General features: G+C 39.2%; 2 protein-coding genes across 2 annotated transcripts; one reads left to right on the top strand and one right to left on the bottom strand.

Annotated features, from left to right (window-relative positions):
- Positions 1 to 575: 575 nt before the first annotated feature.
- Positions 576 to 59141, bottom strand: KCTD9 (potassium channel tetramerization domain containing 9). Its single transcript, XM_059926243.1, has 12 exons — positions 59026 to 59141; positions 48705 to 48826; positions 46065 to 46108; positions 42542 to 42638; positions 41884 to 41942; positions 41548 to 41676; positions 32598 to 32665; positions 32414 to 32509; positions 31543 to 31692; positions 5073 to 5178; positions 4328 to 4461; positions 576 to 2516 (listed from the first exon to the last, which is right to left on the bottom strand). The coding sequence occupies exons 1-12, from the start codon at positions 59071 to 59073 to the stop codon at positions 2400 to 2402; spliced, it is 1170 nt and encodes a 389-aa protein (XP_059782226.1). The 5' UTR covers positions 59074 to 59141; the 3' UTR covers positions 576 to 2399.
- A 691-nt stretch (positions 59142 to 59832) lies between these two features.
- On the top strand, positions 59833 to 109357 carry CDCA2 (cell division cycle associated 2). The gene is made up of 15 exons (XM_059926242.1): positions 59833 to 59962; positions 60736 to 60799; positions 60924 to 61097; positions 62534 to 62679; positions 75405 to 75555; positions 77115 to 77311; positions 79080 to 79167; positions 83639 to 83847; positions 85891 to 85975; positions 86439 to 86683; positions 90934 to 91012; positions 91951 to 92039; positions 93348 to 93485; positions 105446 to 105617; positions 108074 to 109357. The coding sequence occupies exons 2-15, from the start codon at positions 60736 to 60738 to the stop codon at positions 109279 to 109281; spliced, it is 3045 nt and encodes a 1014-aa protein (XP_059782225.1). The 5' UTR covers positions 59833 to 59962; the 3' UTR covers positions 109282 to 109357.
- The last annotated feature ends 12539 nt before the right edge of the window (positions 109358 to 121896 follow it).

Genomic DNA, 121896 nt, shown 5'->3' with positions numbered 1-121896 from the left:
TAAAAGACTAGACTATATTACAGCATAATATGTATTGCTCTAAACAGTTACATGAGTTCTGAATTTTCTCAGTGTAGATAATTAGCTAATTTAGGTTTAAACCCTTTTCTAGCCCTTCCCCACCCCTCCTCCAACAATTGTGTTTTTAACCTATGTGTACAGTCATGTTTCATTGATCGGGTTAATGGAAGTTTTACTATTTTGAAACTTCCCTTCCTCCTTAAACTTCTTTCTCCTGGTTGTCAGGCGAGAACATTTTAGGGGCAATGTATCAATATGTAACCATCCTAATAAAAGCTAGCTGGTAATAATGTTCATCAGCTAAAGAGTAACACAAAAATTGAATTATTGGAAGACAGTCTTTTCTTTCGTTAAGCATTAATGAAATGTCTTTGTGTTGTTAGAATGGTGGATTTTAAGAGGAGGGTCATAAAATAACCATGCTTAAAGAAATAACTGTAACGGCACTTTCTTCCTTTTCCACCCAGACCCTCGGGGCTGGTCTTCAACACATATTGAAGAAATGTAAGTAAATTTGGAAAGTTCTGATTTTCAAAAGCAAGACAAGAAACTCCTTTTCAACATTTCACGTCATTTATTAATGCAGTATACATTAGATCCAAAATCTGCATTTTCTAAGCATACTGTGTTTGGATCTTTCAGATTCTTTTGCAGTCTTAGGTTATGTCTACAGATGTACCCTTAAGTGGATGAACAACACATTCTATGATTATTGAAAATATAGTACAGAGTGAAATGATTTAAATATAATTTAGGCACATATTGATTATGAAAATAGATATCTCAATACTTCTCTGTCTTGGTAAAAATAATAAAGCAAAGAAAATAATTCATTTCTGAAGTTGCTTTCCTTCCCCTGTAAAGGTCTGATCTCCCACTATGCATATATACCCTTTACTGTTAAGGAAAGCTTTGCATATGTATATATAGAAGAATAAGCTACGTAAATATTGAAGACATGTCATTCTCCCAAAGGAGACAAAGTGGTTTTTAATGATTCCTTGCCTCAAACCGATGAGTCTGTAGAATTCAGAACCCATTTGGACACAGCTTACACCCCTGCTCTTGGGGTAGACAGAAGGACACCGGTTACTGGTAAGGAAGTAAAGGCCCTGCCCCTGCTGCTGCAGAGATAATAACTCACAAAAGCCAGGCTAAAATTTATTAAAACAAAAGAAACCAGAAATATAAGAACCACAGGTGCTGACTTATTGGTATTACATCTTGGACCAGTCAAATGCCTTTATTTTCATTTAAGTTTTTTGATAGCTATAGTCAAACTGTCAGTTTAAAGTTCCTCATTCCCCGTTGTAGGGTTTGAGCTGCGATTATATTATGTTGACTTCTAAAAGATGAATTTACCATATTCATTCATATTTTATAGCTGATTGCAGTGGATTGGGATTTAATACCTATTTCGGAGCTGGCCCTGTTTAAACTATTTAGCATTTGAATTAAATGAACGTTAATTATGCACCTTGGTTTTTTGGTTCAGAACTGTCTTCCTCTGCTTGTTTTGACTGTACAGGAGGAAACTAGGCTAGCAGTGTAAATAGATAAAATTGCCTGGTCTGGCGTTGAGTGGAACTTGCTAAGAATGAAATCCTAAGGAATGCTCATTTAAAAGTTGTAGCTGTACGTAAATCCTTCCTCCATCTGGAAAGTTCCACTGTTACTTAAGCTGACAATGATGTACAACAATGTCTCTTTCCTTCCACTCTGTCTCAATCAGTAACAGAGGATTTCTTTAATTTAGCTAATGTTTTGTTCTTAAAGAAAAAAAAAATTATAAAAATGAACCTGAAAAAAGAGCCTTGGGGAGTCTGATCTCACCATATTCACACGGTGTGACAGGTATTTAAAGTAGGGGAGGCATCACTAAAGCTACTGATATTTATAAACCTGAACAACCTTTTCAAAATTGTCATAAAGGTTAACAGTTTAAATATCCATACTGCATCTAAAGATTCAATAAATATAATTGCATATGTTGTGCTTTTCATAAATTAAAATCCTCAAATGCATTTCAAACCAAGATGGTATTTCCACATCATGCCTATTTAAAAGCAAATATAATAGATACTATTCCTGGTCACAAAGCCAGGCAAATCCCCCTAACTCCACTCAAAAGGCAGCAATCTAATCGAGCTTCCCTACATCTACTACATGAGTGCTTCTCTGTTAAAAATCAGAATGTGGAAAAAAAGTCACTTTTTTCCCTTATGCACCTCTGAGAACAAGCATAATCCTCTACATGTTTTTTTTTTTTTAAATTCCCTTCCAGTGTTATTTCTTCCAGACAGCTGAGTGGGTGGAGAAAGAAAAGTGATAAGGAGAACATTTCTCATCTTCGGCATCTTCCTCCAACCCTAGGATTCTCATCTGACGCTTTGTGACATATGTAGTGGTGTCAGCATCTCTTCAAAGATGGCGCCCTTCACGTTGGAACCCCTCAGGTTGGCTTCTTGAAGGTCACACCCAGACAGGTCGCAGTTCTGTAGGACAAAAACAGTATTCTTGGAAGTAATAGACAGATTTAAGGCCTTATCTGTTCCCTCTCAAAGGGATTCCTTGGGGCCTATCAGGAAAATGTTCCTATATAATAAAACTCAGTTACTTCTGGAAAACTTCCAGAAATTTTAGGAGAAAGTCATATTTTCTTCTATCTGTATTTATTCTCTCTAGTTGATGCTCAGGCTGACCACTGCAATATGTGTAAACAAAAGTTAATGATGAAGCATGTCCCTTCTGTGTTTTAGGCATTTAAAATCCAGAATGGACTCCTATGTAGTAAAAAGTATCTCAACAATCCATGAACAATAATAATGCAAGGCGAGGGGATGGGGGAGACTGTTTAAAAAGAAAATCTGAGAGAAAGGGATTTCACACTTCATTAGATCACATAATAGATTTTCCTTCAACTCTAACATTCTTAGAGCAAGGAATTACCTCTTTTTAACCCCCAAATTATGTGTACAGTTAAATGAGTTTTAACAAATGTATACAGCAGTGTAACCACCACCATAAGTGGGAGCTGCTTTCAAATTTCCCTTGAGATCAGGGAGTGACAGATGAGACAGGGGTTCTGGATAAGTCCTACATCCCTGGGGATGGTGGGGACAATGGTTAGAGAGCAGGGTGACTGCACACATAACCTGTCAGCAGCTGCCCCAACAGTCAACCTGATTAGTCTTTGCAATCAGCTGGATAAAGAGAAGCTTTTTGCTGTTTAACCGCATTGACTACATGCCAACTCAAACCAAGGACAAACGATCATCATCATAGGTGACAGTAACACATAATAAAAAACTAAATAATGGTGCTTATAATAGGTTTATACCTTCAGTCTTAGGCTGGTTCTTTTTGCCTTTAAGGTTAATGGGGCCTGCTACTACGCTGCTATCAAGAGAACAAGGCGAAAACATTTTAAAAAATCAACGGCAAGCTAAACGTTGACGTGCTAGTCTCTACAATCCAATCTATGCCAGGTTTTCTTCTATAGGGCTGTACTGTTCAATACGATAGTCCCAGCCACATATGGCAGCTTATATTTAAATGAATTAAAATTAAATACAATTAAAAAAATCCATCCCTCAGTGGCACTGGCCACGTTTTAAAGGCTCAGTAGCCGTATGTGGCTGGTGGTTGCTGGACTGAACAGCAGAGTCACAGAACACGCCCACTGTCGCAGAAAGAGCTACCAGAGAGCGACGACACAGACCTGTGAACAGCTGTGCAGTCTGCACGCCACATCTGCCAATCAAGATGATACGTACAAGACAGTGCTGATAAAAAAGGGGACTGGACAGAATGAAAATCTCAGGTTGAGATTCAAAAAAGAATATGATGCCGATTTAGAACAGGCTTTCCCTGAACCTGATTTCAAACACAGATGTCATGTCATTTCAATTTCTCAAGTAGTTCAAGAAATAATCTGGCCCCATTTAATTCTGTTTGGAATTAAAATTTAAGGAAACCACAATCAACTGGATTAAAAAAGCATCTATCAGACGTATCTACTTGAGGGAGACCCAAGGAAAAGAGGAGAAATGAAATCAGCTCAGACTGAATGCCAGATGAGTCTTCAAATCTGAACCTGGCATCTGTAACTGAGGTAACCAGATCCTACTCTGGAATTCAAATTTGTTTAAACAAGCAATTGAAAGGAAAGCATCCCTTCAGCTGGGCTGGCATGTTACCTGGCAGTTTTGACCAGCCAACTACTTTGTTTATGATCTCAATACATTTTGCAGGAGCTACTCAGTAATTCTAGATTAATAAAAACTCTTTCAACTTGCTGACTCACCTCCAAATCAGTTCCTGCCAGAGTCGCTCCTCTGAGGTTACAGTTCTTCAACTTTGCATTTTTTAAGGTAGCAACTCTCAGGTTAATTCCTGTCATTTGACTTCCTTCCATATCCACACCTTTCAGATTAGCACCTAAAGGGAATACATTTTAGGCATAGATGAACTTGAAAATATTTATAGTCATCTATCTTCAAAAGATGCAAGGTGACTTATAATAGAGGTGAATGATGACCTCTGGATCCTCTGGAAATGACTGTGAATTATAAATCTGTCTCTCAACCAATATACATATATAAAGAATTCTTTGTTAACAATTTGTTTGCTTACACTATGAATTAAGAATTCATGTTTTAGTCTGTATTTTTGATGGAGGAATTAAATTCGGTCTTATGATAATTAGCACTTTTAAATATGCTCTGGAAAGTTCATGGCAATGAAGATAAGCAGTGGGTCTTCTAAATATACAAATAAACGAACTGACCAGTTCACGGACACAACAAAGCAATAAGGAATTCATAAACAAAACATTATATCCAAAAATGACAAAAAACTGCCTGGCTATATGCAAACTGACTTTCTTAATTTTGGTCCGTGTAAGGCTATGCTGTTCTGTTTGAAAGTTTAAGATGCTGATACTTAATTCTCCAACTGAAGCCTCCTTAAACATTGGAGGCCACATTTCCCGAGTTCAGCTTAACAGTGTGTTTTTACCTTAGAGAAGGTAATTATAGATAGAATCTCACCTTCTAAATTGGCTTTAAGACCAGAAGGATCTTCAAAATTGCACAGTTTCAGGGATGCTCCTTCTGCATTAGAACAGAGCATCTTGACTCCCTGGAGATTTGCACACTGGCAAAGGAAAAGAGAAAAGTCCATGTATTAAGGTTCAGAATTCTGTTTGGAATAGAAAAAATTGGCTCAAACAGTAAAAGAAAAAAAAGGAGGGAAAAAAAAAGCTCAGTTTGATAAACTCACAATCTATTAGTTTCTGTTTACAATAAAGACTTTTCCAACTGAACCCAATAAAAACTGAGAAATGTTTTTAAAAAAATAGTTGTTTTAAAAGAAACAAAAGGCAAATAAACAACAGCATTCCTGCTTTACATGAAACTTAAGAGTTTAGATAAAGAAGCTGAGGAGTCTGGACCATGACATTCCTATTTCTGTTTTTATAAACAGCCCAGGCCATGACAATGTGACAGTTGAAATGTCTGGGTGAAGAAACTTGTTAGGGGTATGGATTTTCTCCTTCCTTATTATTGTAGGAATCAATCAATGAAATTCTTGATGCTCAATAATGCTACTACTACCTTCTTTTCAAAGGCCAGACTGCTAAGGCCAGTAATGAAAGGCATCATCTAGCTACAAACACCACCAAGTTGTTTGTAGGGTCTTTCTGTACCAACCGGCAATGTTGTTGCTACACCACATTGTCAATCCTGAGTACCCAAGTCACAGTATAAGATGTAAAGAGGAAAAAGCCAGAAAATATATGTTAGAATTGTAAATTATGCTAGGTAGTCTCAGAGGATTCAATGCCATCAGATCTGAACTCTAACAACTACTAGATAAGGCAGGAAGCTATCTATAAAGGTGTTTTAAAAACTGTAAGGCGAGATAGCCTCAACCACCAGAGGGCAGACAGCAGAAGCAAGAAAAACTACAATCCTGCAGCCTGTGGAACAAAAACCACATTCACAGAAAGATAGACAAGATGAAAAAGCAGAGGGCTACATACCAGATGAAGGAACAAGATAAAACCCCAGAAAAACAACTAAATGAAGTGGAGATAGGCAACCTTCCAGAAAAAGAATTCAGAATAATGATAGTGAAGATGATCCAGGACCTCGGAAAAAAAATGGAGGCAAAGATCGAGAAGATGCAAGAAAGGTTTAACAAAGACCTAAATTAATTAAAAGAACAAACAAACAGATGAACAATACAATAACTGAAATGAAAACTACACTAGAAGGAATCAATAGCAGAATAACTGAGGCAGAAGAACGGATAAGTGACCTGGAAGACAGAATGGTGGAATTCACTGCTGCGGAACAGACTAAAGAAAAAAGAATGAAAAGAAATGAAGACAGCCTAAGAGATCTCTGGGACAACATTAAACACAACAACATTCGCATTATGGGGGTCCCAAAAGGAGAAGAGAGAGAGAAAGGACCAGAGAAAATATTTGAAGAGATTATAGTCGAAAACTTCCCTAACATGGGAAAGGAAATAGCCACCCAAGTCCAGGAAGTGCAGAGAGTCCCATACAGGATAAACCCAAGGAGAAACATGCCAAGACACATAGTAATCAAATTGAAAAAAATTAAAGACAAAGAAAAATTATTGAAAGCAGCAAGGGAAAAACGACAAATAACATACAAGGGAACTCCCATAAGGTTAACAGCTGATTTCTCAGCAGAAACTCTACAAGCCAGAAGGGAGTGGCATGATATACTTAAAGTGATGAAAGGGAAGAACCTACAACCAAGATTACTCTACCCAGCAAGGATCTCATTTAGATTTGATGGAGAAATCAAAAGCTTTACAGACAAGCAAAAGCTAAGAGAATTCAGCACCACCAAACCAGCTCTACAACAAATGCCAAAAGAACTTCTCTAGGTCGGAAACACAAGAGAAAAAAGAACCTACACAACAAACCCATATCAATTAAGAAAATGGTAATAGGAACATACATATCGATAATTACCTTAAACGTGAATGGATTCAATGCTTCAACCAAAAGACACAGGCTCGCTCAATGCATACAAAAACAAGACACATCTATATGCTGTCTACAAGAGACCCACTTCAGACCTAGGTACACATAAAGACCGAAAGTGAGGGGATGGAAAAAGATATTCCATGCAAATGGAAATCAAAAGAAAGCTGGAGTAGCAATACTCATATCAGATAAAATAGACTTTAAAATAAAGAATGTTACAAGAGACAAGGAAGGACACTACATAATGATCAAGGGATCAATCCAAGAAGAAGATATAACAATTATAAATATATATGCACCGAACATAGGAGCACCTCAATACATGAGGCAACTGCTAACTACCATGAAAGGGGAAATTGACAGTAACACAATAATAGTAGGGGACTTTAACACCTCACTTACACCAATGGACAGATCATCCAAAATGAAAATAAATAAGGAAACAGAAGCTTTAAATGACACAATAGACCAGATAGATTTAATTGATATTTATAGGACATTCCATCCAAAAACAGCAGATTACACGTTCTTCTCAAGTGCACACGGAACATTCTCCAGGATAGATCACATCTTGGGTCACAAATCAAGCCTCAGTAAATTTAAGAAAATTGAAATCATATCAAGCATCTTTTCTGACCACAATGCTATAAGATTAGAAATGAATTACAGGGAAAAAAATGTAAAAAGCACAAACACATGGAGGCTAAACAATATGTTACTAAATAACCAAGAGATCACTGAAGAAATCAAAGAGGAAATAAAAAAATACCTAGAGACAAATGACAATGAAAACACGACGATCCAAAACCTATGGGATGCAGCAAAAGCAGTTCTAAGAGGGAAGTTTATAGCTATACAAGCCTACCTAAAGAAACAAGAAAAATCTCAAGTAAACAATCTAACCTTACACCTAAAGGAACTAGAGAAAGAGGAACAAGCAAAACCCAAAGTTAGCAGAAATAAAGAAATCATAAAGATCAGACCAGAAATAAATGAAATAGAAACAAAGAAAACAATAGCAAAGATCAATAAAACTAAAAGCTGGTTCTTTGAGAAGATAAACAAAATTGATAAGCCATTAGCCAGATTCATCAAGAAAAAGAGGGAGAGGACTCAAATCAATAAAATTAGAAATGAAAAAGGAGAAGTTACAACAGACACTGCAGAAATACAAAGCATCCTAAGAGACTACTACAGGCAACTCTATGCCAATAAAATGGACAACCTGGAAGAAATGGACAAATTCTTAGAAAGGTATAACCTTCCAAGACTGAACCAGGAAGAAACAGAAAATATGAACAGACCAATCACAAGTAATGAAATTGAAACTGTGATTAAAAATCTTCCAACAAACAGAAGTCCAGGACCAGATGGCTTCACAGGTGAATTCTATCAAACATTTAGAGAAGAGCTAACACCCATCCTTCTCAAACTCTTCCAAAAACCTGCAGACGAATGAACACTCCCGAACTCATCCTATGAGGCCACCATCACCCTGATACCAAAACCAGACACAGATACTACAAAAAAAGAAAATTACAGACCAATATCACTGATGAATATAGACGCAAAAATCCTCAACAAAATACTAGCAAACAGAATCCAACAACACATTAAAAGGATCATACACCATGATCAAGTGGGATTTATCCCAGGGATGCAAGGATTCTTCAATATATGCAAATCAATCAATGTGATACACCATATTAACAAATTGAAGAATAAAAACCATATGATCATCTCAATAGATGCAGAAAAAGCTTTTGACAAAATTCAACACCCATTTACACCCAGTTATGATAAAAACTCTCCAGAAAGTGGGCATAGAGGGAACCTACCTCAACATAATAAAGGCCATATATGACAAACCCACAGCGAATATCATTCTCAATGGTGAAAAACTGAAAGCATTTCCTCTAAGATCAGGAACGAGACAAGGATGTCCACTCTCACCAGTATTATTCAACATAGTTTTGGAAGTCCTAGCCATGGCAATCAGAGAAGAAAAAGAAATAAAAGGAATACAAATTGGAAAAGAAGAAGTAAAACTGTCACTGTTTGCAGATGACATGATACTATACATAGAGAATCCTAAAGATGGCACCAGAAAACTACTAGAGCTAATCAATGAATTTGGTAAAGTTGCAGGATCCAAAATTAAAGCACAGAAATCTCTTGCATTCCTATACACTAATGATGAAAAATCTGAAAGAGAAATTATGGAAACACTCCCATTTACCACTGCAACAAAAAGAATAAAATACCTAGGAATAAACCTACCTAGGGAGACAAAAGACCTGTATGCAGAAAACTATAAGACACCGATGAAAGAAATTAAAGGTGATACCAACAGATGGAGAGATATACCATGTTCTTGGATTGGAAGAATCAGCATTGTGAAAATGACTATACTACCCAAAGCAATTTACAGATTCAATGCAATACCTGTCAAATTACTAACGGCATTTTTTACGGAACTAGAACAAATCATCTTAAAATCTGTATGGAGACACAAAAGACCCCGAATAGCCACAGCAGTCTTGAGGGAAAAAAACGGAGCTGGAGGAATCAGACATCCTGACTTCAGACTATACTACAAACCTACAGTAATCAACACAATATGGTACTGGCACAAAAACAGAAACATAGATCAATGGAACAAGATAGATTTAAGCCCAGAGATAAACCCACGCACCTATGTCAACTAATCTATGACAAAGGAGGCAAAGATATACAATGGAGAAAAGACAGTCTCTTCAATAAGTGGTGCTAGGAAAACTGGACAGCTACATGTAAAAGAATGAAATTAGAATACTCCCTAACACCATACACAAAAATAAACTCAAAATGGATTCGAGACCTAAATGTAAGACTGGACACTATAAAACTCTTAGAGGAAAACATAGGAACAAAACTCTTTAACTTAAATCGCAGCAAGATCTTTTTTGATCCACCTCCTAGAGTCATGGAAATAAAAACAAAAATAAACAAATGGGACCTAATGAAACTTAAAAGCTTTTGCACAGCAAAGGAAACCATAAACTAGACAAAAAGACAACCCTCACAATGGGAGAAAATATTTGCAAACAAATCAACGGACAAAGGATTAATCTCCAAAATATATAAACAGCTCATTCAGCTCAATATTAAAGAAACAACCCAATCCAAAAATGGGCAGAAGACCTAAATAGACATTTCTCCAAAGAAGACATACAGATGGCCAAGAAGCACATGAAAAGCTGCTCAACATCACTAATTATTAGAGAAATGCAAATCAAAACCACAATGAGGTATCACCTCACACCAGTTAGAATGGGCATCATCAGAAAATCTACAAACAACAAATGCTGGAGAGGGTGTGGAGAAAAGGGAACCCTCTTGCACTGCTGGTGGGAATGTAAATTGATACAGCCACTACGGAGAACAGTATGGAGGTTCCTTAAAAAACTAAAAATAGAATTACCACATGATCCAGCAATCCCACTGCTGGGCATATACCCAGAGAAAACCATAATTCAAAAAGACACATGCACCCCAATGTTCATTGCAGCACTATTTACAATAGCCAGGTCATGGAAGCAACCTAAATGCCCATCGACAGACGAACGGATAAAGAAGTTGTGGTACATATATACAATGGAATATTACTCAGCCATAAAAAGGAACGAAATTGAGTCATTTGTTGAGACGTGGATGGATCTAGAGACTGTCATATAGAGTGAAGTAAGTCAGAAAAGAAAAACAAATATCGTATATTAACGCAAGTATGTGGAACCTAGAAAAATGGTACAGATGAATCGGTTTGCAGGGCAGAAGTTGAGACACAGATGTAGAGAACGAAGTATGGACACCAAGGGGGAAAACTGTGGTGGGGTGGGGATGGTGGTGTGCTGAATTGGGCGATTGGGATTGACATGTATACACTGATGTGTATAAAATTGATGACTGATTAAAAAAAATAAAAAATAAATAAAAAATAAAAACTGTAAGGCACTACATAAATGACAACTGTAGTTATTATGAATTAGATCTAAAGAAGATTTATCTTTAAATTTTTAATGTTTTATCTTTAAACCTTTAAATCTAAAGATTTCTTCAGAAGATTTCTGAAGAAATCTAAAATCCAAAGGCTGATCAAGTTATGTGATAGCTATACCTAACAAGAAAAATCCTTGTTTCATAAGTGCAATTTCATTCACCCTACAGTCAATTCTAGTGAAAGGGAGATAAGCTATAGGCCATTTCAAATCACAGATAACTGACGAACACATGTGCATTTCCATCTATGCCTGTGCTTTAATACCAGGTAGTACAGAAGCTCAGACTGACAGGTAGGACAATGAGGACCTGGAAGGACCAACATAACTCAAAGATGACTGGATTTTATGTACTTGAAAATGTAACAGGACAGGAAGCCGATAACTTGAAAATAAATGTCTCTCGTTCCCTATGTTATGCTCCCAGGTAAAACAGACTGTAAGCATTATGAAAAGTTTCCAAGGTAATTATATAAGTACTGCTCTATACTCAAGGCTATGCTAGGGAATCTCAAAAAGAAACAAATATATAAGAAATTCAAGTGAAGTTTTCTGTCTTCAACCACAGAAAGCGTTTCACCCTCTATTTATCTAATGGTAAAGCAGGTCACCAACACTGAGACCTCAGAATTCAGCTACTACGTAAACCAGCATTGCAGCTGTAAGAATTGGGCTATTTACTATATCAAGGGGCAATGGGTTTTGATGAAAGCAGTTAGGTTATTACTGTTTCTTTAAAGTACAATAATGATATTAAGATTGTTTTTAAAATGGCCCTTATCTTTAAGAGATAAATAAAATAAATACAAGTGAAATTATGAGTTGCTGTAAAATAATCTTTGGAGAGGTACAGACAATACACAATTGTTTAAACACTGATACTGTTGAAGCTGAGGAACGGAGATATAAGGAGGATTCACTATACTAGCTCATTTTTGTTTATGTTTGACATTTTCCAAAGGAAAAAGTCATTTAAAAAAGACATAAGGAAAAGAAAATACACGGCTTAGAGTCTAGTTCTAACACTGCTGACAAACTAGGCTTTGGGGCTTGGGCAAGTCTCCAGGTTTCAGTTTCTTAGTCTGTAACATGGGGTCACGCTCGACCATCAAGGTCCCTTCCAGCTCTTACCATACTATAAGTCTTGCACTGGGAATGTGCAATGGATTCGTAACAGCCGGATTATTATACCAGCTTTTACACAGCAGACTAAAGTCAATAATGGCAGTTGGAGTACATGGAAGAAACACTCTAAAGGATGTTGACAGAACAGAGGGTGCAGCTCAGACATGGACCACGTAACTGTGATAACATCTGAGGTCATCTTGGTCGACAGCAAAATTGGAGGGTTCCTATGGAAAGGTTTCACAGCCCATGAGGGAGGGATGAATTAGGAGAGAAGTTCAACAAGAGGGGTGGAACCATTAGGTGCATCTTGTGCTTAGAGCACATCATATTTTGTGGACACTGCAATATGTACAGCCATTCATCAGCAGTCATCTTCAAGTGCCAAAGACAATTAGCGATTAGTTTTGACTTTCACGGCCCACACACTCTGGGCAACAACTCCTCAACATGAGCCATTTTTTATCAATAATTAAATTTGCAATTCTATAGCACTCCAGTATGTATCAGATAAAATTACATAGGCCGTTGAGAGACCAGTAAAAGGACCTTGAGCTCACCTCCTCTCATGAGCACACCAAAATCACAACTAACTGCTGAACAAACCAGTGATAAAAGAGACTGAAACCTACCAAAAAAAAGATACTCTAAATCCAAAGACATAAGGAAGAAACTATGAGATGGTAGGAGTGGTGCACTCACAATATAATCAAATCCCATACCAACCAGGTGGGCGATGCACAAACTGGAGAATAGTTATATCACAGAAGTTCTCCCACAGGAGTGACAGCTCTAAGCCCCATGCCAGGCTCCCCAGCTTAAAGGTCCGGCATCAGGAGGAGGAGCCCCCTGAGCATTTGGCTTTGAAGGCCAGCGGGGCCTGATTGGAGGAGCTCCACAGGACTGGCGGAAACAGGGACTCCACTCCTGAAGAGCACACACACGATCTTGCATGCACTGGGGCCCAGGGCAAAAGTAATGATTCCATAGGAGCCTGGGACAGACCTAGCTGCTGGTCTTGGAGGGTCTCCTGGGGAGGTGGTGTGGGGGCAACAGCTGTGGCTCTCTCTGGGATCATAAAAGTTGGTGGCGGACATAGCAAGGATCTATGTGAACTCTGGCTGGAGGCAGACATTTTGGGTCCTTGGCACCAAGACCTGGCCCCAACCAACAGCCTGTAGGCTCCAGTGCTGGGATGCCTCAGGCCAACCAACTAACAGTGTGGAAACACAGAGCCACCTATCAACAGACAGGCTGCCTAAAGACTTCCTGAGCCTACAGACACCTCTAGACATGCCCCCGGACACAGCCCTGCCCACCAGAGGGCCAAGACCCAGCTCCACCCACCAGTGCGCAGGCACCAGCCCTTTCGGCTAGGTAGCCTGCACAAGCTTCTAGACAAGCCTCACACGGCAGGGGGCAGACACCAGAAGCAAGAAAACTATGGTCCTGCAGCACTGAGTCCGCAAACATAGGTCAGAAAGTACCCTAGGACCAGGCTGGCCCTTGGGTGACGAGAGAGGAGTGTACTGCTGGGACACATAGGACAACCCCTACTGAGGGCCACTTCTCCAAGGTCAAGAAACATAAGCCACTACATACATAAAAATAAAACAATAACTTAAACAAAATGAGATGGCAAAGAAATAAGTTCCAGAAGAAGGAACAAGATAAAACCCCAGAAGCAGAACAAATAAGGGCAGTGGAGATAGGCAATCTACCTGAGAAAGAGTTCAGAGTAATGATCGTACAGATGATCCAAGAACTCGGGGGAAAAATGGATGCACAGAGCGAGAAGCTGCAAGAAGGTCTTCAGCAAAGAGTTAGAAAATATAAAGAATAACAAACAGAGTTGAAGAATACAATAACTGAAGTGAAAAATACACTAGAAGCAATCAGTAGCAGAATAAATCAGGCAGCAGAACAAAGCAGTGAGCTGGAAGACAGAGTGGTGGAAATCACTGCCGTGGAACAGAATAAAGAAAAAATAATGAAAACAAATGAGGAGAGTTTAAGAGCCCTCTGTGGCAAATGTCAAACATACCAACATTCACATTAAAGGGGTCCCAGAAGGAGACGAGGGAGAGAAAGAGCCTGAGAAAATATTTGAAGAGATAATAGCTAAAAATGTCCCTGACGTGGGAAAGGAAATAGTCACCAAAGTCCAGGAAGCACAGAGAGTGCCATACAGGGTTAACCCAAGGAGGAACACACTCAGACACATAATAATCAAATTGATAAAAATTAAAGACAAAGAGAAAATATTAAAAGCAACAAGGTTAAAGCAACAAATAACATACAAGGAAATCCCCAGAAGACTATCAGCTGATTTCTTAGCAGAAACTCTGCAGGCCAGAAAGTAGTAGCACGATATATTTAAAGTGATGAAAGGGAAAAACCTCCAGCCAAGAATACTCTACCCAGCAATGCTCTCGTTCAGATTTGACGGAGAAATCAAAAGCTTTACAGACAAGCAAAATTTAACAGAATTCAGCACCACCAAACCAGTTTTACAACAAATGCTAAAGGAACTTCTCCAAGTGGAAAAGAAAAGGTCACAGCTAGAAACAAGAAAATTATAAAATGGGAAAGTTCACTGGTAAAGGCAACTATACAGTAAAGGTAGGAAATCATCCACACACAAATATGATACCAAAACCAGTAATTGTGAGGAGTACAAATGCAGGATATTTAAAATGCATTTGAAATTAAGAGATCAGCAACTTAAAACAATAATGTATACATACAGACTGCTATATCAAAACATCATGGTAACTACAAACAAAAAAATCTGTAATAGATACATACACAAAAAAGAAAAAGGAACCCAAACACAACACTAAAGATAGTCATCAAATCACAACAAAAGAGGAAACAAAGAAAAAAGACCTACAAAAACAAATCCAAAACAATTAACAAAATGGCAATAAGAACATACATATTGATAATTACCTTAAATATAAATGGATTAAATGCTCCAACCAAAAGACATAGACTGACTGCATATAAAAACAGGACCCATATATATGCTGTCTACAAGAGACCGACTTCAGAGCTAGAGACACATACAGACTGAAAGTGAGGTGATGGAAAAAGGTATTCCATGCAAACAGAAATCAAAAGAAGGCTGGAGTAGCAACACTCATATCAGACAAAATTGACTGTAAAATAAAAGACTGTTACAAGAAACAAAGAAGGACACTACATAATGAACAAGGGATTAATCCAAGAAGATATAACAACTGTAAATATGTATGCACCCAATGTAGAAGCTCTTCAACATATAAGGCAGATGTTAACAGACATAAAAGAAGAAATTGAGAGTAACACAGTAATAGTTGGGGACTTTAGTACCCCACTTACATCAATGGACAGAAAATCCAGACAGAAAATCAATAAGGAAACACAGGCCTTAAATGAGACATCAGACCAGATGGACTTGATATTTATAGAGCATTCCCTCCGAAAGCAGCAGAATACACATTCTTTTCAAACGCACATGGAACATTCTCCAGAATTGATCACATGCTGGGCCACAAAGCAAGTCTTGGTAAATTTAAGAAAACTGAAATTGTATCAAGCATCTTTTCCAACCACAACACTATGAGATTAGGAATCAACTACAAGAAAAAAACTGCAAAAAACACAAAAGTGTGGAGGCTAAACAATATGCTACTAAACAACCAACGGATCACTACAGAAATCAAAGAGGAAACCAAAAAATACCCAGAGGGGACTTCCCTGGTGGTCCAGTGGTTAAGAATCTGCCTTCCGATGCAGGGGACGCGGGTTCGATCCCTGGTTGGGGAACTAAGATCCCACATGCCGCGGGGCAACTAAGCCCGCGCGTCACAACTACTGAGACTGCGCACTCTGGAGCCTGCGCGCCACATCTAGAGAGAAGCCCACATGCCGCAATGAAGAGCCCATGCACCGCAACAAAAGATCCCGCATGCTGCAATGAAGATCCCGCATGCTGCAACTGAGACCTAACACAGCCAGTTAAACAAATATATGTATTAAAAAACAAACAAACAAAACAAAAAATACCTAGAGACAAATGAAGATGAAAACACAATGATACAAAACCTATGGGATGCAGCAAAAGCAATTCTAAGAGGGAAGTTTATACTGATAAAAGCTTACTTCAGGAAACAAGAAAAATCTCAAATAAACAACCTAACCTTACACCTAAAGCAACTGGAGGAAGAAGAACAAACAAAACCCAAAGTTAGTAGAAAGAAAGAAATCATACAGATCAGAGCAGAAATAAATGAAATGGAGACTAAGAAAACAATAGCAAAGATCAATGAAACTAAAAGCTGGTTCTCTGAGAAGAAAAAGAAAACTAAAGGGAAGGGCCCAAATCAATAAAATTAGAAATGAAAAAGGAGACGTTACAAGCAACACCATAGAAATACAAAGGACCATAAGAGACGACTACAAGCAACTATATGCCAATAAAATGGGCAACCTAGAACAAATGAACAAATTCTTAGAAAGGTACAATCTCGCAAAACTGAACCAGGAAGAAATAGAAAATATGAACAGACCAATTACAAGTACTGAAATTGAATCTGTGATTAAAAAAACTCCCAACAAACAAAACTCCAGAACCAGAAAGCTCCACAGGCGAATGCTATCAAACATTTAGAGAAGAGTTAACACCTACACTTCTGAAACTATTCCAAAAAATTGCACAGGAAGAAGCACTTCCAAACTCACTCTATAATGCCACCATCACCCTGATACCATAATCAGACAAAGATACCACAAAAAAAGAAAATTACAGGAGATTATCAGGCAAAAATCCTCAACAAAATACTAGCAAACCAAAGCCAGCAATACATTAAAAGGATCATATACGATAATCAAGTGGGATTTATCCCAGGGATGCAAGGATTTTTCAACATCTGCAAACCGATCAGTGTGATACATCCCATTAACAAACTGAAGAATAAAAACCATATTATCATCTAAATAGATGCAGAAAAAGCTTTTCATAAAATTCAACATCCAAATTGGTTCAAGATGGTGGAGTAGAAGGACATGCTCTCACTCCCTCTTGTGAGAACACTGGAATCACAACTAACTGCTGAACAATCATCAACAGGAAGACACTGGAACTCACCAAAAAAGATATCCCACATACAAAGACAAAGGAGAAGCCACAATGAGATGGTAGGAGGGGCGCAATCACAATAAAACCAAATCCCATAACTGCTGGGTGGGTGACCCACAAACTGGAGAACTCTTATACCACAGAAGTCCACCCACTGGAGTGAAGGTTCTGAGCCCCACGTCAGGCTTCCGAACCTGGGGTCCGGCAGCGGGAGGAGGAATTCCTAGAAAATCAGACTTTGAAGGCTAGCAGGGTTTGATTGCAGGACTTCGACAGGACTGAAGTAAACAGAGACTCCACTCTTGGAGGGCACACACAAAGTAATGTGCGCATCGGGACCCAGGGGAAGGAGCAGTGACCCCATAGAGACTGAACCAGACCTACCTGCTAGTGTTGGGGGGTCTACTGCAGAGGCAGGGGGTGGCTCTGTCTCACTGTGAGGACAAGGACACGGGAAGCAGAAGTTCTGGGAAGTATTCCTTGGCGTGAGCCCTCCCAGAAGCCGCCATTAGCCCCACCAAACAGCCCTGTTGTTGTCTGGCCTGAGGCTCCAGTGTTGGGTCGCCTCAGACCAAACAACCAATAGGGAGGGGACCCAGCCCCACCCACCAGCAGACAAACAGATTAAAGTTTTACTGAGCTCTGCCCACCAGAGCAACAGCCAGCTCTACCCACCACCAGTCCCTCCCATCAGGAAACTTGCACAAGCCTCTTAGATAGCCTCATCCACCAGAGGGCAGACAGCAGAAGCAAGAAGAACTACAATCCTGCAGCCTGTGGAACAAAAACCACATTCACAGAAAGATAGACAAGATGAAAAGGCAGAGGGCTATGTACCAGATGAAAGAACACGACAAAACCCCAGAAAAACAACTAAATGAAGTGGAGATAGAATTCAGAATAATGATAGTGAAGATGATCCAGAACCTCGGAAAAAGAATGGAGCCAAAGATTGAGAAGATGCAAGAAATGTTTAACAAAGACCTAGAAGAATTAAAGAACAAACAAACAGAGATGAACAATACAATAACTGAAATGGAAAATACACTAGAAGGAATCAATAGCAGAATAACTGAGGCAGAAGAACGGATAAGTGACCTGGAAGACAGAATGGTGGAATTCACTGCTGCAGAACAGAATAAAGAAAAAAGAATGAAAAGAAATGAAGACAGCCTAAGAGACCTCTGGGACAACATTAAACGCAACAAAATTCGCATTACAGGGGTCCCAGAAGGAGAAGAGAGAGAGAAAGGACCAGAGAAAATATCTGAAGAGATTATAGTCGAAAACTTCCCTAACATTGGAAAGGAAATAGCCACCCAAGTCCAGGAAGCACAGAGAGTCCCATACAGGATAAAGCCAAGGAGAAACACGCCGAGACACATAGTAATCAAACTGGCAAAAATTAAAGACTGAGAAAAATTACTGAAAGCAGCACGGGAAAAACAACAAGTAAGATACAAGGGAACCCCCATAAGGTTAACAGCTGATTTCTCAGCAGAAACTCTACAAGCCAGAAGGGAGTGGCATGATATACTTAAAGTGATGAAAGGGAAGAGCCTACAACCAAGATTACTCTACCCGGCAAGGATCTCATTCAGATTCGATGGAGAAATCAAAAGCTTTACAGACAAGCAAAAGTTAAGAGAATTCAGCGCCACCAAACCAGCTCTACAACAAATATTAAAGGAACTCCTCTAAGTGGGAAACACAAGAGAAGAAAAGGACCTACAAAAACAAACCCAAAACAATTAACAAAATGGTATTGATATTTACCTTAAACATGAAAGGATTAAATGCTCCAACCAAAAGACACAGGCTTGCTGAATGGATACGAAAACAAGACCCATATATATGCTGTCTACAAGAGACCCACTTCAGACCTAGGGACACATACAGACTGAAAGTGAGGGGGTGGAAAAAGGTATTCCATGCAAATGGAAGTCAAAAGAAAGCTGGAGTAAGCAATACTCATATCAGGTAAAATAGACTTTAAAATAAAGAATGTTACAAGAGACAAGAAAGGACACTACATAATGATCAAGGGATCAATCCAAGAAGAAGATATAACAATTATAAATATATATGAACCCAACATAGAAGTACCTCAATACATAAGGCAAATGCTAACAGCTATAAAAGAGGAAACTGAGAGTGACACAATAATAGTGGGGGACTTTAACACCTCACTTACACCAATGGACAGATCATCCAAACAAAATTAATAAAGAAACACAAGTTTTAAATGACACAATAGACCAGGCAGATTTAATCGATATTTATAGGACATTCCATTCAAAAATAGCAGATTACACTTTCTTCTCAAGTGCGCATGGAACATTCTCCAGGATAGATCACATCTTGGGTCACAAATCAAGCCTCAGTAAATTTAAGAAAATTGAAATCATATCAAGCATCTTTTCTGACCACAATGCTATGAGATTACAAATCAACTACAGAGAAAAAAAACGTAAAAAACACAAACACATGAAGGCTAAACAATACGTTACTAAATAGCCAAGCGATCACTGAAGAAATCAAAGAGGAAATCAAAAAATACCTAGAGACAAATGACAATGAAAACACGACAATCCAAAAACTATGGGATGCAGCAAAAGCAGTTCTAAGAGGGAAGTTTATAGCTATACAAGCCTACCTCAAGAAACAAGAAAAATCTCAAATAAACAATCTAACGTTACACCTAAAGCAATTAGAGAAAGAAGAACAAGCAAAACCCAAAGTTAGCAGACTGAAAGAAATCATAAAGATCAGAGCAGAAATAAATGAAACAGAAACAAAGAAAACAATAGCAAAGATCAATAAAACTAAAAGCTGGTTCTTTGAGAAGATAAACAAAATTGATAAACCGTTAGCCAGACTCATCACGAAAAAGAGGGAGAGGACTCAAATCAATAAAATTAGAAATGAAAAAGGAGAAGTTACAACAGACACCGCAGAAATACAAAGCATCCTAAGAGACTACTACAAGCAACTCTATACCAATAAAATGGACAACCTGGAAGAAATGGACAAATTCGTAGAAAGGTATAACCTCCCAAGCCTGAACCAGGAAGAAATAGAAAATATGAACAGACCAATCACAAGTAATGAAATTGAAACTGTGATTAAAAATCTTCCAACAAATAAAGGTCCAGGACCAGATGGCTTCACAGGTGAATTCTATCAAACATTTAGAGAAGAGCTAACACCCATGCTTCTCAAACTCTTCCAAAAATTTGCACAGGAAGGAACATTCCCAAACTCATTCTATGAGGCCACCATCACCCTGATACCAAAACCAGACAAAGATACTACAAAAAAAGAAAATTACAGACCAATATCACTGATGAATATAGATGCAAAAATCCTCAACAAAATACTAGCAAACAGAATCCAACAACACATTAAAAGGATCATACACCATGACCAAGTGGGAATTATCCCAGGGATGCAAGGATTCTTCAATATACGCAAATGAATGTGATACACCATATTAACAAATTGAAGACTAAAAAGCATATGATCATGTCAATAGAGGCAGAAAAAGCTTTTGACAAAATTCAACACCCATTTATGATAAAAACTCTCCAGAAAGTGGGCATAGAGGGAACCTACCTCAACATAATAAAGGCCATATATGACAAACCCACAGCAAACATCGTTCTCAATGGTGAAAAACTGAAAGCATTTCCTCTAAGATCAGGAACAAGTTAAGGATGTCCACTCTCACCACTATTATTCAACATAGTTTTGGAAGTCCTAGCCATGGCAATCAGAGAAGAAAAAGAAATAAAAGGAATACAAATTGGAAAAGAAGAATTAAAACTGTCACTGTTTGCCAATGACATGATACTATACATAGAGAATCCTAAAGATGGCACCAGAAAACTACTAGAGCTAATCAATGAATTTGGTAAAGTTGCAGGATACAAAATTAATGCACAGAAACCTCTTGCATTCTTATACACTAATGATGACAAATCTGATAGAGAAATTAAGGAAACACTCCCATTTACCATCGCAACAAAAAGAATAAAATACCTAGGAACAAACCTACTTAGGGAGACAAAAGACCTGTATGCAGAAAACTATAAGACACTGATGAAAGAAATTAAAGATGATACAAACAGACGGAGAGACAGACCATGTTCTTGGATTGGAAGAATCAATACTGTGAAAATGACTATACTACCCAAAGCAATCTACAGTTTCAATGCAATCCCTATCAAATTACCAATGGCATTTTTTACAGAACTAGAACAAAAAATCTTACAGTTTGTGTGGAGACACAAAAGACCCCAAATAGCCAAAGCAGTCTTGAGGGAAAAAAACGGAGCTGAAGGAATCAGACTCCCTGACTTCAGACTATACTACAAAGCTACAGTAATCAAGACAATATGGTACTGGCACAAAAACAGAAACAGAGATCAATGGACCAAGATAGAAAGCCCAGAGATAAACCCATGCACCTATGGTCAACTAATCTATGACAAAGGAGGTAAGGATATACAATGGAGAAAAGACAGTCTCTTCAATAAGTGGTGTTGGGAAAACTGGACAGCTACATGTAAAAGAATGAAATTAGAACACTCCCTAACACCATACACAAAAATAAACTCAAAATGGATTAAAGACCTAAATGTAAGACCAGACAGTATAAAACCCTTACAGGAAAACATAGGAAGAACACTCTTTGACATAAATCACAGCAAGATCTTTTTTGATCCACCTCCTAGAGTAATGGAAATAAAAACAAAAAGAAACAAATGGAACCTAATGAAACTTAAAAGCTTTTGCACAGCAAAGGAAACCATAAACTAGACGAAAAGACAACCCTCACAATGGGAGAAAATATTTGCAAACGAATCAACGGACAAAGGATTAATTTCCAAAATATATAAACAGCTCATGCAGCTCAATATTAAAGAAACAAACAACCCAATCCAAAAATGGGCAAAAGACCTAAATAGACATTTCTCCAAAGAAGACATACAGATGGCCAAGAAGCACATGAAAAGCTGCTCAACATCACTAATTATTAGAGAAATGCAAATCAAAACTACAATGAGGTATCACCTCACACCAGTTAGAATGGGCATCATCAGAAAATCTACAAACAACAAATGCTGGAGAGGGTGTGGAGAAAAGGGAACCCTCTTGCACTGTTGGTGGGAATGTAAATTGATACAGCCACTATGGAGAACAGTACGGAGGTTCCTTAAAAAACTAAAAATAGAATTACCATATGACCCAGCAATTCCACTACTAGGCATATACCCAGAGAAAACCATAATTCAAAAAGACACATGCACCCCAATGTTCATTGCAGCACTATTTACAACAGCCGAGACATGGAAGCAAACTAAATATCCATGGACAGATTAATGGATAAAGAAGATGTGGCATATATATACACAAGGGAATATTATTCAGCCATAAAAAAGAATGAAATAATTCCATTTGCAGCAATATAGGTGGATCTAGGGATTATCATACTAAGTGAAGCCAGACAGAGAAAGATAAATATATGATATTGCTTATATGTGGAATCTAAAAAAACATAAAGATACAAATGAACTTATTTCCAAAACAGGAGACTCACAGACATAGGAAATAAATGTGTGGTTACCAAATGGGGGAAAAGGGGATGGGAAGAGGGATAAATTAGGAGGTCGGGATTAACATATACATATTACTATATGTAAAATAGATAACCAATGAGGACCTACTGTATAGCACAGGAAATTATACTCAATATTTTGTAATAACCTATAAGGGAAGAGAATCTGAAAAAAACTGTATATATATGTATATATGTGTATATACACACACACACACATATATGTAACTGAATCACTGTGCTGTACAACTGAAACTAACATGATATTGTGAATCAACTACACATCAATAAAAAAATTATATATATATAATATATACACATATATATTATATATACATATTGGCCTTCACATCAATTATACAATGTGGGTAGAACAAGAATTTAAAGATAAGAAAATTTATGGTTCAGGCTCACAGTAATGCTATAATTAAATAGAACTCAAAACCAGTTGTATTCAATGATCCAATCTGTCATATCTTTTTTTTTTTTCATTCCTTAACAGAAACCAACCAAGCTGCCTCTCAGCATTTCACTATTTAAAGATTAGATCCTTTAGATTTTTCCTTTGTACTGTTAGTGTTTTGCTTATTTTCTTATTTATTTGATCCTTCATCATAAGATGGAACGAGGAAATGTGTTGGCATATTTTGTTATTAGATCCAAGTGTCATGGAAAAATACACTGCAGCTAAGGAACAAAGCCAAAATTGTAAAAGTCAATAAACAGAGAGGAGAAGATTGTGGAAGAGTAAGACGCGGAGATCACCTTCCTCCTCACAGATACATCAGAAATACATCTACACGTGGAACTGCTCCTATAGAACACCCACTGAACGCTGGCAGAAGACGTCAGACCTCCCAAAAGGCAAGAAACTCCCCACATACCTGGGTAGGGCAAAAGAAAAAAGAAACAACACAGACAAAAGAATAGGGACGGGACCTGCACCAGCGGGAGGGAGCTGTGAAGGAGGAAAGGTTTCCACACACTAGGAAGCCCCTTCGCGGCAGAGACTGCGGGTGGCGGAGGGGGGAAGCTTCGGAGCCACGGAGGAGAGCGCAGCCACAGGGGTGCGGAGGGCAAAGCAGAGAGATTCCCGCACAGAGGATCGGTGCCAACCAGCCCTCACCAGCCCGAGAGGCTTGTCTGCTCCCCCGCCGGGGCGGGCGGGGGCTGGGAGTTGAGGCTCAGGCTTCGGTTGGATCGCAGGGAGAGGACTGGGGTTGGCGGCGTGAACACAGCCTGAAGGGGTTAGCGCACCACAGCTTGCCGGGACGGAGTCCGGGAAAAGGTTTGGAGCTGCCGAACAGGCAAGAGACTTTTTCTTCCCTCTTTGTTTCCTGGTGCGCGAGGAGAGGGGATTCATAGCGCTGCCTAAACGAGCTCCAGAGACGGGCGCGAGCCGCGGCTATCAGCGCGGACGCCAGAGACAGGCAGGAGATGCTAAGGCTGCTGCGGCCGCCACCAAGAAGCCTGTGTGCGAGCACAGGTCACTCTCCACACCGCCCCTCCCGGGAGCCTGTGCAGCCCGCCACTGCCAGGGTCCCGTGATCCAGGGACAACGCCCCTGGGAGAACACACGGCGCACCTCAGGCTGCTGCAACGTTACACACCGCCGCAGGCTCGCCCCGCCTCCATACCCCTCCCTCCCCTCGGCCTGAGTGAGCCAGAGCCCCCGAAGCAGCTACTCCTTTAACCCCGTCCTGTCTGAGCAAAGAACAGACGCCCTCAGGCGACCTACATGCAGAGGCAGGTCCAAATCCAAAGCTCAAACCCAGGAGCTATGCGAACAAAGAAGAGAAAGGTAAATTTCTCCCAGCAGCCTCAGAAGCAGCGGATTAAAGCTCCACAAACAACTTGATGTACCTGCATCTGTGGAATACCTGAATAGACAACGAATCATCCCAAATTGAGGAGGTGGACTTTGGGAGCAACGATATATATATTTTTTTCCCTTTTTCTCTTTTTGTGAGTGTGTACGTGTATGCTTCTGTGTGAGATTTTTGTCTGTATAGCTTTGCTTTCACCATTTGTCCTAAGGTTCTGTCCGTCTGGTTTTTTTTTCTTTAAAAATTTTTTTTTCTTAATAACTATTTTTTATTTTAATAACTATATTTTATTTTATCTTACTTTATTTTATTTTATCCTCTTTCTTTTTTTCTTTCTATTTTTCCTCCCTTTTATTCTGAGCCGTGTGGATGAAAGGCTCTTGGTGCTCCAGCGATGCATCAGGGCTGTGCCTCTGAGGTGGGAGAGCCAACTTCAGGACACTGTTCCACAGGAGACCTCCCAAGCTCCACGTAATACCAAACGACGAAAATCTCCCAGACATCTCCATCTCAACACCAAGACCCAGCTTCACTCAATGACCAGCAAGCTATAGTGCTGGACACCCTATGCCAAACAACTAGCAAGACAGGAACACAGTCCCATCCATTAGCAGAGAGGCTGCCTAAAATCATAATAAGTCCACAGACACCCCAAATCACACCACCAGACATGGACCTGCCCACCAGAAAGACAAGATCCAGCCTCATCCACCAGAACACAGGCACTAGTCCCCTCCACGAGGAAGCCTACACACCCTACTGAACCAACCTTAGCCACTGGGGACAGATACCAAAAACAACAGGAACTACGAACCTGCAGCCTGTGAAAAGGAGACCCCCAAACACAGTAAGATAAGCAAAATGAGAAGATAGAAAAACACACAGCAGATGAAGGAGCAAGGTAAAAACACACCAGACCTAACCAATGAAGAGGAAATAGGCAGTCTACCTGAAAAAGAATTCAGAATAATGATAGTAAAGATGATCCAAAATCTTGGAAATAGAATAGACAAAATGCATGAAACATTTAACAAGGACCTAGAAGAACTGAAGAGGAACCAAGCAATGATGAAAAACACAATAAATGAAATTAAAAATACTCTAGAAGGGATCAATAGCAGAATAACTGAGGCAGAAGAATGGATAAGTGACCTGGAAGATAAAATAGTGGAAATAACTACTGCAGAGCAGAATAAAGAAAAAAGAATGAAAAGAACTGAGGACAGTCTCAGAGACCTCTGGGACAACATTAAATGCACCAACATTCGAATTATAGGGGTCCCAGAAGAAGAAGAGAAAAAGAAAGGGACTGAGAAAATATTTGAAGACATTATAGTTGAAAACTTCCCTAATATGGGAAAGGAAATAGTTAATCAAGTCCTGGAAGCACAGAGAGTCCCATACAGGATAAATCCAAGGAGAAACATACCAAGACACGTATTACTCAAACTATCAAAAATTAAATATAAAGAAAACATATTAAAAGCAGCAAGGGAAAAACAACAAATAACACACAAGGGAATCCCCATAAGGTTAACAGCTGATCTTTCAGCAGAAACTCTGCAAGCCAGAAGAAAGCGGCAGGACATATTTAAAGTGATGAAGGAGAAAAACCTACAACCAAGATTACTCTACCCAGCAAGGATCGCATTCAGATTTGATGGAGAAATTAAAACTTTTACAGACAAGCAAAAGCTGAGAGAGTTCAGCACCACCAAACCAGCTTTACAAGAAATGCTAAAGGAACTTCTCTAGGCAAGAAACACAAGAGAAGGAAATCACCTACAATAACAAACCCAAAACATTTAAGAAAATGGGAATAGAAACATACATATCGATAATTACCTTAAATGTAAATGGATTAAATGCTCCCACCAAAAGACACAGACTGGCCGAATGGATACAAAAACAAGATCCGTATATATGCTGTCTACAAGAGCCCCACTTCAGACCTAAGGACACATACAGACTGAAAGTGAGGGGATGGAAATAGATATTCCATGCAAATGGAAATCAAAAGAAAGCTGGAGTAGCAATTCTCATATCAGACAAAATAGACTTTAAAATAAAGACTATTACAAGAGACAAAGAAGGACACTACATAATGATCAAGGGATCGATTCAAGAAGATATAACAATTGTAAATATTTATGCAGCCAACACAGGAGCACCTCAATATATAAGGCAAATACTAACAGCCATAAAAGGGGAAATCGACAGTAACACAATCATACTAGGGGACTTTAACACCCCACTTTCACCAATGGACAGATCGTGCAAAATGAATATAAATAAGGAAACACAAGCTTTAAATGATACATTAAACAAGATAGACTTAATTGATATTTATAGGACATTCCACCCAAAAACAACAGAATACACATTTTTCTCAAGTGCTCATGGAACATTCTCCAGGATAGATCATATCTTGGGTCACAAATCAAGCCTTGGTAAATTTAAGAAAATTGAAATCATATCAAGTGTCTTTTCTGACCACAACGCTATGAGACTAGATATCAATTACAGGAAAAGATCTGTAAAAAATACAAACACATGGAGGCTACACAATACACTACTTAATAACGAAGTGATCACTGAAGAAATCAAAGGGGAAATCAAAAAATACCTAGAAACAAATGACAATGGAGACATGACGACCCAAAACCTATGTGATGCAGCAAAAGCAGTTCTAAGAGGGAAGTTTATAGCAATACAAGCCTACATCAAGAAACAGGAAACATCTCGAATAAACAACCTAACCTTGCAGCTAAAGCAATCAGAGAAAGAAAAACAAAAAAACCCCAAAGTTAGCAGAAGGAAAGAAATCATAAAGATCAGATCAGAAATAAATGAAAAAGAAATGAAGGAAACAATAGCAAAGATCAATAAAACTAAAAGCTGGTTCTTTGAGAAGATAAACAAAACTGATAAACCATTAGCCAGACTCATCAAGAAAAAAAGGGAGAGGACTCAAACCTGTAGAATTAGAAATGAAAAAGGAGAAGTAACAACTGACACTGCAGAAATACAAACGATCATGAGAGATTACTACAAGCAACTCTATGCCAATAAAATGGACAACCTGGAAGAAATGGACACGTTCTTAGAAATGCACAACCTACCGAGACTGAACCAGGAAGAAATAGAAAATATGAACAGACCAATCACAAGCACTGAAATTGAAACTGTGATTAAAAATCTTCCAACAAACAAAAGCCCAGGACCAGATGGCTTCACAGGCAAATTCTATCAAACATTTAGAGAAGAGATAACACCTATCCTTCTCAAACTCTTCCAAAATATTGCAGAGGGAGGAACACTCCCCAACTCATTCTATGAGGCCACCATCACCCTGATACCAAAACCAGACAAAGATGTCCCAAAGAAAGAAAACTACAGGCCAATATCACTGATGAACATAGATACAAAAATCCTCAACAAAATACTAGCAAACAGAATCCAACAGCACATTAAAAGGATCATACACCATGATCAAGTGGGGTTTATTCCAGGAATGCAAGGATTCTTCAATATATGCAAATCAATCAACATGATGTACCATATTAACAAATTGAAGGAGAAAAACCATATGATCATCTCAATAGATGCAGAGAAAGCTTTTGACAAAATTCAACACCCATTTATGATAAAAGCCCTGCAGAAAGTAGGCACAGAGGGAACTTTCCTCAACATAATAAAGGCCATATATGACAAACCCACAGCCAACATCGTCCTCAATGGTGAAAAACTGAAACCATTTCCACTAAGATCAGGAAAAAGACAAGGTTGCCCACCCTCACTGCTATTATTCAACATAGTTTTGGAAGCTTTAGCCACAGCCATCAGAGAAGAAAAAGAAATAAAAGGAATCCAAATCAGAAAAGAAGAAGTAAAGCTGTCACTGTTTGCAGGTAACATGATACTATACATAGAGAATCCTAAAGATGGCACCAGAAAACTATTACAGCTGATCAATGAATTTGGTAAAGGAGCAGGATACAAAATTAATGCACGGAAATCTCTTGCATTCCTATACACTAATGATGAAAAATCTGAAGTGAAATTAAGAAAACACTCCCATTTACCACTGCAACAAAAAGAATAAAATATCTAGGAATAAACCTACCTAAGGAGACAAAAGACTTGTATGCAGAAAATTATAAGACACTGATGAAAGAAATTAAAGATGATACAAATAGATGGAGAGATATACCATGTTCTTGGATTGGAAGAATTAACATTGTGAAAATGACTCTACTACCCAAAGCAATCTACAGATTTAGTGCAATCCCTATCAAACTACCACTGGCATTTTTCACAGAACTACAACAAAAAATTTCACAATTTGTATGGAAACACCAAAGACCCTGAATAGCCAAAGCAATCTTGAGAACGAAAAATGGAGCTGGAGAAATCAGGCTCCCTGACTTCAGACTATACTACAAAGCTACAGTAATCAAGACAGTATGGTACTGGCAAAAACAACAGAAATACAGATCAATGGAACAGGAGAGAAAGCCCAGAGATAAACCCACGCACATATGGTCACCTTATCTTTGATAAAGGAGGCAAGCATATACAGTGGAGAAAAGACAGCCTCTTCAATAAGTGGTGCTGGGAAAACTGGACAGGTACATGTAAAAGTATGAAGTTAGAACACTCCCTAACATCATACAGAAAAATAAACTCAAAATGGATTAAAGACCTAAATGTAAGGCCAGACACTATCAAACTCTTAGAGGAAAACATAGGCAGAACACTATATGACATAAATCACAGCAAGATCCTTTTTGACCCAGCTCCCAGAGAAATGGAAATAAAAACAAAAATAAACAAATGGGACTTAATGAAACTTAAAAGCTTTTGCACAGCAAAGGAAACCATAAACACGACCAAAAGACAACCCTCAGATTGGGAGAAAATATTTGCAAATGAAGCAACTGACAAAGGATTAATCTCCAAAATTTATAAGCAGCTCATGCAGCTCAATAACAAAAAAACAAACAACCCAATCCAAAAATGGGCAGAAGACCTAAATAGACATTTCTCCAATGAAGATATACAGATTGCCAGCAAACACATGAAAGAATGCTCAACATCATTAATCATTAGAGAAATGCAAATCAAAACTACAATGAGATATCATATCACACCGGTCAGAATGGCCATCATCAAAAAATCGAGAAACAATAAATGCTGGAGAGGGTGTGGAGAAAAGGGAACACTCTTGCACTGTTGGTGGGAATGGTAATTGATACAGCCACTATGGAGAACAGTATGGAGGTTCCTTAAAAAACTAAAAATAGAACTACCATACGACCCAGCAATCCCACTACTGGGCATATACCCTGAGAGAATCATAATTCAAAAAGAGTCATGTACCAAAATGTTCATTGCAGCTCTATTTACAATAGCCAGGACATGGAAGCAACCTAAATGTCCATCATCGGATGAATGGATAAAGAAGATGTGGCACATATATACAATGGAATATTACTCAGCCATAAAAAGAAACGAAATGGAGTCATTTGTAGTGAGGTGGATGGAGTTAGAGTCTGTCATACAGAGTGAAGTAAGTCAGAAAGAGAAAAACAAATACAGTATGTTAACACATATATATGGAATCTAAGGGAAAAAAAAAAAAGGTCATGAAGAACCTAGTGGCAAGACGGGAATAAAGACACAGACCTACTAGAGAATTGACTTGAGGATATGGGGAGGGGGAAGGGTGGGATGTGACGAAGTAAGAGAGTGGCATGGACATATATACACTACCAAACGTAAAACAGATAGCTGGTGGGAAGCAACCACATAGCACAGGGAGATCAGCTCTGTGCTTTGTGACCACCTAGAGGGGTAGGATAGGGAGGGTGGGAGGGAGGGAGATGCAAGAGGGAAGAGATATGGGAACATATGTATATGTATAACTGATTCACTTTGTTATAAAGCAGAAACTAACACACCATTGTAAAGCAATTATACTCCAATAAAGATGTTATAAATAAATAAATAAATAAATAAATAAATAAATAAAATATTTTTAAAATGCAAAAAAAAAAATTCAACAAACATTTATTCAGACTACTAAAGGCAAGGTACTATATTAGGTGTTACTAACTCAAAAGGCACACCGACATGGTCCTTGATATTAAGGAACTGAAAGTTCTTAGAAATTAGACTTTACGGCTGGTTTTACATATATCCTCTAACCTCAAATTAACACAGGTAACTGCTACACAAATACATGCATACACATATGTACCCACACACATATATACACATATATATATATGTAAACACATATTAATATAGGTAGAGGGGGAGAGCCACTGAGATGCTAACTTACACAGATTGCTATATACCATGTTTATTTAAAAATAACTGCCACATATCCCCTGGAGCAATAACATTTTCCTATTCCGGAAATGAACCTGAATAGAAAAATTCAAAGGTCCTTTCCAGCTTTACCCTATTAATTCATTGACAATAGAAGTCCTGATAAATAAAGTGTTGAGATCAGGATCTAATTTCAAGATTTAATTTCTTATTAGTTGCTATACTTTTCAGACCTATGTTTAATAAAGGATACCAAAGTTGCAAAACCAACCCATTTCACTTTCAGAACCTTCAGTTTTATCGTCAACTTAGTAAATTATCTGTTTGCAAGTAAAAGCTCCAGTAAGGGACAGATATCATTTCTGCTCTGAGTGTTCAATAGACTAAAAATTTAATTTTCTTTGGTAACCAAAAATGTTTCTTACGTCAAGCACTGATCCAGAGAGATCAGCTCGTTCAAGATTTGCACAGCAGAGATTAGCGTGGGCAAGATTGCAGCGGCTTAAATTGGCCATTTTGAAGTTAATGTATCGAAGGTCCAAACGAGAAAGATCAGCACCACTGAAGTTTAAACCCTAAAATTAAAAAACACAAACTGTCACGATATTTAAACCATGTGTTGTATTAAATTCAATTACAATAGCTAACCACCATGTTTTTTAGAAGTAATTGGCAGTTCCGTCATTTGGAGTTCGTTACAAAACATGATCAAATGGAACTTCGATATATAAAATTAGTGTCCTTAATGGGTCCTCCTTAAACTCGACTTACATATAACATTAGAATGCATCCTGGCTGTGCCTCATTTATGTGCAGAAGTTTCTAAAGAGAGATCTCTGCTGGCCACATACCCGTTGATAAGTATTATTTTTTTATTAAACCTGATTGTACTTAAATTATTTTATTAATTCAATAATTCAAGATCATTTTATTTTTTTAAAGTGAGTATTGTTGTTGTTCTTAAAATCATTAGTGCTACAATACATAAAGGTAAAAGTATCTTCCACTGATTAACCATACATAACAACTGTACAACTGAGTTTATTTTTATTGCTGCAATTCCTATGCATTACTCAAAAACTGCTGCATGAGGCATAATTAGACAATAAAAAAGATTATTACATCTCTTTTTCTGTCTAACCATTTTGGGAGTAAATCAATGCTATGACCCATAACTAAAATATATCTTGCATGACAAAAGAAAACAAGGCAAGAAAAAAATTCCCAGAAGAATTTAAAACTTTACTCACAGATTTGCCTACACGAATATCTCATGTAAAAGTCTGCTTTAATTACCTGGCAACGCAATTCTGATTTGGTTGGAGTGGCTAGCAGAAATCGGACAAATTCCTTTCGAGATATTGGTGAATGATCTTCTGGTGGTTGAGAATTCTTGAAAAGCATATTGACAGATCAGTGGAGCATTTTGGGAGATAGCTACAATACATGTAATACTTGGGTAAGGTAAAAAGAGCCTTACCTTTATTGCCACTTCTAGGTGTTCAATCAATGAGTCAATACCAAAAAATCTTGCTTCTTCTAACACACCTATCATAATAAAAACAATTTGACTTTTATAGAATGCTATTCATTCTAATATTTACAGAATCATTTATAAAAAAATTCCATAAAGTTAAATTCTCATAACAGAAGTGAAATACAACAAGTAGGCTATCCATCAATATAGAAGAAAAATAACTAATGTTTAGAACATATATATGTATATATAGAATATTTTAAAATATTTGTAAACAAAGTTTTTCTAAATAGTTTACATACAGCAAAAGAAAGAAGACTAATGAATTAGAATGAAAGCTTTCCGTATTACAAAATTATTTCTGAAAATTAAATAGGCCACAGACAAAAAGTCCTAACATCACACATTCCTAAAATAACTGACACAGTGATTTGTAAGCCCAATAATAAATGATTAATTCACCTAATCTTAACATTTCATTGATTTTTTTAAAAAAATTTATTTATTTTTGGCTGCATTGGGTTTTCGTTGCTGCACGCGGGCTTTCTCTAGTCGCGGTGAGCAGGGACTACTCTTCGTTGCGATGCGCTGGCTTCTCATTTTGGTGGCCTCTTGTTGTGGAGCATGGGCTCTAGGAGTGCTCAGTAGTTGTGGCACATGGGCTCAGTAGTTGTGGCTCATGGGCTCTAGAGCACAGGCTCAGTAGTTGCGGTGCACAGGCTGCTCCGTGGCATGTGGGATCTTCCCGGACCAGGGCTTGAACCCGTGTCCCCTGCATTGGCAGGCGGATTCTTAACCACTGTGCCAACAGGGAAGACCTTCATTGACTTTTTTTTTTATATATATATACTTAACACAGTCACAGTACCATGGGTTTTCTTTTTTAAATAAATTTAATTAATTAATTAATTAATTTTTGGCTGTGATAGATCTTCGTTGCTGCGTGCGGGCTTTCTCTAGTTGCTACGAGTGGGGGTTACTCTTTGTTGCGGTGCATGGGCTTCTCACTGCGGTGGCTTCTCTTGTTGTGGAGCACGGGCTCTATGCAAGCGGGCTTCAGTAGTTGTGGTTTGCAGGCTGTAGAGCGCAGGCTCAGTAGTTGTGATGCACAGGCTTCGTTGCTCCGCGGCATGTGGGATCTTCCCGGACCAGGGCTTGAACCTGTGTCCCCTGAATTGGCAGGCGGATTCCTAACCACTGCGCCACCAGGGAAGCCCCTTGAGTTTTTGAATGAAGTAGATCTGAATCGGTTTGTCAGAGATCTTTTAGTTACTGAATCAGAATATTACAGAAGTGAATAAATGTAAGACAGCTTCAAAACAAAAGTCAGCAGTGTAATTCAGAAACCTTTCTTATAGGAGAATCAATTTTAAATAAAGGATTTCCAGGGGGCTCACACACGATGGCGGAATAGAAGGATGTGGAGCTCACCTTCTCCCACAAATACATCAAATATACATCTACATCTGGAACAATTCTCACAGAATACCCTCTGAACGCTGGCAGAATATCTCAAACACCCAAAATCGCATGAAAGATCTCCTCATAACCAGGTAGTACAAGAATAAAAAAAAAAGGCATTGGGATGGGACTTGCACATCTGGGAGGGAGTTGTGAAAGAGGAAAGTTTCCCACAACCTGGAAAGCCTCTTCACAGGTGGGGAGATCAGCCAGGACAGAAATGGAGCTTTAGAGGCTCAAAGCAAAGTGCAGCAGCTAGCTTATGGCAGGCAGGTCAGAGAGAGACCTGCACAGATGGTCCGGGTCACTGCCCTGTGCTCCCCAGCCTGAGATGTGCAACTGCTGGTGTGGGCGGGAGCTGAGTTCTGAAACTCGGGTTTCAGAGGACAGACCCAGGAAGAGGACCAGGGTCGGCTGCTTGGAGAAAGCCTGAAGGGGCTGGTATGGGCTGCAACCAGGGGTGTATGTAGAAGAAGCCCAGGCCCAGCATAGAAGCAAAGCCCTTTTGTTAAGGAGCATGGAAGGGAGGGACAGGCCTGCCATAGCAGCCTCTTTCTCCACACGCTTTCAGCTGACTCGGTGCTACCTGTAGGAGCTCTGGGAGCGTGCCAGCGGGGTGCCCACACGCAGAGGCGGGGCTGAAATCTGAGCCCTCTGCCCGCTGCTGTGCAGATCTACCCCACAGCCACTGGCTTTGTATACTCAGTGCCTGCAGGACATCCAAGTGGACAATGGGTGCTCCCGTGGCTGGGACCAGGCTGGCCTTAGCAGCTCTGTGGTTTGTGGGTGCATGCATGCAGAGGCTGGGCTGGAGGCTGCGCTGCTTCGATAGCTCCAACAGCGGGTTCAGGTGTGTGACTATTGTGGTCCTGCTACCTCACTTCATTGGATCATTGCCAGCAGACCTATGCTGGTGACTTTGTGAACACAGCGCCTGAGGGACACCAGGGCTTACTGCCTGCGTTCTCACGGTTGAAGTGGGACCGAGCGCAGTGCCAACAACAGTGTACTTTGTGAGCCCATACGATGGGTGACGGGTGACAGCACAGAATGCACTCCCTGGTGGAGAGTTCTGGAGGAGGAATACTCAGGGGCTCCTCTCCCTGGGCATACTCCAACCCCGACTACCCACACCACAGCTCAGAAACGGATCTGGGGGCTTCTACTGCAATAACTAGGGAGCAGACCCTGCCACTGAGAGGGCTGTGACAACCACAGAGCAAAGAGGAGGCCCCACTCAACATCCAGTGTAGCCTTTGGTCACCACAACATCAGTCACACCCCCTATCAAGGGGATAATGGCCAGCACACACTGAGGAAAGAGGTGGCAGGTATACATCCGGAAAACAGCCCTTGCACCAAAAATTTTAAACCCACACAAGCTACACAGGGACACTTCCACATACTAATAGCCCTCCAAGACCACAGTAGATAATTGTCATAAACTCATAGAGTAAGAGAAATATAAGTAAAATGAAGAAGCAGAGGAACCACTCCCAGAAAAGATCAAGAGAATTCCCCGGAAAGAACAAACAATGAAACAGATCTGCTCAGTCTAATAGACACCGAGTTCAAAAAAAAGATAATGAAAATATTGAAGGAACTAAGAAAGGTTATCAATACAAACGTAGATTACTTAAAAAGGAACTAGAAAGTGTAAAGAGGAGCCAAGGAAAATGAGAAAACTCATTCGCCAAGATGAAAGCTGAACTAAAGGCAATGAATAACAGGTTGAATAATGCAGAAGAATAAATAAGTGATCTGGAAGATGGAATGATGGAAATCCCCCAGTCAGAACAGCAGACAGAAAGCCAAATGGAAAAAAAAAAATTGAAAGCAATTTAAAAGACCTATGGGATAATGTAAAGTGTACCAATCTACACATAACAGGCATCGCAGAAGGAGAAGAAAGAGAAAAGGGGATTGAAAATGTATTTGAAGAAATTATGGCTGAAAACATCCCAAACTTAAAGAAGGAAACAGATACACAAGTACAGGAAGTACAGAGGGTCCCAAACAAGATGAACCCAAACAGATCTATACCAAGATATACTATAATTAAAATGGTAAAAGTTAAAGAGAGGATTCTAAAGGCAGCAAGAGAAAAAACAAAGGGATAATTACAAGGGAACCCCCTTAAGGCTATCAGCTGATTTCTTTACAGAAATGTTGCAGGCCACAAAGGAGCTGCAAGATATATTCAAAGGACTTAAAAGGAAAAATCTGCAACCTAGGATACTCTACCCAGCTAGATCAACACTTAGAATAGAAGGAGACAGAAAGAATTTCTCAGACAAGCAAAAACTAAAGGAATAGAGCAATACTAAATCTATCCCTAAAAGAAATACTGGAAGGTCTTTTCTTAGTAGAAAAGAAGTAAGAATCTGCAGGAAAGAGAAAATCACAATTGGAAAGTAAATCACATAAATAAGCCAGTATGCAGTTTTAAAAAAAATAATAATCATAAAATAAAATAATTTTTTTGTGAAAGTGATAACCACAATGAACAGCAAAAGGATAAACGTGAAGACGTAAAAGAGGACCTCAGAATCGTAAAACGTGGGGGAAGAGCGTAAGAAAACATAGGTTATCTTTTAGAATGTGTTTGAGGTTATATCACTATAGATTCTAAAGCAAGTACATATAGGAAGGGGTTAACATACTTGAAAAACAGGGTGACCACAAATCAAAGACATACAATAGATGCACAGAAACAAAAGGAAGAGAACACAAGCATAGTACAAAAGGAAATCATCAAACGATGAAAGGAAAAACAAAAAGAAAAAGAACAAAGAAGAAATACAAAAATCAACTGGAAAACAAGCTCTACAATAGCAGTACTTATCTATCAAAAGTTACCTTAAATGTCAATGGACTAAATGCTCCAATCAAAAGACACAGAGTGGCAGAGTGGATTAAAAAAACAAGAGCCTACAGAAGATGGTGGTGGGGGAGGACGCGGAGTTCAGGTCTCCCCACAACTAAGGTGCCTGCCAGATGCTGGTGGGGGACCTCAATGCCCAAGAAGACAGGAGGAACCCCCGAGTGACTGGGTAGGACATGGGGGGAGGGAGGGGGGAGGAGAAGTGGAGGCCAGACAGGACTGGCACCCCTGAGGGGTGACTGGGAAGGGGGAGGGGGGAGGGGTTCCCACGCCTGGACAGACCATCAGGGGCTTGGAGAATCAGGTGTTTCCCCTACCCAATCGGCCAGGAAGCGTGCAGGGCTCCTGGGCAGGGTCCTCAACCCTCCAAGGCCCCTCTGGGCCATTTTGTTTCTAGGGGCATAGGAAGGAGGCGGGGGTGGTGGAGAAGGGGAGAGGTGGATGGGGGAGGGGCCCTCTGTGATAGGAGGACCAGGGGAGGCACGGAGGTTGTTTCACCCACTCACTTGTGCCCGGGAAGCCTACTGGGCTGTCGGGCCTGGTCCTCCGTTTTCCTGGGCCCCCTTCTCTCCCAGGCCCCCTCTGGCCTCATGGGTCCTAGGGGCATGGGAGGGAGAAGGGGGAAAGAGAAGGAGAGGCGGACAGTGGTGGGGGGAACCCTCAAGGACCGGAGGATCGGGGAGGTGTGGAGGGTGTTTCCCCAGACCACTCAGCCCGGGAGACCTGCTGGGGTCCCAGGCCAGGTCCTCCACCCTCTGAGGCCCCCTCTGTGCCACGCTGGTCCTGGGAGCGGAGGGAGGGAGTAGGTGGGAAGGGGAGGAGAGGCGGATGGGGCGAGGGGACCCTCCAGGGCCGGAGGATCAGGGGAAGCAACCCAGGCGTTTCCCCTGCCCACTCAGCTCCAGGAAGCCTGTTGGGCTTCCGGGTCTGGTCCCTTGCCTTCTGGGGCCACCTCTAGCCACGTGGGTGCTGTGGACATGGGAGGGAGAAGAAGAGAGGCCAATGGGGAGGGGCCCTCTGGGACTTCCCCTGCCCACTTGGGCTCAGTGAGCATGCTGGGGTCCTGGACCTGGTCATCTGCCCTCCAGGGCCAGAGGCACTCCTGGACCCCTCCTGCTGTGTTGAGTCTAAGACCCTGCCCCAGGGCCTTTTCTGGCCCTGTGGGTCCTAAGCATAGGTCCCGTCCACCACCTAAACCCTACCCCTACCTAAGCCCCGCCCCCCACAGCCAAGGCCTTTTCTGGCTTCCCCCCCCCTTTATTACTACTGTGGTTCTGTTTTACCTTCCAGTTGTTGTTTCATCTATATTTTTATTTTTTTATTCTTTCTAAGATAGCTGTTAGCTTTCTCATCTTATTATTTACTCTTTCTTACTGTTCTGTTCCTTTTCTTCTTTTGTCTTTTTGGCACCTCGCATGGCTTGCAAGATCTTGGTTCACGAGCTGGGGGTCGGGCCAGAGTTCCTGCAGTGGGAGCTCCGAGTCTGATCCACTGGACTAACAGAGAACCTCAGATCCCAGGGAATATTCATAGGAGTGAGGTCTCCCAGAGGTCCTCATCTCGGAACCAAGACTCAGCTTTACCCAACAGACTACAAATGCCAGTGCTGGAAGCCTCAGGCCAAACAACCAGTAAGACGGGAACACACTCCCACCCATCAAAAAAAAACAAAAAACAAAAAACAAAATGAGATGACAAAAAAATTATGTCACAGATGAAGAAGCAAGGTAAAAACCTACAAGACCAAATAAATGAAGAGGAAATAGGCAACCTACCTGAAAAAGAATTCACAGTAATGATAGTAATGAGGATCCAGAATCTCGGAAATAGAATTGGAGGCACAGATTGAGAAAATACAAGAAATGTTTAACAAAGATCTAGAAGAACTAAAGAACAAATAGAGATGAACCATGCAATAACTGAAATGAAAAATACACTAGAAGGAATCAATAACAGAATAACTGAGGCAGAGGAACGAATGAGTGAGCTGGAAGATGGAATGGTGGAAATAACTGCGGAGGAGCAGAATAAAGAAAAAAGAATGAAAAGAATTGAAGACAATATCAGAAACCTCTGGGACAACACTAAACACACCAACATTCAAATTATAGGGCTCCCAGATGAAGAAGAGAAAAAGAAAGGGTCTGAGAAAACATTTGAAGAGATTATAGTTGAAAAATTCCTTAACATGGGAAAGGAAATAGTCACCAAAGTCCAGGAAGTGCAGAGACTCCCATACAGGAAAAACCAGAGAAGAAACACACCAAGACACATATTAATCAAACTAACAAAAATTAAATTCAAAGAAAAAATATTAAAAGCAGCAAGGGAAAAACAAAAAATAACATGCAAAGGAATCCCCATAAGGTTACCAGCTGATTTTTCAGCAGAAACTCTGCAGGCCAGGAAGGAGTGGCAGGATATACTTAAAATGATGAAAGAGAAAAACCTAGAACCAAGATTCCTCTACCCAGCAAGCATCTCATTCAGATTTGATGGAGAAATCAAAAGCTTTACAGACAAGCAAAAGCTAAGAGAATTCAGCACCACCAAACCAGCTTTACAACAAATGCTAAAGAAAATTCTCTAGGTGGAAACACAAGAAAAGAAAAAGACCCACAAAAACAAACCCAAAACAATTAAGAAAATGGTCAAAGGAACATACATATTGATAATAACCTTGAATGTAAATGGATTAAATGCCCAAACCAAAAGACACAGACTGGCTGAATGGATACAAAAACAAGACCCATATATATGCTGTCTACAAGAGACCCATTTCAGACCTAGGGACACATACAGACTGAAAGTGAAGGGATGGAAAAAGATACTCCATGCAAATGGAAATCAAAAGAAAGCCGGAGTAGCAATACTTCTATCAGATATAATAGACTTTAAAATAAAGACTGTTAGAAGAGACAAGGAAGGACACTACATAATGATCAAGGGATCAATCCAAGAAGAAGATAAAACAATTATAAATATTTATGCACCCAACACAGGAGCACCTCAATACATAAGACAAATGCTAACAGCCATAAAAGGGGAAATCGACAGTAACACAATAATGGTAGGAGACTTTAACACTCACTCTCACGAATGGACGGATCAATGCAAATGAAAATAAATAAGGAAAAACAAGCTTTAAATGACACAACAGACCGGATAGATTTGATTGATATCTATAGAGCATTCCACCTGAAAGTGGCAGAATACAGTTTATTCTCAAGTGCACACGGAACATTCTCCAGGACAGATCACACCTTGGGTCACAAATCAAGCCTAGGAAAATTTAAGAAAATTGAAATCATATCAAGCATCTTTTCTGACCACACGCTATGAGACTGGAAATCAATTACATGAAAAAAACTGTAAAAAACACAAATACACGGAGACTAAACAGTGTGCTACTAAATAACCAAGAGATCACTGAAGAAATCCAAGAATAAATAAACAAATGCATAGAAACAAATGACAACAAAAACATGACGACCCAAAACCTATGGGATGCAGCAAAAGCAGTTCTAAGAGGGAAGTTTATAGCAATTCAATCTCACCTAAAGAAAAAAAACAAACAAACTATCTAACCTTACACCTAAAGCAACTAGAGAAAGAAGAACAAAGAAAACCCAGTCAGTAAAAGGAAAGAAACCATAAAGATCAGAGCAGAAATAAATGAAATATGAAAAAAGAAAATAGCAACGATAAATAAAACTAAAAGTTGGTTCTTTGAGAAGATAAATAAAATTGATAAACCCTTAGCCAGACTCATCAAGGAAAAAAAGGGAGAGGATGCAAATCAGTAAAATTAGAAATGAAAAAGGAGAAATCACAACTGACACCGCAGAAATACAAAGGATTGTAAGAGACTACTACAAACAATTATATGCCAACAAAATGGACAACCACAAAGAAATGGACAAATTCTTGGAAAGGTACAATTTTCTAAGACTGAACCAGGAAGAATCAGAAAATATAAACAGACCTATCACAAGTAATGATGAAACTGTAATTAAAAATCTTCCAACGGGGCTTCCCTGGTGGCACAGTGGTTAAGAATCTGCCTGCCAATGCAGGGGACACAGGTTCAAACCCTGGCCCAGGAAGATTCCACATGCAGCAGAGCAACTAAGCCCATGCGCCACAACTACTGAAGCCCGCGCACCTAGAGCCCATGCTCCGCAATAAGAGAAGCCACTGCAATGAGAAGCCCATGCACCACAACGAAGAGTAACCCCCGCTCGCCGCAACTAGAGAAGGCCCACGTGCAGCAACAAAGACCCAGAGTAGCCAAAAATAAATAAATAAAATAAATAAATTTTTTTAAAAATTATAAAAACAAACAAACAACAAAATCCCTTAGCATCCTTACTGATGAAATCTAAATCTATTTAGAATCTAAAATCAGAAGGTATGGGGTAGATATATACCTGAAAGACTATCTACCTGTGTAGATATATGAGTGTATATTTACACTCATATGCATGTAAAAACATTTAGTTTTAAAAATGGAAAAGATACTTTTACTTTATGAAAATATACATTACTAAGCAAGTGAAAAGAAAATACAAATCCTAAAAAGTGTGAGGAATTACACTGAAAACTCACCCAACAAATTAATCCCATCGTTTACAATGAGCTGTCCGTGACGCAAGTAGTTCAAAATGGGTTCAAAGTACTCAGGACTTCGGTCAATTAAGAAAGCTCCTCTATGATCTTGCTTATTTCCCCACACACCTGTGGGACCATTAAAATGAAGAAAGCCCCCCATAAACAAAAAACAAAGTTAGAAATTTATAGAAGGAAAATTGCGTAACATATTAGTTAAGTTTTTACCCTTGTAAAAATTATTACTGATTCCATTAAAAAGTACAGAAGGACAGGAGTTATAAAGTCAATACAACTACAAACAGATCACACAAAATGTGATCTCACTGCACTCACCTTTGTCCTTAAACATGTGGGCCAGCATACTGTCAGGTTCTTTATTCACTAAAGTGCTCCTAAGAATTCAGGGAAAAAAATTGATTTCTCCATTTGTCTTTATAAACAAACATATTTAAGTCAAGAGTATACTTGATCCCAGCTGCTCTCTCAAAAAGATGCATGCTATAACCTGGGAGGAGTGATGCTGGGAAACAAAAATGTGCAGTAAGTTGCCATTTATCAAAATCTCTTCTAATCTGGCACTTCCTTTGATTTAAATATTGGTTTCGTTGCCTTTAATTTCAATGCTGATCTATCCTTCTAACAAGCTACTGTATCACAATTTTCTTGATCGAAACTTACATTTTTCTTATGCCTTTAGTATAAGCAGTTGTAGTCTACAAATTTCAATATTGTTAATTTTTTACTTGTGTTGCACGTACATTACTCAATATTTTAAAAGCATCTAAAAACAGTAAATTCATGCTTTTCATGCTTTCTCTGGAATGACTTGTGAACCATTTTCTACTCTTAGAAAAAATTTTCTAAATATTGGCTTCAAATCACATAGTATATTTAAGCAGCATTGGAATATCTTCTAAGGAAATCAGCAAACTGAAGGAGAGAACAAACAGTACATAGTACCCACTCAACACACACATACACGTGCACCTACCGTGTGGTTGTAAAGTACCGCCCTCCAACATTTAATGTTAGCCAGTCTGTGTGAGATCCTGACAACCCTTCCGGTACTTTAGAATCTGTCTGAGGGTCTAGAGACGACATGTAGAAAAAATAAACATTAAGTTGGGGGGGGTTTGGGGAAGATGGCAAGAGTATAATTTTTTAAACTAAAACACACACATAAAAGCATGCCAGAGCTACTAGGACAGGAAGCCCTGTACCCACAGACAGTATCTAAAACAAAACTAGGTGATAAGGTATCCCGCCAACACCGACAACTAGAAGAGCAGCATGGCATCAGCATCCTTGACGGAAGAAGCATCCTTGACAGAAGAAGCATCCTTGACAGAAACAACAGGGTATGTGATGATCCTAAGAATTCCAAAGTAACCCATAAATGCTCACTTCAAAACTCGGCAAGTCTACTTGAGAACAGCCGAACGGAAGTGGGAGGGGTGTGCCCACTCCAACCATGGGTGATTCAAGCAGTCTGCAGTAAGATCTGAAGAGGCTGAAAACAAACTCTCAAAACCCACCCAGCCAAAGCTCTCACCTAGGACAAAGTCCCACACTGAGGATAAGATGTTGGGAAAAGAATCCAAGTTGAACAGAACAGAGACAACAGAGACAAAAGGAAAAGGAGTCCAGATAAAAGTCAAAAAAGGTCAAGCAGAACCAAAATATATTAGAAGGTGACTTCCATATTTTTTAATACTTCATAAAAACAACATAAAAGGGACACCTAGAGCCATGAAATTACAAAAACTTTCCTAAGTCAGCTCCCTTCTCAAGTTAAGGAAAACGAATTTTATGTAAAAAAGAGCAACAGAAAATCCCATACAAGATTATTAAAAGAATAGGAAGAATTACATCCCTATAGATAATGAAAATGTGCCAGATAATGAAAATGTGCCAGAAAGAAATGGCCACAAAATAGGTAAACAATAATATTCCAAATATGCTAAAAGAAGTATATAATACAAGGTATGAAAAAGCAACATAAACCAGAATCACAAAATTCAGAAATGAGGCAAGAGAACTCAGGAGAGAATTAGAAATAAAAAGCATTTCAGAAATGAAGATTAAACTAGAAGAAACACAGGAGTGAAAGAACACCACAGATAATGCCTTAAGGAAAATAAAAATTGAAGAGAGGAAAGCTTTAAAAATCAAGAAGAAATGAAGAAAGAGATGAAAAGGATTTAACAGAAGATTTCAAATATAGAAGACAAGTGTAGAAGATCCAACACATATACAATAGGAGTCCTGAAAGGAGAAAATCAAAGCATGGTAACAAAATAAATACATAAAGTTCAAGAAAACTTATCTGAAATTAAAAAAAAAAAAAAAGATGTGAAACTACATACTGAAAGGGCCCACCACATATCTGAGAGACTCAACCCAGAACAGCTCAGAACACCCAGAAATAGTATACTAAAATTACTGTACTTTAAAGAAAGAGAATAATCCCTTGGGTGAGCTAGGAGAAATAATCACTTATGAAAGATCAGATTTTTTTTGACACCAAAACTCTATGTCAGAAAAAAATGCAGTAACATATTTAAGATATTTAAAGAAAAATAATGTGAACCAAGGATTTTTTAACAACCTAATTGAGGTATAATTGAAATACAATAAACTACATATCATTAAAGTTTGCAATTTGTTCAGTTCTGACATATGATTTTATGACCAGTCAAACTGTCTTTCAGGTATAGAAGCCACATGCAAGATGTCAGAGAATATAGTTCTCACAAGTTCTTTATAAAGAATCTACTAGAGAACAAGTTTCAGACAACCACTCGAGGCATCAGTTTAAGGACTGGAGGAGTAAAACTAAGTGATGGTTTTAAGGGAGAGAGTATAGTATACAATGGTGTGTGTGTGTGTATGTATATAGTATATAATAATAATATTTGACAATGGATACACAATACGATTATTTTTTAAGTAAGGAAAGAAAGGAATGAGCATATTAAAAAAATGTTTAACTGTCTTGAGTAGTCACATTGGTATTCAAAGTATTGGGATTATTATTGAAACTTTTATGTGTATTTTGTGTAGGATGAAGGAAATGAGTAATTATGTGACATGACAACCCCATCACTCCCTACGTCCTTGGAAACCAGGATTACTGATATGCAAGAAAGGAGACATAGATGTAAGATAGAAGATGTTAAATAAAAATATTATAATCCTGATATAAACCAAAGTATTAGTATGGACCCAAGAGATATTTTATCTGTTTATATGTTATATGTGATATAAAGCTTTATATCATATCATATTTATTATATATGCATTTTATCCTCTCGCTAGCTATGTATTTCCAACTCTGTTCACCAAAAAGCCTAGTAATCATGACGAACCCAGTGGCAGCGAGCCTCCCCAGCACCCAGGCTGGGTCTTGAAATGACATTTTCCACTAAAAGAAATCAAGGCTTCCAAGGAAAAAACACTGATTTGGGTTTAGGACAAGAGAAGTATAAGATGAACACTTTGTTATTCCAGATGGTAAGGAAAAGACTCATGGGGAGAAGGACATGAAGGGATTTCCACTGGCCAAAAGTAAAATAACCTAGGTATCGATAAATGCAGAGGATGAAAACATACCAAATATTTTTAACTCTGAAAGTTTGTAACGATAAAACAAAACCCGCTAATCAATCACTTTTTGTTTTGTTGTTTGTATGTATGCAATGAACCAATTAAGTGACCACTGCCTGCCAACCCACTCTGTTAGGCTAATGGATAAGAAAAGATGAGAAAAATTTTTTGTTCAGTCTTAAGGCAGAAACCGAGAATATGCATTTACGTCTAAGTTGCTGTGTGATGATCTTGAGCACTACCTCCACTCACCAAATACAATTATTGTGAAGGCTTAAAGAAATACTTAAATATTCAGGGTGTGATTGTCTGGAACTAAATATATCAAATCTTCGTGAAAGAATATTTATTTAAGCCTCAGGCTCTTTCCTTTGAGATATACAAAGTATAAGCTTACTTCGAAACTGAAGGGTAGTGTGTGTGTGTGTGTGTGTGTGTGTGTGTGTGTGTGTGTGTGTGTGTGGTTGCTACCAAGTCACTTTTGACTGATTTGATTTAACTGCTGTGAATGACTGGCAAACATTACTTTTTCGAGCAATATATGCTTAAAAAATATGTAACATAACAGAGATTTTGATAACTACTATCAAAGAGAAAATTTCAAAACAAAACAGTTATAGTTCTAAAATCAAAACCACCCTATCATGTCATAATTAATGAATATGTGCACATCCAGAGCCTTTTAACAGCGCGTAAAAGATGAGGTATCCATACTAAAATATGATCATCTAATTCAAGTTAGAAATTTACTTTCACACACACCCCCAATGCAGAATCAAGAAAGGTATGAAGAGCTGAATACTGCTATAAGACACCTTGTAATGTTAAGCTTAGTAAAGCCATGTAAAATAGTTGCCATTTCATCTTTATTTCGGCAGACAAAATTGGCTTTTAAGGAAGTCACTTACCAATAAATGGTTCTCCTTCACACACAAACAAAACATCATCATCCCTGGGGAAATCAAAATTTAAAAAGCCACCATCAAAATCCAGAAATCACATTAATTATCTGTTGACTAGAGGAACTATTCCTTAGAATAATGTAGAAGATCTGTTTTGCTATCTATGTGGCAAAGAAGTTGACCAAGTTCCAGTGTTTTTTGTTTAAACCCAGGTTGTTTAAGCCTCTTCCTGCTCCAAAATTCTATGATCTGATGAGAATGGAATGAGGTGAACTAGACACTTGTCTTAAAAAGATAAATCTGCCGAGGGTATGTAAAAACCAAAACCAAAAAAAAAAAAAAAAACCAAAACCACTATTGTGGTGGATCACTGATGAGTTAACTCTACTTAACATTCTATTTTATTTAGCAAGTTTTCACCAAAGTAGGTCTCTGTGACGTTTATAAAATTCAAAGTGCTTAACCCCCTGACTTAACTGCCTCTGGATTTAAATTCAAAGAAGATCCTGCACATGAAAGTACTTCTGAAATGGAAAAAACAAAACGAAACCCACTATACAAATTATGTGCATTCAGCTTTCTTATCAATTGGAGAATATACTACTGAAGAATGTTATGTTCAAAGGATATGATTAAAGCTATAGCCAATGCTTCTTTTTTCACTTTAATTCTATAACCCTAAATAAATTATTAGGGTTTTTCTGCCACATCATCAGCTGCTTTGTGCTTTGGAAATGAAAATAAATTTTCATATTAAATCTAAGAAGAATATAATTGGAAATAACTCTGCTGTAAACACTCACCCACTATACTCACCTAAATGTAAATGAATACCCATAATTCAAAAATCTGGATTATCAGTGTATATCCTCCTTCCCTGCTCCACCCCACCGTACGATTAGTATAAATGATCAGAGCTTGTACTGTGAACCACAAATTATTAAACAGGTAGATATAATATAAATATATACTTGTCCTAGCTCTTTTTTAATTGAAGTATAGTTGACACACAATATTATGTTAGTTTCAAGTGTACAACATAGTGATTTGACAATCAAAATACATGAAATGATCACCACGATAAGTCTAGTAACTGTCTGTCACCATACAAAATTATTACAGTGTGCTGCCAATTACATTCCTGTGACTTATCTATTTTATAACTGGAAGTCTGTACCTCTTAAGCCCCTTCACCTATTTCACCCAACCCCGCCAGTCTCCTCCCCTCTGGCAACCACCAGGTTGAGTTCCAAATAGGTAGATATTTTATAGTTCAGAAGGCTTCAGTTATGACCTTCTTCAATTACGACCTATGTTGTAGAAATTTTTATTTCTATAAGAATATAAATTATATTTCTATAAGACATCACAGGAACACATAGAATTTTTCTTGGAAGCCGAGTCTGTGTTTGTTAAGGAGATATTTAGGTTGATATAAATCATTCAATTATCCATAGAAACACACAGAAGCTGGGAGATAGATATTGAAAAACTAAGAAACTCTTCTAATTTATTTGGAATTAAAATCTTTATCTTTTAAGTCTATAATCTTTTCTACTTGTTCACCAGGCCAGTTAACTTTTTAAGACTAATATGAAAATTTGTTTTCCTCTAATTAACAAAAATCAACTATTAAATGTATGACCTGGGTAAATCATTTAACTTCTCAGATGTTTAGTTTCCTCATTTATAAAACAAAGCGACTAGAAGTGTTTAAAGGCAGTATGCTATGTTGAAAGGTTATTCTGACCTGGGTTTAAGTGAATATTAAACTTTGTATACTACCATAATTTAGAACATCATTATCTTCACAACATCAATTTTAAAAAACCCACGCAGGGACTTCCCTGGTGGTCCAGTGGTTAAGACTCCACACTTCCAACGCAGGGGGTGTGGGTTCGATCCCTGGTCAGGGAACTAAGATCCCACATGCCTTGCGGCCAAAAAAATAAATTAAAAAGTCCATGCTTTACCGATTAAATGAGGTAACTTGGGCAAAGCAAATACAACTTAACTGGCACAGAGTCAGTACTTAGTTTGTGTTCCCATTCCATCGTCTTTGAGCCCCCTCCTGCTCCAAAATTCTATGATCCCACGAGGATGGAATGAGGTGAACTGGACATTGGTTTTAAAATATGCCTGGCATACTTAAAAAACAAAACCCCAAACAAACAAACAAACCAAAACCACTACTGTGGTGGATCACTGGTGAGTTAACTCTAGTTAAAATGCTATCTTATTTAGCAAGTTTCCACCAAAGTAGGTCTCTGTAAACGCTTATAAAATTCAAAGCATTCTTAGGAAATGAACTGAACAATAAGCAGTAGCATATAAAAGAGATCAATTAAGTTTCTAGTATTAAAAATTCAGGTCTTATTAGATCCGTTTCTAGTAACGTAGAGATTCCTCATAGCCATATATGAACTCTGCAGAAAGACTATGAGTATATTGGAATGTATTCAGGGTTTTCTATCTGATCAATGCATCGTAAGTGCAAATTACTTAAATTCCAAACAGCAAATTCTAGGCAATCATTGGCCAAAATCCTGTATTCTTAACAGTGATTAAATACTGCTTAAGGGAAACAGCATAGCACCAAGAAGCTGAGCGCACACTGTAGACAGCTTATAAAAAGGTGAAGGTTACCTGATCAAAGCAATATCATCAATCAGTCCACCTTTCCCATTATACACACTGGTGGCTTTTATGCCGAGTTTATTGCTGGCCACAGAAAGCAAATCAGATAAAGTTCCATATACAGCGACCACCTGTAAACACACCAGATTAATTTGAACAACTTACATAATAATTTCGTCACTCACAAATTAAAAACCACCACACTATAAACAGGTCTAAAAAATCAGATTATCACATAAAAAGAGATTTTGAGAGCTTCTTAAAAGTTTCTTTTTCTTTTATGACTGAAATATTTACTTAGTGCCTAACACTGCTGAAATCCAAGACTAGAGAAATCATCTCTAAAAACAAACTACAATCTTACAGTATGTTAAACAGTGCTCCAGTTCTGACATAAGAGACCCGCACTTGAATTTAGATTCTGACATTTTCTAGCTGTCAGCTCAAGACAAATTATTTAACCTCTTTATGCTTCTGTGGCTTTAACTAGAAATGAGGAAAACAGTTACACCTGTATCAGAAGGTTGTCACAAGGATGAAATGAGTTAATGCATGATAAGAGCTTCACAAAGTGCCTGAGACCTATTAAGTCTTTAAGATGTTGCTTTTACATTATTCCTTTCTTAAAGGAATGGTTTATTTTTTTAAACAGGAAAAATTTACTGTTTATTATAACATTTACCATGTCAACTACCATATGAACAGTTAACGACTTCCCACCTCATTTAACTTCAATAACTATATACTGTATAAAAGCCAGATTTTGGCTAGCATTCTTAAGTACAGCGTAGACCTGGGTTACAATGAATTGCTCCGTCCTGCTTTAAATCAGGCACAGTCTGACACTTGTCCAACATACATGCAGTTGCTTAGGTAGGGGGTAGAGACTCTGTACATGTAGTGAAATTTTGCTCCAGCCATAACTGTAACTGTGTATAGTTGTACCATTACCAGTCAGATCTCCGAAAATTATGAATAAAAAAGCGGGTAAGGAGCTGAACCTAAAGCATGAGCAGCCAGCTGACTTCCCACAGGATGCTGGATAAAGGTGCCATATGAAATGGAACCGGGGCTAGTCTTTTGTTCAGTGGTCACTGGAGTACAGTAGACAGTGAATTTTTTGTTAAGTAAATGAACTGAACAGTCAAGTGTGGAGTGAGTTGTTTGCCAATAGGAGTGTGTAGTGTTTCAATAGCAGAGTATAGAGATTCCAACTCTTTTCTCTTGGATCAGGACCTACGAGAAGTGTTGCAAGCTGGGGCATTTTGGGGAAGAGGGGTAGGCAAGCAGAGTTTAAAGGGAACTACGTGGATTATTAAAGATAATGCACAGCCCAAGTGCTCATAAATGTGTGAATGGATAAACAAAATGTGGCATATCCATACAATGGAATATCATTCAGCTCTAAAAAGGAATACAATTCTGACACATGCTACAACATGCATGAATCTTGAAAACATTATGCTAAGTGAAATTAGCCAGACATAAAAAAAGACAAATATCATGTGATTCCACTTGTATGAGGTACTTAGAACAGGCAAATTCATAGAAAGTAGAAGAAAGGTTACCGGGGCAGAAGGGGTAATGGAGAGTTACTGCTTAATGGGTACAGAGTTCCTGTTCGGGAGGATGAAAAAGTTTTGGAAATGAAAAGTGGTGAGGTTACACACATGAATGTACTTAATGCCAATGAAATGTACACTTAAAATGGCTAAAAGGGTAACTTTTATGTTGTGTATATTTTACCATATGATAAAAAAGATAACAGCACAAAGCACCTGGCCGAATGTCTGACACCCAGCAGACACCACCATAAATGATTGAAGCTTGAAGAACATGTGTCCCCCGTATTTCCTATCATTTTTCACCTTTGTAACAGAGCCTGGAATTCTAACCGTTATTGCAGATACGAGTTCCAGAGGAGAAAGATTTAGAAAATTCTTAGTATAATAGCAACTATGACAAGAACGCTGTTGTTAGAAAGGAGGATCTTCTTACTCTCCCCTCGCGGTTCCCAGACTGTAAAAGGTGTTTTGCATTTGCTTTGATCAGTCGCTTGGCTCTTTGCTTCTTGTATAGCTTCACATGGTTTTCTTTCACCTGACATTATCCGCTCCTTGCCCTAACATTAACTTTCTCCACCCATTTCTTTTCACTTCTCTCCCTCAAGCATCATGAAATGGTTGGAAATTCAATGTATCTCTCTCTGTATTATGCTCCTGAATTTAAATATTAGAGCATACCACTTTATCTAACTTATTTTTCAAAAATACATCAAATTAAATTGTTATTCGATTGACTTGATTTTTCCTGTGGGTCAGTTGTTTCCTAATGGAAATACAGGCCACCTGCCATGTTCGAAAGCTGCGCTGTCCAATTTGGAAGCCACTAGCTACAAGAGGCTATTTAAGTTTTAATGTATTGCTATTAATTAAAATAAAAGTCAGTTCATCAGTTACAATAGTCATATATGAACTGCTCAATAGCCACAATGGCTAGTGGTTACCATACTGCACAGCGCAGATATGGACTATTTCCTTCCTCACAGAGCGTTCTATTGGACACTGCTGCTTCAAAGAGCAGAATAAAGTCAGGAACAAGGAAACAACTATTTTAATTGTTAGGCTTGACCATGCCATAGCAACTCACAGTAACCAAGTGGTAGAGTCCAACTCAAACCCTGTTGTTTTGTATGGAAGGTTGAGTAGTTACCATCTTTCTTTTCTCCCCATTGAAGTCAAATTTGATTATAAGATTAAAAACAAAAACAAAGTCACACATCACACAGTTTGGCAATTTCAGGGCAATCAACGTACAACAGGTGTTTCCTTGTAGGCTGCAATACTAAGGAGCACATTCTAGATACAAATTGAGTTCATCTTTATTTTATCATCACTTAAATAAGCCCTCACATAGTATTGAACACAATTTATCATTACCCCAAATATTTTCTAACCTGACTTCTTATCTAGACTGTAAAGGTTTAATAATAAATTTTTAATTTGTAAAAAGTGGTTATTCATTCGGTGAATTTAGGTAACCAATAATCCCTTGTAATGCTGATGGGCAGCACTGAAGTACATCCCTGTACTACCCAAATCTCTAACATCCAGAAAAGAACTGCAGCCAGTTTAAAAAGACGGATCCTCTTAAGTGTCACAGTATCTGGCTTATAGTAGGTCTCTGATAAATGTTTCTTGAATGTCAGATGAAATTTTCATTGCTTTCAGAGTGTTGAACGAGGACATGCCTTTTCTGTGTGTGAGTCAGTTATATTTGTCTTTTCCACTGACATTAAGTTTAAAAAAAAAACAAAGTACACAGTAGAATGCAATTCTAAAGTGATGTTCATACAGTTCATATGAGTATGGAAAGTGGCTATCTTTGGATAGAATTAAGGTTCACTTATGAGTTTTTGTTTTGTCCTCCAGATTTGTTACAATGAACTTCTATTATTTATGCAATAAAGGAAAAAAGTTTTAACTTAGGGTTTCCATAGCTCTAGATATTAGATTTACAAATAAGAATTATTTTAGCAGTTGACAAGTAATCTGGTAATGGACAATTTTCTTTAAGTGAAATAACCAAAGGGCCATCAATTAGAGAAAAGAGCACTGAAATTACTGCAAAGAATCTTATAGCACTGAAAATCTGAAAATTTACCTTAAGTTGGGCCAACATACTTTTCATTTGAAAGGCATTTTTAGCATTTGTTTTCAACAAGATCACTTTAGCTGACTCTCTTGAGCATACTAACAAATAACTCACAAATAAAGACTGTAGACATAATATTTTAAATCTCTTTTATATAAACCAATGAGAATATCAGATTTTAAAATGTGATATACCTGTAAAAGATTTTATGTTTGTGAGAAAGTCTCAAACAGACTGGCACATGTACCCTTCACTATATATCAACTCTGCTGGGAAAAAGCAACATTGGAAATCTTGTGTATCATGGATATGAGCTTTAACCGTTATTTACTACGCTTACTTTAAGTCCTCAGAGAGGCCAAGCATTTATAAAATGATCACACTTACAATGGCTATTTGCTTCACATGTGTTCTACTTCCTAGTGTGGACTTGAAGTTTCCATGCCACTGTGATTATCCATTTTAATAACCTAAGCACTATACTTAGAATGGAAGCATTCTATGGAATAAACCGAGAAGCATGTCTATTAAAGTTTATGGCCAAAAAATAAATACATAAAGTTTATGGCCACTATGTTATACTACTATTTAACTTAATTCTTTCTAAATTTCAGATCCCACGACAAGTGAAAGCTATCCACCAATTGGGAAAGTAAATGGTACACTGTGCCTACCAGGACAGATCAGTTTAATGAAGTTTTAATCTGTCTTTAAACACTGTTTTCAAATTGTAATCTATGTTATTCAAATTTAAAAAGTAAAACCTGCACGTGTATTTAAAACATGTTTTTTTAATATGCCCACCATAACTATTACATAATACACAATCAATAAATAATCATTGAATTTATGCAGGCCAATTTACCCAACTGACCCACCAATCACAATAACTAAATGTAGAATCAATTTACTCTGCCTACACTTTTAGTTTAATACATTTAAAAAATTAACATGATTTTATTCCTAAAAAAGATGACTACATCAGGAAGACAAATATTAAAATATTTAAAAATTTTAAAGTCTGACAACAGCAAATGTTGAAGAGGATATGGATCAATGAGAGGGTTTATGCATTGCTGGTGGGATATAAATTACCACAATGACTTTCAAAAACAATTTGGCATTATTTTAAAAAATTAAACATTCACATACCTTAATACCCAATAATTACAACTTCCATATATATCCTAGAGCAGTGGTTCTCAAAAGTGGGGTCTCTAGACCAGCACCATTAGGATCACCTGGAAGTAGATTAGAAATTCAAACTCCTAGCCTCACCCCAGACCTAGTGAATCTAAAGCTCTGGGGAATGAGGCCCAGCAATAGTTGCTCAATTCCTCCAGGTGATTCCAACACATGCTAAAGTTTGCAAACCATTGCCCTAGAAAGATGCTTGCACTTGTGTGCACCAGGATATACAGTAATACTCATGGCAGCACCGTCAATTTCATTGCAAAATATAAAGAAAATAAACAACCCAACTGTCCACTGACAGGAGAATGGATAAATTGTGATAGTATTTGTATATACTTTGTATAATTATTATAAAGCAGTGAAAATGACTAAACTATCAGTATGTGGGACAAAATGGATGAAATCTTAGAAATATTATACTGAATGAAAAACTCACGTCCAAAAAGACTATGTACAATGTGATACCAATTTAGGATATGATATATCCCAAAGCTGACAAAACATATAGTTTACTTATACATACATACGTGGCAAAACTATTTACTGAAAAAGAATTCATGAAATTGGCTGCCTTCATGGGATAAATATAGGAAAGTAGACAAGCACATTAAGTTTTGATAATATGCTATTTCTTGAGCTGTGTGGTAAGTTTACTGATATTCATTATATTATGTTCCTTTTAATTTTTATGCATATTAGTATTCTTTACTGTATCCTTTTATATGTATCAAATACATTTTAAAAACGTTTAAACTTGAAGAGCAGGTTTCTTATTAATGTTTAGATTTCAATAGACAAAGCTTTACATAGATTTCCACCTTTCTTCAACTCAACACAATGAATTCAACTCTGGAAACTCTGTTAATACCAACAACACATTTCTGACCTAATATCAAAGCCAGAAGAAAACAGGTCCGGGACCAAGACTGTAAACATCAGTACAGAATTAAGATCTATTTCATATCCCACTGTATCTGCAGTGCCTGGCATGGTTCCTCCTCAAAGACGGAACTCAGTCTAAGTGTCGACTGAATGAATGAATAAGGTATACAAAAGGCCTACAACTGGCACAGCACATTATTGAATATTCTCAATTTAAAAAAAAAGCAACTTATGTCCAAGATGCACGGAAACTTTGAATTTACATCGGGTTGCTCAGAAGCCACTCACTACATTCAGAGATCTAAGTTCTCACTTCATATTCCTCGATGCCAACTATTACACAGAATATTAAAAGGAGAACAACGGGAATTCTGAGGCATATGGAGAGAGGATGAAAAGGTTCAAACCCGACTCTTCTGGAGCAACTTAAACAAACTAAAATGTAAAGATCCCATTTTTTTAGAAATATGGCCTTCAAATGTTTTTCACTACGTACCCCTTAAGTAAAACGTTTTTGGGCATGTGCTCAAACATTTGTATACTTATTTACTTACTTATAAAGTATATACCACTGTCAGGAAGAATATAATTTCCCAAATGATAAGAGGACTTTTATTGACTTAAGACGATGAGTCAACCAGTAAAAATCCCGTAAATATTTATCATTAAATTTAGTGAACTCCTGCCAAATTCAAGGTTGACTTTATACATTAAAAGAAAAAGAAAAAAAAATCTGAAACTGCCTTTGTGTGCTGGAAAGTATTTTGAAATGCCTTGCTAATTGGGATGACCTCATCCTATTATTGGCTAATATCTCAAAGAACGACATACACTTGGGGAGCAGTTTACTGTTAATAGCAGTTATTAAATAGGACTTCAAATAGTCTTCTTTAAAATTTGGGGCTTTTTGCCCTCTTCTCCGATCTAGAGATCCATTGTTTTTTGTTGGTTTGTTTTGTTTTTTTTAAAGATTGGCATTTTTAATTTATTAATTTATTTATTTATTGGGTTGCGTTGGGTCTTCATTGCTGTGTGCAGGCTTCCTCTAGTTGCAGCGAGCACGGGCTTCTCATTGCAGTGGCTTCTCTTGTTGTGGAGCATGGGCTCTAGGTGCGTGGGCTTCAGTAGTTGTGGCTCGCGGGCTCTAGAGCGCAGACTCAGTAGTTGTGGCGCACAGGCTTAGTCGCTCCGCAGCATGTGGGATCTTCCCAGCCCAGGGCTCGAACCCGTGTCCCCTGCATTGGCAGGCGGATTCTTAACCCCTTTGTGCCACCACGGAAGTCCCTTTTTTAAAAAAAATCTGATAGTTTATATTAGAAGTGGCAGCCTTGGGGAGGATCCTCTGGGAGGATCCCACATGCCGCGGAGAAACTAGGCCCGTGAGCCACAATTACTGAGCCTGCGCGTCTGGAGCCTGTGCTCCGCAACGGGAGAGGCCGCGATAGTGAGAGGGCCGCGCACCGCGATGAAGAGTGGCCCCCACTTGCCGCAACTAGGGAGAGAGCCCTCGCACAGAAACGAAGACCCAACACAGCCATAAATAAATTAATTTAATTAAATATTTTTAAAAAAGAAGTGGCAGCCCTGCCATTTCTCATGGCTTACTTGTGCTTGCCTAGTTAGTATTGTCTTCGATCTGCATCTTGTTTGAAGGAATCTTGTCAAGCCACTTGGCATTTTGGTGAGGGTTAACTTAGTGAAAACGGTATAATACACATCTTAACCTGGCACATGCAAGCTTCACCACATCACAATATGCCAAAGGGAACCAACTAGTGAAGAAGCAACTGTCAGCTTTTCCCATGTGAACGTCCGGCCTCCTCAGAAGACCTGAGACCAGCTGACATTCTCAGTCATTAAAAGCACCTGTGTCTTTCCAGATTGGACAAACCAAGTCTTAATATAATTTTATATCTTTAAGTAAAAAATATAAATAAAAGGTATATTTCTTCTTAAACTCTACTGGATCCTCTTGCACGCCCCGTGTGGTGGACCCTCTCACTCTGGAAAGCACTGTTTTAGAGAAGGCACAGCCCCCTCTTCAAAACATTTAGTAGTCACACTTATGTTTACTCAGTGTACGGAAAAGTCAGAAGTCTATGATGTAGTCCCCTGCGGTGACTCTGTGTCTTCCTAACCCCAGGCTTCAAGGCCCAGTCTGGCAATCACTGAACAAGCCTTAAGGGAGGGAAACTTATTTGAAAAAGACAGGCATTACTCTTATGGCCAGGAAACAAAAATAGAGGCTAGGTAAACAAGGAGATGATGAAAGTGACACAGACATTCCAACCGGTGGATAGGAAACCAAACTCTATCTCCTTGTAGTGCTTTGTTTCAGCTCCACGAAAAATCATGTCAAGATTATGCCAACCCTGACGAAATACAGTCACTTTATTTATACAGAAAACGCAGGCTGTGATTGTATTATTCCGCTCTCTTTGGTCAAATAAGAGTAATTATAGTATAATTTTTTAAATCAGCTTAAGGGAGACGAGAGGAAACACTGACAAGTTTGGCACAGAATATGTTTTCCAGTTAAGCAGCAAGGATTATGGCATGACTTATTTTTAATATTGAATCATACTGGTATTCTCCAGTTTGGGTTTTTATAATCTTTGTAACAAACACATTTAGCTATTTGAGATGAGTTTTTTCCAATTCTCTGAGATTCTCTAGCAAAATATTTTTAAAGCAAATAAAATCAAATCCAAAAACCTAACCTAGTCAAAAGCAAGCAGGGGCTTCCCTGGTGGCGCAGCGGTTGCGAATCTGCCTGCTAATGCAGGGGACACGGGTTCAAGCCCTGGTCTGGGAAGACGCCACATGCCACGGAGCAACTAGGCCCGTGAGCCACAACTACTGAGCCTGCGCCTCTGGAGCCTGTGCTCCGCAACGGGAGAGGCCGTGATACTGAGAGGCCCGCGCACCGCGATGAAGAGTGGCCCCCACTTGCCGCAACTAGAGAAAGCCCTAGCACAGAAATGAAGACCCAACATAACAACCAATCAATCAATCAATAAATCTTTAAAAAAAAAAAAAAAAAAAGTAAGCAGCTTTCAGAAAAAAGCCACCTTATTGAAAATATGGCAAGACTAAGCCAGCCAACTTTTGACAAGAACAAAATTCAGTACTTTCAGAAGAAATAGTTAAATATTTATGGCTGGGTCTAAACATCTTGTTTTCCATGGAATAACACAGCAGAGATGTTAAATAAAAGGGTCAATCAGAGATCTGTTTTTGAGAACGTACTGCAATTGTAACTTTGGATCTACTAAATCTTTCTTCCTGTAACAATATATGTTTTAGATTATGAGTAGTAATCAACAGACAAAACAGGTACAGAAAAAGTTAATAAGGGTCAGAAATAATGTGAATCTTGGGAAGCCTATTTTGAGGCAGCATTTGTGAAAATTCAAGAACTTGAATTTATGCCAGTTCTGTTTTTATATGAGTAATAAATCTCCAAAGCCAGAAAAACGCAACATTATATAGTCAACACACTACAGTGCGGTTCAAATTTTTACAGCACGTTTACTCAAAACTGCAGAGTAGTTGGAAAGCCATTTTTTTTAAACCGTGGCACAATTACTCTATTTAAAAATGTACAGTGTTTCCGAAAGATGCAGGAAGCAAACCATTCTGGCAAATGAAACGGAGCCCAATCTATCTTCATCTCAGACTCACAAGGCTTAATTATTTCTAAATGTCATTTAGCCACACCATAAACGTCTGCCTTGAACAGTCAAATTTTCCAAAGAAGCCGAACTTTCCTGGGTGGGGCAAGAGGCTGAGAAGGAACAGGATTCATGTTGGCTTACTGCAGCGTTGGAAAAATATTTAGCACCACACACTCAACAAAGGCCTAACACAGCAAAGAGCAATGTCCAATCAATCCATTTTGCTCTATTGCCCTAGTCCTCTAAGGAACTAAAATACGGCGAAAGACTAAAGAGAGTACAAAAGTTTGGCGGCGGCGGGGCTTGGGGCTCCTAAAGGGGGGGAGGGAGGGGGACCATCAAGAAAATGTCACCAATTTTCCATCCGTCTTATTGGCCCTAGGATGGGAGAGTGTTTTACTTATCCAGGGAGAGAAAGAGTTGAAATTCTTTTCACCTGATCAACCTTACACGCCTTAGCCGTTACGGCTACTTTCTGGAGCAGACCATTACTCAGCACGAAGGTGGGAACCGGCGCCTTCTGTAGCCAGGGGTGGGGGGCAGAAGGGTCTTGGGGGAAGTGGGAAGAGGAATAGAAGCATCAGGTGACAGCGGCCCTCCCCACGCCCTCCGAGTCCTCTGTTCTCCAGGACCCACACCTGGACTTAGGAACGACTGAGCACAAGCTGACCTGCGCGCTGGTCCCCAGAGCAGCTGGGGAGTCCAAGGGCAGGCTCGGGCTAGGAATCCCGGGGGTGGGGAGGAGGCCGAGGGGACCCGACGTTCGCCTCCTCCTGGACGCCCCCCACCCCGGCGCACGCCCACCTCCCCTCTCCCAGCCCCTCTCCCCAACTTCAGCCCTCTGCCCTGTGCGCCCGCTCCGCACTCCGCTGCCCTCGCCCCCCAGCAGCCGGGCCCGCCTCGCCTCCTCCCGACCCCCTTACCTTTCCATTCTTGGGGCTGCCGTTAAGGAACAGGGTCACCCGCCTCATCGCGCTGCCCCCACTGGGTCCTGAGTGAGTCGCCACCCTCCCACCTGGCTCTCCTCCCACCTTTTTCTTTTCCCGCCCTTCCCCTCCCTCCACCCACTCGGACTCTCCTCCCTTCGCCACCTTCCTTCCCTTACTGACTGACACACACACACACACACACGCGCGCACACACACAAGCACGCACTCTGTCCCACACCCCAAGGTTGGCGGGTCCTCCTTCCCACCCCGCCCCTGGGCTCCTCAGTCAGCCTGGGGCCCTTCCCCCACCTCTCCCAGACTGACTCTAAGCTCCGCCAATCATCGGGCAGCGCCGGCCAAAATTCAGCCAATCATCGCCCTGCACTGGGTGGGCTCTAACTAACCCAGCCCAGCTGGAAGGAGGGAAGAGAGGCTGCAGTCTAGCCGACGGGGAAGGGTTATCAGCCAATCAGAGCTGAACCTGGAGCCGAACGGCGGCTCAAAGCGTTACTGAGCAGGCGCATAGCCAACACCAGGTAGCGCTTATCTGCATACGGAGGCGGGGCTTGAGGGAAGAGGCAGAGCGCTGGCAGTGATCCACAACCAGTCAGAGCCTCCCAACTTTAACCCCTCCCACTCGCTCAACCCACCGAGGAAACGGCTGCGGTCGGGACTGGCTGATTGGGTAAGAGCCAGCCCGTCGTTCTGTCAGGATTGGTTCAATGATTCTTTTCGAAGTTCGCAGCATCCAATCGAAAGGCCTGGGACGGAGCCAAACGGCTAATCAAAAGGTTCCTCCGCGAGGCTCTCACGGAAAATAGTTCCCGCGGACACAGGTCAGCAGTGGATCTCTCTGGACAGTGTGTTAACGGCGGCTAGCGGTGGTGTTTCTCCGAGCCCACGAAGCCACTCCTGTTCCTGGGAAGGCGAGGTAGAGGTCTGGGAGAGTTCGGTGCGCGCGCGCACACGTGCGAGTGGCGTGGGCGTAGAGATTCGCAGAGTAACGCCGGGACGCCGAGGAGGCGGGGCCGGCGATTTGAATCGGGCGGCGGGCCGCGGCCGGGCGGAGGGGTGGGTGTAGGTAACGCCGGCTGTGGGGTCTGGGTGTCGGCGGCCGGGGACCAGGTAGCCCCCCGCGGCTGGCTTGGCGGCCGACAGTTACTTTCTCGAGCGAGCCCATCAGGACCAGAGAGCCGAGGTCTAGAAGGCACGACAGCCACGACACTCATCGGCGGAGTGTTCAAAATAAACCCGAGAGCGAGGTAAGGCAAGCGGCCTGGTTGGGATTTCCGAGACAGTAGTGCCGCAGAGCTGTTTCTTCGACGTGTTTCTCAGAAGTGTGTTCTACTGGATCACCCGCGTGCTTTTTAAAATGCAGATTTCTGGGGCCCAGCCAGACCTCCTGAATTAGAATTTTTGGGAATCCGCAAAGCTGCTTCTCCAACAGGGTGCCTAGATGATTCTCATGTTCGCAAAGGTCGAAAAGCCTTGGCTTTATAGTATGGGATCTGCTTTGTTTCATCCCGAACAGCAGTTTCCTCCATTTCTCTTTAATTTGAGCTCCAAAAGTAGTCTCTTGTCATCTGTTTTCGTGCCAGTATAGGTTGTATTAGAATTCAGTCTTGAGAGAGGATCTCGATCAAATCACATTAATTTTGGAGGTGGGGTTATTTTTCTTTTTTCTTTCTTCTCTCTCTTTTTTAGATGGATGATAGTTCAAAAGACAGCAAGCCCCTTGAAACCAAGGCATCTGCTATTAATAACGCTGGTATGTAGTGGCCTGTTGTTTCTTTGTGAAATTTAAGGTTTAGGTGTTTATCTTGATAATGATGTTTAGACATCATTATCTACATATTGTCATACATATCATATCTACATATTGTCTGTTTCAGAAAATACCTCTTTTATTTTGGGAAATGGGAAGCTTGTAACTCCTCACAAGCCTGCAGCTGAAGTGACTCCTAATCGTTGCATGTCAGATGCTTTTCAATCACCTTTGAACTTTTCCACAGTAACTGTGGAGCAATTGGGAATTACACCTGAAAGTTTTGTAAAGAACTCTTCAGGTAAGAGATGTTGTTCTTCTATTGCAGTGCCTTTAAAAGTTGAAAAATTAAACTCTATTTTGTTCACTTACCCTGTCTATCTTATTACTTTATCTAAATTGATTGACTCTCAGACTTGCTGCATCAGGGAGATCAGGGTCCCAGGGCACCCAGCATGATAGTGTTCCTAAGTCACAGCTACGCTCCAGGCCCAAACTGGAAAAGGACATGTTGTGCGAGTCGCTTTTTGACCCGACACATGGGATACAGGAGTGTGTATGCGAAAATGTAATACATTTTATGGTCAGGTATGGTAAAAATGAGAGAAAGTTGAAGGGCAATTAAAATATGACATTGACAGACTGGGGCATGCCTCTTTCAAAATCGCAAACAAAATCGACTCAGGCTTATCTCCTTTATGGAATAGAAATGAAATTCACCTGTGAAGTCTGATTTAGCTGAAGAAACAAATAATGGGAATGGAATTAGAGAACAGAATTTAGAAATGGAGGGTAATGGGGTACTTGGAAGTCAGAGGGCACTAGACTAGTAATACCTGATGGAGACAAGACTGAAGTGGATGCCAACCTGTGTTCCCTTCTCAAGAACATCATTCTTAGACCTTTAAAAAGCTAGACTGGCTGGAATTCAGGGTAGTGTGCTGAAGGTAGACAGGTATCTAAGAGAAACAAATTATTTTGAACAATTGAGGACATGAGAGTGTGTGCCTGGGGGGAGATCGTCCTTGGGGATCAGAAAAAGAGAAGTTTTTAGTCCAAAGCAATCCATTACCAACTCTGTGCAGGAAATAAGAAACAAAAATGAGACCTGTTAATTCAAATATATTCATGCGTTTGTTCCACAACTTTTTAAAATAAACTTATTTATTTCATTTTTGACCGTGTTCGGTCTTCGTTGCTGCACGCGGGCTTTCTCTAGTTGTGGCGAGTGGGGGCTACTCTTCGTTGCGGTGCGCGGGCTTCTCATTGCGGTGGCTTCTCCTGTTGTGAAGCACGGGCTCTAGGCTCGCGGGCTTCAGTAGTTGAGGCTCGCGGGCTCAGTAGTTGTGGCTCACAGTCTCAGTAGTTGTGACACACGGGCTTATTTGCTCCACGGCATGTGGGATCTTCCCGGACCAGGGCTCGAACCCATGTCCCCTGCATTGGCAGGCGGATTCTAAACCACTGCGCCACCAGGGAAGCCCTGTTCCACAACTTTTTGATAAACGCCTCCTATGTGCCAAGCACTGCTCCAGGGGCATGGAATAAATCAATAGACAAAACAAAGGTACCTACCCATCTGATGATGTGTGCACAGTTTTTCCTGGACTTTTCCACTTAGATCTCTGTACCATACATTCATCATATTCTCTCTCAGGCTGGTGGATCATGGGTATTCAGGGCATGATTACTGATTGCCTTGTTTTGTTCCAACTTACAAGAGAGTTTTCATTATAGGAAAGTCATCATCCTACCTTAAAAAATCCAGACGACGCTCTACAGTTGGTGTTCGGGGCTCTCCTGAAACAAACCATCTAATTCGTTTCATTGCCCAGCAGCGGAATTTAAAGAATGCTTCTTTGACCAAGAATTCCCCTTGTCAGGTATGGTTTTCTTTTTTAAGTTCTGTCATGAATTCTTCTAGGGGCTGTTTTGCTCTGTTAGAAAGCTTTTGTCCAGTGTTGGTACTCTCCAGTGCACCTCATCTGTTTGGGATCTGGAGAGAGAATATTTTCTCTGTGTCTTACAGAGATTGTGCGCTTAGTGTAAATGTTGATGTTGAGCATGGATCTATTAAAGGTTATGAGATCCTGGATAGAAATGGTGTTCTGGAGGCGCTTTCTGTTTTATTTTGCACATTTTTGTCTAGTTCATGTCTGTTTTTCTCTAATGAGGTGAGGCAGTGTTTTCCGACCTTCTTTTAATATTTTGTCTGTAAGTGTCTAATACTTTTGTGACTACTGTGTGTTGGCATGTAGGGGCAAGAGTTCCCCACACCCCCACCAAAATGTATTTGGGATAACCTTGTGGAAAGGAGCGAAGTGTTTGTTGCTGGGGAAGTATTTAGATATTTTTGCAGATTTTTATCAGAATAATACATGCTTCTAAAAAAGTCAAATAGTACAGACTCGCTATGAAAGGCAGTCCCGGGCTTGCCCTTCTTTGGCTCTTTTCGCTCTTTTGGTATGGGCCTTCCTATTTTAAAAGGTACTTTTATTGCCACTTCTTTATTTTTCATTTTAGACCCTGTGTATACATGAGGTTGTTTAGTGCAGTGCAGGGCTTCTCAGAAATTAATCTGCAGATTCCTGGGAATCCCTGAGTCCCATCCAAGAGGTCCATGAGGTCAAACTATTTGTTGGAACAGCACTAAGGTGTTATTTGCCCTTTTTCACTGTGTTGATGTTTGCACTCATGGTGTAAGAGCAGTGGTGGTTAAAACTGATGGCCTCAAGCAGTCATTTTACCTTCAACCCTGTTCATCATTTACAGAAAACAATAATAAGTCCAGTTTCACTTAACATCCTTGAAGCAATAAAAATTATACATTTTATTAATTTTCAACCCTGGAATATTATGTGTGATGAAATGGGAAGTAGACACCAGGCACTTCCGAAGTATATACCAAAGTGTGGTGGATGTTTCCAGAAAAGTCATGGATATGATTGTTTGAGCTGTGAACTAGCCACTTTTTTCATGGAACATCGTGTTTATTTGAAAGAATGACTGACAGACATGGTTAGTCAGACTTGGGAATGTGGCTGGCATTTTCTCAGAAATGAACAGTGAACCTGCCACTTCAAGGAAAGCCAGATATTTCTTACCAATGAAAAAAATTCGAATTTTTGAGAGCAAACTAGAATTTTGGAAAACTTGTATTCACCACTGTGATCTTACTTGACAGCTTCCCAATGGCTGCACTTTTCTGATGGATCAGTGGGGATATTAATGTGACATTTGGCTATTGCACAGTAAAATATGTCAACGTTTGGAAGATACACATAACTGAGTGAACCAGTATTTTCTACGTGACCAGTACATGCAAATTATACCCTCAAGTTGCAGGATAGGCCCATGGATTTTAACATAACAGAATATGAAAAGTTCATTGATAAGATTTCATATTTGACATTGCAACTAACATTTAAGAAATCTTCATTGAATTTTGTGTTGCATTAAAGGATATCCACAATTCTGGAAAAGCTGTTGGAATATTCTTGATAGATATAACGAACGTGAACTAAGAGTCTTTGGTGTGCTGAATAATTTTTTAGGGTGTAAAAACTTATTGAGAACTGTGTTAGAGTATATGGGAACATGGCCTGTGGAGTTGTATTGTTGGTGTTTGATTCTAGGCTTTATTATTAGTTAATTGTGACTTTAGGCAAATTACTTGAATTTTCTGGTCCAGGGGTGATAATAGTAGCAAGAGTTTTATGAGGTTGAATAAATTAATAGTTATGAAATACTTACAACTGTGCCTGGAACATGGTATGTTTTATGCTATCATTGTTGTTATTTCTGTGAAAAATGAGGATTTTGCTCTCACATCTCCCAGCCATAGCTGTCCTGACACTTTCCCCTTCCTGCCTTCCTACCAGTACAACCAGTTACAATTTGTGTTTAAATTAGGGTTTACTATGTATTATCTAATCCTATAGATATTTTTCATGAATTGCCATATGGTGTGTTAGGGCCATATTTCCTTTCTTGCATAACTTTTGTTTTTCCTGTGATTAATAAGTACCTTTTTTTTTTTTTTGGTTTAGTCTTTTAATTTACCATGATGGACTATCTTTCACTGTGGATTGTTGAGGACATTATAGTTTTGTTGAAGTTTTCTTCCTTATTTCATGGGGTCTCATTTTGCTACGTAATTATTTTAGGTTCTGGCTCATGCTCAAATCTTTCTTCAGATGCCTAGTGATCCTTGACTCTGTTCACATTTGAAGGTGCGACACTTTAAAAACTGACTGGGAGGTAACAGTGTGTGTTCTGGCTCTGCTGGCTGGTGGATTTCCATGTAGGACAACAGGGCCACTTTTTCAGTGAAGGAACTCCCAAATATTAGAATCCTGTGGGTATTTTCTCTTTGGTAGATCTGTTTTCTTTGAGGGAATTCCTGTGGGTGTAAACCCAAGCCCTAGAACCGTGGAAGGCAAATGTGGAAAGCGGCTGGAAGTCATTGAGAAGACTTGGACAAACTGTTTTCAGTACAGGCCTCCTATCCTTAGCTGTTTAGATCTCATAGAGTCCTAAATCTCTGTGTTCCCTCCAAAACATAAAGGTTCTTTCCTATTTGTGGAGAGATCTGTGGGTTCACGTGCTACTGATACAGCGTCAACATTGCCCTGGACCCTTGTTTCAGACATATTGAATATCTGATGCTTTAGATAACCTGAGCCTTTCTGGGGGTCTCTAGCAAGTCATCTTGTTTCCTGTTATCAAACCACCCTAAGGAGCCCCTGTCAGTTTCAGCTTTCTCTGGACTAAGTCAGTTTTTGTTTGGTGACATTCCATATCTGCTGTTGATTTTTCTCTTTTTTTTTTTTCTTAAGGATATACATGCACATATGTACATAAACACATCCCCACACATATCATATGACTGTACTTATTAAAAGAATTGCTGGAATATATAGTTGTAGTATCTAGCATTGAGATATTCAAGAATGAAAACAAGAGTAGTGGAGGAAAGATGAGGGGTATATATTGCAAAATGATCACCACGCATAGTTACAAATTCTTTTTTCCCTGTGATGAGAACTTTTAAGATTTACTCTTTTAGCAACTTTCAAATATGCAATACAGTATTATTAATTATAGTCACCATGCTGTACATTATATCCATGACTTATTTATTTTATAACTGAAAGTTTATACCTCTTGACCCCCTTCACCTATTTTTTGTTTGGTTGGTTTTTTTTTGTTTTTTTTTCCTTCACCTATTTTTTACACACTCCCAACAACCAGCCACCAATCTGTTCTCTGTATCTGTGAGCTTGGTTTGATTTTTTTGTTTTCTTTTGTGTGTTTGTCTTAGATTCCACAGATAAGTGAGATCGTATGTATTTGTCTTTCTCTGATTGACTGACTTAGCGTAAGGCCCTTGAAGTCCATATGTGTTGTTGCAAATGGCAAGGTTTCATTCTTATGGCCGAATAATATTCCATTGTGTGTATACCACAATTTCTTTATCCATTCATTCATCAAGTGACAATTAGGTTGTTTCCATATCTTGGCTGTTGTAAATAATACTGTGTTGAACATGGGCTTACATATATCTTTTTGAGTTACTGTTTTCCTTTGATTAAGTACCCAGAAGTAGAGTTTCTGGATCATATAGTACTTCCTAATTTTTTGAGGAACCTCCATACCATTCTCCATAGTGGCTGCACCAATTTGCATTCTGACCAACAGTGCACAAGGGTTCCCTTTTCTCCACATCTTCACCAACACTTGTTATCTCTTGTGTTTTCAATAATAGCCATTCTGACAGGTATGAAGTGATATGTCATTGTGGTTTTGATTTGCATTTTCCAGATGATTAGAAATGCTGAGCACCTTTTCATGTACCTGTTGACCATCTGTATGTCTTTGGAAAAATGCCTATTCAGATCCTCTGCCCATTTTTTAATCAGATTGGTTTTCTGCTGTTGAGTTGAAATGAGTTCTTTTTATATTTTGGACATTAACCCCTTATCAGACATATGATTTGCAAATTTGCTCCCGTTTGGTAGGTTGCCTTTTCAATTTGTTGATGATTCTCTGCTGTGCACAAGCTTTTTAGTTTGATATAGTCCCACTTGTTCGTTCTTGCTTTTGGTGCCTTTGCTTTTGGTGTCAAATCCAAAAAATCATCACCAAGACTTATGTCAAGTTGCTTACCACCTGTTTTCATCTAGGAGTTTTACGGTTTCAGGTCTTATGTTCAAATCTTTAATCCATTTTGTGTATGGTGTAAGATAGTGGTCCAGTTTCATTCTTTTTTGTATCTGTTCTGTTTTCCCAACACTGTTTATAGAAGAGACTGTCCTTTTCTCATTGTATAGGCATACCCCCTTTTATTGTGCTTTACTTTATTGTGCTTTGCATTTTTTAAAATAAATTTATTTATTTATTTTTGGCCGCGTTGGGTCTTCGTTTCTGTGCGAGGGCTTTCTCTAGTTGCGGCAGGCGGGGGCCATTCTTCGCTGCGGTGCGCGGGCCTCTCACTATCGCGGCCTCTCTTGTTGCGGAGCACAGGCTCCAGACGCGCAGGCTCAGTAGTTGTGGCTCACGGGCCTAGTTGCTCCGCGGCATGTGGGATCTTCCTGGACCAGGGCTCGAACCCGTGTCCCCTGCATTGGCAGGCGGATTCTTAACCACTGAGCCACCAGGGAAGCCCCCTTTTTTTTTTTTCTTTTCTTTTTTTTTTTTTTTTTTAACAAATTGAAGGTTTGTGGCTACCCTGCGTCGAGCAAGTCTACTGGCACCATTTTTCCAACAGTATTTGCTCACTTTGTATCTCTGTGTCACATTTTGGTAATTCTTGCAATATTTCAAACTTTTTCATTATTATCTTTTATTATTATTATATTATATCATATCATTACTATTAGGGTGATCAGTGATATTTGATATTACTATTGTAATTGTTTTAGGGCGCCACGAACTGCACCCATATAAGATGGCGAACTTAATCGATAAATGCTGTGTTTGTGTGTGTGTGTGTGTGTGTGTGTGTGTGTGTGTTCAAACTGCTCCACCAACCTGCCATTCCCCCATCTCTCTCTCTCTCTCCTTAGGCCTTCCTATTCCCTGAGAATAACACTATTGAAATTAGGCCTTTAACTGTTCAAGTGAAAGGAAGAGTTGCACATCTCTCACTTTAAATCAAAAGCAAGAAATTATTAAGCTTAGTGAGGAAGGCATGTCAAAAGCTGAGATAGGCTGAAAGCTAGGCCTCTTGGCCAAACAGTTAGCCAAGTTGTGAATGCAAAGGAAAAGTTCTCGGGTGAAATTAAAATTTCTACGCTAGTAAACACACAAATGATGAGAGAGCAAAACAGTCTTATTGCAGATATGGAGAAAGTTTTAGTGGTCTGGATAGAAGATCAAACCAGCCACAACATTCACTTAAGCCAGGGCCTAATCAAGAGTATGGCCCTAATTCTCTTCAGTTCTATGAAACCTGAGAGAGGTGAGGAAGCTGCAGAAGAAAAGTTTGAAGCTAGCAGATGTTGGCTCATGAGGTTTAAGGGAAGAAGCTGTCTCCATAACATAAAAGCAAGGTGAAGCAGCAAGTTATCCAGGAGATAGATCTAGCTAAGATAATTAATGAAAGTGGCTGCACTAAACAACAGATTTGCAATATAGATGAAACAGCTTTACATTGGAAGAAGATGCATCTAGGGCTTCCATAACTAAAGAGCAGAAGTCAATGCCTGGCTTCAAAGCTTCAAGGACGGGCTGACTCTCTTGTTAAGGGCTAATGCTGCTGGTGACTTGAAGTTGAATTCAAAGTTTATTTACCATTCTGAAAATCCTAGGGCCCTTAAGAGTTGTGCTAAATCTATTCTGCCTGTGCTCTAAAAATGGAACAACAAAGCCTGGATGATAGCATATCTGATTACAGCATGGTTTATTGAATATTTTAAGCCCTCTATTGAGACCTACTGCTCAGTAAAAAGATTCCTTTCAAAATATTACTGCTCATTGACAGTGCACTTGGTCACCCAAGAGCTTTGATGGAGATGTACAATGTGATTCACGTTGTTTTCGTGCGTGGTAACACAACATCTATTCTGCAGCCCATGGATCAAGGAATAATTTTGATTTTCAAGTCTTATTACTTAAGATATACATTTTGCAAGCCCATAGCTGCCATATATGGTGGTTCCTCTGGATCTGGGCAGAGTAAATTGAAGACATTCTAGAAAGGATTCATCCTTCTAGATGCCATTAAGGACATTCATGATTCATGGAAAGGGATCAGAGATCAAAATATCAACATTAATAAGAGTTTGGAAGAAGTTGATTCCAACCCTCATGGATGACTTTGTGGGGCCCAAGACTTTGAGGGGTTCAAGGAAGTAACTGCAGATGTGGTAGAAATAGAGAATTAGAAGTGGAGCCTGAAGATGTGACTGAATTGCTGCCATCTTACGATAAAACTTTGATGGATGAGGAGCTGCTTCTTATGGATGAGCAAAGAAAGTGGTTTCTTTTTTTTTTTTTTTAAAGGAATTCCTTTATTTTTATTATTTATTTTATTTATTTTTGGCTGTGTTGGGTCTTCGTTTCTGTGCGAGGGCTTTCTTTGGTTGTGGCGAGCGGGGGCCACTCTTCATCGCGGTGCGCAGGCCTCTCACTGTCACGGCCTCTCTTGTTGCGGAGCACAGGCTCCAGACGCGCAGGCTCAGTAGTTGTGGCTCACGGGCCCAGTTGCTCCGCGGTATGTGGGATCTCCCCAGACCAGGGCTCGAACCTATGTCCCCTGCATTGGCAGGCAGATTCTCAACCACTGCGCCACCAGGGAAGCCCAGAAAGTGGTTTCTTGAGATGAAATCTATTCCTGGTAAAGATGCTTTGAAGACTGTTGAAATGATGACAAGGGATTTAGAATATTACATAAGCATAGTTGATAAATCAGCTGCAGGGTTTGAGAGGATTGGCTCTAATTCTGAAAGAAGTTCTCCTGTAGGGAAAATGGTGTCAAACAGCATTGCATGCTACAGAGAAATCGTTTGTGAAAGAAAGTCAATCTATGTGGCAAACTTCATTGTTGTCTTATTTTAGGAAATTGCCACAGACACCCTAACTTTGAGCAGCCACCAGCCTGGTCAATCTTTGAGGCAAGACCCTCCACCAGCAAAAAGATTGCTGCTCACTGAAGGCTCAGATTGATGGTTAGCATTTTTTAGCAATAAAGTTTTTTAATTAAGGTATGTACGCTGTTAGACATAATGCTGTTGCGCACTTAATGGACTGTTCACACAGTCTGGTGTGAACATAACTTGTATATGCACTGGGAAGCCGAAACATTTGTGACTTGCTTTACTGCAATATTCACTTTATTGTGGTGAGCTGGAACCTAACCCACAGTGTCTCCAAGTTATGCCTGTAGATTCTTGGTTCCTTTGTTGTAAGTTAATGGACCATATATGGGTTGGCTTATTTCTGGGCTCCCTATTCTGTTCCATTGATCTATGTGTCTTTTTCTGTTCTGATTACTATAGTACTATAGTTTGAAATCAGGGTGCATGATGCCTCCGGCTCTGTTCTTTCTCAAAATTGCTTTGGCTCTTCAGGGCCTTTTGTGGTTCCATACAAGCTTTAGGATTGTTTGTTTCATTTCTGTGATAAATGCTGTTGGAATTTAGACAGGGATTGCAATGAATCTGTAGATTGCTTTGGGTAGTTATGGACATTTTAACAATATTATTTCTTCCAGTCCGTGAGCACAAAATATCTTTCCATTTATTTGTGTCGTTTTCAATTCCTTTCATCAGTGTCTTATAGTTTTCAGGATGCAGGTCTTTCAGTTCCTTGGTTAAATTTATTCCTAAGTGTTTTATTCTTTTTGATGAAGTTGTAAACGGGATTGCTCTCTTAATTTCTCTTTCTGATAATTCTTTATTTGGGCGTAGAAACACAGCATCTTTGTATGCTTATTTTGTATTCTGCAATTTTACCGAATTTGTTTATTCTAGCAGTTTTTTGGTGTAGTCGTTTTCTATATATAATATGTATCTGCAAATAGCGACAGTTTTATTTTTCCCTTTCCAGTTTGCATGCCTTTTGTTTTCTTTTTCTTTTTTTTTTTTTTTGCCTAATTGCTACTTCTTGATCTTTAAGTGTGACGGCATTAGTTATTGACTTCCCATCGTGTTCAGTGGAAAGTTAGCCCTCTTTCTTCCTCATACCTTTTATCGTAAATGTACGTGTGCACTTCCCATCCTCTATAACTTCCCAATAGATTGGTTCCATCAATATTCAAATGTTTACCTTATTATGACCGTGTGTGTTATTCTGCCCTGTTTTTCCTCATGCGTTTATCTTACTCTGTCCCTTTAACTCTTCCTGGACCCCCATGGCGTCCCATTCCTGTGCCTGTCCATCGCAGCAAAGCTCCCTGAACAGCCATCTGTCCTGTCTTGCTCCGCTTCCTTCCCTCCCATTCTCTCTACTGTAGCCACTCCAGTCGGACTTTTGTTTCTACCACTCCATGGAGAAGACTCTTGTCACCATTGATCACAAATGGCCCACATCTTGGCCAAGACAAAGATTAAGTCTAAGTTTCATCCTACGCAACCTTGCCTCGGCTTTTGACTGAGTTTAGCTACTCCCTCCTTGAAGCACTTTCTTTGCTTTGTTTCTGGGATACCACACTGACCTGATTTTCTTCCTGTGTCACTGTCATCCGTTCCTGTGTTTCATTTGCTTATTCCACCCCTTCCAGTTTTCCCCTCACAAATGCTTGAGCTCCCCCACGGCTCTCCTCTGCCCCCTTTGCTTTCCTTAGGTAAACTAATCCTTTCCCATGGCTTTGAACATCAATTATAGGCTGATGACTCAAATGTCTAACATTGGCCCAGAGTTCTGTAGAGCTCCAGACTTAGATACCCAGTTGCCTAGTCAACATCTCCCTTTGGGTGTTCCAGTAAGCATTTCGAGTGTTACCTGGCCACAGCCAAACTCCAGGTTTCCATTCCCCACGAGATCCTCCGGTTCACTTCCTCATCTCAGTACACGCTGTCATCCAGTTGCTTAGGCCAACGACCTACCAATCTTCCTCGGTTCCTTCCTTTTTTTTTCTTCCTTTTCATCTCCCACATCCAACCCATCATTACCTTTTGGCTTCACTTCAAAAACCTATCTGTAATTCCTCATGTCCCCCAGCTCCACTGCTACAACCCTAAGGTGATTTCTACCTGAATCACCAGCTGCTTCTTCATAACTGGTCTCCTTATTTCCCTCCTTCCCTGGTCCGTCCACCATCCCACAGAGCAGTCCAAGAGATACTTTTAAAGAAAGAATCAGATCATTCACTCTGCCTCTTAAAACCTTCCTGTGGCTTCCTGTTATGCCTTGAATTAAACTCAAACCCCATCTTGAAGCCCTGAGTGCCCTCCCTGATCTGAGCCCTGCCTACCCCTATTCTCAGCTCCCCATCTCCTGCCATTTTCTGGGCACGCTGGCCTTCTTTCTGCTGCATCCTCTTTCCATCTCAGGGCCTTTGCTCTTGTTCCGCCTTGTTCTTGCAGAATGCCTCCCTCCCCCAGTATCTTCCCTTAACTACCACTTTCTGTTGCAGTTCCAACTCAGATGTTACTCCTGATAGAGCGCTGTCCTGACTCAAGTAAAGCAGCACTGTTATTACTAAATCACACTCCTTTTTTACCTTCTCAATGGCACCTCTTGTACCTGAAACTATATTAATATATTTTCAGGGTTTCACTCTAGAATGTAGTTTCCCCCTGTATCCTGAGCCCCTTGAATAGTTTCTGGTACATGGAAAGAATGTTGACTGGACGATGTAATTCCTAAGACAAAAGCATCAGAAAAGCAGTCCGTTTTGAATGCTTCCTTTATTTTTTGTACATGAGCATTGTTCTCTTTCTCCGTCAGGAAACAGAGAAACAACAGTTTTGACTGGGGAACCTTTAATTTGTTTAAAGCAGTATTTCAGAATGCTCCCAACTCCTAGCACATTAAACCTAACCCTCCCATGTTCAAATATAAGTACAAAAAATGTACATTCAATGTAAATTGTATGACTTTGGGATAAACCCTTTCTTTCTCTATATCTCAGTTAGGTAAGAGTTGACCACCAGCTTTTTATAAATGTTATGTGCTGTTTATGTCGTAAAGGTTTACATCATCAACCATATTTGAATTTTAAATGTTGTGTTATTATGCAACAGAGTTTGCTTTCTGAAGGTATTTAACTGGGAATAGAATCCAGTGTGTGAGCAGATTCACCGTCAAACATGGCTTCAAGGTTTTAACTGATTTTTCTCTATATGATATCTTAAAGGGAGGTAATTTTTTTACCTTACTTTCGCCTGTTAGCATAATTTTTTAAATTGGTATAAGCTCCAAATCAGTGGAAATATGTTAGTCTAAATAATAAAGGGGGAAAAAAACCCCAGAGAACCTAACCAGTAATTTATTTTATAGGTAACAGAACTATTAAATTGTATATTGCTTACACTTATCTGGCACTTCTATCCCTGCTAATACCAATTTGACGACTCTTTGGTTGAAATCCTGTTAGCAGAGTCTCCAGAGAGCTCCTGTGCTTAGACCATTTTTAACTATTTGGCTTTGTAGTTTCAGTGAATGGCTAGCTTTTAGCTCTAAGGAAGTAAGCTCCCATGACATCAGGAAGATTTAGCTGGTGGGGCGCCAGAGGGGAGAGGGTATATATGTGGGTGGGTGTCTAAGCTACTTCAGAACGTCTGTATATTGTCTGGCCCCTGGGGAGAGGGTGTGTCTGGATGGAAATGAATAGAGACTAGGTTGGATGGAACTAGTTATGCTGAGACCTACATGTGACAAAGGTGCCATGCAGATCATTTTCTAAGGATATTTTTGGAAAACTTTGGTAAAATTTCCAAATAGACAAGTTCTTCCTATCCCTTCTTCCTTAGCCCTATCTCCAGGATTTGATGGTTTCTTGTGATCTCCATATAGTCTGTCTCTCTCGCTCTCTCTTTTTTTTTTATGTTGTTCGTATTGGATAAACTCTCTGCTAACTGTACAGACATAAAATTCTTACTACTGATTTTAATTTTTATTTTGTATGCAATTTTTAAAGGTTACACTCCATTTAGTTATTACAAAATATTGGCTATATTCCCTGTTTTGTACAATACATCCTTGTAACATGTCTTACATCCAATAGTTTGTACCTCCCATTCCCCCACCCCTATATTGCCCCACCCCAGCCCCATAACAGCTAGTTTGTTCTCTATATCTGTGAGTCTGTTTCTTTTGTGTTATATTCACGAGTTTATTGTGTTTTTTATATTCCACATATAAATGATATTATACAGTATTTGTCTTTCTCTGTCTGACTTATTTCACTTAGCATAATGCCCTCCAAGTCCATCTGTGTTGCTGCAAATGGCAAAATGTCATTCTTTTTTATGGCTGAGTAGTATTCCATTGTATACATATACCACATCTTCTTTATCTGTTGATGGACACTTAGGTTGCTTCCATATCTTGGCAATTGTAAATAATGCTGCTATGAACATTGGGGGTGCATGTATCTTTTCGAATTAGTGTTTTTGTTTTTTTCAGGTGTACATCCAGGAGTGGAATTGCCGGGTCATGTGGTAGTTCTGTTTTTAGTTTTTTGAGAAACCTCCATACTGTTTTCCACAGTGGCTGCAACAATTTACATTCCCATCAGCAGTGTACGAGGGTTCCCTTTTCTCCACATCCTCGCCAGTGTTTGTTATTTATGGTCTTTTTTTTTTTTTTTTTGGCCACGCCACAGGGCATGCAGGATCTTAGTTCCCAGATCAGGGATCGAACCTGCACCCCCTGTGTTGGAAGTCCAGGGTCTTAACAACTGGACCACCAGGGAAGTCCCTATTTGTGGTCTTTTTGGTGATAGCATCCTGACAGTTGTGAGGTGATATCTCATTGTGGTTTTGATTTGCATTTCCCTGATGATTAGCGACGTTGAGCATCTTTTCATGTGCCTACTGGCCATCTGCATTTCTTCTTTGGAAAAATGTCTATTCAGTTCTTCTGCCCATTTTTTAAGGGATTAATATCCAACAGATGTAAACAACTCGTGCAGCTCAACATCCATATAGTCTCTTCAACTGGCCTCTCAAACATTTTGTGCGGAACCTCTTTCCCTTTCACGTTTGATTCGCTGAGGCTATCTCAGGTTATGGGCTCTCAGTTATAAAAGAGGGTCCTTAACCACCCCTCCCACTTCCCCCCCCCTCCCCCCGCCCCCAGAAAGAATCCTGTTAAAGATTGTTAAGCCCTCAAATAATTGGGATGTGTTTTGTCTGGGTGCCTTTTTAAAGTGCTTTCCATCTCCTCCAGATTTCTCCTGTCTGGTCCATGGGCTTGTCAGTGTCAGTACTGGCCAGCCTATAGCTCCACATTTATACTTCCCATGTAGCTATTGCCCTTTACTCAGATTAAGGAGGAGAGAGGAGAAACGAAGATGATGGCCGTACACCGAATATTCAGACTAAGAGTGTGTGATTCACGGGAGGAGAGGCTCTGCTCTATTAACTTATTACCTCTGCTCTTCGAACAGCCTATCTTTGGTTTGATTTATAATGTCCCCTGTGCTTCTGTGTTTTAACAGGGCAGCCCTGTTTTGTATCGAAATGTTCATTCTTTAAGAGAGCAAATATCTGCCTTCCAGTCGGCTTTTCACTCCATAAAGGAAAACGAGAAGATGACCGACTGTCCTGAATTCTCAGAGACGGAAGGAGAGTTCAAGACCACAGCCTCGAGTGAGTAGAAAGAAGGGCTTTAGTATTTATTCAGACCATCCTCAGTATAAAGAAGATTTAGTTCTACAGTGTGAAAGCAGTCTTTTCTGAGTACAGCTGTATTTTTCAATAGGGCCTACCATTTAAAGTTTGGGACATTTCACACAAAAATCTGGATTTCTGGTTTCTCTTGAAAAAACATGATATCAAGCATTCCTGAGCCTAACGTCTTAACATTTCCACATGGCCACAATTAAGTGCTAAGTGTTATAATGTCGAAGCCAATGGGCTCATTTCATCTTTAGAATAGGGCATGTGGTAGATTTGAGTGCACAAAGCTTGATTTTTTAGAGGATTATTATTAAGTTCAGCAAGCATTTACATGAATACCAAACTCCCAACCCTGATATTATAAACAGATACATTCAGTCTGACATCTTGATAGCCTGCCATATTCTTTACCATAACTTTTAGATTGTAATTTATTTGGTAATTTTTTTCTGTCACTTTTGATTTTCCAATTGCAAAGCATTGCAAACACCAGAACTAAACAAAATCTTGGTCTTGCTGTAACCACCATAACCCTAAGGTTCCAAATGGCTTTGTTTGGTTTCTTGAACCATCTGCAAGTACATTTCAACACCTGCTTGGGTGCAGGGCGTTGTTACTCAAGACAAATCCAGTTCATCTACCTCTGCAGTACATGACCTGCTCCGACGTACTCATTTTTATTTGTAATTTGTAACTTACCTATTCTTCAGTTTTTTTTTTTTGTTTTTTTTTTAATTAATTTATTTATTTTTGGCTGTGTTGGGTCTTCGTTTCTGTGCAAAGGCTTTCTCTAGCTGCGGCAAGCGGGGGCCACTCTTCATCGCGGTGCGCGGGCCTCTCACTATCGCGGCCTCTCTTGTTGCGGAGCACAGGCTCCAGACGCGCAGGCTCAGTAATTGTGGCTCACGGGCCTAGTTGCTCCGCGGCATGTGGGATCCTCCCAGACCAGGGCTCGAACCCGTGTCCCCTGCATTGGCAGGCAGATTCTCAACCACTGTGCCACCAGGGAAGCCCTATTCTTCAGTTTTTATCTGAGCTTTTAAATATTTTATTTACATCATTACTAAAGTTCTATAGACAATTAAATTCCCTTTTTGTACCTAGGAAGAACTGTGGCTGTATTTTTCATAAAATCATACACGGTCAAAGCAGAACCAATATTAGAACATAACCACATCCTTTAAAATGTTCAAAAGAAAAGGTTTCATTCTAAACTTAAAAATAGAATGAGATACTATTTCAAAAATGCAAATGTATCTTGACATATCTTTGTACATTTTAAAGTCTGAAAAAAGTCAATTCTAATAATTAAATTTTTATCTTTTTAGCAGTCATGTTCTTTTACTTTTCAGTTAGATTTCCTTTTTTGAATAAAAAATGTACTACTAGAGTTTTCATTGATAAAGTATTTAGGCTCAAGCATTAAATTTTACTAAAATTATTAGGATATACACAATTTTCAAATGATGCTGTAAAAGAAAATATTGAAGCCTGTGTTGTTTTGCTTTTATTTTGTTTTGTGTACCTAGCCAAAAAGGAGAGTCTTGGTGAATGTCAACAGTGTGAGTTCCCTGCAAACTTGTCATCCAAGCGACAGAGAACATCCTCTCCGAGCAGCTCTGATGGAAATCTAACTGATGCCTTTGGTCTCCAGATACACAATGTTGCTGCTTTTCCCAATACAGATAGACAGTGTGCTGTTGAAACTTCTGCAAATCTCTCTGAGGTAATTCACTTATTGGAAACATAGGAAAATGAAGCTTTGGATTTCTGGCTAGTCAGTTTTAGGACTGACTGTCAAGGCCCTTTTGCAATTACAGTACTTATGTATATTGTATTGCTGTATTTTATCTGGGTTTTAAATTGTGTGTGTGTGTGTGTGTGTGTGTGTGAGAGAGAGAGAGAGATTTCCTGCTTGTTAAATTTTTTTTGTGGTTGGTTGGCTTATTGGTTATTAGAGACGGTTTTGATTAGCATGTTGCTTTTGATATGAAAAAGACTTTATGAAAAGATGAAGCCCTGTGGTCTTCTATTTTTGAGGTGTTGTTGTAGGTACCAGTGGTACAATTGTGAGAAAGTCACAGTCCTGCCCTTGAACAGCTTTCTGTCTGCTGGGGGAGACAGACATATGAGCACCTAATTTACACAGAACTGGTAAATGAGGTGAAGATTATACTTGGGCTGTACCCCTCAGGTCTGGGGGTCTGGCATTTCTCCCTTGCTGCCCCTCACTGGTTTAATACCAGCTGGAAAGCATGGTGCCGTTTAGTGATTTCTCCCTTGCTCTCCCCACTTCGTTCAAGTAGCTGTAGGGATTTTTTTGTTGCTTATAACTACCTAGAGGCTGTCAACATCATCGAAAGATGATCACCATCGTGAACTGAATCATACCGTTAAGTGACTTCCCTGGGGGTTAAGACTCCTCGCTTCCACTGCAGGGCGCGCTGGTTCGGTCCCTAGTTGGGGAACTAAGATCCCGCGTGCTTCACGGAGCGGCCAAAAATATATATATAATAATAATAATAATCATACTGTTGAAGATCCTTGACCTTCACACAAGTGTAAACGGGGATCTAGTTCTCGCACGACCCTTAGTTCTGGTTTGATACAGCAGGTTTCTGTTTTTTTAGTGAGAGAAGACACCTAATGCCGGTAGAGTGGAAGCTTTTTTCCTGCACCTTCTCTGTCATGTAGATCCAGTACATGTCCTGTTGACCTTATGTGGACTGGCCTAATAAATGGTTGATGGTCATTAGGGTTGACCATCAGGGCCCCCGTGGGTTTCATGTGTATCTCAGAGATGCCTATAATCTCCACTACCTCTGCTCTATTCTAGTAGATACGAAATCATCATCTGACCCTAATTTTTCTTATCAGAACTTCCATTAATTTTTGGCCATACACCATGATTTACAAGTGGTTTTTACATTAATATGAGTGTGTTTTCTATCCTGGCCATTGATGGTTTTCCTTTTGTAGCTATTGATACCTTCTGTTGTTTGATTAGTAATTATATTTTTCGTTATTTTGAGAATTTCCTCTTTAAAGAAAGCGTTGGCTGGTCCGAATGCAGTGGTGTTTACAATTAATTGATCACAGCCAGTTACAGATTTCTTTGTTCCTTCTTCACTCCCACTGCTTCACTTGACTAGCCTTTAAAAAAAAAAAAAAAAAAAAGAGAAAAAAAGAAAGCAGTTAACATAGTTTTCTAGACTTCAAACAATAAGGCAGCAAAAATGTGCCCTATCAACATTTCGTAGGGAACTGAAAATTGTTGGGTAGGATGTTTTGGAGGTAATTAGAATGAATGCTCTGTTTTTAGTTCGATTCCTATATACTTCCGTAAGAATTAACTAGATAATGATGGCGATGGATTGATTGATTTAATATCAGATTTCCAGATAATCTATAATGCTTACTCAAACCTTTATAAAAATACCAGTAATCCTGTAAGTAGTAAAATTTAATACTTTTTACTCTTTTTTTTCTCCAAGAAATCTTCTGAATCTGGTTTAAATCTACAGTCTAGATGTTTAGTTGGAGAGTATCCTCTACTTTCAGAGCTCACAGAGGCTTCAAGTGGTAAGTATTTCATTTTTTTTTAGTACATGTGCCCATTCACCCATTGAAATGTTTGTTCAATAGACATTTATGCTTGGTTTACCTATGTGCTAACATTTGGGAAAACTAAAACCATTCCTTACATTTTAGGAGCTCATGATATATTAGAAATGTTTTAGAATTCTTGTTACGTGAGAGATGATGTTTTCTTTTTTGAATTACTACCAATAAGGATTAGTGAAATATTTCCAAGCTGATAGAATCTATTATAAAGGATAGGATTATACCAATAGCTCATACAGCTCAATATCAAAAAAAAAAACAACAACCCTATCAAAAAATGGGTAGAAGACCTAAATAGACAGTTCTCCAAAGAAGACATACAGATGGCCAGTAGGTACATGAAAAGATGCTCAACATCGCTAGTTAGTAGAGAAATGCAAATCAAAACTACAATGAGGTGTCACCTCACACCGGTCAGAATGGACATCATCAAAAAGTTTACAAACAATAAATGCCGGAGAGGGTGTGGATAAAAGGGAACCCTCCTACATTGTTGGTGGGAATGTAAATTGGTGCAGCTATGGAGAACAGTATGGAGGTTCCTTAAAAAACTAAAAATAGAGCTACCATATGATCCAGCAATTGCACTCCTGGACATATATCCAGAAAATACAAAACTGTAATTTGAAAAGATACATGCATCCCAGTGTTCATAGCAGCACTATTTATAATAGCCAAGACATGGAAGCAACCTAAGTGTCCATCAACAGATGAATGGATAAAGATGTGGTGTATGTATACAATGAAATATTACTCAACCATAAAAAAGAATGAAATAATGCCATTTGCAGCAACATGGATGGACCTAGAGATTATCATAAAGTTAGAAAGAGAAAGACAAATACCATGTAATATCACTTATATGTGGTATCTAAAAAACGGATACAAATGAACTTATTAACTAAAAAGAAACAGATTCACAGTCATAGAAAACAAATGTATGGTTACCAAAGCGTAAAGGGGTGGGGGGGAGGGATAAATTAGGAGCTTGGGATTAACAGATACACAGTACTATATATAAAATAGATAAACAGCAGGGCCCTACTGTATAGCACAGGGAACTATATTCAATATAAAAAGAAAGAATAGGATCTCTAAACATTTAACAAGTACATTTTGTTAGAGAAAACACTACACGTGATTTTTTTGGTCTTTAAGTATGTGAAAAGGGACCAGCATTCAATATGCTTGTATTGAATGGAAGTCACCATAAGGTATTAGGTTTACTTTCAACATACCTGTGTCTTTATCTTTAAGTAAAACTCTTGTATCTGTATAGCTGGCCCTTGCTTTTTTGTCAATCCTGAGGATTTCTGCCTTTTAATGGGCGTATTTGGTACATTAACCTTTCAAGTCATTATTGAAATGGTTTTATTTAAATCTGCCATTTAAAAAAAAATTTTATCCACACAGCTTGCAGAATCTTTGTTCCCTAAACAGGGATTGAACCCACTCCCTCAGCAGTGAAAGTGCGAAGTCCTAACCACTGGACCACCAGAGAATTCCCTAAATCTGCCATTTCTTTCATACATTTTCTGTTCTATTTTTTGTTTTCCCTCCTCTCGTCTTTTGGGCTTATTTGAAATTTTAGAAATCCATTTATCCATTACCTTCTAAACCATACCTCATTGCATCTTTTGTTTTGTTTTGTTTTGTTTTAATGGTTACTCTAAGGACTGTGGTATATACATCCTTAGATTTTCACAACCTTCTTAGAGTTAATGTACAACTTCAGGTGAAATACAGAAACTTTACAAACTGTATAGATCTACTTCCTCTCCTCCCACCCATGTCTTTTATGGTCCTTTTACACTATAGATGTCATCTATACTATATTTATATTCATTTTAAACCCCACAAGATAAGGTTTTTTTGCTTTAAACCACCATGTGTATTGGGAAATATGTGTATATTGGAAATAGCCTTTTATAGTTACCCAGATAGGTACCATTTCTGGTGCTTTTCATTCCTCGCTGAAGATCTAAGTTTCTGTCTGGTATCATTTCCCTTCAACCTGAAAAAGAACTTCCTTCAGCATTTCTTGTGGTGCACATCTGCTCTGACTTCTTAATTTTAATCATGAGATGGATGGATGGATAGATGGGGCAGAGAGCAGGGTTATGAGTTTGTTACCTGGATGAAATAAGATGATTTTGCCTTCAGCAATTCTTACCAATTCTCTTGCTTTACTCTCATGGGACTTTGTCTTAGGAGTGACATATTCTTTGACAGTGGTTATAGAATGTATGAAGTATGGTCATTAAAAACTGTCATCATACCTAACACCTCCCTGTACAATCTGTCTTCTTGGGAACATCACAACGAGGGCCAACGTATCCCATTTTAACGCCCCTCTAGGCCCTAAGCAGGAACATTGTATAAGACAGGAAAAGACAAATCTCCCATAGGTGGTGGGGCCTTGATTAAAGGAGTCTAGTGCTGATTCCAGTGTTTTATTTTAAACTGGTTATCTGGTGGCACCCCAGAGGTTATTATATCTCAGACGGTGCACCTTTAGGAAGAGGGAAGAGGTCTTATAAAGTGGGATACTTCAAAAACAAACACACACATAGAAAAAGAGCTCAGATTTCTGGCTACCAGAGGCCGGGGGTGGGGGGAAGGGAGAAGGGGGAATTGGAGGGAGGCAGGTAAAAGGTAAAGACTTCCAGTTATAAAATAAATAAGTAGTAGGGATGTCATGCACAACATGATAAATATAATGAACACTGCTGTCTGTTATATATGAAAGGTGTTAAGAGAGCAAATCCTAGGAGTTCTCATCACAAGGGAAAAAAAATTTTTCTACTTCATGCTGTATCTATATGAGGTGATGGATATTCACTAAACTGACTGTGGTCATCACTTCATGGTGCGAGTAAGTCAAATCATTATGTTGTACACCTTGTATCTCAATAAAACTGGACAAAAAAAAAGTAACCCTTCTAAATACTGACGGCTATAAAAAAACCTGTTACCCTTCAAACAAAAACAGCAACAACAAAATAAATAAAATGCAAGTCACACTGTGTCACTCCCCTCAAAATCTCTCACTGGCCTCCCAGCATACTCAGGATAGAATCCAGTCCACCCACTTCCTACTAGGCCGCACCTGGCCTGGTCCTTAGCCTTGGCTCTGAGCTTGTGGCTTAGCTGTCTTCTTGTTCGCTCTGTTCCAGTCACTGTGGCCTTGCCCCACCTCTTATATGTCACTGGTCTTTGCACTTGGCTTTGAGCATATGTATAATCTTCCCTAGACACATGTGCAGCTCGCTTCCTCACTGTGTTCAGATGCCTGCTCGGGAGGCTGTCCTTGAACTCACCCCCACCCCCTCCCATACCCTAACCCCATCTCTACATTATTCTCCTTAATGGCATGGGTTACTGCTTGTTATTATATATACATTTCTTTAACTTTTTATTTTAAGATGACTAGATTCACATGCAGGTGTAAGAATGAATCCATAGGAAGAAAGCCTATCCACCCTTCCCCCAGTTTCCCCAGTGGTGACATCTTGCATAGCTGTAATACAGTGCATGACCAGGAAATCAACACTGATACAATCCACTGACCTTTTTGGTTAGATTTCACCACTTTTGCATGCACACGTTTGTGTGTATATTTTAGTTCCATGATTTTATCACAGGTGTAGACTCACATAACCACACTACAGTCAAGATATATCACAGTCCCATCACACGGTCTCTCATGCTACCCTTTTACACAGGCACAGCTACCTCCTTCCTTCTGTGCCCCCCAGTTACTATATTTTATGTTGTCTATTTGTCCCCTGAGGCCAAGGGGGCTTTATCTGTGGTGTTTATATCTCTTGCAAAGTGCCTGTCACATCTTAAGCGCCCAGTATATATTTGTTAAATGTCAGTCATCAGGCACTGATGAGCAATGAATGCTCTCTTGTGAGAATTTGCAGGGGGGGGCCTTGCCTTGCTTGGGGGTACATACAATATGTTCATTCTTTTATTTGACAGTCGTTCTCTTCAGCATTCTGTCCCTTCCCTCCCACTACCCTTGCAGGCTGCAAATGCCTCTGACTCCACCAGTAAAATCAGTCATGATTCGTTGTCTGGCTCAAGTTAGTTTCATGGTGCAAACCGTAGGTGTTGTGAGTGGAAGCAGATTAACAGTTAATGGCTGAGCTGTGGGTGCCTTCTTAGATGTCCGTGGAGCCAAGGCACCTTACTTAACTGTGGCCCTCAGTAGTCAGATTTGAAGTAAAAGCTGTGGCCAGTGCCGCTTCTCTTTGTTTTATGTCTCCAAGTGAAATCCCAGATGCTACTCCTCAAGCAGGATATCTTAGGGTTGAATTTCTGAATAGGTTGTTATTCCTTTTGTAAATACGTACTACTTTTGGTGTAGAACAGACTGACTCAGATGTCTGCCACCTCTCATGTTTACACCTCTATGTTGAAGGAATCCAGGTTGCTGACTCTGTAGAGGGCGAAAGATCCAGCGATGCCGTTTCAGTTGACAAATTTACAGAAGTGAGTATAGACATGGCTCCTGAAGCCGGGTCACCGGTTACTCCACTGTGCCAGAGGGACATTCCATCCTCTGAGACCTTTGTACTTCGTTCTGTGCTGAAGAAACCTTCTGCAAAGCTGTGTCTAGACAGCCTGCAGGTCAGTATAGAGCTACATTTCCTAAAGCAAGTTGAATAAAAATTCATTTTGCTTCAAAGAAATACCTCTGAAATGTTACGTAATACTGGCCTAACAGGAAATGTCTTTTTTTTTTTTTAACTCAGTGTGGAATATAGTATGTTGAGTTTAATATAGGTAGACCATATTTTATAAGAGTTTCATAAGTTATTAATGTGTGAGTTTGTTAATTATTTCCACCAAAAATATCTGCTCTTCAAGATACCTCTTACAGGCGTGCATGTTTAAGTTGAGCTAGCATGAGAAGAGCGTAGGTTGATGGGAACTAGCTGGCATTTATTGAGTACTTGCAGTGAAGGTTCTGGGATATATGACGTACGTGCAGCAGCAGTATCCAAGGAAGGTATTAGCCCCATTTTACATGAACTCAGCCTTGAAGTTGTTAAATGAACCCAGACGAATCTGATGTTAAACATCCATGACAGGCTGTAAACACTCTGAGAGGTTGAGAGGATGGCTCTGGGGTCACAGGGCCTGGTTTCATGTGCTGACGCTGAAGTTTAAGAACTAGGCAGATTAGTTAACCTTTTTGTACCCTGGTTTCCTTATCTATAAAAGGACAATATTAGTAACTTCCTTACGGGGTAATTTGAGCATAAAGTAGGATAATAATGTGCAGTTAGCGCCAGTGCCTGGCAAATGAGAAGTACACATTTTTTTTTTTTTTTTGTACTTGACCATACAACTATACCTATAAATCTGTCTTTAAAGCCAAAATGAACTAGACTACCTTCTATCTACATGGATATATGGTCAGTTGTTATTTTTAAATGTTTTAACAGTTTTTTTGGTTAAAGAGCTTGATTTGGGTTTCTATACAGCACTGCTCACTTTTATCTTTTATTTGTTTTATCTTCTCCTCAAAGAAGAGACGTAGCATCTCAATGATCTGTGTAACTCTTATCAATTAACAGTGTTATGTAGCAGAAACATCAAGTCCTGCCACTAAAATCATATTAAGACTTTCACAACTAATGGTCTTCTTGCTAAGCTGCCCAAAGCTTGCAAGTGTATTCTGTTTGAGTTGTTGGATAACTTTCATGGGAATGAAAAGTCAATCTAAAGGTTAACATGAACTTTGTTTTGTAAGTTCACTTATTTCACAAATATTGATGTGAGCATTTTCCTGGTTAGGAAAATGAAGCTGACTCTCAGGAGATGCTTGATGAAGGAGGTTTGTTCAGAGCAGGACTGTTTCTTAGAGAAGGTACTGCTCTTGCGATGGGTGTGCTGGAGAAGATGAACAGCTCTAGAGAACAAGGGCTGGTCAGGGCTGAGGCTGAGACGGGACAAACAGATGGTGATTTGGAGGTGCCTCTCAGCCAACCACAGCCCTGGCTTTCACCCACTTTGCTCCAGTGGCCCTGTGTTTGGACTTGCCCTTCCTGTTCTTCAGGATTCACATTGTCCCTTCCTCACCAACTTGCCTACTCTATAATCTTCTTCTGGAAAAGCACAGAAGGACAAATGCTACTTTCTTTCCTTGTTCTAACTCAGGAATATAGTATCATAGACTGGAGATTTATACACTTATAAAAGGTGTGGTTCCCATGTCTAAAAGACAAAACACCCTATTACGCCATTTACATATTTGGTTTTTTCTTGTTTTAGTGGAATTCTTATACTTTAGACCATTTATATAGTCTACCTCATTTGACACCATCCAGAGAGTACATTGTAATTCTGGCCATTCACATTTTCCTTAAAGTCATTTGCCAGGTCAAAAATGAGGGAATGAATTTAGCCCACATTATGGATTTCTGTTCTTTAATTTTGGCCTAAAACTGTTTACTGAAGTATTATGATAGCTAGAGAACCCAGCTTTTCGTTGTGGGCTAATATCATGATATTTTAAGTCAGATCAACTATGAAAGTAAAGGTAATCTGCAATACTATGTAGTATCTACCCTTGGCAGGAAAAAAATTGGAAGTTGTCCTTCTTAGTGTCTGTGTGTGTGTGTATTTATATACGTAAAATCATTCATCAGTGTTTATTTTATTTAGGAACGCCGTGACAACCTCTGTGATGGTGGGACTCATCCAAACTTAATCTTAAATCTTGCAAACTGTTGCAAAGAACGAAAAGCAGGTAAGAAATTCAGATTTATTTTGAAACCTAAAGATATCATTTGCTTGTTATTAAAAAAATCTGAGGTAGTATGTAGTATTTTCAATGATCTACTAATGCCTGATGCTTCTGAAGTTACATGGGAATGAAGAAGAGTTGGGAGGGATGGACTCTGTTGAAGTTTCAGAATTGGTTCTACCCATGTCATCTATCCCTTTTTGCTTAGTGGTGAAACTTGTAAGGAAATTGATATTCAATTTTGTAATCTTTTAAGACAGGCATGCAGAATTTACTTTAAAATCCATGACCATATTTTAATTAGAAATATTGCTTATCTTTTCCACTTTAAACTGTTTTTCTCTACAAACTATGTTTTGTGTTATACAAATAGCCAGATCCAAGCATGTTAAAAGAGTCTAGGATATGTCTTTTAGATAAGAAATGTAGCTTAATCTTTAAATATATTCCCACTTATTATCTATAGAAGGTCAAGAAAATTGTAAAGTACCAGACTCTCTAAATATGAGGAAGAGGAAGAGAGTTACTTTCGGAGAGGACCTAAGCCCTGAAGTATTTGATGAATCTTTGCCAGCAAACACTCCGTTGCGTAAAGGAGAAACACCGGTTTGTAAAAAGGATTTAAGTACCCTCAGTCCCCTGCTACTTGAACAGTCCCCAGCTCCTGAGGGGTTACTTCAACCAAATTTTGATGACAAGGGAGAGAATCTTGTAAGTGTGAAAAGTGTGGAACAATCTTGTTTATATTTTCATCAGACCTCACCTATTTTGCATGAGCAATAATTGTGCTTTGAAATCATGAGATGGACTGAACAATGTGTCATGGTATAAATTAATGCATTTTCTAGCTAGATGACTACCAGTTTTCTCCTATTAAAAACAATACTTCCATGACTCCTTGTACATAGCATATTTCCTGGAACCTAACTGCTATTGACTGTTAAGATGTGCCATTGTTTTATCTATCACTAAGAAAAAATGCTGAAAGTTAAACTGTGATACACACCATGTACTCAGATTTCAGAGGTGTTAAAAGGTGAAAGAGCAACAATCTTAGAATTGATATATTATAAATATAGATTGTTCTTCCTCCTAAGATAAATTTCTACAGGTGGGATTACTGGATTAAGGAATATGAACATTTTTTGAACTTTTTGATACATACTGCTAAATTATTCACAAAGTATGTACTAATTTGAACTCACAGTACTGTAAATGATTTTATTTTATTATACCTTTGTAAACCCTGGGTTTTAATGGTACTTTTTAAAAAATAGCTTGATAGGAGAAAAAGATGACTGGAAAATATTGTTAGTGAGGTTTGAACATTTTCACATGTTTATAGGCTATTTGAATTTCCTCTCTTGAGAACCGCCTATTAATTTTACTTACCCATTTTTATATTGGGACCATCATTGAATCTCTCTCTTGCTGTTATACTTTGAAATAAGAATATTCTGCTTTTGGCCAAGATGGAATAAGAGGGACCTAATTTACATTCCCATGAGAAACAACTAAAAAGCCAGAGAAAAAGATATGAAACAGTGGTTCACCGGCATTGACTGTCCGGAAGCACAGACAGTAATCTCTGAGGGGGGTAACAAATGAGGTTAGCCTTACGAGAGCCCCAACTTACTGCCTGGGCTGAATTTCCAGGCTGCAGCACAGGGAGGGGTTACCTTGGTGGAGCCTGGCAGTCTCCATGAGTTGAGAAGATGGATTTGGAGTCTGGAAAAGTGAAGGAGGCTGGAGTTCACAGGGTAAAATACCAGAGAGAAAAGACCTGCCAAGAGAGAGAACTCTGGAGATCTGCAAAGGGTCTCGTCAAGTCTCCAGCTGAGTGCTGGTCAGCATGTCCTTGTGAGTAAACTGCCTCAGGCCAGGGAGGAACTGCCCAAATGGAGCATAGGGAAATGCCTAGAGCTCACACAGGGCAGGAATCGTGTTCCCACCAACTCACGTAGAAAAACCTTGTAATTCAGAGGGTGTCAGGTACTCAGAAGAGTATTGCTTCATTAATAGAGCAGAATTAAACTAAAAGCCTGGCAAAGCTTAAAAGCAAGTCTTGAAAGGATCTAACTTATACCCATGTAACTGCATTGCATAATGAACCTCAAGAATATCAAAACTGCTTTTGGCAGCTGTGAAGGTGGGGAGATCCCAGGGAGGTCAAGGCATCAGATCTCATTGTCCTCCCAGCCCTTCAACCCTCCGCTGAAGGCCCTCAATAAAATGGTTTTATCCTTCCCACCAAACCAAAGCAAAACAATCTAGCAGCAAATAATGTTAAACTCAAAATGTCTGGCATTCAATTAAAAATTAGTAGTTGTGTAGGAAAAGATGCCCCATAATGAGGAGAAAAATCAATCAATAGAAATAGACCCAGAAATGACACATATGATAGACTTTCTAGAGAGACATAGAGTTATTTTAACTATATTTCATATATGTTCAAGAAAGTGAGAAAAGATTGAGCTTCTTAAGAACATGGAAGATAAAGAAAAGACCCAAATCAAACTCTGTACATTATAATCTCCAGGAATAAAAATATGTTGGATGAGGTTAATAGCATATTAGAGACCGCAAGAGAAAAGATTAGTGAATTTGAAGATGTAGCAATAGAAATTATTCTTAATGACACACAGGAAAAAGACTGAACGAGAATGAGCAGACAGTTCGTAATCTGGGACAACTTCAGGTGGTATAAAGTGCTTGTAATTAGGGTTCCCAAAGGAGAGGAGAGATTGGAAGGAACAGGAAAAAAATATTTGCAAAATAGTGGCTGAAAAATGTCCAAATTTGATAGAATTATTAACCCATTGATCCTAAAGTTCAACACATTCCCAGCACAAGAAACATAAAGAAAAATACACAAAGCTTAAAATCAGCAATGAATGGCCTAAAAGGAGCCAGAGAGAAAAAGACACGTGACATAAGAAGAACAAATATAAGAGAGGCAGCAGATTTCTGGTTGGAAACTATGCGAGCCAGAAGACAGTGCAGCAACATCTTTTAAAGATGTATTTAACTACTTAGAGCAAAAAACCAAAAATACCTGTCAAACTAGAATTCTCTATCCAGTGAGACCATCTTTCAAAACAAAAGGTGGAAATAAAGGCTTTTTCAGACATAACGAAAGTTGAAATAATTCATTACCATAACAGGTTAGCATTAGAAGAAGTGTTGAAAAGGAAGCCCTTTAGTCAAAAGGAAAATAGTTCTGCATGAAAATCTGCATCTACACAGAGGAATGAAGAGCACTGAAAATGCTAAATATGTGGGCAAATGTAACAGACTTCTTTTTAATTAGTCTCTGTAAAGGATAATTATTCAAAGCAAGAGTAACAACAATATTTTGTTTGGTTTATAACCTAGGTAAATAAAATATACAACCAAATTAACATAAAGGTTGGGAGGGGTTCTTAGGCTATAAACAAAGTGGAATTAAGTTAAAAGATATGTACTGTAAACCCTAAGCCACTATAAAGTAACAAAAGATGCATGGGATGCAGGTAAAAGCAGTGCTTCGAGGAAAATTTTTAAAAATTAAAGCCTGTATTTGAAAATAATAGAGGTCTCCAATTAATGATCTCAGCTTCTACTTTAAGAAACTAGAAAAAGAAAAGCAAATTGAAACCAAACTAAGAAGAGGAAAGGAAGTAATAAAGATAAGTGTAAAAATCAATGAAATAGAAAACAGAAAAACAATAGAGACAAATCATTGAAATCAGAAGGTTTTGCTGCAGAAAATAATAGTAAACTTCTAATCAGACTGTTCAGGAAAAAGGGAGAGGATACTCATTAGCAATATAAGGAATAAGGGAGGTGACATAATTATATATCTTAATAATACTAAAAGGATCATAAAAGAATATTATGAACAACTTTATTTTATGCCAATAAATTCAACAACTTAAGCTACATTCCTTGAAAGACACAAGCTATCAATCTCACTCAAGAAGAAATAGGTGGTCTCGTTAGCCCTATATCAACTAAGGAAATTTAAATTGTAGTTAAAACCTTCCCACAAAGAAAACTGCACGTGCAGATGATTTTGCTAATGAATTCTACCAAACATTTAAGGAAGATACAATACTAATTCTGCATACATTCTTCCAAACAAGTTGAGTTGGGAATGCTTCCCAATTCATCAATGTCAGCAGTAGCCTGATACCATAATCAGACATCATGAGAGAAGAAAACTACAGTCCAGTATCCTCACAAACATACTAACATATAAAAAGAGAATACATTATGACCAAGTGAGATTTTACCCCCAAAATGCAAGGTTGGTTTATTTGAAAGACAATATGTGGAGTTCACCATATTAACAGAGTAAAACAGAAAAACTCTGTGGTCATCTCAGCAGATGGAGAAAAAGCATTTGACAAAATCCAGCATTCATTTCAGATAAAAACTCTGAGCAAATTGGTGAGAAAAAAGAATTTCTTCAACCTGATAGATTTTATCTATGAAAAATTAACAGCTACCATTATACTGTCTGTGGGAAAGAAAATATTTGACATCTGCATTTATATTTACCCTTAAGGTCTCCTGAATAATACTGTAATGTTTGGTTGTGTTTATTAATGAATTTTCTTACTGTATTGGGGTTAGGATATGGGATTTTAAATAAACCAAAAAGTAACTTATTAGTGGATCATCATGACTACTTTCACTTTTTAAAAATTATTATTATATTTTAAATTATTATTTTGGTGGGTTGTAGTTAGTAAGCATGGTTTCCTTAAATATGATTGGTAAATATTATAAAACATTTATTTTTATATCCAGTATCTTGTTTTTGCTCTGACTTTTTTTGGTTAATCTTTTATTTCCCATCTTTATGCTTATTACAATTCCTCCTACAAAAATAAATACGTGTTATTTTCTTTTGGGCACATTATTTCTATGTCCACTGGATTTAAAGATATCTAATTTCTACTTTTTTCTTTGTTTAGGAAAACATAGAACCTCTTCAGGTATCATTTGCAGGTCTCAGTCCTCTTAGTAAGTCTTCAATCTCTGAGACTCTTTCAGGTAGTAACTTTGGCTTATCTAAAAATCATTAAATGTCATTTTAAATATGTGTATATATGAAAATCTCCTTATTTTTAAAATTTTATTTTTATTATGATCGTACTTGATTTTTCAAAATCTCAAATCGTGTAGAAAAGCTTACAAGAAGTCTCTTATCCATCCTTTTCCATTCCAAGTCCGTACTTTATAATCACCCACATTTAACTTCCTCCGATGGGTAGCCGCATTTTTCAAGTCACTGCAAGTAGTGGAGTTGCCCTCTCAACACTTAAGGATTGACAGTAAGCTCCTTTTCACGTTGCACAATTGAAATGATATGGATCCTAAGGGTCATTTTTAAATACACAAAATTGTTGATCAACATCAACATGGCATTTTGTGCATATGTACTTTCTGAGGTCTCTAGGTTTTTTTTATGATCATGACAAGGCAACAAAGATCTCTCTGTGCTTTCCTGACAAACCAGGACTTGGCCAGCAAATGTCATGAGCAAAGCACTTGCAATGGAACCATTCACGTTTCTCCCCTGGTCGAAATCCTTTAATGGATCACCAACACATCTTGTTGGCTCTAGGACACAAACCAAGCTCATTAGCACAGAATCCAAGACATGGAGTGTTAAGTTAGAGCTAAATTGGAAGCATAGCCTGTCATCTTCCAAAGCTTATGCTCTTTGACAGGTTATACTGCCTTTTATTTATACTGTTAAAAGTGATCAAATTAAAATTTTTTGAACTTTGTGAAATTAAAGTTTTTTCATGTTTTTAAAAATGTTTTTGAATCTCAAAATTTATTTCTTCTGGTAATATTTATGTTCAGATATGGTAGGATACTAAAAGCAAAATTGGTATCCAAAAGAGCATCCAGTGTGTCCAATAGATAATGGATCTTACAACTTTTTGTTAGCTACCCTAATTTTGCTGTGTCTTGCTCATCAGGCACTGATACCTTTGCCTCTTCAAATAACCACGAGAAAATAGCCTCCTGTAAAGTTGGTAGAGCAACGCGGACCTCTAACAGAAGAAGTGTAAGTGTTTGTATTTGGCACAACGTATCTGTTTTTAAATCTTGCACTAGATTTTTTTCTGTTTTCATGATCAAATGATTTATCAGTTAAATCTTGGTTTAATCAATGTGTTAAGAACTAATACCTTATCCTACCTATCACGTGAGGCAGGGTAATGCTGTTTTCCTGATTTGATTTTAATTAATTCTCTTAGAAGAAAAATACAATAAACAAGATGCTTTCAGAGTGTGTGTTCATGTGGAAGGTAATCTGTTTAGAAAGTTTATTTGGGATCTGTGTGGTTTTATGAGTTGTATTGAAGTGCGAAGTGGAGAAGAGTCACATTTTTTTTTAAATTTTTTAATTTAATTTAATTTTTTTATACAGCAGGTTCTTATTAGTTATCTGTTTTATACATATTAGTATATATATGTCAATCCCAATCTCCCAGTTCATCCCACCCCCCACCACCACCACCCCCCAGCTTTCCCCCCTTGGTGTCCATACGTTTGTTCTCTAGAGTCGCATGTATTAACAGTCAGAAAATGGCATAAATATAACTTTTTCAAAAACTACCTTCAGTTGTTTTCAGTGTGAGCATAACTCCCATCGAATGCGTGTCTTTTGCGATTTTATTAAATTAGATGAACTTGGATTTTTATCTATAGCATCACAGTGCGTAAACATATAGCATACTGATATTGTTTTTCACTGATCCTGTTGATGATAAACCCAGAAGTCAAACTTAGATAATCTGACGGTTCATGACTTTTCCCCCCATAACCCATCAGTAGTTAGGTGCTACATTGTAGATGTTCAATAAATATTTGATGAATGAATAAGACAATGATTCATTTTTATTTTTTATTTTCAAAAATTTTATTGAAGTATAGTTGATTTACAAGGTACAGCAAAGTGATTCAGTTATACATATGTATATTTTTTTCATATTCTTTTCCATTATGGTTGATCTCAGGATATTGAATATAGTTCCCTGTGCTATACAGTAGGACCTTGTTGTTTATCCATCCTATATATAATAGTTTGCACCTAAAACAACGATTCTTAAGTTGTTTTTTTTCTCTTCCATAAAATAGTTGGACAGAGTGCGTATGCTTCGGGTCAGTGTTTGATCAGAAATCAGTAATTACTGTTTCCCTCTTTTGAATGTGACTTGGTTAAAATACTTCTAATGGAATTTGTGAATTAAGCGGAAATGGGATGTAAAATGATAGAATCCGCAGGGAAGGGAAAAGAAATGTGAGAGACACTCATGAAAATTTAACTGACTGTGTTTTATGGTAGCCCTGCTTTTAATTTTCTTTATAGCAGTTGATCAGTTTTTCAGAAGAGAGTGTTTGCAACTTATTTAATACAGAAGCTCAGCCTTGTAAAGAAAAGAAAATTAATAGGAGGAAGTCTCAAGAAAGCAAGCGCGCAGACAGAGCACTTCCTAGAAAGAATCAGGTGAGTGTGTGTTTAAAGATGTAATAAAGAGTAGAAGTGGTGCATTTCTTTGTTGTATGGTTAGGAAAACACAGAAACAAAATTTTTCCTAGTTGGCCTTGAACCAAGATTATTAAAAATCATCTTATCATAGAATCGAAAGGGCCATAAGAGATTATATACTCAATTATGAATTACCCGAGGGCCATTTTTGCATTTTCTTCATTGGGTTACATACACCCAGCACAGGGAATCACGGGTACTCAAATGTGGAATTGATTCTTATCTTTGAATCTGATCTAATCTAACCTCACCCTCTTTGGGGAATCCTCTGATTTCTTAGGGATGCGTGTGCCATCTGCCTCTTGTTTGACTTTGCTACTGCCAGTGGCTGGTTGGATGACCTCCCCGTATTGCAGGAAGAATTTAGAAACTAGCTCTGTCTTCCTCCACACTCAGAGGCCTGTGCCGGCTCAGGATGTCACCACCTCTTTGTGGATAGCAGATCTAGCACCTTGACCCAGGTCCTGGTGTTGCCCTCTGCTTCACTGAGCTGGACCCTCCCCTGCCATACCCTACAGCTTGTTGGTATCCAAGACCTTCCCAGTTTTAATAATACACATTTATATGTCCCCCCACTCTCCGACCCCAGCCTCCTATCCATCCAGTGTTCTCATGCCATCTCACTCATGCCTCTTCTAGTCTTATATTAACGCTTCAGCTTTCAGAGATCCTTTAACTTCCTGTGTTTCCTTGTTCATCCTAAGCCATCTCAGCTGCTTTAAACACTCTTGTCCATAATCTTGGGTCTTCATCCCTTTCATTCCGCTCCCACCCTGGATTAATGCACCATTATCCCCTTTCCCATCCAACACTGCTGCTGGAGAGACCCACAGAGGCTGCTACAGAGTCACTGTTTCAGATACTATTAGAAGTCTGGCCTCATTCACCACCACTTTGCTACTTCACTTTCATTATTTTTCCAAGGCATTTAATAACCTAGTGACTAAAATCCAGTGCGTCCTTAGAGGTCTTGTTCGCAGCATTTGACATAACTGAGAATTGTCCTGTGTGGTCTCTGTTAAAGGTTTGTTTTCTTCTGCCCATTCCTAAATGTTTGTGTTACCCAGAGTTCTAATCTTTTTTCGAAATGGCTTTATTTTCTGGGTGGTTTCATATGCAGCACGGTTGATGACTCCCAAATCTTTCCCATCTGTTAACATAGGTTCAACTACCTACTAGACATCTTTTCTTAAACAGCCCTGCAAACATCTCAAAACTCAACATTTCCAAAACCAAACTTATCCATTTCACCCCAGCACACACCCACCCAAAACAGTAAATTTCCCTCCTGAACCATGAACCAAAAAGTGTTGCCTCACTTGGTTTAAACACTGTACAAACATCCCCAAGTCGGCAGAGCTGGAAGAAACCGGATGTTGTCCTGGTTCAGTTTCTTCTTTAGGTCACACACTCCTTTGAAAGATCCTCTTGCTGAAAAAAAATACACGTCAGTTGAAAATATGCATACATCTTAGATTATGGCATTAGAGACTGGGTTCCTTCCTACTCTCTACAAAATGCTGTTACAAAGAAGGTCCACCTACTTCTTCACATGAAACTAATAGCCAGAAAGTTCAAGAAGGGTTGACCATTAAGTTTTGCCCCAACCCCTCCCAGGACCCCACTGAGTCAAAATAATTGATAGGCTGAGATAGGCTTAATCCTATTATTAAAGGAATAGGCTTAGAATAGCGATGAGAAGAGGAAGGGAGTGAGGAGGGGTATTCAGCAACCGACAACAGCCTTCAGTGAATTTCTGGAAGACAAGCAGATGGGAGCGGGTTGACAGATAAAAGAGGGGGGAAAGATTTACAGCCCAGAATGTGCTGGGAGGGAGGGAGCCCCAGCCTGCTTATGGGAATCCCGAGGAACTCTGGGCCCAGTATTGGCAGGTCCAGTGGTGCTGAGAGTGAGAAGTGGTAGTGGAAACAGATTAATTGAAGTCCTGTATGTGAAACAATTTGCGCCAGTTTGCCCCTCACCCCCTCTCCCATCCTGAAGCTCAGAACAGGGGTTGACACCTGAATGTTCTCATTCTGGCATTTGGAAGGTCCCACAGTCTGGACAGCCAGCTCGTTTCCCTAAAGCAAAGCCTGCGGTTGACCCTCTCCCTCTGCCCTGCCGTGCGTTGCACAGAGTTCCTGGTAGAATTTCCATGCAAGAAAGAGGCTGAGCTGGAAAGCAGAGGAAACCCATTACCAGTTTAGCCAGTATCTTCTTAAGTAAGAGTCAGATAACTGAGTAGAACCAAGAGCATCAAAGACCAATGTTAGTAAGTTTGAAAAACTGACCCCCAGAGAGAAAGGTTATTCAGAAAATGGAAAGAAACTTTATGAAAGTAAATATTCTGATATACTCAGATTTCAGAAAATATCTGCAGAAAACTAAGAAGCGGGGGATGCTATGAAAAAAGAGCAGAGAAAGAAAGATTTGCAAAAATATATACAATTTGGTAGTTGGACTAGAGAATCCAGTTAAGGAAAGTTAAGGGAGGACGAGAACGACAGACTAGTAAGAACAGACGTGGAAGACCAATCTAGGAGACCTCATAGGAGTCTCAGAACGAGAAAATGGAATGGAAGAAGTTATCAGAATAGAAGGGAGGGTTTCCCGGAGCTGAAGAGAAGAGCCTTCAAGTTGAAAGGTCCTACTGAATGCCTAGGACCAAGAGAAAAGACCACAACTTCGACATGTCAGTGTGAAACTGAACAATAAGGATAATGAGAACAGTGGACTTTTCCTACCAGGAAACAAGGATCGGAGTGGTATCAAGTTTAACAGCAGTCTGAATGCTGAAAGACTTCAACAGGACATTTAAAGCTTCGAAAGAAACTTAATTTAAGCCCAATATTCTGTATCCAGCCAAATTCAGTTACTGTGAAAGACACTCAAGACCGGTGTTTTTTGGTTTTTTTGTTTTTTAATATTACTGGAGGGAGATAACACTCTAGCAAAATGAGGAAGTAAGCTTGAGAACCCAGGACACAGTGGGTCTAATAGCACAGGAGAGGAGTGCTGTGGAAATCTCTGATTATAGCTGTTCAGTCAGGCCAAATTTGAGCAAGAGAAGGGTGCTCCAGGGAGGAGGTCTCTGGAGGGAAAAACAAAAAGACCTATGATTGAGCACATGGAAGTTGTGCCATATGAGAAGAAAAAGAGGGACTTCCCTGGTGGTCCAGTGGCTAAGACTCCATGCTCCCAATGCAGGGGGCCCGGGTTCCATCCCTGGTCAGGGAACTAGATCCCACGTGCTGCAACTAAGTGTTTGCCGCAACTGAAGTTCCTGCATGCGGCAACGAAGATCCCGCGTGCTGCAACTAAGACCCGACACAGCCAAGTTAATTAATTAATTTTTTTAAAAAAAGAAGAAAAAGAAAGGTCATTCTATACCATTCCAAAGAAAAGTCTGCATGCAGGAGTTTTGGAGCGAATATGAAGCAAACTTTAGTAAGTGTGATTTCAAGCAACAATGGGGTATAAGGAAAAGGATATTTTGTAGTATTAGGAATCATCTACAGGGGGCGCCAGAGGAAAGAGAAGGAATCGGAGCTCTGTCCTTGGCAGAGCAGTGAAAAATGTTTACAGGGACCTAATCATGTGAAAGGCGAGGGTATTAACAACTAATAGTATGGTGGTTTAAAAAGTTCAGGCACTGGAGCCAGACACCCTGTCTAACTCCTAGTTTGGCCACTTCCAGCAGTAAAATGATGGGCAGGATTCTTCATTTCTCTATTGGTTTTAAAATGGAGGTAGCAATGGTACTTATTCTATAAGCTTACTGGAAATATTAAACGAGTTTTAATACATATAAAATGCTTAAAACAATGCCTGGTAAGTAAGTAAGCACTATGGCTGTTTTTAAAATTATCATCTTGCAAATTAGGGGTTCAAGATATACTTTTTTTAAGTTGTTAAAAAGAAATAGAAATGTAAATTCAAAGGTAACCAAGAGAAGAAGCAAAACTAACATAGGGAAGAGGAAGGTTTAGTTTAAGAAAGCGATAGCCTCATGGTTTATGGTAAGGGGGCAGCAGAGATCTATACTGTATCGTAGGCTGAAATGTGCTAAGAGAGTGGATCTTAAGTATTCTCGCCACACACACACACACACACAAACAGTAACTGGTAACTCTGAGGTGATGGATGTGTGTATTAACTTGACTGTGATAATCATTTTGTAATGTATACATATATTAAATCATCATGTGCACCTTAAGTCATGTGAAACCTAAATAAATACAATTTTTATTTGTCAATCATACCTTAATAAAGCTGGAAAAGTTTTGAAAATAAAATTGCTAACTTGGAAGTAGCAGTAGAATTTATAAGCATGAATTCCTTTATAACCTAGAAATGGAAAAAGTTTACAAAATATGACTCAAAAACCAGAAACAGTGAGGTCAAAGATTGGTAAATTTTGCTCCATTTGACCCAAACAGCATGGAGCATGCATGGGGAAAAAGCTCCGTAAGAAAATCTAAAAGACAAAGGACAAACTTGGAAAAAAGTTTTTGCAATTCGTATCAAAATCTCCAAGAGATTTTTGTTCACAAAATTGAAATGAAAGGGCCCTTAAACATGGAAAACATGTTCAGACTCACTCATCATAAGAGAACTGCGAGTTTGGTTAAGTTGTATGGTGATTTTTTTAAATAAATGTATTTATTTAAAAAAAAAAAAAAAAAAAAAAGAACTGCGAGTCTAACATGCATTGAGATACCGTTTCTTACCATTTTTTTTTTTTTTTAATTTATTTATGGCTGTGTTGGGTCTTCATTTCTGTGCGAGGGCTCTCTCTAGTTGTGGCAAGCGGGGGCCACTCCTCATCGCGGTGCGCTGGCCTCTCACTGTCGCGGCCTCTCTTGTTGCGGAGCACAGGCTCCAGACGCGCAGGCTCAGCAATTGTGGCTCACGGGCCCAGTCGCTCCGCGGCATGTGGGATCCTCCCAGACCAGGGCTCGAACCCGCGTCCCCTGCATTGGCAGGCAGACTCTCAACCACTGCGCCACCAGGGAAGCCCGTTTCTTACCATTTTTGATTAGCAAAAATCCAAAAGTTTGACAGCGTACTTTGCTGGCGAGGCTGGGGAGAGATAGGCACGCTCGTACATTTTCTGGTAGCGTGAATCTCTGTGGAGGGCAATTTGGCAATATCAAGCCAAATTAAATATTTTCATTTACCCTTTGACCCAGCAATCCCATTTCTAGGAATCTATCACAAAGATCTAATGACAGAAATACAAAAAGGCACATGTACAGAGTTAGTTATTGCAACACTCTGTAATGCAAAAGATTAACAAACCAAATGTCCGTCAGATGTCCACACGACTGGTTGAATAAACTGGTGTGTTCACAAAATGAGTATTTTGTAGATGTAGAAAATAGCGGAGAAATGATCCAAACCGCTATGCAGTGATGCTAGGATGTATTTACTGTTAAGTGAAAAAAAAACAAGTTGTAAGCTACCTGGTGTGGGATAAATTGTGTTCTCTCAGAATGCATACATTGAAGCCGCCACCCCTGTATCTCAGAATGTGACTGTGTTTGGAGACAGGGCCTCTTCAGAGGTGATTAGGTTAATAAATGAGGCCCTTAGGTGGTTCCTAGCCCCAATCCAATCTGATTGGTGTCCTTATAAGAGGAAATTTGGAAACAAAGGGTGACGCCACGGGGGGCACAGACAGGGGGAAGAGGCAGCAGGACGGTGGCCATCTGTATGCGCATGGGAGAGGCCTTAGGGGAGACCAAGCCTCTCAGCACCTCCATCTTGGACTTACTGCCTCCAGAACTGTGAGAAGATAAATTAATATTGTTTAAGCCACCCAGTCTCTGGTGTTTTGTTATGGCAGCTAATATGGCAAACTCATACGTTACCGTTTATCTAAGGAAGTAGGGAGCATTTAAAAAAATGTATATATCAATACACATACATATAATCTTACACAACTACAAAAAAAAGGTGGGAGAATAGGCCAAAGACAAAATAAAACCTGGTTACCTCTCGGGAGAAGAGACAGAGGAGGGAACAGGAAGGAATGAAGGCTAGATTTCCTTGAACGTGTTTTTTACTTTTGACTTTGAACTGTGTAACTGTTCTACGTGACTATGGAACAATTATAGCTCAATTTTTAAAAATTGAAAACAAAATGAAACATGTAACTATAATCAAGTCGGTGGCTTAACCTCGTAAAGAGTTTTTTCAAATCAGAAGTTTGAAAAGCCCAAATGGGATGTAACCTAAGGACAAAAATAACTGCACAAAAAGTTTAAGCAGTTATGAAATACTCACTGATAGAAGAATTCAATCTAGAATGAAGCAAATAAGCAGGGTTTTGTGGGGATGTTTTTTACTGTCATTAGGAATCAAGACCCTTCACTAGAGACAAGGTAAAATTGAAATCAAATTCAAAACCTTGTTAGGCTAAATTTTCTTTTTTTTAATTTTTATTTATTTATTTATGGCTGTGTTGGGTCTTCGTTTCTGTGCGAGGGCTTTCTCTAGTTGTGGCAAGTGGGGGCCACTCTTCATCGCGGTGCGCGGGCCTCTCACTATCGCGGCCTCTCTTGTTGCGGAGCACAGGCTCCAGACGCGCAGGCTTAGTAATTGTGGCTCACGGGCCTAGTTGCTCCGCGGCATGTGGGATCTTCCCAGACCAGGGCTCGAACCCGTGTCCCCTGCATTGGCAGGCAGATTCTCAACCACTGCGCCACCAGGGAAGCCCTAGGCTAAACTTGAATTAGAAATATCATGAACACGTGCTTTTACCCATTTAAAATAAATTTCTAGCTCTGTCTGTTGGTAAGGCATAGAAGCACTGAGCGTCCTTTGTACCTATGTTACCATCTCTACCATTTCAGCTAAAAGGGATCAGCGTTACCTTAGTGAAATGGCTGCTTTCAGATTTACAACAGCAAATGTAGAAAATGAGCCCAGGTCTGGACCAGTGTGCAAGCAAGGAAGCCACGTTAAAGGACACAAAATCATTTCAAAGGGGCTTCCACTGACCAAAGATAGGACAGTGTGACCATCAGAGATAACGATTGCAATGGATTAAAACACTGGCATCAAATATGAAAACACAATTTCCTCATAATTAAAAACTAACAGCAAAACTTAAAGGCCACCTTAGAAGCTGTCTAGGGCATCAACTCTTTTTTATTTTCAGGGTTTTTGTTTTTCTTGGGAAGTGGAAAATAAAATTTGAGCTCTATTTCAAGTAAACAAATAACTGATAAGGGAAGATTCTTTATCGAAGAATTTTCACTAATCAGAAAGACCTGTTCACAAAAGCTGTTGGATGTTAGGTAGAAGCCAGTTGGGGAGCCAGAGGTAATGGATGGATGGGACGGGACACCTGAGAGCACTGGCTATTCATAACACCACAGAAGGAGAGAATATGAGCCTCCTGGTGCAATGAGGACGTCAATAACCTTCCATGAGATGCTCTTTCCAACAAAGATGAAAGCTGAATCGAATCAAGCCTGGATCTAATGACCAGTGGATAGGAAATGCCAGGGGATGGAGGAACATAAAAACACACATGACTGCAGTTACCCAAATCCAGAGCTTCGCAGCTACTACAGGATAAATGCCTCAGAACGTTCACCAAGTAAATGGCAAGGGGGAAAAAAGGAGCCATAGATCAAAGGAAATCCATCAACCAAATGGCATGTGTGGAGACCTTGTTGGGATCCTGATTTGAACAATTGTAAAAAGACAATTAGGGACCAATTAGAGAAGTTTGAACTCTGAGGAAATATTAGGGAAAACTGCCTCTCGTTTTTTTTGCATCTAAATTTTTATTTTGAGATCGTTTTCAAGATGCATGCTATTGCAAGAAGAATCAGAAAGATCCCAGACACCCTTTGCCCAGCTCCCCACAATGGTGACATCTTGTAAAACCATTATACAGTATCACAGTACTACAATATCAAAATACAGTCGAAATGCAGGACATTTCCAGTGCTGCAAAGATCTCTTCTGGTCTGCAGCTGTGTCCACTTCCCACTGTCACCCCCCACCTTAACCCGTGGCAACCACTAATCTGTTCTCCATTTCTTTCATTTTGTCATTTCAAGAATATTTTGTAAGTGGAATCACACACTGTGTAACCTTTTGGGACTGGCTTTTTTCACTCAGCATCATTCTCTGGAGATTTGTCCAGATTTGTGTGTATCAATAGTTCCGTTTATTGCTGACTAGTATTTGTCATTATTATAAAAAGAAAAAAGTAATCATTTCACTATATATATATATCTCAAGTCATTACTTTGTATACCTTAAACTTACATGCTGTTATATGTCAATTATATCTCAAAGCTGGAAAAGAAATAAAACTCCATTGTAAAAGAGGAAAAAAATCAACAGTAAAATACAATGCCAGGTAATGTTTCATGTTTTTGGTGGAAAAAAAAAGAAGTCCTTATCTCTTAGAGATACTGTAGGATCTTCAGATGAGATGATGTAATGTCTGGGATTTGCTTTAAAATAATCTGAGGGAAGGGGGTTATAAATGAATCACGATTTCCATGTGTTAGTAATTATAAGAGCTAATTGTTGGGTACGTGGGGTTCAAGATACTATTCTCTCTATTTTTGGGGTGTTGGAAATTTTCCGTTATTAAACATTAAAAATACAGCAATCTGGGGCTTCCCTGGTGACGCATTGGTTGGGAATCCACCTGCCAATGCAGGGGACACGGGTTCGAGCCCTGGTCTGGGAAGATCCCACATGCCGCGGAGCAGCTGAGCCCGTGTGCCACAAGTACTGAGCCTGCGCTCTAGAGCCCGTGAGCCACAACTACTGAAGCCTGCGCGCCTAGAGCCCGTGCTCCACAACAAGAGAAGCCACCGCAATGAGAAGCCCGCACACCGCAATGAAGAGTAGCCCCCGCTCGCTGCAACTAGAGAAAGCCCGCAAGCAGCAACGAAGACCCAATGCAGCCAAAAATAAATAAGTTTATATATATATTTAAAAAAAAATACAGCAATCTCAGCCCCTTATTTAGAAAGATGGAGCCAGCCACAAGAACTAAAAATGGACCATTAAATAAGTGAATGGCAGGGACAGGGAAATGTTTGCTTTTCACCAGAAGGTTTCCTGTTCAATTTGATGTGTTGCCATGTACATGAATTATTTTAAAATAATTTTAAAGCTACTCTCAGAAAACAGTTTGACTTAGTTGTGCAAATAACACGAGAAGTAAGCATTTGCTTCTGTTGCATGACCTCCTTCACTGTATGAGAAGAAATACTGGTGATTTGGGAGTAAATAGAATCCTTTTAGGTATAATATCTTCAGTTGTCCTTTGTCTCCTCCAAGTCATAAACCAGTCTCATTATTTCTAGATCACGGGGCTCCCCGAGGATTCCAATCACATGTGGCTTCTCTTGTTTATTACAGTCTAAGCAAGGCTTTTTGTATTAGAGTAAATTCAAATTTTGATAAGATTCTAGCCTTTGCAGATGAAACCCTGTGGATAAGATAAGCGTTGCTAGATATATTTTCATGACAGACCACAGGTGCATTCATCTTTACTCTTTTCTTTTTGGGTGGTGTCCTCCTCCTGGCCCATGACCATGAAAAAATAATGTTAGTCTTTCATCATGGTTAGCAAATTTTATGAAGTTTAACTGTACCTTTTCTTTCACAATCATTCATTCATTTGTTCATGTATGTTTGTTGAGAAGCCACTAAGTGCCAGGCGCTGTTGCAGGTGCTTTTGCAGTTAATGTAAACAGGTTTCCAAAATCCTGCTAAAAGGGGATTTACCTGAGCTATGAATCAGAAACTGTTCTGGAGGTTATAACCTGATGACATTGATCATAGTATATTAACCAACCTACTAGGGCCTGGGTCACACAGTAATACTAAGAGCATAATTTAATATTAAAAATATTTTTCTCCATATCAATACTCAAAATAGTAAGAAGGAATTTAAAAGAAAAAGAATAGCTAACACATAGCCCTTACCATGAATCAAGCCATACTTTACCCATTTCACATATATTAGCATATTTAATAGTCACCACAACTTTCTGTGGTGTGTGCTTTTGTGGTTCCCATTTTGCAGATGAAAAGAATGAGGTACAGAGAGGTGAGGTAACTTGCCTAAGATTATACAGCCGTAAAGTGGCAGGGTCAGGATTTGAACCGAAGGTGACTAACCCGAAGCCAAATGTTTCTCTCTTGCAATTCATCTGTGGAGCCCAAGTCAAGATTTTTCTCTTTGCTTCCGTTTCCATTGTCCATGCTGTTATTTTCCCAACTGTTTCTTGGAAGTCAGCAGATGTTCCCTGAAAAAAATGTTTCGTGGAAAAATATTTAACCCAGCATTTTTCTAACATATATAGAGGTTATTTATACCGAGGGCTTCTTAGAGGATTTAACGTTAAGTGTATATGGTAAATCACTAAGAGGAACATTTATCTTGTACAGTTCTAAAATTATTTTTCCATGGAATGTTTTTTCTTGTTTTGTTTTTACAGGATATCTATAGATATCTCAAGGAACTTATAGTTTTATGCCACTTCTGTGCTCTTGAATATCTTCCACACCATTAGTTTCTGTGCTGTCACCCAAACGATCTTTCTTAAATGCAAACTCAGATGTCACTCTCTAAATCACCATGTGGTGAACACTCGTGGCTGTCAGGCTCAGACTTATTGCAGAGAAGGGCCCTGCTTGCTTTGTTGGCCTCTTCTGCCACTTCTCTGGGGGTTCACTGACCACGTACAGCTAATTGCAGTTCCCCCTCTGCTCTGTGCCGCCTCCCTTAGACCTGTTCCGTATGCCATTCTCTTTCCTTTGAAAAGCCCTTCTGTGCCACTCCCATCCTCAACCGAAACAATTCTCACTTGTTGAAGACTTGGCCTAGACATTCCATTTCCTGTGGAGCCTGTCTTGAAAACCTCCCGTAGGCCAGGTCTCCGTCTTCTCAATCTGTAGAGCCTGTCCTGGTCTGTATGTATTAAAATTAGACCAAGAGTTCCCTAAAGACCACTTCCTGTTTGTTTTTATATCTCATACCTAGCAAATTATTACCTGCACGTAGCAGTTTCTCAGTAAATCTTTGAATGGATGCCATTTTCCAGAAGCTATAATTGTTACCAGTGTGTTCCTTATGTTGACCTAAAATCTGGTTCTTTCCAATATTATGACGTTGAATATATTTCATTTTTGCTCATAACAACCTATTATTTCAATACAGTGTTTGAGTTTCCCTCAAGACTTCTCCATATGAAACTTTTTTTTTAACATAGAACATGAGTGCTCAGTTGCTGACATGCAGTCGGAATTGAATACTGCATTCCAGATGTTATTAAAACAGTTTTAATTTTTATAGAAACCTACGTTTTCCATCAGTTATTACCAGACCTCTGTCCCTCCTCTTCTACTTGTGCTTATTAAACTCCATCTTATTTTGACCTAGTCATTTTCGTCTTGATTAGATCACCTGTTGTTTGAAGCAGCTTTGTGTTATCTTCAAATTTTATGTACACACCTGTGGTTTCTTCATCCAGATCTAGGAACAGAAAACCAGTCTTCCATAGTTTCCAATAGGTAACTCATTCTAGGTTAATCCTGAGTCATCGTAACACATCCTAGTTACAGATTCCTCATGTCTTAAGTCTGTCCAGTTCTACAACATCTCACCTATTTTTCACTCATCCAGAACTTATTTTGGCAAATGCTTTGTGGAAATATAGACCATTACTCTACAATTTGTAAACTGAGTTCTGTTTCATATTTTATTTGACTTTGTGTAAGCTACCTAGCCCTTTAGCCCTGACTGAGATTCCTACAATTTTGAATGGAATAACTAGTCTTTAAGTTTTTTTTGTAAAAATTAGTTTGAGTCAACATTGTACATGGCGCTACATCTTTCTCAGTTACAGTGTTTTAATACATTTTCTCAGGTTTTAAAAAGTTGCAGAAGGAAGAAAGCAAAGGGAAAGAAAAAAAGTGTTCAGAAGTCTTTATATGGGGAAAGAGACATTGCGTCTAAGAAGCCGCTCCTGAGCCCTATTCCTGAGCTGCCCGAGGTATCTGAGATGCCGCTGGTTCCAAGCATCTGGAGGATGTGTTCAGGTAGCCTGTCCTTTTCCTGTCATCCGTATTGTATCTCTTCTCTCCTCCCTCTTTGTTGCTATTTCCCTCTCTTTTTTCCCCTTCTTCCCATTCATTGTGCAAAGAGTGCGTAAATTTAAAACAGCAACTTTCCCTCCTATTCCCACAAGAATTTTAAGTTAAAGAAGCCGTGGTTTGTAACTTTCAGGTCACCTAGACCCTTTTCAGAACCTGTTGGACACTCTGGATCCTCCCCCCAGAAAAACTCAGGCACAAAATATTACATATAATTTTAGGGGAAAGAATTTCCTTCCACCCTGTTTCTTTTTGCTTTTTAAAGTGTTTCAGTAAAGTAAAATGAATTGTTTGGTGTTGTAATCCATCACTAAAAGTCAACAAGGTGATGGCTCAGTAATAGGTATATCTTCTATGAATTAAGAATAAAAAATTAAAACAAAAAAACCTTGCCCTCTGATGTTTCAGTAGAGTTGGCACTGCTAAGCATCTTTTAGAAATAACATTTATAAATTGAACTTGATTACTTGGAAAATTTTGTTTAAAAGGAAGATTAAGTCTGTTGATATCCTGATTCGATAAAAATTGGGTTGGGGTTGCATCTGGTTGGTAACGCTTGAGTTTAAATTGACTAAATCATGCCGAAAAGCTGGAGCATGTGTTCATTTCGTGTGTGAATTTTGTATATAATCATTCTTAAGATAGCTGCCTTTGTCAATCACCACATATTTATAGCCTGCGTCCCATTTGCAGCATAGCATGTAGGATCTATCATAGATTCAAGGACGAATATGGTACATGCCATTATAGACTCTTGGCCTCTGCCTACTTGTTATTTCAGGAAAGCCCAAAAGTTTAAACAAACACACAACCACCCCACATACACGTAATCCTCCGGCCCCGGGGCACCAGCAGAGGCCGTGCTGTCCTGCCCTAGCCTCTTTATGTGCTGCATCGTGGGACAGGATGTCGGCCACCCCACCTCTTTTAAATCTGGCCTAATGCTGCTTAGCCTTTAGGATTTAGCCATGCTGGCTGCCTTTCCAGGAAAACTCTTTGTTCACATTACACCTTTACCACCTGGTTTATAACGATTTGTCCACCTCCCTTCCCTGCAAGTTGCCTTTCCCTTGAGACTTATTTTCGTTATATCCGTAGTTCGTAACAGTTTCCTTTTTTCCAAAGATACTTGAACAATGACTGTTAGTGTATATTTTCCATCTTGCATCTTATTAGAGAATTTCTTTTCAAAAATACATGAAGCATTTTTTATCAGTAACCAATGGTTTCATCTGCTATGAGGGTCTAAAGCTGTTGTCTCTCTCTCTCCCTTCTTTCCTCTCTATTTCTCTCTCTCTTCCTCCCTCCATCCCTTTCCCCTACCTTCCTTTTCTAGTATGTTAATTTCATGAAAAATACACGAATATCCATTTTTAAAGTTGTATAAAGAGCCCAGTTGACATATTGGTTGGTTGATACCAAGGGGCTCCTGCCCTATGTTAATCTCTAGCTTTCTGTGACATGATTGTAAGTACCCAAATCCTGGATGTATATATACCTTTTCACACTGAAACGTTTTTTGTAGATTTTTGGCTCAGCTTATGTTTTATCTTTCAGTTTTTATTTTGTTTAAAACATTTTTTATACTCCTTTGACCAATTAAAAACTTTATTATGTGAGATAACGAGAGAGATGGCTTCTAATAGTACTGAGATTTAGAACTCATAAAGCCTAGATTCACTTAGGCTGTGTTATGTGACTTTAAAACCTTGATGATGTGTTTTTCACCTGTGATGTGACACTGTGTGCCAGAAACACATGGCAGGGCCCACATGGCGTGTCTTCCTGGAGGGTGAATTATATTCAGAGATTGGCATGGAAGGGGAGAGATTTCTAGAATATTGAAACAACAGGGGCTCTATTTGAGAGTTTGGTGCAGCTTAATGTTAATTTTTTAAACACAGGGCATAAGACTTGAGTGTCTTCAGAAGTACCCTTTTAGCTAAGTCCTCAAATCCCCCAGAATTCCAAGTTTTCTCTCTTCTATTTCAAGGGGGAACATTGATGGAAAAGTTTCAGAAGCATGATGTTGCCGATTTTCAGTAATTCATTTTTCGGGAGATAGGAAGTGTGTCTGCCTCATGCTAATTGACCTTGTAGAATGGGAAGCACATTAGAATAGAGGAAGCAATTTCAGATACAGTTCTCATTTCCATGGTCTCAGGTTATATGCTTTATTAATTCATGCATTAAGTACATATTTTCTTAACCTGTGGGGTGAGGAAGAACTGAAAGAGAAAGAACAATGACAGATGGGGACAAGTACAGGGTAGCATTTGTAGGTCTTGCGATTGTTTTGAAAGCTTGACACACAGAATACAATTTGACACCTGTTTGATTTGTGAAAGTTTATTTCCACTCTTACTTTTTAATTCGATTTAAACTTACTTACATGCCCATAGATGATTTCAACTCAAATGGTGAACTTGAAGAAGTGAAGCTTCCGAAGAGAAATAATATTTTGCCCCAGAACCCAGAGGATTGGCAGATGATTCGAGGCTTTAATAAATACGATGTGTCTGAATTCTGCAACTCTGACGTGAAAAGTTCCTCATCACTTATTAATGCTACTTTTGAGCAAGGTTCAAATACAAGTACTATAGAAACTAATGAAAACAAAAATATTCCAAAAGCAGCAATTATGTTGGAAAGTGAAAACGAACTAAAAACTGGGACTGAGAATGAAAACAGCCATATTTCTTGTCCTTCTGTGACTGAAACACCCATTGTATCAGACAATCCAAAACCTGATTTTACCATGCAGTCCCAAGAACTTTCTGCTGCTGGTCAAAATATGGAAAACCTTTTTCAAATCTTTAAAATCTCAGAAGATATAAACATCAAATGTGAAAACCAGGATGACTTCTTAGTTGTCCCAGAAGGAAAACTGCAGACCAAGCATTTAATGCCCGACACACAAAAAGAATGTGATTGTTCAGAAGATGTCTTAGTTGACCACATGAAAGAAAGTAAAAGTCAAGGTGAGGATTTGGGAAGAAACTCCATAGCAGGTAGTCGTGGTGTGAGTTACAGAGAAAGGAAATACAGAAGACAGTCCGTGGCTTGTTCTGATGGGCAAAGTTTACATTTGGAAAAAACCGAGAATCCCAAACTTTCCTACAGTGTGAGCAGCCCTGTAGAAATTAGTTTAGAAAATTCCCGACTGTATAAAGACTTATCTGACTCCATTGAGCAAACCTTTCAGAGAACAAAGAGTGAAACCAAAGTAAGACGCAGCACAAGGCTACAAAAAGGTTTGGAAAGTGAAGAAGGGCTTGTGTGGATTTCACTTCCATTGCCTCCCGCTTCTGGCATTTCCCAGAGAACCAAGAGGAGAACAATAGGTACCTTTGACAGCAGAGGATTTGAGAACGGGTCCTCCAGGCAAAAACCTTGTGTGCTGCCCTCCACATCAGGTGAAGAAAGCAGTGAGGGCTTTGCTGCTGCCGCTGCCAGTTTACCTGCGAAGAGAAGGAAGAGCTTTTGTACACCTACACTTGCAGATCCTAAAAATACCACCCAGTCGAGAGGCTACCAAAGAACCACCTTTCTCAACCAGAAGGAAGCTCTCCAAGTGACTTCGAGAGAATCGGACGTATCAGCGAACTAAAGCAGTAACTGACATTCCCTGCAGAACGTTTTGGCAAGAGAGAAGGTAACCAGCCATTCATGCCTGAAAGATTCTTTCATCCCAGTTCCCATCCTTTGTGAAACCTCAGTATTTTAAAAGTTTCAAATAAAATTATTTGAGTAGAACCTACTTTGAAGTAGAAATAAGTGAATTTCTCCATCTTTCAAACTGAAAGCATTGTATTAAACATGTTCTCCCCCCCAAATGATAAATGCTTTATTGGTATTCTGTTAAAAAGGATTGCTTTTAGACCTAACAGCATGTCTCTTAAGTTTTATTTCATGTTAGGACATATTTACCACTGAAGGTTTAGAGTTTCTGTTGTAAAAAAAGCATCTTTTAGAGTTGACTTGTTATATCTGGATGAGAAGAGCGTTTTGTTTTGTTCTTTAACAAATTGATAGAATTAATGTAACTTTATGAAAATTGAAGGTAACATAAGGTTGAAACTGTTAAAGAAAGTGGGGTGAGGTATGTTTTTATTTTAAAAGGCTGCCCCAAAAAAACTGGTTAAAAATTTTAACAATTAGGAAAGATGGGAATGATAAAATTTGGTTTTTTCCCTTTGGGTTAAAGTTAAGAGAAGCTTTAATAATTTACTTTGTCTCAAATAAAAATTTTGTTTTAATAGATTAAAATCAAATCTTAAACATGGGATTTTGGAAAATTCTTTCAATAACCAGAATATTGCAAATCTGTCATTATCAAGTGAATATATAATTTAGAAATAACTAACATGGAAGCATTTTGACCTTCAAACAACACTCTTGTATGCTTTGGGGGGGTAGGAAGTACGGGTTTGGTTTTTGGTGAAACTATAAGCAGTCTAGCTGAAGACTCATCTCCCAGATCATTCAGATTAGTCACAGGTAATTTAGGATTGAATTCATGGTTTTCCATTTAAAAAAAAAAAAAATCCAGAAACTCACTTAAAAGGCCCTAAAAAATTGGTTTACTAACATGAAGCATGGTGGCAGGTTGCTGATTTCTTTTTTAACATGGCATTTTCCAGCCTTTCTGACTTTTTATTTCACCATACCAAGAACTAGTACTTGTTTTGGTTTGTCCAGTTAAGCTTCAGCAGTATATCCTACCACAATTTTGGTGGCAGCAATTTGAAAATCTAAATTGCTATATTTTTAGAATTTGTGAATGCAGGTAAATCGTTGTAGCATTAAACAATTGTCTTTGAAATCCTTTAAATCATTAAACTCTCCTACTCCTGTGATAGCAGAAACATGTTAACAAATAGGGCTCTCTATAAATAACACAACAGGGAAGAAAGCTCCTGCTGGGCGCCCATTTCCCCTGCCTTAGATAGAGACTATTTGTTACCTTCTTGGCACCAATAGGTCTGGAACTCCTGCTGCTAAAGACTAATGTATTTTACATTAACACTCAAAGTGATCCCCAATTTCTCCTGCTAAAGGGTGGATTGTTTCAAAAATTCTTTTATCTTTACACGTAAATTATTTATGGGCTTTTCCCCCCATTTATAGTTTGGTATGGTTGGCAAATGTCTACCACTGAAAACAAACCAAAAAAAAAAAAAACTTCTTATGAAGCTTTTTGGTTTTGGTCAATAAAAAAAAAAAAAAAAAACTTTCAGAAACATACAACGTTAGAGGGTTTTGTTTTTTAAAAATTTTGTGTTCTTTGTTCATAGGAAGGTTAAAATTACTGTTATTTTTCTGCCATTTTTACTGTATGATATATGATCTCAATTGTATTTGAATTTTTTTCAGAATTTCACGTGCTTTGTTTTATTTCCCAAAAAGTGCTAGTGAGGATGAAGGAGACATTTTGGTCTGTGATTTTTTTGGTTGTGATTTTTTTGGCTTGGTTTTTCAAATGTAAAATTGTTCTCATTTTCAAGCATCTGCAGTTAGAAAGATAAACACTTTACAAGTTCTATTCCTTTTAAAATATTACACTATGAATATTTTGTTGCTATCTGTAAATAACAAATGGGCTGTTTTCCTAAAAAGAAGTCTTGAGAAATCAAAACAACTTGGAGGTATTGTATCCACCATCTCATTTGTATCATAAAATTTGTGAAAAGTTAATGATTTCTGTATGTCATCATGCTTGTGTGTTTTTAACTGTTTCTTTTCATTAATGGCTAAATCAAAAATTTGCCTTATCTTTTCTACCGCAGTAACCCTTGACATTTTGCCTTAGAATGGCTTCTACTTTTATCTTTTCCTGCTCCCATAGATTCTTGCTTGTTCCAGAAGATGGCAGCATGACATCTGAAGTTCTCGTCCTGTGTGCACTACCTTAACCCAGGGCAGCTCTTCACTGTTGCTACGGGTGCTTCCCCTTAACTTTTATTTTCACTCATTTTTATTACAAAAGTCATATGTGTCTACTGAAAGAGGTAGAGAACTGTGCATAATGAAAAAGTGTCTTCCCCCCACTTAATGCAAGCATCCTGCAGCTACGCCTTTCTCTCCCCACCTTCCTAGGTGTCAGCACCAGTAACAGCAGGCAAACCTCTTCCAGACCCTTTGCCTGTGTAAACATAGGTTTTGTTGTTTTCTAATGGGATCGCTCTATGTTCCATTTTGCAAGTTAAAATTTTTATTCAACATAATACCATTTTGGAGAGCCCTGGTGCCATTGCAGTCTTTTTAACCCCTGCATAGAATGATACACTTTGGATATCTATAATGTAGTTAGCCATCTCCCTACTGAAGGACGCTAGTTGCCTCCAGTTTTTTGTAATTGAAAATTATGCCACACTGGGCTTGCGTGACGATGTAAGATAAATTCCTTGAAATTAAAATTAAATGGTTATTTGGTTCTTTTCTCTGGATCTGACCTGGCAAACACGTTGCTTCCATTTTCTCTCACTGATTGCCTCCACCCCCCAACGCCCAGACTTCAGCTGTAGACCTGGCATAACAAGGAGGAGATACTTAATAATGCCTGATTTGTGCTTTGTATTGAAAGAGCTCTTGTTTTCCTTTTCCTTTTTAAAGTCAGGTTTATTGAGGTGTCATTCACCTACAGTAAAGTTTACCCTTTTAAGCCTAGCAGTTTGAATTTTGGCAAATTGACGCCGTCATGTAACCATGACCGCCCCCCCCATCACCCCGAAAGAAGTTTCCTCCTGCCTCTTTCCCTCTCCCCCAACCCCAGCCCCTCACAATCACTCATCTGAGTTCTATGCTTATAGTCTTGCCTTTTCCAGAATGTCATATAAATGGGATCATACAGTGGGTATCCTTTTGTGTCTGCCTTTTTAAACTTCGCATAATGCTTTTGAGGTTCATCCATGTTGTATAAGTAATTGGTTCCTGTTTGTTGCTAAGTAGTATTCCATTTTATGGCTGTATCACCAGTTTATCCATTCACCAATTGATGGATATTTGGGTTGTTTCTATTTTTGGGCTATTATAAATAAAGCTGCTATAAACATTCACATATGGATCTTTTTTATAGACACATGTTTTCCTTTATCTTGGGTAAATACCTAGAAGGGGGATTCCTGGGACGTATGGCTGGGATATGTTTAAGTTTTGAAGACACTGCCAAGCTTTTCCATAGCAGCTGCACCGGTTTGTATCCTCACCTGCAACATATTGTTTCAGTTGCTCCACGATTTCATCATCACAAGGTGTTGTCAGCCTTGTTCCTTGTAGGCATTCTAGTAGGTGTGCAGTGGTATCTCATTGTGATTTTGGTGTGTATTTCCCTAATGACTAATGAAGTTGAACATCTTCTTTTTCCTGTGCTTATTTGCCATTCTTACATCCTCTTTATTGAAGCGTCCATTTAAACCTCTTGCCTATGTTTCCTTTTGTTGATATTGTTGTCTTGTTTTTGAGATGAAAGAGTTCTGTGTATAGTTGGATATAGTCCTTTATTGGATATGTATCTTGCAAATATTTTTTCCCAGTCTGTGGCTTGTGTTTTTTCCTAGAGTGTCTTTTGAAAAGCAGATTTTAATTTTGATGTAGTCTAATTTATCCATTTTTTTAAAAATGGATCATAGTTTTCTGTCCTAAGAAATCTTTGACTAACTCTAGGGTACAAAGATTTTCTCCTAAATTTCTTCTAGAAGTTTTAGAGTTTTAGCTCTCAGGTGTTAGATCCACTTTGAGTTAAGTTTTGTACAATGTATGAGATGAAGTTGTTTTGGGTTTTTTAGTGGAAGTCATTCAGCACCATTTGTTGAAAAGATTGTGCATTCCTTATTGAATTACAGTGGCACCTCTGTTGAAATCAGTTGACCTTATATGTGTAGGTCTATTTCTGGACTTGATTCTGTTCTATTGATCTCTATGTCTGTTCTTAAACCAGCATCGCACCATCTTGATTACTCTAAGAAAGCTTGTCTCCCCCTTTACTGTGAATCTGTGTCATAGTTTTTGTTTAAAGTTCTTTTTGTGAAGGAGGAGGCCAGTAGAAGCAAAAGATTGACCAACCAATTCTATGTGGAGCCTACAATTACACCCAGACATGCATTATCATTTAGGGCAAAAAAGTCAGTAATAATAAGCTATCAGAAATATGGGAAGGAAACCAACTTTCTTGGGGTACCTATACACTCAGCCCAATCTTCTCATATAAAAGGGTTTGCTACAGTTCATGATTTAAAATTGTCACCCTGAGACGCTAAGATTTAGTCATTGAGAAAGAATTCTCCTCTTGACCACTGTGTAATATATACCAGTAAGAAAATGAAATGAGTTGAATTAAAATAAGGTTCAAAGTTGTTTGCTAAAAATTAAATTGTCTAATAAGTCTGATTCAATTCTTCTCATAAATTAAGATTTTTATTATAGTTTGGTTTAGTATAAAAATTGTCGCTATCCTTACTTGGAAAGTAGCCTTAGCATTTGAGAATTATTTCTTAACATAGGAAAACTTCCCTGCACCAGGTCATCCCAGGTGAGCAGATCGTAGATTCGTTAGTACATGTGCCAGGCATTAATTTCTAAATGTGATCACTGCCTTAAAGATGCTCAATTTTCTCTAAAGGGTTGGGGGGGGGGGCGGGGAGTACAGAATTACAATACAGGGTATGATTATAAAGGAATGCCCTGGACCGGTCCGCCCTCAAGGTGGCACCAACTTCAGATCAGGTAAGTTTGTTTTGTTTCTTTCTGGAAGAAGTGATGCTTGAACAAAGTTCACTTATAGGAGTTTTAGAGAAATGGGGATCCCAAAGCAACATTCTATTCCAAATGTCTTTTCCTTATTATTTACTGAGACTAGGCAGTGTTAAGTTGGCTTCATCTCATACACATTTTTAAGTATTTTTCTTCCCATTATATTCTAACCTATGAATACATCCGGATGAAGCATGGATTCAAAACTAGAGATTGTGAATTGTCCATAACAAAGTTTTAAAGAAATCTCTCTCCTTAAATCCTTCTGCATTTCTATCTTTTGTGCTACCAGATTTCTTTGTAGTATGTCTGAAAGGTTGACTCTGGACTTAGATTCTTAGATCAAGTGAGCAGACGTTAGGGGATGAAGTTAAATTACGATAAATAATTTCACATGCAAAAAGATAGTGAATTTTTTTTTCTTGGTCTTAGATTTATTTGAAGATTATTTTTAGAGCCTTGACTTGGCTCTAGAAGGACTCGTTGTACTGTGGCCTAACAATTTCAAGTTTGTATGATTTTTCACTGGTGTGTTCAATTCTGTGCATTCTTTGATGCTTTTCTGTTATGAAATCGTGATACGAACTACAAATAACCTAATAGCTTTAGTGAGAAGATAAGTAATTACTGCTATTCTCGTGATACATATTTTTGTCCCACATCTTCAACCAAGATCATACTTAGCCTGGCTATGACCTTAATTTTAAGATTTATTAGAAAGGTTTTTGGAAAATTTTAAGATATTGGGAAGCAAGTATTTTTTTGGAACTGCTTCTATTTTTTGATACTTTAAGCATTATATCACTTATATGAAAAGGAAAAATAAATGAGCATGCACATTAAAAAACAAATACAAGTTTGCATTTTCTAAGGAGTAGGTTGGGAGTTCCAAAATTTCCAATGACCAGTTTGAAAGCAGCCTTCTTAAATCTTCCCTTTTCTCATTTGTCCATGGCACAATGTTGTCTGACTAAATGGTTTAATTGACTTCTCTATGATACAAGTAGCCTGCTGGGAGCAAACAGCTGGCTTTTGGGTTTTAGATGTAATTCAAGAAAATTCAGATTTTATCATTTTGTTCTGAGTTCCAAATTTCTAACTCTATTTGCATGTGAGTTTTTTAAGCTCCAAAATGTAAAGATAACAGTTAACATCCATTTACATCTACTAGTTTCTTTATTCTCATAGCTTTATTCACTCACTTAAAATTTGCTTTTTAAAAAAAAATTCACTTTGGCAGTGTCTTGTCCTGTCAAGTGTAGTGATCTGTTAGTGGCATCTTTATTTTTGACATTTAAAAACAAACTGCATTTCTAGTGTTCTGATGTCCCGGATGCTTGCTGGTAAACACAAAGTAAATGTCAATTTTTTCTCTATTTAGACACATCAAGTAACTGCTAAGGAGCATGAGACGTTTGCAAAACTAGGTCCTTTCAGATGTATGGTCCAAACAGTGAAATAATTTTTTTTTTTTTTTTTGAGTATAAATTTGGTGTCAAACAGCTGAAACTTCCTAGAGAAAGTGAGTAAAAAGATTTTTCAGTTCAAGTAAGTTTAGTTTGGCTGCCAGGCTCTTGGATGTTGCTATGCCTAATGTGAGAACACGTACAATGTGTCCTTTTTCCAATTGTTCATAACAAAGCAATAATCCAATGTGACTAGTCTTTTCTTATTTGAAGTGTACATGGGGAATGAAGATTTCAGAAGGATTCCCTAACTCAAACCTGAAAAACCTGGTGTTAGTCTTGGGTGATTTCCAGTGACCCTGTGACCCCCTTCTTCCTGCCCCCTGTGTAGACTTGGAACTGGGCAGCCATTTTTGTTTTTGGAAGGGAAAGGAGACAGATATAATGAATGACTTTTATTGTGCAATATTTCAAACTCTCTTGAATGCATTCGAATGGGATGGAAACTGTTCTGCCCTATGTCACAGCCAAAACAAACAAAACATATTCCCTGAACCTGGATGTGTGTTTCTCTCAAACTGGCAGTAGTTAGAGCTCAGCTCTCAAACGAGAATTTGGTTTGACAATTTTTAGCCCTTGTTCAACTGAATGTGAGGAGAGGTCACAGCCAAAGCAAATACTGTGGGGAAAAATTAATACACATATTTACAGCTTGCAGGTGGCATTTGTTCTGAAACGTTAGATATTTGTCTTAAAGAATTGCATTTGTGGTAATACTTTTAAATGGACTACTTTTTTTGGCTAATATTTTTAAAATGAACTCTTCAATAATAATAACTCCTAATGTAAATAAATTCTACAGAAGTCCCTGAAGAGTGATAAATGCTTGAATTTAAGTATTTAAACATCTAGAAAGGCCACTAAGAACCTGAGAATTCTAGGAATATCAGACCCAGCAAATATGCCATAAAACTCCCTTGATGGCAGCCTTCTCCGGCCCCCAAAGCACCCACTCTAGTGTTACCAAGGACTCCTTTATGACGACGCCTGCAACACAGTTTACTGGCTCCAGCCACTGCCATCCAGGTTGTTACGTATTCCCACCCTTTGGATCTGTGGGGAGGATCACTGCACAATCAAGATAATTCATGTTGCAATGCGCCATTGTGCTTCATGACCCGGGCAAAATATATTTTTTACTAGTCACACTAATAACTTTGAATTTATGGTCACCTACGACCAACAGACTCTTGGTTTGTGCCTTAACTTGAGAAATACTGAAAACGTAAATTGTTAAGCCAGGCAATCTGCCTCTCAGAATGGTAGAACAGACTTCAATCCACATTTTAGGTCCTCCTTTGGAAATATAAAACTCTAACTTTCATGGACCGCTCTGTTGAACAATATCAGACATCCGTGTGAACGGAAATGAGCCACTGGATCATTTCATTGGCTGTTAACCTTTCATATAGTAAACACTACAGATACAACACTGCCTGCATCTTGCATTTTAGTTAGAAACATTGCACATTACCGCAAAGATTTCTACGTCCCAAGCGTTGCAAGGTCCAATTATACTCCTATCAACTAGAATGACTGGCGTGTCCTGGACGTATAAATCATTTTAAGGAGTAGATGCTTAGTTTTTTGCAGTCTGTGTGGATGGTGAGAAATAGGAAGACCTCCGTGAGCGGGTAGGTGGGTGTTGCTGAGGTCCATGGCTCTCAGGCTGTCAAGGGGCAAACGTGAATGTGAGGTTCAAGAGGGGAGGGGGAGATGGGGGTGGAAACAAACTTCTTGGAAAAAAGCAGGCTCTTATTTTTTCAATTTTAGATGCTGTTTTCCAATTTCTTAGTATTTAAACTTAAATGTGGTAGATGCATGAGTTTCTTGCATTGGGTAGGGTAGGAATTATTGGACCCTCTGGTTTATCTAAATTCTTCCCATTTTTTTTAACCCCTGTGCGAGCGCTGAAGGGTTCCTTTTTTTACCTAAATAAATTTATTTTTAGATTTAAAACTAACGTACCTTCCCCAAACCAATTAGAGTCTCTCAATTCCCAGTGAGGCTGCCTTTCCCCTCAGATAGAGACACAACAGCCCAACTTTCCTTTAAATAGCTAACCCGGGCCCACCTACCTATACTCATAACCCTTAATCTAGCCTTGGACCCTCCAATTTTTTTTTCCTTTTTAAATTTATTTATTTATTTATTTATTTTTGGCTGCGTTGGGTCTTCGTTGCTGCGCGCGGGCTTTCTCTAGTTGCGGCGAGCGTGGGCTACTCTTCATTGCGATGCGCGGGCTTCTCATTGCAGTGGATTCTCTTGTTGCGGAGCACGGGCTCTAGGCGCGCGGGCTTCAGTAGTTGTGGCACACAGGTCAGTAGTTGTGGCTCGTGGGCTCTAGAGCGCAGGCTCAGTAGTTGTGACGCAGGGGCTTCTTTGCTCCGCGGCATGTGGGATCTTCCCGGACCAGGGCTCGAACCCGTGTGCCCTGCGTTGGCAGGCGGATTCTTAACCACTGCGCCACCAGGGAAGTCCCAGACCCTCCAATTTTTTGTTTTGTTTGTCTTGGCAAGCCGCACCATAGGAAAACATACAAAACACCCTTCTATGTTATTGTCATGTATTTTCATGTCTCTGTCATGTATATCTCGTATATCTCATACAGAGCAAGACATACTATTATTTCTGTCTTATAAATAAGATGAACAGGAGGGAAGTGATTTTCTCTGCTTGGCTGCCAGCAACGATAAAGCCTGGAAGAGACTGGGGGCCTTTTGTTTATTTCACTTGCTTCAGCTGCCCCATCTACCCTCCAGCACCGAGGTGCCTAAGAAGGCCAAGCCATATGGGTGTTTGTTGGCTGTTCTTGTAAAAGTTTAGTTGGAGGAGCCCTTAAAGTCAATAGCTACTTGGGGTTTTGAAGTCATCCAGAACCTCTCACAAATAGAAGTTGCCTCTATTTCCTTAAAACGAAGTGAATGATGAGTGTTGATTTACCCTTTCTTCTCTAATTTAATTTTTTGGGGGAGAGAGGTTTGGGAGCAGGAAAGAAGTCAGAAGAAATACTTCTTAAGCTAGAAATCAGGACAACATCTACATTTAGATGCCAACACTTTGAACAAGCAGCGTTCTCAACTCAGGCCCTGAAGTGCGTGCCCAGGGTCCTGCAGCTGTCCTGTAAATGTCCAAACGGATTTATAGCCTGTATTTCTCCAAGAGAGGAAAACAATTCTAGGCAAATCCCAAACAGTTCGGAGGCGTGTGTCCTTTGACATTTTGCTGCCTTCCTGGTTCTTGTCCTGCCATCGCCACAAGCAAAGAGCTGTTACCGCCAGGCCAAAGCTGTAACAATATTAAGATGTTTTCCTCAACCTTGTCCCCAGAAAGATACTCAGTTTCCAGAAGATTGTTCTCCCCTGGGCATTACATCATGAATTGATTCAGTTTTTGGAGGAAGAAATTGGACAAAATATAATAGATTACCTCCTGGGGAAGCATACTTAGGTTGTTAAGTATTCCCACCAGAAAACTAAGAAACTGCTTATATATGACTACTCTGTCCACATTTAACCTTTCACCTTATTGCAGCTGAGCAGGGCGCTTTTTTGCAGCAAAGGTTTTTGTTTTGCTGGGGGTCAGAGAGAACATTTCTCCTTTATTTTTGTAAGGAATACAAGTATTCTTTGTTTTTACCATTACCCAGACTTCCTCAGCTTCATGAGCTGTCCACAGACCCTAGACCAGGTTAGGATGCAGCCACTGCAGAAGGGTGTCCCTGTTCAGTGTGGACAAGTGTGGCCTCCCCGTGGGCCGTGGGAATGGGGGCAGGCGGGTTGGGGGGAACTGCTCAATGTGGTTAATTTTCCATAAGGGTTTTTTGGCCTTTGGAGCATCGTGGCCGACAGAGCAGAAAGCCACACTTGTGGAGTATTTGGGAGACATCACCACGGTCTGTCCTGAGGAGAGAGTGGCCCCTGTAAGCAATATGTGCGCTGAAGAAAAGCATCAAGTTTCCTCTTTCCTGGGAACCCGTTCTCGGAGCAGGATGTTAGCGATTGATGAAATAACTCCCACCCAATAAAGAGTGCAGGAAGAAACGTGGGAGCTATTTTCTTTTCCAAGTTCGCACGTTGGAGTAGAGAAGGGGCTGGTGGAACCGGCAGTATATACGTTGGCAGTATATACGTTGGCTGGATTCACACTTCAAACTTGGAAGGGTGAGCAGAGTGGATGGAAGGACTAATGCACCGGAGGAATTGGTAATAAAATAGCAAAGGTTTCCTCACCCAATGCCCAGCTGGTTGGTATCCAGGGCCTAGTTAACCGAGTAGGGGGCCATGGAGTGAGTTGGCAGTCTCCACTGGCAGGATTACTGACAACTGGATTGGCAGGGCCAGTTTCCATTTCTGAGGCAGAAGTGTTCTAACCACGTCAGCGAGCCTCAATTATTGTCTCATCTCATAAGTCTCCCATCAGAGCATGAGTACAGTCTCCCCAGGGCACTGAAACCGAGTCCCTTATTCCTTATTCCAAGAAAAGCCCTCCAGTGGCCCCAGTCATGCCCCCGACTGTCAGCTTCAGAGGGTTCAGCTCTACTTCTGAGGTGAGCATCTCGGGAAATGGCAGCAGCCTCTGTCGGACTGTCAGTCAAATGCGAGCATGGGGGAAGTTGGGTGAAAGGGACCAGGACACCTCTACTATTTTTGCAATTGCTTGTGACTCTATTATGATTTTAAAATAAAAAGTTTAAAAAACTAAAGTGCTTAGAACAACAATAAAAGTCTCTGTGATTCTCAGCTACCTTGTCTGTCAAGTAAGAATATTAGTGATACCTACTTTACGTATCGCTGCTATGAAAAATCAGATAATACAGATGTGGTGCCTCTTGTTTTCACAGACCAGCATCCTTCTGCACTTTGTGACAGAAGCCCTTTTCCTTTCTCAGGTACCATTTATCTACAGTGTAATCACGGTAGTAGGCGTTTTCCCATGTGCCCTCATTTTATGTGATCTCATTATTATGCCCATATTACAGACAAGGAAGCTGAGCCTTTAAGAGGTAATGTGACTCGTTCAAGATCAGATAGTTGGGGGACTTCCCTGATGGTCCAGTGGTTAAGACTCCAAGATCCCAATGCAGGGGGCCCAGGTTTGATCCCTGGTCAGGGTACTAGATCCCGCATCCTCAACTAAGAGCCCACATGCTGCAACTAAAGACCCGGCACAGCCAAATAAATAAATAAATATTAAAAAAAAAAAAAAGGACAGTAGCTGGTACATGGTAGAGCTGGAATCAGGAGACTGTCCTACTCTAAAAGTCCATTTTCCTTTGATGAAAATGCTGTAACTAGAGAGGCAAAGATTTGGGGGTTGTGGAAAGAGGAAAATAAAATTATGCAGGGAAGATGAGGATTTTTTTCTGTGCGAGACTTGCCACTGTTCTCAGAAATGCCCTTGATGGAGAGCTACAGCCCTCTACCTCCTGATTCCAGACACAACGGCTCCTTTGCTCCATTTTGGGGGGCATCTCCCCACTTCTAGTCTTGTTTCAACGTCCTTAGCCTGTCGCCTCGTCCTGCTTGTCTCTAGAAGGAAATCAGTCCCATCAGTATGTAAATCTCCAGCGCAGTACAACCTACCACACTCCTCCCTCCTAGTTTGGATTTCTAACAAATTATGGGGGCGTATGTGTGACCAGTGCGGTGACGGGTGGTGCCATCCTGTACTGAGCGCACTCGCTTTTGCCTACATTTTATATCATCTGATTCAAAACTGTTAGTCTTGCTCTATTGTTTTCCTATCCATGGAAATCAAATACATGGGTATTTTCACCACCCAAAATGTATCCACCTGCGGTTTCGCGGCGAGGGGTCAGGTGTACACGTTAGCCAAGGACTGGGGAAGCTTACCAGAATCTTCTCACGGGAGTCTGGCAAAAGAGCAGAGTCTCCATCAGGGGTTTTTTGTCCATCCTAAATCTAATTCTGGGGATATTTCGAGCTAGGCACCTCTCCGTCTTGACAGGCACCTCAAGCCTGGGAAGAAATCCATCTGAGCTGTGG

The sequence above is a fragment of the Balaenoptera ricei genome, chromosome 6 (genome assembly GCF_028023285.1).
Source record: "Balaenoptera ricei isolate mBalRic1 chromosome 6, mBalRic1.hap2, whole genome shotgun sequence".
In the NCBI taxonomy this organism is placed as follows: Eukaryota; Metazoa; Chordata; class Mammalia; order Artiodactyla; family Balaenopteridae; genus Balaenoptera; species Balaenoptera ricei.
Note: the sequence above shows the minus strand (reverse complement) of the source record. Positions and strands in the feature narration are given on the sequence as shown.

What these genes read in the sequence shown, in the direction of transcription:
- KCTD9 (XM_059926243.1), bottom strand. Translation starts at nt 59,073, where the DNA reads ATGAGGCGGGTGACCCTGTTCCTTAACGGCAGCCCCAAGAATGGAAAG. An exon ending in CCACATGTTTAAGGACAAAG is followed by an intron (nt 41,677 to 41,883) that starts GTGAGTGCAGTG and finishes ATGGTCCCACAG; the next exon opens with GTGTGTGGGGAAATAAGCAA. An exon ending in ACCTAGAAGTGGCAATAAAG is followed by an intron (nt 32,510 to 32,597) that starts GTAAGGCTCTTT and finishes ATGCTTTTCAAG; the next exon opens with AATTCTCAACCACCAGAAGA.
- CDCA2 (XM_059926242.1), top strand. Translation starts at nt 60,736, where the DNA reads ATGGATGATAGTTCAAAAGACAGCAAGCCCCTTGAAACCAAGGCATCT. An exon ending in TTTTGTAAAGAACTCTTCAG is followed by an intron (nt 61,098 to 62,533) that starts GTAAGAGATGTT and finishes TTTTCATTATAG; the next exon opens with GAAAGTCATCATCCTACCTT. An exon ending in AATCTCTGAGACTCTTTCAG is followed by an intron (nt 91,013 to 91,950) that starts GTAGTAACTTTG and finishes CTTGCTCATCAG; the next exon opens with GCACTGATACCTTTGCCTCT.